Source organism: Plectropomus leopardus, chromosome 11 (genome assembly GCF_008729295.1).
Source record: "Plectropomus leopardus isolate mb chromosome 11, YSFRI_Pleo_2.0, whole genome shotgun sequence".
NCBI classification, from domain to species: domain Eukaryota; kingdom Metazoa; phylum Chordata; class Actinopteri; order Perciformes; family Serranidae; genus Plectropomus; species Plectropomus leopardus.
The window spans coordinates 28788615-28932793 of record NC_056473.1 but is presented as its reverse complement, the minus strand read 5'-3'; the positions used below and the strand labels follow the sequence as shown (position 1 = coordinate 28932793).

Genomic DNA, 144179 nt, shown 5'->3' with positions numbered 1-144179 from the left:
ACAAACACCTAGAAAACACACCTCAAAACCCTCAAAATGATAACAAAATAGTCCCAAAAACTCCAAAAACTAAATTTTATTTTCAAAAATAGAATTTCTTCTTCTTTTTTTTGACCTCGTTGGCAAATCAAACTAGTTGGTAATTAATATCATGTAAAGTGACTGATCGATTAACCAACTAACTGTTGCAGTTGTACCTGAACAAACTGCTTGGTAATTTAATTTATAACAAAACATAATAAATAAATTCATCTTATGTTATTAAAGCAGAAATCTTAATTTGTAAAGTAAGTTAGGTGCCAGACAAATTTAGTGAAGTAAAAAGTACAATATTTCCCTGTGAAATATTTTGGAGTTAGAGTAAACAGTAAATACTCAAGAAAAGTACCTCAAAATCATACTTAAGTTAAGTACTTGAGTAAATGTACTATCAAACGTAAAATAAAAAAAATACATTTAAAGTTATTATTTATGAAACAAAATATGATTTTCCTGCTCTTCATAAACCCAGTGTGTCTCATACAGGCATGAAAGTGTACTTTTGGCATTGATATCTGACACAGAGAGGCTTTACAAAAGCCGTGTTTACACTGCCAAGGCGTTCAAGGCGGGAATATCACGCCGTCATGTCGTCTCACTGTTCTGTAGGTAACGTCTGATCGTGTAAAGTGGGGACAGAGTGGTCTTGCCTCTGAGCCAGGAACTGAAAACGTAAAACAGGTGACGTTTTAATGATGCGTTTACACGGGCAAACTACTGAGGGAGATTTAAAAAGCAGCTGCTAAAAATTAGCAGAAGAAGCGAAAGTGAAAACTAACCTCGCACTCACTGAAATTTGCTATATTTTGATTTTTCCAGAGTTTTCGTAGATTCACGCAGAGGGATGAATCTGTGCAGATAAATACAAGTGATGACAGAGAGGAATTCATTTTCTTTAAGTCTATTCATTGTTTTTTTAGGGGAAATCCTGCATAATATACCTCAACAAGTGACGCTGACCTGCTGAGCAGAGTGTGAGATCAGAAAATGCGTCGCGTCTTTATAAAAGCAATAAAGGATGTATTTTGTTGTTTGGTTTGGATGACTTGTGCAACGATAGTTCAAACATACTGTATCAACACAAAAAATCTGTAGAAATGGTCATACACATACGTTTTGATGTGATCAGACCACTTAGTACCACATGTTCATAGAATTAGCTGCTAATGAAGCAGAAATGCGTCGGGGAGCGTCCCACATACCCTACAATATATGTGTGTGCGTGTTTGTCAAGTGAAGGAAGGACGCTCCCAGTAGCTCTCAAGTGCGTCAGCCCCTTTTAGGTCTTTGAATGGCCTGCTATCACGGCTATCAAGTCTGGACACCAGCACAGAGAGCCGACCAGGGCTTCTCCTCAAAGAATCTGCCCTTCACCCCTCCACCACCAGCTCACAGCTCCTGTCCTAACTGGGGGGATGGTACTCTGCGGTGTCTCCACTGGGGGTTTAAACTGAAGAATTTACTGCATCATGTTAGAAAACAATAGATAGCTGCTTTTTTTTTTTAACAAGAGTGCTTCAACAGTGTTTTGTGAATTCATTCGAAACCAGAGGCAGTATGATCGCTGCACTCTTATTAGGAGTAAAATGTGTAAAACCAACCAATAATACACACTTTCTGCTAAAACTAGAAGACAAAGTCAAAGGCAGCTGAAGTGAAGAGCCACTTTCTATGAGAGCTGAAACATCTTTAAGAATCTGAATTTATACCTGACGCTAAGCACTACCAGGTATACCGAGACGTTAATGATTGAGTCTGCACTGACTTTATGCTAAATTATTATCACAGTAAACTTTTTCATCTTTACTTGTGCAACATACAGTGTTTTCTACGACACAGTCCAACAGTGCTTTAACCCTTTAGAACGAGCAATTTGGCCCGATTTCTGTCAAAAACATGCAAAGAGGGCAGTGAGCAACAGAAGAAGAAATGAGCCCCAAATTTGGAAGAAATTAGTAAAAAGTACAATAAAACCTGAAAATGAAAAAGTAAAGTAAAAAAATAAACAAACAGATAAATACCATAGAAAAAATGAAAAAAAAAACTATTAAATTACAATAATGATAGTTAGAAATAAAGTTTTCGCCTAGCTTTTTAAAATTATTTTCTAAATCTAATACATTACTTGCAGCTTGTGGAACGTTTCTTACCAATTGCCTTTTTTTTGCATGTTTTTGAAGAAAATGCAACATCTGACTCAGAGTTCAAAGGTTTAAATACTGGTAAAAGCCATCTCGAAGCAACACAAGAAAAGTGATGTCGGGTTAATAATATGTTCTTTTAAGGCCCAGACACACCAAACGCACATCAGTCACTTAGCGGCGATGAAAGCCCCCTGCTGCGTCGCCCTCCCATGCCCCGTCTCTGCCAAAAAGTGGCACAGGAACACACCAAACTGACAGCCAAACAGCTTGTGAGAGGAAATACTCCTACACACCAGCTAACGGCGGTCGTCTGTAATAGCCGATCAAAATGGGAGACCAGGAGACCGCCATGAGGCTAGTTAGCGAGTTAGCACATCAACAACATAACCCAGTACTGAAAGAACAAAGCACAGGTACTGTAACAAGTGAACAACCACACAACCCATCAGGAAATGTTTCTGTTAAGAGCTCAGTGGTTAAAGAAAAACAATCTTACCTCATGCAACAAGTTTGTTTCGACCTCCCTCCCTCCTAACTTTAGCTGTTTACATCCCTCACTTCCATTTCTCCTCGTGCGCTGAGCTGAACCAACAATCAGTGATTTCATTCATTTACAGGCTTTTTTTCAAAAAGCCAATAAGGGTTGACAACAGCCAACAGCGCCCAGCGTGGGCGGACGGCGACCATCGGCTTGGTGCATAACGGACCTAAATATGGTGACCCGTCTTAACAACCAGGCCATAAAGAAAACAGTTGGGATACTTTACACATTGAAATGCTGTAATTTGATAAAGCGTGCAGTCAGGCTGAAGCACATCTATCCAGTTGCTACAGTAAGATAGCAGACTACCCATCCCATTATCTATTTTTTAATTTTCTTTCTTCATTTAATTCTTATTTATCTGTTTGTTTGTTGTTTGTCTGTTGTGCTTTTTTCTAGTTCGCTCGCTGGCTTTTTGAAATTGCTTGATAGGCTGAAAAAGGTGTGAACGATTGTTCTGTCTTTTTTCATTTATACTTGTAAATAACAGTAAAACTTTTTTTTTTTAAGTAGCGGCCTTAAAGGCTATGTTGTTAGCTGTTAGCAGGTTTTCATCTAATAACTACATCTAACTGTAAATTGCTATATATGAACACAATCTTGTTTTTTTCCTAACTAAAAACCTAAAAACCACTCACCAATATCATTTTTTTAGTTCTGCAAACCAAAATACTGTACAAAGTGAAATTCAAAATGCAGTTGATCTTATCTTAAGATGGAGCAGCTAGCCTAGCAGTTTGCCATTTCTCCTGCAGTCTTACTCTTGTTCTCTGTTTTTAAGCTCGGCGAAACATTCATCTTCTTCTCTGACTTTGCTCATTTCGTTTTCATTGCTCCCGCACCCAACTGAATACCAGAGGCCACTTTGGCTGTTCGTAGCAGCAGCAAGAAATGCTATAAATATGCCTTTATTAGGGATACAATATTTCTTTTTTTCTCATATTAGAGGAGATGTGCCTGGTGGACAACAAGTGTGTAAAATTTCAAATCATTAAAGCATGCCTTTCACACACCCCTAAATCTTGACAAGTCTGCTCCTGACCCTGAACCTAAATCAGTATTATCACTGTTATAAATGGTACAATGTGAATGTAGCCGAGAAGAAAGAGTTGAAAGGAGAAAAAGAGATGGTTTCCCCATAAAAGCTTTCCAAACCGAGGGTACAAACACAATAGACCATGATGAAAAGATGGATAGAGTAATTGTCCTGTTAAGTGATCCGAAAAGACAGGGTAGGGAGGGGGTGAGGAGGGTGGTGGTGAGTGTGTGTGTGTATGTGTGTGTGACACAGCACACTGAGAGGCCAAGGGAGCTAACAAGAGGAAAACCTCAAGACAATACCCTCCTCAATGGGTGCCCCTCACTCTGTCTCTACCCCCCAAAAGACGCAGAGGAGAAGAGTTTGGACACCAATCTGTACTTACTCCTGATCTGTTGCGGTCAGTGGGCTCTGCAACAAGTATATGTGATCCAGTTTATTAAGTTCACCTAATCTAATGCCAGGCATTCATGCAACTATATATTTCTTTTTGAGGTTGCAGTTTGCAGTAGTGCTGTATTAGACTGTAATATATTGATAGGTGTTTCTCATGCTTTGCCAAGTCCATTTACAAACATGAAGGGGGAGAATATTAGAAACACATTTCAATATAATCACCACCACTGCTCACTTTATGCCTCTTAAAGGTAGAGTATGTTGTATTTGATTGCATTTGATTAGATACGTTTACCAAATACCGGGCAAGGTAATGTCTACATGTGATGTTACGGCCTCAGATTGAAACAAATAATTTTGTATGATGTGATGACCAAAAACTAACAGCCTAAGTTACAGTGTTTATAGGCTACCTTTTCCAAATGGCCACATGCAAAAAGCTGGTCATTATAGAGAAAAATGGTAAATGGACTGCACTTGTAAAGTGCTTTTCTGATGTTCCATGTTTTAATTTTTTTTTTTAACAATTTAAAAAACACAAATGACAAACAAAGTAGCGATTTACAGTGCAGGGATATATATATATATGTGTGTCGAGCCATTTCGGTATCAGTGTGGGCAGCACTATATATATAATGGCTGGACCCAAATATTCGGCTACTTGAGTATCCATTAATTGGGTAGGTATTTAGGCATTCAGATATTCGGAAATTTCTTTCAAATACCATCTCAGTGTTTGTGAGTTTGTGGTACTGCTGCTGCGCCTCTCACATACACAGTGACAGGAATGATCATTTGACCTAACGGTTACTAACGGGCTCATTGACTGAGTCGAGCCATTTCGGTATCAGTGTGAGCAGCTCTGTAAAACCAACGCGTGAGCCCCTCGACAGTTTCCCCCGAGTGGAGCCTTTTTCTGTAGCATGCAGCAAGTGAATTTTTTGAACTTAACAAACTGTAAAGTATCACAACAGTCGGAGGCATACCGGGCTCTCTCTCTCACGCAACACTCCGGGGCGCACGCTGTCTCTCTCACCTGACACAGAAAACTGTCAGGGGTCGGGATCCCATCTCTCCCTCACCTCTCTCATCTGTGAAATGCACGGTCTCCCCCCACCTGACGCACTGTCTCTCCTCACCTGACGGTGAAGCTGTGAAGTGCAAAGGTGTCGGGCTGCACCGTGTCTTTCATCGTAAAAAATACTAAATTAATATGCGGCTGCAGTTGTTTTTTTTGTGGTGGGATGCCACAAATAAAAAAATGTGTGGAAAAACCTTGAACTTGGGCAGTGTGTGTGTTCAGCTATGGCGTGCCAATAGTAGCACGCGTACCCTACGGTTGCCGACCCTTGCTGTATACTAAAGCCAATCTGTAGTTGAGATGAAATGCACTAATTATATCCATTAGATAATGTAAGACTGGGACCAAACTGAGTGGAGAGTTGTTGATACTCAATAAAAGACTCATTTAGTGTGTTTATGTGGGACTTCTGTCTGATGTGTAGATATGTGTAGTAGAGTTTGTATCTGATATTGCCCCCCCCCCCCCCCCGGGTTTGATGTTTTTGATAAAGTGTGTGAAGGAGCCTTTCCCCTCCCTGACTGCAGTTCAACCCAGCAAATGGTAGGTCAGGACAGGAGGGGGGTGACCTCTCACCTTTTGTCTCTCTCTCTGTCTAATCCTTGACAGCCATGAATCAACGAGTTGAGAGAGATGCATGGCTGGAAACCCCCTTCTGCCAGCCCAACCACTGCACTCGCTTTGCTCCTCTCCTTCCTCTTTCTGCTTCTCTCCACCCCTCTCATGACCTATCACTTCCATTTTCCCACTCACCTCCTCTCCCCTTCACCTCCTAACAACCCCCCTTTTCCTTCTCTTCTCCCAGTTAGAGTATGTGGTGGAGCTGACTGCACTTGGTTTACAACAATTTGATTTCTACCAATCTTATGAAGCAGTGCTTAAACTATGATGGGGCATGAAAACTCTCAGCTGAAACTAACATTGATTCTTTTTGTTTTAAGGCATGGGACCACTCGGATTTTGATTTAGCTTGTTGTGTTCTCATGTTGTCATCCAAAGTCGTCACAGATCGCTGCTTTGTCACTGAACTTCTGCGTCTACTTATTACGCTCCAGATATCCTCCTGCATCTACTGTTGATGTTCCAGGATGCTGCAACCAATGCCAGGACATTAACAAAAACACATGGTTAGGATTAGGCAACAAAAGTACATGGCAACCAACGCCAGGGCGTCAACAAAAGCATGTGGTTATGTCAGCCCGTTCTCATTCCGAAGTGGTCAAATACTGCCGCTTTTGCGGTGCTTTCGGCATAAGATCCCAATGCCAAAAACCACCTTTTGTGTCTGCATGATATGCCACTGAATGGCGTCAGGTGAGAACACAGCTGGACAGAACCGTCCACAGTGTTAGTGGATGGGAGAGGCTGTGGACAAGTCCAAACTAACCCCGGACTTTCATGCAGGAGTCCGATGTTTGTTTTAATGTGATGTTTTTTTTCTACACCAAACCATGTGCCACCTTCCACTAAACATAACCACCATGCCCTTGTTGCCCAGTCCTAAACATCAGTGCCATCATGTGCTTTTGATGACGTCCCAGCGATGGTTACCATGTGTTTGTGTTGTCTAAACATAACCATCATGGGAGCAGCATTACTGAATGTCAACAGCAGATGCAGAAGGATACCTAGAGCATACTTTGTAGACACAAAACTCCACTGCAAAGTCGCAATATGTGATGACTTGGGATGACAACTTTTTGGTTAGGATTAGGAAAAAAACAATGGTTTGGCTCTACATTCATACAAGAAGAAAACACAAAGCTCCATGTTTGTTGGACTCAACTTCCACAGACATCTTTGTGCTCCTTATATTATGTCGTTACTGGCAGCCTTTCACCTGATGCCGTAAAGCAACGTATCATACGGCCTCAACAGGTTCCATCCAGTTGCATTTTCAACTGATGCCACCCGTCTGCATATCATACAGCCGGCGGCAGCTGCCATCCGGCCAACTGGCAGCGTATCTTAACATCATGAAAGGTTCTGCCCAGCGGCTATCATACTGCCGTGAAAGGTGGCTTTTGGCGTCAGTATCTTACTCTGAAATCACAAAGTGGTCTTACTAGGCCAAAAGCGGGCAAGTCAAGGTCTACATCTGGTGAGTCAGACTAATGTAAGGTGACTGACAGTTTGAGAACCTGAAACTAAATAATCAATATAGAAGATGTATACTTGACGTCAATGTGAAGCTGCTCTCAGTGTGTTCATATTTTCAGTGTTCATCCTAAATGATTACTGAGCACTGGCAGAAGCTAGTGACATATTCAAGATGGCAGATGTTCTAAAATGTTAAAGTGGTTAGAAAAATGATGACAATGCGTTTCAATGTGTTTAAATCACCTTTTTATCAGACTAGAGATTACTGCGTAGTTATGTCATTACATACATCATTATGTAACAGTCCATATGCATATGCTTCTTATCCATAATCCTGAAACAACAGGATATCCTTTTGGGATTAACACCGAACAACATATGGTTGATATCCTGAACACAGACACACACACACACACACACACACACACACACACACACACACACACAACCAGTTCATAACTGGCGATAAGCACGGCCCCATTTTCCTAAACACTGGTTCAATAAGCAGATGACCGGTTCCTCTTGGCCCACTTATAGGACAATAGGCAGACTAAAGGTCACATACACAAGACTGTGGGAAGAGAGGGCGAGGGCTGGAGGGATGGATGAAGGGGGCTGGGAGGTAGGAGACGGGCAGAGATGGGTGTTGAATTTAGGATCTCAAGCAAGGGGGAAGAAATGATGATGCTGATATCAGTCATAATTGTCTGAGGACATTTATGAACCTTATGTTTTAGTGACGTTTCTTCTTACACTAACATTAGGCCAACAAGTGTCCTTCACCAACACGTTGATGCATCCGGCTGCACAAACTTCGCTTGAGACATTCACTCTCCCTAGAGGTGAATAAAGTTTTTTCGCTGGTGCAGTTAGTTGCAGTTTATATTACAGTTATCTGAGACTAATGCCAGCTAATGTAGTACCGCGTGACAAAGCGAAAAAAATACAGTTTGTGTACAACCAAGTATGGCTTTATCTCTTTCCCTCTGTGCCAAGTATCTCCTCTGTGTCACTCACTGCATGCATGTCACCGCTGCTGCTTGAGACAAAGAATAGCATGAAAGTTAAGAGCAAAAACTGGAGACCAAAACGTCCCCATAAACACAGTATTGACCAGCAAAAAAAACAACAAAAAACTGCTCGACTTGAAACAATCTCAGTCGATGGAGGGGTCTCAGACTGGTGATTCGAATCTCCAGCTTTAAAGGGGGAGCCCTTGTTAATTTGATCATCTTTCTACAAAGTAGTTTAAACTACTTTTTAATTGGCTTTAGTTAACTAAACTAGATTTCTGTCTCAGCTGTAGTTCAACTTCTTTCAGTCTGAAGTAACTGGTAGCTTGCTATGCCTTTAAAGTAGTTTCTCCAACACTGGGTACAACTGAGTACTTGCATTCAAAAAGAACATCTACTGCTGCTGTATTTGTCTAGTCCTCGAATATAACAACAAACCCCACTTTGTTGAAGCCGGTTTCCCGGTCTCTAGTCTATGCTTTATCTTCTTTATTTAATTTTCTGTAATAAATTCTGATGCATCCTGTCTTTAGTGTAAATCATTTCTCAATGAATTCACAGTTGGAAGTGTCTGGATATAAATAAGCCATGAGTTAAAGAGATAAAAGTAAGAGCTAGAGGGATGCATGGATGAGTGGGAGAGAAAATGAGAACAGTATGCGTCACACAGGAAAACTGTGAGCGAGTCTCCTTTGATCTCGTGTTATCTCATGTTATCAGTCCACTGTAAATAACCTCTATTCATAAAACAGCACTGTTTTACATGGCTCACAAAAGCTAGGGTGTGCCCGTGTCTGTGTTACACACACTGAAGTTTAAATAGCATACTTTAAACCTTTACCTTTACTTTAAAGGCCGAGCAGGAAGCCCATATAAGGAGTTCCTTTGCAATTTGTTTTATCACTTTCTTCTAGTTATTAACCCCTTGAAACCTGGATCATGAGTCAGTTTTGTTGTGCTGCGTTCAGACGCCTTTCACAAGCTAATTGACCTTCTGAAACCTGAGCAATTTGTTTTTAATTTGTTTTGTTGTTGTTTTTGAAAAAAAATGGGAAAAAAGGCAATGACCAACTTGGCCAAACAAGGTCCTACAAATTCAAAGAAATCAGTAAAAGATTTTAAAACGATGACAGGATTATTGGAAAATGATAAATTAAAAAATAGGGAGAAATGTCCAGAAAACTATATTTATAATTTTATAACTTTTCAATACATTTCAAAAAATCTTGTATAGAAAATCTGAAAAACATAAATTAAATACTTTTTCGACAATTTTCTTGTTTCTCTTAAATTGCTTGCTAAATTTTGGGCTTGTGCATGTTGCCTTCACCCTATGTTTTTAAAAGAAATAAAACCAATTTGCTCAGGTTTTCAAGGGTTAATGCAGAAAAAAAGTTGGTATTCTACGTTCTTGTAAACCATGGATACATTACATATGTACGATTTATACAAATCATATCAACGTTTCCAAAGTGACGTAGTATATGAGCTGTCTTTGTCACTGGCAGGTGGAGGGGATGGTGACTGCTACCAAACTGCAGAGCACTGTTTGAGACCAACAAACAACGAAACTGGTTGTGTTTTAGCTGGTCCTTGCTGTGTTTCTAGCAGCTTTTGTTTCCACTAGAAATAGTGCCCCAAAAAGTGTTTTTTTTTTTTTTTTTTTACAGAGAAATTCCTGCATCTCCAGCAAGAATTGTACCCCTAAAACATGCATACAGGAGCATCATGCTATGAACATGATTACTTTTCAAAAAGCAATGACTGGTCAAATTGATCTAAAATAAACTCAAGTTTATACCCAAGCAGACTAATTGCCTGTGTGTAAATTGTATGCACATGATGTCACTCTGCCGTATCGTCTCTCTTGTGTAGCAGCTCAGTAGCTAATGAATGTAATGTTCCCCTGAGTGAGCCCCACTCTGGGCTCTTTGTTGTGTTAACACAGACGTGTGGGCTCGTGGAGCAGCTGAACACTGAGAGGACAGAGAAGAAAGAGCCCGTCAGGCCTTCTCCTCTCGCCACAATCGCAGACAATGATGCCAGCTGATGCCAGCTGCCTGCCTGGCAACCAGCCTGGCTTGTGGCATGTCATTTGGAGGAGGAGAAGTTTTATAGTTGTCCAGTGAACCATAACTGGGTTTCCCTTACTGAACAGGAGGCTGACTGCCTGCCTTATGAATGTGTGTGTGTGTGTGTGTGTGTGTGTGTGTGTGTGTGTGTGTGTGTGTCTGTGTGTGTGTGTGTGTGTGAGTGTGTGAGTATTTCGGTGTTGTAAACAATCATTCTTGTTGGATTAATATGTCTGACATATTATATTAAACCAAAATCATATAAAGGATACTAAAAGAGGCCAGAATGTAATCTTTGATTGTAAATGTTATTGAAATACACGACAGCAGGAAGCTCTGTTTGGGGATGTCATGTCTTGAATACTTTACTGGTCTGTGCTTTAACATAGATTGTACATAAAGATGGATGACACGCCCCCACTTACCCCCGCTATGCTAAAGTCAGGCCAAAATGTCCGGGATACGTCATTCGCGGCTGGATTCTGCACAGTGATAATCTAGAAACACCCGTCTGACCAATCGCAAGCAGCTCCATTGAATACGAGCACATGTATCGGCAAACACAACTGTCAATCGGGGTAGAAAATCTCCTTTTTGTAGAACTGGATAACTTATCAAAACCAAATTTATCATAAAAACAAACACTTGAAGAAACATCAGGGTGATGAGAACTACCTTCAGTGACAGAAACCATCTTTGGGAAAAATGTATTTGGCGTGTACATTGAGTTTTTAGTTTGGCCTATGTCCATTCCCTAACATGAAGGGGCAAACTTTATGACCTATACTGTCGCCAGACACCAGGGGGCGATCTGATTGAAAAGTTACACTTAGGGAGAACTGTCATGTTTTATATTTATATACAGTCTATGGCTTTCACAGTTAGATTCAGGATGCTGCCGATGAAAGCACGGCCTGATAAGACCATCTCAGCATTCTGCTTCACTCGCTGTATTAGTCTGGACTTTCTGCCACTTCCCAGAAACTACAGCCCATTCAGACCAATCAGGAGTCCGCACCATAGCTGACAACAAAAACAGCCAATCAGGGACTGTGTGCCATTAGTATTTGTGGTTATACAACAATTAGTTCGACCAACAGTTAGAACAAGCAATTTGATTGGTCGAGAGGCATTCCATGAGCGCTGATATTCAGCACAACATCACTGTGACTTTTAACTATGCATGTATTATTCTGCTTTCCAGCTGATCTAAACTGTTAATTAAGATACATTAAGGGTCGGTGGTTATCTAACATTACTGTAGATTGTAGTGATGTTTGAAGAGTGTGGAAATCTCGTCTGACTGGTATCATCCCTTTAAAAAGTATCTAAGCCAAATTATGTCTGATGCAAAAGCCCTCTACCTGCAGCCCAGGAGGCGAGCAGCTGTGACGACTTAACATATTGTGTAACATTACATTTCAAGTAACTGGCTCATAATAATAATAAAAAATAAATATATTTAAATATCTTATTTTAACTTTCCCAAAATGTAATGACATCACCTTTTAAGGAGTCCAATAAGAAAACACCACAAAACGTAACCACCAACCATGAAATGAAATTCACGAAAAAACATTTTTATATGAATGTTTTATAGTTTCTGTTGGAGCGAGTAGACAGCTCTAATATGAGTGTCTAACAGTGTGTTACAGACTGCTGAAAGGAATGTGGTGTTGGTGGGCACCGAAGACGCTTCCTAACTACCATCAAATTCAGTCCTTTTTGTAAATTTCACTGGAGAACTTCCTTTGTGTGTGTGTGTATGTGTGTGTGTGTATATGTGTGTGTGTGTGTGTGGAAGGCATGGGAAAAAAAATCTGCGGTCCATCACAATGCAGGGGGACATGCTTGATAAGACACATTAATTTTATATGACATTATTCAGCTGATGATGAAGCAGGCCATGCCACCCGCTGAGGCTCAACAAGCAGCAGCATCCTCTGACGCCAAGCGCTCCCTTCTCCCTCTCAGAAACACTTCTCCTGATGAGGCCGCCACGCTCCTCCGCCGCCACCACCATCATCATCACCACGTTCACCATCATGGTTGCCCAAACTTTCACATTTTGTTTTCAGCTCTCATAATCACCATCATCATCATCATTATAGTTGTCCTTTCGGTGTGATAAGTTTGAGTGTTGAAGGGAAAATTTTGAGAATATCATCATCGTCGTCCTCATCTTGAACAGCCCTATAACTGAAAGCATTCATCATTTGGTTTTCTCTCAACAAAAGTGCCAATAGTTATTAAAACCACCCTTCCATCATTATCAGCATCACTGCATTACACAGAAAGACAGTAGCTATTGTCATTTGTTCAAATAGCGAAGTTTTTTTAAAGCAACTGTCAGCAATGAGGAGGTCAATTTTCTGATAGAGTTCAGCTTGGGAAACTGGGATATTCGAAATTGTACCGATGACAAGTAGCAGTGTGCATGCTGTATAAGCAGCCTGTTTTCATTCTGAACTTGTGAAAGAATAACATGTACGGACCACATGAAGAAGTAAGGTAAAACATCAGACAGCACGTTGGTCGTATGAGGACCTTCTGACCACAGTGAGAAAAAAAAAGAACTTGAGATGGTACGGCCAAAAAATGAGATCTGACGGGCTATCCAAGACGATCCTTCAGGGAACAGCGTAGGGGAAAATGAGCTTTGCTGAAACTCAGGCCCTAGCCCATGACCCCCAGAAATGGAGTCAGCTGGTGATGCACTCAGCAATGCAGCGCCCCACAACCAAGCCAGGTTACGTGACCAGTGACAGGGACGGTAATATATTGAGCAGCAACATGTGAGGATTTGGGTTGACGATGTGTTGAAACTATTCCACAAAAAACAGGTGGTTTCCAAGAGGTCAGAAAGTGGCTCAGCTCAGGGTGCAACAGTGGCTGGCGATCACTGATATGGTCCTGGCCGGCTACTATTGATGTACAGATCAGGGTTTTTTTAACGCCCAATTTTCTCCAAAGCAAACTCACTGAGGCAGACCTCATCATCTTCCAGCTCCCCATGAACTCGTTCACTGTTCCTGCAATCGTGATGGGCTGGATCGACCAGGTGCTCACACTGGGCTACACCTACTCTCAAGAGAAGGACACTCAGGGACAAGATGGACATGCTTTCCTTCACCACTGGGTCTCATGAGTCAATGTTCAGTGCCAATGGTATTAAGCGTGGTGTATTCTGCTTAGGCAATCATCAGAAAAGAGCTGCCAACCATTAAGGACCTTCACGCCCAGAGGTGTAGGAAGGAGACAAACAGGATCACCAGAAACTCAAATCAGCCGGTCACAAACTGTCCTGCCTGCTTCTGTACCTGCACTCATTTACACTGTCTACATTACATTTGATTATCACTATGTGCCACAGTATTATATTTTACGTGGTATTTTATTTTATTCAATATTTTATTCCTATAACCTCTACACTATGTTCAGACTGTTCTCATAACCCTTTCACGTGTTTTCCTACGAAAAGTAATGCACCCAAATTCATACATATCCCACATAATCATGAGGCAGTAAATCATGCATTACCCACATATTTTGGAAGGCTGCAATGGGACCAGTGTACTGATGGGAGTAAACAAGGAATTGGTCCCAAGTGGGCAATAAGAAGGCAGGTTGGTGCAGTGGATGGGTCAAAAAACACAGGACTTTCCCCAGGAGACGGGCTTTCGGTATGGTGTGAACTTTGAGTCATAAGTTACATTGTCAACATGTTTCTTTTCCTAAAACTAACCACCTTAATTAACTTTATGTTAATAAATCACACACCCTGGCCACTCCGTGTTTGAACTGCTACCATCTGGCAGGTTTAGGACAATCAAAGCCAACACAAACAGGCTGAGAAACTGCTTTTATCCCAGAGCTGTGGCCTCCATTGCCCCACTCCCTCCATAACAGTGTCATACATGCACTACCATTGCTGCCTTCTATTTTATTCATTTATTTCTTTCTTACTTTTTACTTTTGATGTGTGCTTTTTAATGTCTTTTTATTCATATTGAAATAGGCCAAACAGAGTTTCATTGTACATTTGTATAATGACGATAAAAGATTCATTCATTCATTAATGTTATTTTAATTTAAGAGTATAACGTCATTTGAGGGGCAATAATTCGAATATGTCACACAAACGTCTGTGTCACTGTTCTGTCTATGTTATATCTTCTGCTATGGATCTTTTTCTTTTTACTTTACTTACATTTTTCTTTCTTTCTTTCTTTCTAAAATGAGTGTTTTTTTGAAAGAGGTCAGGGTGGAAGAGTTGCACACATTAGAAAAAATTATTTGTCAGACAAAATGATTTGTTTTAACCCAAATTAAAAAATCTTGACCTAACAGTTACAAAGTGTGACCTGGTGACATTGGCATTAAGTATTATGACCTGTTGCTTTTACATCATCACATCCTAAAAACATTTTCCTTTTTTTCGGTATAATCCAGATCATTATAATTCAAAAATCACAAATTATTTTCTTTTCTTAGATTAAAAAAAAGTGAATAGCCTATTAAAAGTCTTTCCATATAGACTTTATCATGCAGATATCCAGTCTTTGTGCTCCTCTGCATGTCACAGCACACTCTTTCTGTGTCACCTCTCACCCATATGATGCCTCTACCCATCCAGCGCAAGCATTCTGGTTTTCTCATACCCATCATCTTTCTTTTTTTCTCAGCCCATTACCCCACGGCTCAAGCCAAGCTGTGCTGTCTCTTTGTTTCCCCTACGCTTCGATCGATCTGACAAGGCCCGGCCTCCTGCAGCATAATGGCCATCAAGATACACAGGAACTCAGTACAAACTGACTGGCTTAAACAATACCAGCAACAATACCATCAAATAAGGACAATACAGACCAGACAGATTTCACTGAACAATGGTGTATGCTGCACACGCACACACACACACACACACACACACACACACACACACACACACACACACACACACAGAGTTTACACACAGCATAGCTCACAGATTCTGCGATGAAGTAGGCCAAATGATGCTTTGTCCATCAGATTATGGTTATTTGCATTTCACACATCATGGATCTGATAATTGATTTGCAGCTGGACGTCAGAGTTGCAAGTTTTGAAAAAGATTTGGAATTTTTGAAATTGTTTTTACAGAGATTATTTTGGACTTTGTTACCTTTTGATGTTTTTTTTTTTTGCAAATTCAGCATCTTAATAGACAGTGAGGCAAAGTTTCACAAATGAGCGCTCAGCAGCTTTTTTAATCCCAAAGGACAGCGAATATCAAACTTTTTCTCTGTGACGCTGTGGTTATCTGTTGATGGACTGCTAAATGTATGTCTTCTTTGACATTATATCCAGTGAGCTCAAAGACGCTTCTGTTTTATCTCTAAGATGGTGAAACAAAGATGCAGCCTAAAATATTGCAAGAAATTAATAAAAGGAATAAAGCCAAAGAGTTGAATTGTTGAATCTACTCTGCTCTACTAATAAGCTGTTTAAATGTTTCAGTTATTCTCTGAACTATCGGTAGGACAAATTAATTGTTACCCTGAGTGACTATTGTGAGTGTAGTGTATATCGACACTCCTCAGATGTGTATAGCCTAATATTTTTGGATTAGCATAAAAAACAGAAGGCACAGAGGATTGTGCAGGATTACATCACAATGAAACATCCTCATCAGCAGAGACAGCCAGCATCCAAAACTCTGCCATTATCCAAAAGATCTGAATGTGACACCACATCGCTGTGACAAAAGCCCTCCTCTGAGGCATTGTCATTTTTTATTTTTTAATAAGCATATTCAGAGGTCATGGACTCTAGCACTGATACTAGCTGTTGGATTTGATATGAATTAATATCAGATGTAGCCATCAAACTCCTATCTGTGTTAGAAAGTAACAGCGGTGCTTTGAGCACACAAAACCAGATAATGACATAAAGAACCTGTGAGGTGAGAATATACTTTTACTTTCAATATGAATACCTATCTGAGTTAAAAAGTAACAGCGGTGCTTTGAGCACACAGAACCAGATAATGACATAAAGAACCTGTGAGGTGAGAATATACTTTTACTTTCAATATTAAAGCCTATCTGGGTTAAAAGTAACAGCGGTCAGCGTTTCTCCGAGGTTCACAGCTTTGTGTGTGTGTGTGTGTGTGTGTGTGTGTGTGTGTGTGTGTGTGTGAACTCAGCGGAACTCCGTAACCTTATTGGGCCCAAACCGAACCGGCAAGTCTGGCTGTAATGTCTCACAATTCCCTCGATCCTGAATCAGGTCCTGTTCTCGCTGATTTAACGTTTATTTATTCCATTTTCTTTTATGAAACTGACGTGAACTGTCTCGTGCTTAAATGGCACTTTGGCAGGAGTTTTAATGGACTGAGTCAAGACTAAAAGAGAAGGGAAGTGACGGTGCGTAACATGCAGCCGAGAGCTGTAATCATCACCTCCGCGCTGCATCGCCATGGATCGCCGAGCGTACTGCGGCGCAGCCTGCTCTGCCGAACCTGTCATGCACAGATGACAGAATAGCAGAGGAAGAGAGGAAAGAGAAGTGGTGTGAGGAAACAGCAGCCATTAGCTAGTAATACATTTTTAAATATTTAATATATATATTTTATAATAAATGCAATATAATAGGGGCCTATATTTGTCATGTTTAACTTTGTGTTTCAAAGGCATCTGCATATGAACATAACAGAGCACAATACAAATTAAAATTGCAACTTCTTATAATGACAATATTTATGTGCAATCCCAAGCTCTGCAGTCACAGGCAGGTTTACTATAGATTTTTTATTATCTATAAAAAGATCAGCGCTACTAATATAATGAATACTTGTAATTCATTCAAAATTTCCTTCTGCAAACACCAGTCTCACTGTTTTACATACACACACCAGTATCAGAATACAGAGAAAAAGACAGCTGTAATTGTATATTTTTATGTAAGTGTCATTCTGTATTTTGTATTCTCTATTTTGTATTTGTTTTCTTTCTGGGTACTTTGAAAAGTGCTAAATAAGTTCTACCAATTATTATTATTATTGATTTTATTATAATTATTGTTATTATTATCATCATCTTAAAAAGAAGGACATCAAAGCTGGACAAATAAAGGTGGAGAATATATGCTCTGTATATCAGATTACTATTTCCAGCAATGCCAGTAAGAGCACCATTCCTCTAACTTCACCAACGTGTGCACAGAAATACAAGATACTGCCAAACTCATGCAACCAATGAGATGGAAGCCCTCTAATTTAATAACCCAATGACGTTTCCTCTAGTGCCACCCTCAGGACAAACTGGACACAAACCACCACTGATACTGGTCAGGCTGTAAACACAGCAACATCATCACTGAGCTGTGTCTTTGATATTGTGTTCCTGCGTCATTATCTGACGAATACTGTGCTGCGTAGAGGAAGAGGAAACGTGCAGCCACTGTTTGTATTTCAGATACAGCAGGGTGACACAGTTACAGTTTGAGTGGCGCACCTGCTGCTCTGAGCGCTCCATGCGGACATCTGGTCCATTCACTAAACCAGGACGGCTTATTGTGGGATGTATCAGTGAAATATTTTCCTGTTTTACATCTCAATAGAGATCTATCTGGTGTTATTCGCCCATCTGCTTTATGATATGGTTTAGGAATACTGTATTTATGTTACAGTCCAAGCTTTCTACTCAATTTTAAAGACGGCTCAGTAAAGAGGTGTGGGCACTATTGTTTTATGAGGCTGATACCCGTTTATTATATTATTATATTAGGGCTGTGCTCGACTCAGAGCACGTCAGTAGAATCAGATTTGGCTGTTTAATATGAATATTTAATGAATTGTTTTGTTTTCCGTACACATTTTTAAAGTTTGACGGGGTTCAGCGGGACGTTCAGTGTGACAGCAGCATTTAATGTCAGACAGTAAACGAGCTAACTGCACTAACGATGGATTGTAAATGTGCAACAACCTTTTTTTTTGCCAACGCTAGATATCAAACATAAGCCAGAAAAGCTGTCGTATTAAATTACTGTAAGCTGTAAATTTACCAGTTTAACACAATGTTAATTAAACATTAAAATGATAACCAGTAAGCTCTCTTGTATGTGCACACACACAATCACACGAAATGCGCTGCTTGAGTGACAGTTTTACATTTTTGATAAACAATATTATATTAATTTTAAGGGTTTTGATGCATTAATGGAATGAAAAATTATTAGATCTGTAGCTTTTTAAAGATTCTGTTTAGATTCTCAGCTATTAATAAAACATTCAGGTCTATCAGCGCCATCACAAAGTCAGCTCATACACCTCGTCATTTTAGAAACATTGATGATGTTGAGAATGCCAACATTTTGTTCTTGTGACTGGGCTGATGTCTAAATTAAAGGTGGGGGATTACTGACATCTCAGCTAACTCCCCCTCCCCCCTCAGTTCAGTCCCAGACACTGACGCGGTGAAGTGATGTCTGCTGTCACAGACAGTGTGAAGGAGGACCACTGTCACACACAGCAGGTTCAAGTGTCCTTCATGTCTGACATGAACAGGACGGCCTTCTGCTCACTGTAGTATAACCGCAGTATGACCGTAGTACGACCGCAGTATGACTGTAGTTAATACTGGACAGAAGGCATATGTCCACATTCTGAAATAATCCATCTGTTCCTTATAAATATTGTTATAAACTTAGAGATGCAGATTGAAGAAAAAACGTAAAAGTTTTAATGTCTTATAATGACCTCCATGACCTGCTGCGCTAATCTCTTATCCGCCCATCACCACCGGCTCCATCAGCTGAAGGGGGAGTCTGTGGATGGCACAAACTGGTGAAGACCACCTCTGTAATCTCAGCACAGAGTCGACTATAAGACGTCAACATCTCAACAAGCTCCACTTGGTAGCTCTTACAGGAGCTTTCAGCTGCACCTCACAGTCATCCTCAGCAGTTTGCTCAGCTGTCATATGGACCTCTGATAACAAGATATGGGTGGAGCTCTAACCTCAGTCTATTCAAATCATTCACAAATTTACTTTTAATGAGGAGATAAAGCATATGTTCCACCAGCAACAGATGAAACAAACAAAGTAAAACCACCACGAGCCTCCGAAGCAGCTTCAGTGCTTCAAAGCTGCGGCTCCATCAAAAGCTTTCGGTAAAGTATCTTTGGAACCAAAAGTACCACTTACGAAAGGTACCAAACCCTAGATTTCGTAGCATTTCCACCGCAGACAGTAGTCTGTTTTTACTCACTGCTCCATCCAGCAGCACTCGCTGTATTTCCTTCAGTAAAGTCTGCATTCGCTTTATCATCCACAGAACAGGGCTGCCGGCTGGAGTGAGTCTGTCTCTATGGGATATTTAAAAATAGCGGGTTTGTGAATTGACTCCTTGTCAGGCAAGAACAGCTGGTTAGTCCTGCCCGAGCGCACCAAAAGAAGTTCCCACAGTCTGACGCATTTTTTTCTCCAAGTGAGGATCAGAATATTCTGTTCATATAATCCTGTCGCAATTAACATACATTTTTCAAACCCGTGAAGATCCACTCAGTACTAAAAGTTTACGTCATCCAAGAGAGACAATAAAAACAGACGGAGAGGTCAGTGCAGGCCTCTGATGACTGAAGGCCAAAGCATCATTTTCAAACCATTCAGGAAGCCCTGTGACATGTATGGAAGCGTCTGCGTCCAGGCTTTCACATGCAAAATACTTTATTTACCGTTATTTATTATTTACCACTTACAGTGTTATACTTGAAACTAGAGTTCAAATATTTCTTACAGCATTTGTTTTGGAAACGTGAGCATGTGGTCTGAAAGTGACCCGGTGTGTAACTGCTGTCCTGTAGGGAAACATGAGAGTGATGTAAAGCAGCCCTCTGTCCCATCCACTCGCTAAAGTCCTAATGACGAGTTTCATATAGTTCCCACCATATGTCCCGACTCTGTGGGAAACGTGTGATCTGCCTTTATCCTCCCTCTCCTCTTTGACTGGATAAAAGTCAGGCCCTCCTCCCTCCCTGACACCTTACAGGTTTCAGGTACGACACTCCTCAGAGGCACATACTGTCCCAACAAAGGACTTTCTGGAAGACATTTAAGTGTTTGGACACTCACATGAAAATATATTATATCAAAGACAGTTTGGACATTTTAATCCGTTCGTATTACAGAATGTATGTGTGAATGTGCCCTTACTTAAAGGATAATTCTGTCTAATAAAAACATGGATCTTATTTCACAGTTTTGGCCATTATTTCTAGTTGTCATGGATGTAAGGCCACATTGACCTTTGACCTTTAAACACCAAATTCTACTCAGTTCATCATTGAGCCCAAGTGAACGTTTGTGTCAAATTTGAAGAAATTCCCAAAAGGTGTTCATGAGCTAACGGGTTTACAAGAATGAGACAAATGCAAGGTCACCAGGGCCTTGACCTTTGACCCTCAGTGTCTTATCAGTTCAACTATGAGTCCACGTGAATGTTTGTGCCAATTCGAAAAAAAAAATCCTCTCAAGGTGTTCTTGAGATATTGCATTCATGAGAATGAGACAGACGAGGTGACAGTGACCATAACCTTTGACCTTTGACCACAAAAATCTAATAAGTTCATCTTTGAGTCCACGTGCACCTTTGCACCAAATTTAAAGAAATTTCCTCAAGGTATTCTTGAGATATCACGTCCGGCCTCTGCTATTGCCGGCACAGAGATATTAAAAAAAGGAAGGATGATGACAAAGGCATAATTCGGATTATATAACTGGATTTATTTTATGAAATATGGATTTTTGGGAGCCAGTGCTGATGCCGATTCACAGGGCTTTAAATGGGTGCATACACCTAATATCTCACATCCAAGTCAAGCTGCAGTCTAACTGTGTGTAGGCCCACAGGTGCGGTCACTTGGCAGGTGCACTTTTTTGGCGGGAAAGGAACAGCGGTGAGGGAGGAGAGGGCACATTAAAAGAATTTCAGAAGAAGAGAGGGAGGTAAAACAGAGGTGACGGACAGAGAGAGAGAAAGAGAAAAAGGAGCCACAGGTTCCAGGCAGCTGGTGTAATTACAGAGCGGGCGAGCACACAAGAGAGAATAAAAGCGAAGGAAAAACAAAAAGTTGTAGAAGTTGTAGTGCCGGTCTCCACCTCTTCCCTGCCTCTGTTCAGCCCTCAGCACCTGTCTGCCAGCTGGACTGGAAAGTTCCCCACTTCACCTGGACAAGTTTGCTTTAATCTATCTTAAGCTTGATTACAGCATGTAAATTTCCGACTTTATTTCCAGTAACTTTGCATCATGTGTGGATTCCAGTGCACCCTTTAAAGAGCCATACCTTTGTTTTTGTTAATTTGTGTGTATTAGTAGATTCTTTGAGGAAGAAACCGTCTTACAACCACAGTTATACCGTTTATATTCTGTCCAGTATTATTGAACTACATTCAGTACGTTTACATGCACGGTTATATCTTGATTTATCTGGACTACTGTCCGTGTCCCAGGATACAAGCATCAGGGAAAATTTAGTACGTGTGACTCCGTCACGGATGGTGGTATTGGTGGTATATAGCTGTTATTGACTGAATCACAGTCACAAGTGTTAATTTACAGTAAGTTCAGGCTAGAAAAACGCTGCGTCACCTACATATAATCAAACAGCCCCGAGCAAACTCTGCCTAAGTTGTGATCTCTTTAAATTTATGCTATATTAAGAATATTTTCACCGCTTTATCTTGCCGTAGTACAGCCCGTACCGACGGGGATTTGAAGCCGTTATATCAAAAACACCAGATTTTCATTTTACTCCACAGTGGAGTCAATGGTCTACTGCCCCTATCAGCTATTGTGAAAAGTAAAGCAAAAATAGTCTTTATTTTTGTTCAAAGTGGCAGACTTTAACTAAGAAAATTTGGTCAAGTATGTACAGATTATTAGACGCAGGGCTTTTTAATATTAGTATGGGCTGTTTGTTATTTTTTAATGTTTCGAGCACCGGAAAGGGCGTACAACTTTAAATGGTATTGTATTTATTTAGAGCTGAGGCACTGAATCATAAGAAATAATCAGAATCCCAGAAATCAATGGGTAACAACAAAATAAGAGCAAATCGTGGATGCAAACAAACACTGTGTGTATAGAAGACACCCAGATCGTGTAAAAGCATCAGCCGTGAGAACAAAAGCAGCGAAAGGTTATTTGGTTATTTTAGAAGAAAGTGGAAATGGCCTTTAGCCTGAGTGTTTCAGACACACAATAGACTGAGCAGAGCCGTAGAAAGCTAATAGGCCTCAGTGTGTGTTTGCAGGTGCTGCGGAGCCGGTTCACACACTCAGAGCTGCTGCCTGAGGCCATCGTCACCGCTGCTGGACACCAGCACCATGGACTCACAATGTTTTCGGGAAATTCCCCCTCACTTTACAGAAGAGGAAAGTCACGCAGAGCTGCCTGTAGCCTGGAGTGATGCTGAGTCAAACGCCCAAAAAGCCTGCAACAGGAAGTGACCTTGGGGGGGGGGGGGGGGGGGGGGCACTCTCCTCTGAGGCCACATATCAGCACATCAGGGTTTTATTGACATAGTGATTTGTTGATATTTGGGGCTGATGTCGGACCTAACTTAACTAATTTGAGTTGATGCAGGTCCTTCGGCCTCTTTGGTGAGGCGGTCCAGTGTCCTTTAAGACTGTGGCGAGCTGCTGTGGGTGGAGCTGACACCACCCTGAGTAATGTCAGAAAGAACAGATGACTTATGAGACGGGTTCAAGTTCACATAAATGGAGTGTGACCTGAAACTGTGGAGAAGCACATGAGATCTGTACGACCTGATTCAACACAAGGACACCGGGGACCACCACCACCCCGTCAGTGGTGGCGCTCGCCATAGGCAACATACGAGGAGGCCTCTGAGAGCACCAACCTGAGGGGGGCGCCAAAACTGTGCCCACAAAAAAAAAAGGTTTTATAAAAAAAAAGTTTCTCTGGCCATTCACAGTATAACCACCTATCAGCCAAAAACACATTGCAATGTATGGAAGAGCATTGCTACTTCCTCCTCTGCCTATCTACCAAGTTGTACACTCACCTCAACAACTACCACTACACCACTAAGTGTATTTGGAGAGAAACGAAATGGAAAAACCGAAAAATCCATGCTGGAATCTGCAGAGGAGCTCATTAACATGATCTCAGAGGTTGCATTGAGTTACATTGTGATGCTTTCAAGCTCTATTAGGCAAAAACAAGAATTACGCAAATATAACTAATAAAGTTGTCATGATGTTTGTCCAGTGTAATCTTGTAAAATTTAGTTTTTGTCAAGAGACTGTTTTTTTTTTCTATTTTTAAAATTAATTTTGAGACTTTGGGGTGTTTTTTTTAATTTATTTTTTACACAATTTCAAATTTTTGTGGTGTTTTTTCTTCCTCTTTTTTGTTTTTGTTTACACATTTTTTAGTTTGGGGCTCTTTGCTTGTTTGTTACAGCTGATTTTTCTGCATTTTGGTGCTTTTACTGTTTATACTCTATATACTGACTTACTTTTACTTCAGTCAAATTTCCAATGCAGGACTTTTACTTGTAACAGAGTATTTTTTGCAGGGTAGTAGTAATAATTTTGCTAAAGTAAAGGATCTGAATACTTCTTCCTCCACTGCTTGTTCTGAGTGAAAATGATACTCGTGCACATAAGAATGAGAAATGTGAAAAGTCTTTGGCGATTAATGACAAATACTGTATTTTCAGAGGGTGGTGAAGATGTAGTAGAATAGGGAGCCCAGTGGTCTGTGTTAGTAATGATGGGCCCCAGTGAGGGCTGTAATAACGGGCCCTTTGGCTCCTTAGTTAAGAAGCACATATGCACACACAATAAGGCTCATACACATAGTGCCAACAATGATTGTTCATTTTACAGCAGGAATGTGTCACATAGACTATTGCATTTGCAGAGTTCAGAGGTCAAAGAGAAAGTGATCAGAAACATGGACAGAGCTGTGACAGTCAAAGCAGAGAGCAGAGGAGATGAACTTTAACTGTCTGCTGAAACTCAGAACAACATCACGACTCAAAGACAACAACACTCCTCCTTGACACAGAGACAAGAGATTACAGTAAATAAGAGACAAGGGAGTTGAAATACTTCTCAATAAACACCATGTCCCGAAAACTGTTCAGCTGCTGGCACATGCACAGTTCATCCACAAAATTACACACACAAAAGTACACACACACACACACACAATGAAACAGGTGCTCGGCAGCTACCTGACTCCCAAATAATAACCACCTTTGAAACAGGGGCACAGTAGCCCAACAGACACCCCAAAATCCCCTCAAAAAAAATCACTTGTACTCACCTGTTTGAATGTTTCTGACTCTGTCTCTGACTGGTTACACCTGCAACCGAAAATATGTAAATATAACGGATAACCAATGCTACGAACAGACAGCATCTACCAGGCTATAAATTACCATAATAATTTATAGGCTGATTGTCCAACTGGTAGATACGCGAATTTTCGAGTACGCTTAGTCTACATAACACATGTATGCCACATCTTAAAACTTATATCTTACACAAAAGCCTATCTTTACTAATATTTAGACCAACGTTATGTAGCTTGCTGCTAATGTTAGCCTGCCTGCTACATGTTTGTCGACTCACCTGTGAAAGCAGGTAAGGGGCCTGTCCGTAAACTGACGGCTGTTTAAAAGCAAAAGAAACTATTTTAGGAAGCTCTGCAACTTTCTCCTCTTCTTCTTTCTTCTCGTCTTTTCTTGCATAGCATTTGCTCGCATAGCTACTTTGCCCAGGTGTGCTCAGGTTGTGTCGTCTTGTCACGTGATCAAACAAAGACTTTATATTGGACAACAATACACATATATTACCCAGCAATAAGAAAACAATTAATGGATTGAATAGTTTTCAATGGTTATTTATAGTTATTATAGTATATGTAGAATAAGCCTGTTATTACGTTATAGTTTAATCAACATTGACTTTTTTGACACCATGACAGAGATAATTTTGCACAAAATGAGGTTCTCGTATCAGCCAGCAGAGGGCATCCTTACATAACATTACAGACGGGGAGTCATGTTTATGGTTTAATACCTAACCGGCGACAAATTCGCACAGCGGCTCGTTGGTCTAGGGGTATGATTCTCGCTTTGGGTGCGAGAGGTCCCGGGTTCAAATCCCGGACGAGCCCTACTTTTCCATATCACTGTCATTATTGATTTTTAGGTGCAGTGACACAAATCCTTACAGCAGCTACTATCACAATCTAACATAAGGGCATGACACATCTTAACACACATCTATGAAAAAAAAAAGCACAAAAGCTAAAATAAATGACTAAGGTATCCCAAATCGTAGGCTACTGATGAAGCAATAAAAAAACATTTGATTGTATATTAATTTTTTTTTTTAAATCAGTGTGCAATGTGCATTGTGGCTTAATGAGCAATGTAGCTTATCTAAAAGTATACACACATAAAAATTGTAATAAAAAGCATCCCTAAAAACAAAAAAACTAAAAAACATGACATGTAAGATATACCTGCCATATATATATATATATATATATATATACAAAAAACAATACAAACATTGCTATTGCTGTTCTCATGCTTTAAAAAATAAATCAAGCTTCATTTCAAAAGGTTATCATGTAGATACATAAATGTACTCAGTTTAATTGAGCTTCAACTCAAAGCGGACACAACAAACTTCCTTAAAATAGAACCTTTATTATATAAAAATGCTTTTGATACAAAAAATGTCACAAGTGTAAATTACACAAAGCATTTTTAACTGAGACAACAAATACAGGTTTTTAAAGGAGTTTTACAGACACAGTGGTTTGAGGCGGGGCCGACAGCCCTTTAGAGAAAATGACTTGTGCTGCTCAGAGTTCCCACTGACACATACAGACACGACTTCAGCTAAGTTATCTGTGAATTCATCTCCAGCCTGTCACCTGACAGGAGGCAGATTCAACAGGAAACAGCAACACGCTTAGCATCAGTTCCAAAAGTTTCCAACCTCCCACAGCGCTCGTATACTTTTCTGTCAGGAAACTATGTTTTCTGACACAGATGAACCTCTGCTGGGCACAATGATCGACACCTGTGAATTTATGTCTTTAGTCACCTCTGCTGTCCACACATTACTGTAACACAAAGATGGCGAGCTTGAAGGAGGCTTAGTGTGTTGTCTTTTGATGATATGGCGGCTGGTGAAATAACTCTCTTGGCAGGTTTCAATTAACCCTCAAATAGTACGAAATTGCGAGTATAAAATAATGGAAAAATGTCATTGTCTTAAAAAAGAAAAAAATCCCATTTATTGCAAAATAATATGAGGTGGTATTTCAGGTGACTCAAAAAAGGCCACATTTCACCAAACTGCATTGGAAAGCCTTTTTTTTGGCTTTTTTTTGTCACATGATGGCATGGCTTTGCCATAGGTTGGTAGAAAGGCATGATGCCGCAGGCGCTACAAGAGGTGTTATTGCATCGCATACCTCTTCAAAAGTTGGGTGGCTACTCCTGAAGTTTTGAATTCACAGTTCCTCTGTGAAATTGTGGACTATCACCTTTTGTGACCTTGACCTTTGACCACCAAATTCTAATCAGCTCATCCTGGAAAAAACTGCTACATGCAGAGAGCAGCTCTGATGGGGATTTGCACACTTTACATTTAAATGCATTTTTAAAACTAGTTAAAAGGGAACATGTTCAAACCAAAACAGGGTGTTACATTGCTCTCAAAAAAGTGTTGCAAAGATCAGGTCAAAAACTATTCATCATGTGAGTGAAACATTTGATTTTGGGTTTGCAGTGGTGACGTTTCTTATGTGGGAAAGCATTCAAACTCCACAGCAGAGTTCACTGGTCAGCTTCACTACACTGACGGAGGTCAGCACAACTCAAGGCCTCAGTATGCTTCAAACCAAGTGCTTCTCCGACTGTCTGGAGGAGCATCTGTCCTGAATGAGGGGGAAAACATTTTCCAGCAGGATGAGGTGTCACCGTTAAAGCAGAGCGATCAGGATTTACTGTGGCATTGATGAGAAAACTATGGCACAAAATGACACTCAGTTAACAGCAAAATGTATTTTACTCTGCTATTTAGGGCCGACTCTGTAATATACTGTCAGTGAGCGATTGTTGTGTTTGTATCAGCCATGTGGTCGAGGTAGGCGCACAAGCCACTATTGCTGCGCGAACTGAGCGGGTTATCGGACATACGTGGCGGCTGAGGCACCTTTTAAATGGTTTGCAGACTCCGCCTTCTTGGTGCACTACTGGCAGTCCTTGCTGTGCTAAAAGCGTGCCCTGACGATGATGTTTTTTGTCAGTCAAAAATTTGTTGCCCGCCGTCGTTACCTCGTAGAAAAGCCTATGGGATTTTTCCAGTGGATTTCTGATTGTTGCAGAAAATAAGCTCTGTGGTGAACAAATGTTTGCACGTTTTGTTCAGAAATATAATCCTTACAAAAGAACGCAATTTAAGATACTAAAGTCTAAATGCAATAACTAAACTGCAATCAGAAATTAAAAAACAAAAAAAATATATTGTTAAGCGTCCCACAAACAATTTATAAGTAATCTCATAAGTTTAGAGCAGCTATACTGAGCAAAATGGATCCTAAAAAACTTGTGCAACATCCAGTTTGATGTATGCAGACTATGACTAAACGTTAACACGCAAGAACAAAATGTCTTCAGCATGCGTCATCCATCTATGTCTCTGAAGTGGTAAGAGAAAAATGTAAACAAACAAATCAAGCTCTAGCTTTAGTGGCATTTATGTGTGTCGAAAAAAGTCTTAAGAGGACGAGGAGACGCGGTCGTGACTGTGGAAAAGAGGCTAACTGGCATCCAAATTTTGCAACAGTAGCTAGTATCTATTAGCATCTGTTACCATTTAGCAGCACTGCGCTGGTCAGAGCGTCATTTCATGCTGTATTTCTATTGGTTGCTTAGTAGACAAAGGTCGTAACAGCAGTCACACAGTGAGATGGTCATCCTAAATTTCTGACACTGTCCGAATTTTCCCCGGCTGTCTTTTGATCTTTTGATTGTTAGACTGTAACCATGGCCACGCTTGAACGTGTCTCACTGTACGACCATCTTTTTAGAGCCGTGACCAAAGATATCGCCACGTTTCTTTCACCTTAGTCATCTTTCATCTTGGACAGCCCAAAATCGTACAGCGTATACCGAGCTTAAGGCTTTGAACGAACTACACTACTGTTGTGTCGCCATCGCTACATGGCTGTAAGCCATATTCAATGTGATTTAGCCATTTGTAAGCAATAGTGTTTTCAGACACATAAAAGCTTCAACGTTTGGGGCATTTGGGTAACGAGTGGGGTATTTACTGACGTATTTTACGTCATAAAACAAAACGTGAAAGTCTCTTCAGATTGTTTTAACCACAGATCTTATTTCAGGCTTCTAACAGAAAACCCATTAAAAACACCATCGACTTTGAGACTAGGTATCCGAGGTACTAAAATGTTTAGTCATTTACGGGTTTTAAAACTAATTTCTGAGGTTTCAATGGCGCACCTTTAAAAGGTCACTTGTGTGAATGGCCAGGTGTGTGGAAGAAGGCAGGGACATCTTGTCGAGAGCACAGAAACGCAGAGCTCGTGAGGAGCGATCAGAGAGACGCACATGAAGCACACTGAGACCTTCAGCTGATCTCTGGAACGACTCTGAATAAAATGCCTCAGCTCGAACTCTTTCACTTTTCTACTTCCAAACAGACTCCTTCAAAGCAAACATGGCGACCGACACAGAAACATACATATTTATCTACACAAAAACAGAAATACGAATAACAAAAGTCGCTATAAGAATAATTTGTTATTAACTGTAAAATAGCTTCATGATCTACTGTCAGTATGAGAGTGGTACTTTTGGGCTTTCTGTGTAATTAATAAGTCATAGTAGGTGATAAGAGTACGTACACAATAGCAGCAAACATACTTTTGGTAAACGGGACGATGTGATGGAAGAGGTTCAGATTCACAATGAAAAGCTTTCACTTCTCACAACTCAGTCATTGACTTCATTACACACACTATGTACAATAGCTTTACATGTTGAGATTCATTTGGTATGTTGGTGTCTCACGGTGGTTTGACGGGAGAAAAAAGGGAGTGTTGGCAGATTTGTCTCTTGGTTGATTGGGGGAAAGCTCCACCACTTCAAACGTCCCCATGTTCAACAATCCATGTATCCTTTGTCGTTTTGATATTCGAGTTGAAATTCAGAATAAAAAAATAAATAAAAAAGGTTTTTTGTTATTCATTTATGAATCGGATACCAAAAAACAAGTGTATTTTTATCTGTTTTATTACTATTTTTTCTTTCTATATCCCTTTTTTCATTTTATTTTATTTATATAATTATGTATTGTCTATGGACCTCTTTAAGACCTGAGTCCTTAATAAAGTTTTGAATTGAACTGAACTGAACTGAATTGAATTGAATTGAATTGAATTGAATTGAATTGAATTGAACTGAACTGAATTGAACTGAATTGAAATAACAGTTTGTTTTTCGTACTGAAATTAAGTGCTCCATACCGCTATGTCCTAAGCTACTATATTAATTTTCCAGGGAGACGGACCGTATTGCATCCCGTCTTCTCTCTGCCTCACTGCTGCAAATTAGACTACTCCCCTAAGACGAGAGCACACAGCAGCCGTGGAGACGTCCCTTCAGTTTGCAGCAGTAGCTACTCGAACACAGCCAGCGCAAACCCCCCCTCCCCAGGTTAGACCCAGCACTGCCATTGGCCGCCAGCCCATTATGACCGCTGGGTTAGCGGGTTAGCTCTGGCTGAATTCGAGTTGCTAGTGTAAATCCGTCTTCCGAGGAGCGGGCCGCTCTCCTCGCGGCAAAAGTAGCATCATAAGCCGAGAGTGAGACAGAGAGGAACCACAGGGAGCAGCTAGTCCGTAGGAGCAACATCAGACTCAAAACAAATCAAATTAAGTTAAATTACAAGCTAAGAGAGCGATAGCTGTAGGATGGCAAGATGTAAACCAACCAAGTTTAAAGCGATATTTTAAGGATTTATCAGCAAGCATTGCTATGGAAAAACTTCATGGACGTTTTAAACAAAATGTTGATAAAGATCAATAAAACCAAAGATGGGAGGGAGGTCGGTGCAATTTAAATTTTCTGTACATTACATACATTACAACTGTAGCATCTGATTTTCACCTCTGTTTAATTTTTTTGTCGTTTTTATTTGTCTTTTTTGTTTCTTTGTTTTGTTTTTTGGCTTGCCTTTTCTTTTCATGGTATAAAATATTTGCAGCCAAGACTATTTTATTTATATCTGTTATAACTGAAAGAACCTAATAAAAATATTGCTAAAAAAAATTCAAATAATTTTTTTTTCTTTTCCTATTCTGGATCTGAGCATAAAATCCAAAGTATGAAAAACAAACCCTTATTTGCGTTTGAGTATCCGATTCATTAACAAATAAATTGTTTTTTTTTTTTTTTTTAATTTCTGATTTTTGATTTCATACCGAATATAAAAAACCCAGAATGATACTCTGATTTTCAACTCCTAACTATTCACAATTTGAAAAGCGAGGGCGACAATTTCAACACAATGTACAAAAGATTTCACACTCTGATCTTGGCCGTGTTCGATCCATCCACTCATTCATTCATTCATTCATTCATTCATACACATTAATTCAGTCATCTACGAGCTGATCTGATTTCCTACATCGAGCCGAACACACCCATTCACCCTTACATCATTCACTCGCGCATACACACACACTCATCTATCTGTCCTGTGTTTTGTGTGGAGCGGTGGATCAGCCAGCGTGAATAAAATAGTAAAATAATTCCTCTCTGATTTATTTTTGTTCATATTATTTTAACACTATATACAGTCCTGCCGTTGGTCTGCCAACAAGGACGCTGTGAGGAGGGAGAGGACAAACGGTGCGAAGCTTTCACACAACAGCCGTGCCTACTGCTGACTCTCTCGGTGGGTGAGTTCGATTCTGAACGGGAGGATAGGAGTTATATCGTACATTTGGACAGATCTTGAAATTTTGTGATCAGGAAGTGATTCGTTTTAGATGGAATGAAATGTAAGAGGGAGCTGCTGGCTGTATTCACCCATCATTTCTTTTGTGACCTGCGGCGAGGCTTCAATCTGCCGCCACTTAATGTCAGAGCAGGACACGTGAAAGACAGGCGTACAACTGATCAGATGATGGTCACCCTGAGAGCTCCAAGATGACTGGAATGATGAAATGACCGATATGGGACCTTGAGCAAGGCACTTGTGCCTAACCAGCTGGTATAAAGCAGCACGTGTGAGCCGGTCAGGGCTGGAAGTTGGCACATGAGTTCTTTCCCTGGTAAAGTGGGCCAGACGAGGCCAGTTCTTGTAGCAAGGCGACTGCATCCTTCCTCACAGGGCTCCGGAGCTGTTGGAGGGTCACGAGGAGTCGGTGCAGGGCGAGGGAGGAGGCGGGCACAGGTGGAAGTAGGAGCGCTCGGTGGAGGGGGACGGAGGGCAGCTTTCCTCAGCTGACAGGTACTGGGAGCGAGGCGTGGGGGGTGGAGGGTAGGGGTCCGAGTCTGAATTCAGGTCCATGTAGTACTTGTTGTGTTTGCCGTGGCCCGCGGCCTTCCAGCGGCTTGTTGATGACGCCAGCCCAGCCGCTGGGTGGTGGGGAGTGTAGTCGCTGTCGCAGACGTCGGTGCTGCAGGGAGTGGTGGGCGGGGCGGCACCACGGACTGGGTGGTAGGGTCTGATGGGGACGAGACACAGTTTGTTTAGATCAGCGTTCAGGTTCAGTTTCATTACAGTTTATCTCAATTGTTCATTATTTAAGACACAAATTTCTGCCTCATACGTCAGGATCTTTGAAAATTTGGGATCTCCACCAGAATTTAAATAAAGTTTTGTGGACCTGAGCAAAGTTTGACTGAAGAGCGTAGATCTGCAGTGACCCAGCAGTCGGGATGGGTACGAAACCTGTTCTTAAACAAGCCCCGGTGCTGAATAATTAAAGTTTGCAGTATTGATCAGCTCTGAGGTTAACGGCTCTGCTGTCAGTATTGGAGATATTAAGAAAACACATTGCTTGTTTATTTAGGTCACTTTAACGTTATCTTTTACAGTTTTTATATCCCCAACTCCGCTTCTAATTTGCAACAACTACATTTACAATTATCATAGATATATTTTTAAACTCTGTTACATCATTGTTGTTAATTTTAAGCACTTTTTTAAAAAAATAATTTCCTTGTTTGTTATTGTTTTTCCTGTACTTTCAGGTATTTTTTTGTACTTTTTATTTATTTCTTGCTACATTTTGGCTCATTTCAAGTGGTCAATGGTTTCTTCCCATTTTCTTTTAAAGGAATCTAGCCAATATACTCAAGTTACAGAGGATTAAAAAGAGCGTTCCCTTGATGCAGCCTTGTCAAGTGTCTGCTGGTTACATAAATGTGGTGTGTGTGAGACTGTGAGTGTGTGTTACCTGTACGATCTGGTGGTGGACGGACTGTTTGAGGAGTAGAAGATCTCTGTGTTGTAGAGAGAGCGGTCAGTAGCCGGGGACGGAGGAGGGTTCAGGATCTACAAACACAAAACATCTGTGTTATCTGACTGCGGACAGGAAACAGTGTGTGTGTGTGTGTGTGTGCGTGTGTGTGTGTGTGTGTGGACCTGAGGGTAGAAGGCTCCCTTGGCGGACGATGAGCTGCTGGATGAGGCTCCGGTCACATGGTTCCTGTCGTACAGAGGAGCTCCGCTGCTGCTGCTGCCCATCAGGCTCACTGAACTCATCATGGACTTCCCGCAGGAAATACCTGCACACGCAAATTCACATTTTACCAACATGATCACATACGAGCCATGTTCAAACACCCCTGCTGCTGTGTGTCTGATCTGACCTTGGAAGGTGCCATGCTGCGAGCTGCTGGGGGCGATGAAGTTGAGGGGCACATGGGGCGTACCGCTGATGTACTCATGAGGGAAAGTCCCACTGGGACCTTTGTAGCGGCGACACACCACACGCTGGCACACGAAATAAGCTCCCCCGATCACGAAGACGAGCAGGATGATGGCGATGACTGGGCCGATGGTGTTGGGCCCGGTGTTCGGGATGCCACTGGAGGGCGGGGCAACTACACTGTACTCTAAACAGGGTAAGACAAAGAGACAAAGTCAGGGACACATTTTCAAGTGCTTATCCAGAAATACAGTATTTTGTATGAAAGTTTCTTAATAATTTTACCACAGGCGAGCTCGTCTGATCCGTCGGGACAGTCAGAGTAGTTGTCACACTGTTGTTTCTTGGTGATACACGTGTTGTCACCACAGCGGAACTGGTTAGGAGGACAGATGGCTAGAGGACAGCGAGAAAGAGGAGGACGCAAACATGAAGAACCTCGTCAGTTTCTTACTTTTTTTTATTGCACAACAAAAGAAAAAAACACCAACATGACACCAACAACATCAATACTGAAAACAGGTCAGGTAAACAAAATGTATGTGAGTGTGTGTGTGTGTGTGTGTGTGTGTGTGTGTGTGTGTGTGTGTGTGTGTGTGCATAAGTATTTAAACCAGTCATTTGTGGTATGTTGAAGAAAAAGAAAGGGACAAAAATTAAAATAAATTATTTAATTAATGCTACTACTACTACCACCATAAAAAATAAAATAAAATAAATTAAAAAAACAATAATAAAAACAACAACAACAATAATAATAAAAAGTAATAAAAATAATAAAAATAATTATTATTACTATTAGATAGCACCTTTAAAAGAGTATTTTACAAAGTAAAACAAAAGTGTTTCTGCAGAACATTATGATGTCGCTGAACTTAAACTCACCTCTAATACTCAGATTTTGGCCCTTTGACAAATTTAATTGATGACTCCTGCTTTATGTAATTAATTGGATGTGTTGTCAACCGACTGTCATGTTGTACTGGATAAAATTAAATCCATTATAGTCCTGTGTCTTAGGGAACATTTAGCTGATTCTGAGCTTAATTTCTCTGCATTCATGATAAAACCACGAGGGCCCGCTAAAAAGTCCTCATCTACTGAGCTGATATTCACAGCTTCAGTGTGTATAAGTAAGAACCTACTTTCACAGTCCTGCTCATCAGAGTGATCAGCGCAGTCAGGTTCGCCGTTGCAGCGCCTCTGAGCATCTATGCAGCCTCCTTTATCACACTGGAACTGGAAGGCTGAGCAGACGGGGCAGTTCTCTTCATCGCTGCTGTCGTCACATTCAGGGTAGCCGTCACACCGCCAGGCCATCGGAATACAGTCGATCTCCCCCGTGGAGCAGCTGAACTGCTCTGTGGAGCAGGTGGGAGGCTCTGACGGAGAGAGAGGAGGCGACACATGTTCAGAGTGAGGAGGAGGAGGAGAGGAAGAGGAGAAGAGGACAGAGAGGGAGAAGCAGTGAGATGAAAGGAGTGAACAGTGAGGAGGCCACAGAGAGCGGAGCCTTCGGTCAGCATGTTTCCATGATGTTAAAAAAGTTGAATTTTTAAAAAAAAAATGTTTTAATTAAAAACTGGACTTTTAAAATACAATTCATTAAATTTCTTGAAGTCAAACTATCCCTCCATCCATCCATTTTCTTCCGCTTATCCGGGGTCGGGTCGCGAGGGCAGCAGCCTAAGCAGGGAAGCTCAGACCTCCCTTTGTCACTTTGTCTAGCTCTTCCCGGGGGACCCCGAGGCGTTCCCAGGCCAGCTGTGAGACATAGTCTCTCCAGCGTGTCCTGGGTCGTCCCCGGGGCCTCCTACCGGGGGGACGTGCCCTGAACACCTTACCAGGGAGGCGTCCTGAACACCTCACCAGGGAGGCGTCCTGGAGGCATCCTAATTAGATGCCCAAGCCACCTTATCTGTCTCCTCTCAACGCGGAGGAGCAGCGGCTCTACTCCGAGCTCCTCCCAGATGACCGAGCTCCGAGCTCGGAGTATAGTCAAACTAACACGCCTAAATAATGCAACTGGAAGTCGAGCTGCTTCATAATGTAAATACCTCAGTCAGACCTGCGCTGTTACCCTGCTGGTGTGTTTGTTTACCTCCACAGTGCAGCAGGTCCTGCAGTAACACCAGGTGCATGGGACAGGAGCAGCGAGGCGTTCCATCGCCCTTGGCAATGCAGATGTGAGAACAGCCCCCGTTGTCACGGGAACAAGGGTGGGATGCTGGAGAGAAGAAACATTCATTACATCATTACAAACTTTCCTGCCAAACCTCAACAAAGCCCCACTGACAGAGGCTGCTGCAGCGAGCTGCTCAGTATACATGGCAGTGTGTCACACTGAGCCTGAGGAGGTTCATACATACCAAACTCCTGAGGATCCATCTCCTCCACAGCGTGGATGGAGGTCAGGTACGAGATGCGTCCCTGTATGCGTGTGCGTCCATCTCCAGTCAGTTTGTCCACCCTCTCTATCATCTGCTGCTGCCGGTCGATCCAGTACAGGTGATCTCCCAGAACCGTCAGACCCATTGGCTGGAGGATGTTGGAGTCCTGGAGGACGATGCGATTGGCTCCTGAGGGACAGAGAACAATGTTATAGACCAAGGGGCTGTTTACATGGCAACGGTTCTGTCATGAAAAGTTTAACTATTGTTTGTTGTGGTTTGGCATTTCATTCACATGACAACATCGTTTTGGGGGCCTGAAAACACAAACTTTTTAAACTGGTTTCAGAGTGTAATCTTGTTAGAACGCCATCCCTTCTGTCGCCGTGTAAATTGGCAATTTGCGAATCCCGTCACAGCTGCATGTCGTCCGTGTGCATGGTGTTCTTCTATGGTGTGTCATTGCATAGTTACACTGCCTAACAACTGACCTGGCATACATACTACAGCGTTTTCTGTTGTTTATGCAGATCTGTGTACATGTGGATTGTAATCACGATGTTATCATATGAATGCAGACTTTTTAAAAAACCCAAAGGACAGACTTTTCCATTTTTCTTAGGGCCATTTTCATTTAATCGTGGCCCAAATCACTGTGATGTCAATAATTTCCAAGACGACTACAGGCAATTTATTTCAACTGCAGAGCGATTTGAAATCAGCAAAGTTGTTTATTTCTGTTGTCATTTTTAGCCGTAACTGTAACATTTAAACGTAAAGAGTTCAAAACAGTGGTGCAGCTGATTTGACAGCTCTGCTGTGCTTATTATATATGGTTTGTTACTTTAATTCAAACCTTTGAACCCTGAGATAATTGGAGCGATTTCTTTTAAAAGACATGGGGGAAAAAAAGGACAATGACCAACTTGGTAAGAAATGCTCCACAAATTGCAAGAAATTAGTAGACTGAGAACATTATTTTAATTATTTTATATTTATAAATATCATAACTTAATATTCAAGATTATGATACAAAATTACCATCATTTTTAAAGCATTTATTTTTTGATAATTTCCTTGTTTGTTTGTTGTTTTTAATTTTTCTTTTTTTTTTTGGGGGGCTGTTTTTCAGGTAGTTTCTTTACTTTAAATTTTAAATTTTTTAAAATTTTCTTGCCAACTTTTTGCGTTACTTCCTCCCTAAGTTGTTCATTGCCTTCTTTCAGTGTTTTTGAAATAAATACAGTCAATTTGCTCATATTTCAAAGAGTTAAGGCTATTTGATAATGCAAATGTTGAAATTTTACAAAATGTGCATCTCCTCATGAGCAGGTGGAACTCATCAAGTCAAAACAAGTGATTTATAACATGTTATTTTGGTGAAACCAAGAACTTCATACAAGCAAATCACACAGAAGAAAAGTTTTGAATAGGATTATAAAAATGTTCTTGCATGAGGTCAAATGATTCCAACCAGACATATCTTTGACATTTTGGTGTTGACATTTGTTACTTACAGATACTGTTTGAATATCTACAGCTGTGACTGGGTGAGCCAAAGTAAATAAATACCGATTGAGACGGCACAGAGGTTTTGTTTGTACATGAACAGCGTCACTGACAGAATCTTTTCAGCCCATACAAAGATAAAACAGCGCTGCAGTTTATGTCTGTCTGTGTACTTTGGTCTCAGTTCAACAAATAATATCAGTCATTGTGGAATAGCTTCAGTGAATGTCTGTTTTTGGTCACGTTTTCAATGTGACTATGAATAGGTCATGGGAGTCTGGGGCCTCTTTACATTAAAATATTGTAACTTCTTGTCCTGTGTTAAGTTTACAAGATGGGAAAAATTCTATGTTTCTAAGAAACAATTCCTAAACTTATGTCTATGTCCTGTCTCACACCCCCCATCTTTCTTATCTTATCTTAACCAGTTATCTTATACTGTAACAACCGTAATGAACACAGAATAACTGTAATAGGGAAAACTATGTTATAAGTTGTGCTCTCTTTTATTATTTATTTATCTTTATGTAATTTATTGCTCCTATCGGCCTGTTTGCACTATTATATCTTGTATATTGTACATTTGTGTGTTTTTATGGTGTATTGTTACATGTGTTTTCTGTGTTTGAGCGAAGCCGAAGACAATTTTCCACTGAGGTGGACAATAAAGTCTCTTTATCTTGATTTCTCTATCTCTAAATTCAGTTATTCAGACGGCCCTGTCATGTCTCTGTCTCTGATTAGAACGTACCGGTAGGCTCCTTGAGACAGAAAAGCCGTAATAACAAAAGCTCTCACTTGTTACTGGTTAGCTAACTTGTTATGATGGACAAAAAAAGTGGGACTGCCCTTTAAAAGTTGGATACTCAAATCATCAGTTGGTCTCCTGATTTTGCTGCAGAGTGAATGCTCTTGACTTTCACGCTACTCTTTGATTCAAGCAGCTGCTCCTGTAGCAGCACGGAGGAGATACTTGGCACGGAGGGAGAGAGAGACCGCTCTTCTGCACAGAAGTGAGATTACAGCTCATGGAAAGTTAATACGTTGCAGTCTCTGGCTTTTGTTTAATATCTAGTGTCAGCAAAAAATGTTATACATTTGGGATTCCTAGCTTGTTTACTATATTACGTGGATGCCGCTGTCATGCTGAACGTCCCACTGAACACTGTACAAACTTCAAAACTCTATACGGAAAACGAGACAAATCGTCGAATACTCATATCGAACAGCCAAATCTGATTCAAAGACATAATTCTGAGTCAGGTACAAAAAAGACGAGGAGTCGGATGCACTATTCGTGTCAATAGAAGAGAGGAAACCAAACCATTACAGGAAGTTTTCTTCTCAATTATTGAAATTAATTAATAATCCAAATGAATTTGAATTGTTTATTTAAATCAATAGTGTCATCATGCCGTTTGTATATACAGTATATCTAATATGTGTGGTAGTGCTGCTCGTCATTCATTTAATCAAAGTATTTTTGACTTTTTTTCCGTATACAGTGGCTCACCTGTCAGGTCGCTGCTCTCGATGCGTTTGAGGTCAGCATCAACCCAGAACAGTTTTCCCAGTTTGTTGTCCAGAGCCAGAGCTACTGGTCTGATCAGACCAGTGGTGAACAGAGACTCTCTCTCTGTCCCGTCCAGACTGGCTCCTTCGATCTTCGCTGAGCGCTCCTGCACTGTGGTGAAATACATGTACCTGCACAGGGGGACACGAAGACAGAGATACTGCAGTCAGTTCACAGTTCATCACTCATTTTCTTTCTCACACAAGGTAAAAATGATGTTCCTGTGACTTATATTGTGGGGAACAGTGAGCTCACCCTTTCTCCGCATTAACCACGATGGCCCGTGGCTTGTCCGTGTCATCTTTCAGGACCACGCCCACGGTATGTCCGTCCATCCTCTGGACACTGATGGTGTTCGTGGTCTCACAGGTCCAGTAAATGTGGCGGCTGTAGGGGTCCAGGCTCAGGTCATGAAGCTGGTTGTCCACTGGCTGAACACTGCTGCTCACTATCATGGAGGACTGGAGGCAAACACAGCGAAGTCATCAGTTCAACATTTGACTCTCTGATATTTAGTCGTGAAGATTTACAAACTGCTCCCTGTCTCACTACTGCAGCAGGTCTGTTTGTCTGCATAAAACTACAGAGTTAATCTTTCTGTGAAGCTGCTTACAGTTTTCCTTTAACTTCAAGTTGGATCGAAACATCATTCATTTTGTTTACATAAGTCAGTTATAGCTCGATTGGACTTTTTTATTGATGGAAGTATGTCCGGCTCCACCGCGGATGGTGACAATATGCCTCCTTTCAGCAAGTTGCTATAGATCGAAACACAATCACAGCTGTTTATTTACAATAACTTCTAGGTGGAATATTGCTGCGTTATGTCAGCCTGCGAATATGAAACGGCTCTAAGAAAACTCTTCCTTCATTCATTAGTTTTAAGCCATCTAAAAAAGTCATTATCTTTTTAAGTTTACGCTGTATTGTGAATATTTTCACCAGTTTACCTTGCCTTTAGACAGCCCTTAATGATGAGCATTTGAAGCTGTTATATCAAAAACAGAGGCAGAGTTGTTAGTCTACCGCTGCCTCTTACAGTTATTGTGGAAGGTAAAGAGGAGCAAATATTCAAATATAGTGTAAACTTTACAGTGTTTTTTTTTTTTTTTTAGGTGGCTAAAATATGTTTTGCTGTGGTCTCTTCCACAGCAGCACAACGGCAACTAGGAACATGTGGAGAACGCCAGTTAAAATCCGACTGAGGTGTATACATGACGGAGTTAATCAATTTACAATCGAAATATCTGTTTCCAGAAGCTCAAAGACACACATGTTGCAGATTTGACATGTTAGCATCCATGACTACCTTTAAGCATTCAAGTATCAAATGCAGTCAGTGTGTGTATCAGGGTGATTTGTACCATCGCTCCATCGTCTCTGGCCCTGCGTATGTTCTGTCGTCCGTCCAGCCAGTAGACCAGCCGGTCCAGCGGGTCGTAGTTGACAGCTCGGACGTTCCTCAGGACGTGGATAGGCAGTATGATGTCAGGACTCTGCTCTCCCAACACCATCCTGCTGATACTGGCCTTCTGACTGAAGAGCAGGAAACTGGAGGGAGCTGCAGACAGGGAGGATGGAGGGATGAAGAGAAGGAGTGAGCACACAGAGTGTTCACAGGAAGGCTGAAGTTTGTGCAATGCGTATTGTGAAACACAAACACGCAGGGTCAAAACACACAAAAACACACATCATTTCATCAGAACAGCTGAAACCGCTCTGAATAACGGTCTCAAGAGCTGAGGAAGTGTAGACGGACTTTTTGAAAACAACACAAGTATGCTGGATTCCACAGTCTGTGTGTGTGTGTGTGTGTGTGTGTGTGTGTGTGTGTGTGTGTGTGTGTGTGTGTGTGTGTGTGTGTGTTTGCGCTCATATTGAAGCATGAAGCAACTGATGTTAATCCTTTAACCTTTTACTTCAGTCATTTCTGTTCCATTTGTTCTTGACTCCCAACAAAGCCACAACCAACCTCAGGGACTACAAAAACAAAAAAACAAAAAAACAAAAAAAACAACAACCTGCAGTTCAAAACAACAACCTGCAGTTCATCTAATAACCATCTGAGGCTGGCTGCAAAACAGAGTTGATTCCCATTAATCTTGCATGGCCAGAATTAGTTGTTGTTTCACACACAGCGCGCTATAAAGTGAGGAAACAGATCTGGCTTCACATAGTGACGGAGATTTAGAAAAAAGTACCAAGCGAGATGTTCTCAAGATGTTCTTGAGGTATCGTGTCTATATAAGACTGAGACGTATGAGGTCACGTCACCGGGTTAAACACGGCTTAACAGCCTCCTTGTGGTGGCCAAGTGTCCTGCAAACTGCAAAAAATTTGCAAAAGGTGGCGAGGAAATAATCTGAAATAAACTGTGGTGGGATTAATTTATTATTATCAAAAACAGGGGGAAATGTCCAGAGAACTATATATGTAATCCTCCTAAATATATATTTAAAATTATGTTATATATATATATATATAAACTTTTCTGTCTTTTTTTATTTGCTTTTTTCCAAGTAATTTTCCTGTAACTTTTTACAAATTTCTTGCTATTTTTTGGGCAATTTCTGGTTTAATTGCTCGTCACCCTCTTCCCAATTTTTTTTAATAGAAACTAAACCAATTTGCTCAGGTCGAATCATGTAGTGTAGTTTGTTTTTAGCCTTACATTACCTTTTTGCTTCTGGTGATTACATCTAAGCTTGAAAAATCCTAAAAGTTGTGTTCAATTCTGAAGATTATCTTGCCGAACGAAACTTGAGAATCATAAACGCTTATTTACCACAGAGCTTATTTCTGCAATAATCCAAAACCAAATGGAAAAATCCCATAGGCTTTTCGACGAGGGAACCAGGGTGAAGCTAACTTCTACATCAGCCTACAGAAAAACGTAATTTCTGGGGCTTTCTACACCGACTACTATGTTAGAACACTATTATATATGTTTGCCTTGTTTAACAACACCCCAACTAAACCTATAAAGGGCAGATGTTTGTTTTCCATCCTACAGCCAGTGAGTCCATGGATTCAACCCAGTGGCGTTACATTCCCAAACACACTTGTGTTTGCTGTCTGTACTTACAGCTGCAGTTTCGTCCGTCAGGGTTCAGAGTGTAGTGGGAGGCACAGCGGCACTGGGCACCAGCAGGCGTAGCCAGGCAAAGATGGGCACAGTTGCCGTTGTTCTGGGAGCACTCGTTGGTGCCCTCCTGACGCGAGGAGTGGAACACCAGGATATCCAGCATCAGCTCCAGCTGGCCCTGAGGACACAGTGATGTAACGGGGGAAAAGGCTCAGTGTCTCTGGAAAACTGATACTTTAAGCCAATATTTAGTCATCATTTTAAAGCCAAAAGTTAGGGCCGTCAAAGATTGATATTTTTTAAAAATTGCGATAAATCATGGAATTTCAATCATGTTCAATTCCATTATTTTGCATTACAAAACAGTTCTGAAGTCCATATAGACAAGGTAAAGCAAATCTTACCAGACTGTCTTGATTAGGAATCAAAAAAAGGGGAAAAAACTGCATGGGACGAGTGTAAGTGGGCTTCTCTGTAAAGGGACACTCGTGGGTATCCACAGAAGCCATTTTCATTCAGATATCTGGAGGTCAGAGGTCGAGGGACCCCTGTGAAATGGTCATGCTGTTTTTTCATCACCAAAATTTAGCCTGACTTTGGAACATTATTTGGCCCCCTTCTTGAGAAATGTTCATGACATAGTATCACTGGATTCCTCAAGTCTTACAGTTTCATATAATACCAGCTTTACACCTCAGCGCAGTACAGCTTCTTTAAGATAACAACACACAACACAATGAAAAAAAAGAAAAAACTCTTTATGTATGGACCTGAATAACATTGTGATTAAAGTGTTAATGCTTTTAACACACAAAGTATTAACACAGTAAGTATTGAGGGTCTTCCCCAGATTTTAATGAAAGTCTCTAAAGGAACTTATTAGGAGCACAATAATAGTAAAAATCAAACATTATGCTTGATGAAACTTGACCCATAAATTCAACATGTTCCATACCTGCAGCACCACAGTGCGGTTGAGTCCACTGCGTTTGTCCGCCCGTTCAATACTGCGCAGGTTAAAATCCGTCCAGTAGATAAAGTCTCTGTACTGAGTCAGACCGAAGGGGTGAGGGAGGTCGTCGACGATGATCTCCCTCTGAAGACCTGCACAAGGTATGATGAGTATCAAAAACATCTCAAGAATATTTTACAGAAAAGATTAACAAACGTATCTGTGACGGATGTAATCCAGCAAAAGGTACCCTAGGTCTTTTGGTTTTGTCCTAAGTTTGTCCCTTTTTGGCAGGACGCATCCTCATGGTTGTATCTGTCCAGTCTGGCTTTCTGTTTTGTCATGTTGTTGTGTTTTATTTGTTTTTTGTGTGTAAAAACATCACAAGAATAACTGGTGCTGATAATAATTTAGGATATAGGTGGCAGCATATGTAAAACGTAGCAGTGCACAGTCAGGTGATTCGCTCAGATGACTGTTGAGAGTTGGCCTGATGGTGGCACCAGAGGAAAGGTCATGAAGTCTCCAAAATCAATATGTTTTATCATTTTGTTCGGTGTCAGAATGTGAAGAGAAAATCTCACATAAATCAAACAGTTTAGAGATTAATCTAACACAGACAAATATACAAATAAGCAAATAAAGACACTAATTTTCTTGTGATTTTTTTTTTTTTTAATAATTTCTTGCTGTTTTTGGGCGATTTCTTATTAAGCTGCTTGTTGGCCCAATTTTTTAAAAGAAATTGTACCAATTTGCTCGGGTTTCAAAGGGTAGGAACCATGACTGAAATAAATACATTCTGCTACCAATTATTTGATTATTTGAATTTGAGTGCGTTACCCAAAAATCACAAGCAGCTCCGAGCACTTTGCATGTGTTTGAATTATTTTGGTGTACATTTTTTTTTCTGGAGAGAAATGAGTCATAGGCCTATTGATGCACAGAGAATATTTGGATGCTTGTGGATGTTGTTGTGCCACTGTGTCCAAACCTTGCATGTTGGTGCTTTCGATCATGCACGTGTCCAGGTCGGTCCAGTAGAGTCGGTGGTCGATATAGTCGATGGTCAGTCCGTTGGCTCGGCCCACTTTATCCACCAGGGTTGAGATGGTGCTGCCATCCATGTAGGCTCTGGCTATACGAGGTCGGCCGCCCCACTCTGTCCAGTACATGTAGCTGTGGAGACAAAACACTGTTACAACCTGGGACATCGATTATTGGGATCTGGAGATAACCTGGACATAGTATGCTGTGTGAGTCTCCCACTCCCACAAAATGACAGCAACACCAAAATCATCAAAAACAAAAGGTTGCAGTTTACTCAGCTTCAGACACGAGCAGTGCCCAAGATAATAAACAAAAATTCTCTTAAAACCCCAAACTTACCTAACACAAGAAAAAGCTAAACAAAGACAGGCTCCTAACCTAAGCTCCTTACACGTGTGACACAGGAGAAAACAAGATCAACAAAAAAAGTTTCTTCCTTTTACTAAAACTGCTTCAAGTGCTATTTTATTTACAGTGATAAAAAGTATTTAAAAAAAGAATATTTATAGGACTGAATTGAAATATTTGACTATTTGGAAATTCATTATTTAGGCATTGTTTTTTCAATTTAGACATTTGGATATTTTTTTTTTTTTTTGCAAAGGACAAATGCCACTTTAGTGTTTGTGATCCTGCTGCTGTGCCTAACACACACTCAGTGACAGGAATAATCATTTTACCCAACAATTATTAACAGGTTTATTGGCTAAGTCGAGCCATTTCTGTTTCTGTGCAAGCAGGACCAGAACATAAACACGTGAGGCACCGAGCAGGTGAGTTTTATCTTCCATAATGAGGAAACGTATGATTTCAGAAGCACAATGAAATTTAACACACTAACTTAGAACACTGGACAAAGATTGTTGTACACAGTAAATCACTTCTAGTTGTAATAATTCAAAATTACAATAAAAATTATATGAAAAATACATAAATAATTCTAAAAAACACAAACAAAAAAAGCCATTTTGTATGGGTTTGGGTCTCATGCACATGGTTTACGATTTACTTTATAATCTGTCCATTACAGTAATGTGATAATTGTGTGTTTTTTTTTAATTTACTAACTATAAAGTGTCACAACCGATGAAAGCAGTCAGAGGGACACCGGGCTCGCTCTCATGTAAAACTGAAGCTCCGTGGCGCACGGTGTCTTTCTCTCTTAACTGAAACGCTTAAACTGCCGGGGGACGAGATCCCATCTCTCCCTCACCTCCCTCATCTGTGAAGTGCACGGTCTCCCCCTCACTCACCTTACGGTGAAGCTCTGGAGACAAGGCGTCCCCACTCAACCAATCAAAGCTCCAATTATTCGCCAATGAGTAATGGCGAAGCTCCAGAGCCCAGAAAATGGTATTCGGGACTGCCCTAAATATTTACAAGCCACAAAAATACAAATACAAACTAATCAAATAGCTCCTCAAAATACACTACATGTTCTAAATCTCCTTTACAGACCTACTTACACACAAAGCAAAATCTTACTTTTTTCCCTGATAAAATATTTATGTAATTAGATCATCTATTCCAGACTGAGAACCTGTTTCCACTTTGTAGCAGTTGTTTTTATTAAGTTCAATGAAAGAGGACATCTTTGCTGTCGTCTTTATTAATGTGTGAGCGTGTGTATGTGATCATTAAATGACATCAGATGCCTCCAGGCGTGCGTGCCGACAGCTCTGCACCATGACATCATCAAGATACCACCAAGTGAGTGACATGTGTTTGGGAATCTGACACGCTGGCACAGGTACTCAACACCCACAAACACACACACACACACACACACACACACACACACACACACACACACACACACACACACACACACACACACACACACACACACACAGGGGCCAATCAGAGTGTCTCGGGGTGGTTTGGCCTGAGATGAACAGTGATTAACAAACAGGTTTAATAGCATCATCCCTCTCAGCTGGAGGTTATGGGTGAAAAGAGGCGGGACGCCGGCAGTTGTACCTTCATACCAACGCAATGACATCACTACACTCTCACTACCTCAGACAGAGTGAAGAGGCACGTTACATGAAGTCATTGGCACCAACTCACACCCTTGAATGATGCAAACCTCCGACTTAATACAGGTGTCTGACGGTGAATCACCTCCACAGAGCTGCTCCGATAACGCCGAGTCCACAGCTTTGTTATGCCATACAGTGCACTTTATGCACTTGTTTAAATCACTTCTTAAAACCCTTTTTTCTTAACTTGCTTTTATGTGATGTTGTCTATATTAATTTGTCTGTTTTAATTATTTTATTTTAGTTTGTCTCTTAATTTATTCAGTTTAATTCTATCATTAGTACTATTATTTCCGTGCTCACTGCTAATTTTCTCTGAATTATATTCGCTCTTATTAGTATGGGTTTCTGTTCTTATTTTTGTTTTGTAATTGTTTCTCTCTCGTTTATTCCTACCTAAAAATTTGACTGGCCTTTAGTTATGTTACCTCTGCAAGAAACCCGTCTTGCCACTACTTTGCCTTATTTGTCAAAGCACTTTGTAAACTCTGTTTTTAAAGGTTCTATATAACTAAAGTTATTATTATAATTCATGTTGGAACAGTAAAAGCATGTCAGAAAATAATAATAATAATAATAATAGGGAACAGGCTGAAATATGTGATGCAACAGGCTTAATTGTAGTCAAGCCATTTTTATTGCATCTTTGAAGAACCAATCCTTAAAGGGATAGTTCACCCAAAAATGAAAGTTCAGTCATTTTCTACTCATCCTCGTGCCGGTGGGAAGTCGGGTGAAGTTCTATAGTACACAAAACACTGCCGGAGTTTCGCAGGGAAAAGGCGTTGCACTCATCTCCAAAACAGTTGAAGCAAATGGTGACCAGGATTCAAACATTAAAAAAAATACGTAATAAAATGTTTCCACACTGCTCGGCTGAAGTAATCCAAATTACTGTGTGTGTGTGTGTGTGTGGGAGTCTTTCGGGAAACATGTAAATAATGGCGTTTCTCAAAAAAACTTGGCACGCTGGGGTTTTAAGTCACTTGGATTACTGCAGAGGAGCAGTAGGGAGACATTTTGTGGTTTTATTATGTATTTTTTAAACATTTGAATCCTGGTCACCGTTTGCTTTACTTGTTTGGGAGATGAGTGCAACACCTTTTCCCCATGAACCTCCGGGAGTGTTTTGTGGACGATAAAACTTCATGAGGGTGAGTAGATGTATGAATTTTCATTTTTGGGTGATTTATCCCTTTACAAATAATTGATAATAAAAAAAACACTGTCACATACTGAAGGAGTACAATTTGCTCAGCTTTGATAATTTTCTAAAATTCCCATCCCTAAAACTGTTTTTTAAATGCCTTCAAAACTTAGCAATGAATATTTTATGCCAATTTACTAGCAGGCAGAATAGTGGTAAGAACAACATAGGCACAGCAGTCGGCAAAAGTCAGCTTTTTCCATAAAAGGCTTTCAAATGTGGAGCACGCTACCAGCCGAAATAAAATTACGAGAAAAATACGAGCATTTTTAACTATTTTATAATATCTTATAGTTGAGTGTTGTAACTCTTCTTAACCTTTATGTCTTACTTTTGTGTCTTTCAGTCTTTTTTTCTCTAAGTGTATGTTTTAGCTCTGGTATCTTGATGAAATTATCCACCTTTTTGTATTCTTTTTACCATAACTGCTATTGTATGTACGTTACTGCAACCTTGTCAGCTTGACATCTTCTATTTTTTTCTTTACTAAAGGCGTAACAAGAGATAATAATAATCTCCATATGTGAAACATCAGTTACTACAGCTTGTTTGTAACAGGCTGAAATTGTTCATTTGCATTGTCCCTATCAAATAAACAATATATGTCTAAAGATCAACAACCAGGCTGTAGATTTGGCACAATTTAGAAAATTCGACCAATATATCTTATCAAATGGTGTAGTTCCTGTTCTCACCCATTGGCCGGGTCCAGTGCCAACGATCGTGGGTTGTCCAGAGAGCGCGGGTTGTCAAGATCCTTACAGACGAGAACCTGCCGGTACTGGCCGTCCAGCCGGGCCACCTCGATGCGGTTTGTGCCTGTATCGGCCCAGTAGATGTTACGACCCATCCAGTCAACTGCCATGCCTTCTGGGTAGTCCAGCCCGAACTCTATGACGTGTTCTACAGAGCTGCCGTTCATATACGCTCTGCTGATTGTCTGAGAGACAGACAAAGAGGAGAGAGTACGATTCAATTTTAAGAAATGAAAAAAAAAAACAAAAATAGGTCAAATTAGGTCAAATAAACAATAAAGTGCCCACAATGTGTATTCTGACTGAATCATGTTACATGCTTTTCATAGAAATACACATATAGAACCCGACTCATCAGTTTTCTCGTGATGACTTCAGATTCATTTCACAAGCTATATGCCCCTCTGAAAACTGAGCAAACTGGTTTGATTTCTTTCATAAACATGGAGAAGAAAGGCGATGTCCAATTTAGCAAGAAATGTCCAACAAATTGCAAGAAATCAGTAAAAGGGGACAATAAAATTACCTAAAAACTACTTTAAAATTACAGAATTATTAGAAAATGATCAAAAAAAATGTTAACCAAGAAAACTGTTTTTATAATTATTTTCTATTTAAAATTTTGTTACAAAAAATATAATAAAATTAGTATGTTTTAAAAGTAAATTCCAGCACTTTTTTGTTGATTTGATGTGTTTTTGTGCTTATTTTCAGGAAATTTTCTTGTAACTTTTTAACCAAATTTTTTTGCTTATTTTTGGACCATGTCTTGTTAAGTTGCTCATTGGTTTATCCCCATATTTGAAGAGAAATCAAAATAATTAGCTCAGGTTTTAAAGGGTAATTTAGAGTTTCATAAATCAAACTGTTTCTGACACAACATAAAATCCTACTCAGGCTCCAGTACATCTCCACAGAGCAGCCCACCTTGGCCTGTATGTCTGTCCAGTAGATTCTCCTTTCAGAGACGTCAAAGTCCAGAGCAGAGGCCTCTTTGACTCCCGTCAGAGGGATGGCCACATCGTTGCTGTTGGTACCCAAAGAAATACTCCTGATGTTATCCCTGTGGAAAAAGATAGCATTTTGCAAATTTAATGCCAGTTAGGACCTCACCAAAACAAATCCATTCAGTTATTATATGCATTCATGGCTGTTCAGAGTCATAAAAAGGAAGGACATTAGTCAAAAGTTGAGACGGTGAAGTCCAAACTTGATCAGTTTTGAGAGTCGAAATGGCCGCGACACCGGCTCAAAACAATGAGACAATGATTTAAAGAAACAAAACCACTTTTGACTTACTGGTGTTAAAAGTTAGCTATAATAACACAATGTAACACAGTGTCTACACAGAGGGAGGAGTGTGAGCAGAGCAGCGGCGGCAGCTTCAGTCTGTCATCTGTGTCTACACAGGATGTGTTCAGGCACTGTATCGAGTGTAGGTTACACTGAGTTTGGCTCAGCACACAATCACTGTAGTTATTTGTTTAAAACCTGAGTAAATAGACTTTGAGAGCCCGATCCTACACACAGCGCAAATTGGTGCACAGCTGTCATTGCTGGTTTAAGACCAACGCAGGTGTCATTTTCATAGCTAGCACCCACTTGTGCCCATCTGAGCGCCCATGGGCATGTAGGTATTAAAAAGAGGTGTGGTCAGGTGCATTGTTGACAGATTGTTACTTTGAGGCAGCAGAAAGCGTTGGTTTCATTCACCAACAAAAACCTGTGCTGAACTCATTACCACAGTATTTTCCTGATATTTAAATAATAATAATAATAATAATTAAAAAAAAAATAAAATATAATAATAATAATAAGATAATAATAATAATAATAATAATAAGAATACAATTTTGTTATATTGCACCTTTCATGCAAAATACAGCACAAAGTGCTTTACAATAAAAACAGGCCTGCATGGCAATTCAGCATAAAAGGACATTATAAGTGCTTTAAGTATAAGCAATAAGGAATAAAATAAGTAATAAAATCATAAAATCTATTAAAGTAAAACATTTTAAAAGAACTGCAGCAATCTGAAGTGTAAAAATTAAGTTTTAGAAAGTCAGAACTAGTTAAAGGCTACAGTGAACAGATGCATTTTTAGCTTTATTTTAAAAATATTTAGTGAGCTGGCTTCTCTGATATCTATAGGTAGAGTGTTACATACTGTAGCTTTAAGGTGTAATTGACAAAGGCTGCAACCCCGATTTATACTGAGCTTAGGATATGTCTTGAATGCACCCTGGTGTAAATACAGCAGAAGATTAGTATTGTAAATCTCATACCGTCTGCCCAAGAGAGTTTAGTGGTAAACGGAGGTCACACTAAATACTTGCACCTTTAGCCTGTTGAAGTTGTTCAATTCTGAAATATTTGCATTTTTATTATTGTATATACATATTTCCTGCATGTTCTAGTTGCATTTTAGCAAAGAGAAGTTAATAAGTATGATCATTATAACCTAAAAATAACAAAGTTTAAGTTGGCCTTAGATTTTTGCACAGTGCTGTTTATGGGTTACATGAATAGAAAATGTACTTGTAGCCGGTGAACAGTAACATGAGCACAATAAGCAGGTTGTTTTAGCTCTATCCCAGGTTGACAGGCAGGTGACGTACCTGTTGGTGAAGAGCAGGAAGGCCTCAGGCACCACACAAGTCTGCAGGTCTGAGAGGAGCTCCATCCCCATGGGACAGGCACAGCTGACAGCCTGCCGACACCAGAAACACAGATGGCTGCATCCGCCGTTATCCACCGCGCAGCCGTTTGTACCTGGACACAGATTGAAGGAGGGAACATGTTTTTCACGCAGCATTTTACATCTTGTTCTTATTTTCAGCTCAGCATGTTTTACAGCTGTTAAAGCTGGAAACCTGTCCTCCTTACCGTTCGTCTCGGTGACTTTGGTGGCCTTCAGCCCCATTAAATCCGGAAGCTGATCGATGATGATCTCTCGTACAGCCGTGGCTTTGTGGACTCGCTCAATGCTGCGTCTCTGCCAGTCAGTCCAGTAGATGTAATCACCCAGCAGAGTAAAACCAAAGATATGTGGCAGCTTGTCCTCCAGTAGAGTCTGTCTGTTACTGCCGTCCACGTTGATCACCTGAGGCAAGAACAGAGAGAAGACAAACTTTCAGAGCACTTCCAAAACAGAAATGAAACTAGAGTTTTCACAGCCTTACGGTCAAATATAAAACTTCTACAGCATCACACTTTAGAAACTGAGAAGTTGATCTGATTGCCTTGAATAAGGTACGTTAAAATAGCAAAGTTATTTTTTTGAAACTTTTTATATAATTGTTATGTTTAGTTAAAAATGACAAGTTTTATTAAATCAGTCTCTCAAAATGTTAGCACATTCAGTGAACCACTTAATTGGTGTGTATATTTTCTATATTGTTCTTTTTGCTCTTTTAATCTTGTACATTCATTGCTTTGATAGATCTTTGCTGCTGTAACAATGCAAATGTCCCCGTTGTGTGGACTAATAAAGTATTATCTCATATCATCTCATCTTATCTAACCAAGTATACTGTGTTATGTATCTGTATTCTGCTAGTTGCAAACTAGTCAATCATATTTGTATATTCTTAAACATGTTAAGAAAACAGAACTCACAGATCTCCTAACTTTATCACTGATAAAATGTGGATCTGAAAACATGAAAAATACTTGCATTTGATATTGTGACTTTGTTTTCTGTATTGGTGTGTTCTTTGTTTTGTGTGTGAGTGTGTGTTTATTCAGATTGATCTGCTCTTGTTTTTTAATTCTTGATTAGATCAAGGTGTGTATGGTAAATAACAGGGCAGAAATAGGGCATATGCATGTTAAAAATTTAAAAGTTATTTTTATAAAATTGAAAAAAGAGGGTAGGACATGAAATACTTATGTTTGTTTACTGAATATGTTCAATGGGTTTTATGGTCCTGTTTGTCTTACTTATACTTTATTTTATTCACCTATTTTATTTGGCATGTAGTAATAAAGATCTAAGTAACTAACTAAATCCTCATTGTGATGATCAAGTTACGCCCCACTGACTTAGTTTACTGAAGTTGCTAAAACTTGCAAACAACGAGGTATTTCTACTTGTCATTTTTAGGTTGCAACAACTTCACAAAATGAAGTTCATACAGCTACATTTCAAGAAAACGTAACGCAGATAAAGAGCAAACATAAATTGAGATTAACGGTTATATTTACTAATCAGATTTTACAGTGTGGTGAAAATAACAACTAAAGCTTTAAAAGATAAAAAACGTCCTCTAATGTCCCAAAGACTTGACTCAAGTGTCCTTGAGCAATTCACCAAGTCTACCAGCTCCATGGTTGCTATTCTGTAGCTGACCCTGACCTTTGACCTCTCATAGGAGGGGTCCATTTCCATCCAGGGAGAAACAGAAGAGCACATAGGATACAGAGGTTGTGGGTAAAGAAGCTGGAGAAAAGGTGGAAAGGGAAGAGAAGAGCTGGAGGAAACAGGATGGAGGGAGAAACTGACTGCTAAGGCAAAAGGCAAAAATTGTGAATGTCCACAGGAAGTTCTTCATACAAAAATAACTGACAACAGGACAAAATTATGGAAACACCAGCTGAAAGGTGATTTTCAGCATGAAGGGGAATTCCAACCATTTTTAACATTAACATATTTCTTTGTCTTCCAGCAGAGCGCTCAGTACAGCACTTTTGATGTCCAGCGGAAAGTTGGACCTGACAGGCTGATCTGCGTCAGGTCACAGGGAGCACACAGTGGAAGGTGGCCCAGTGAAATCCTACTGTAAAACTATAAAACTCTGGCCTTCGGTCTGTCTGCGTCCATTTTTCTCTTTGATGGGTTATCTAATCAATCTGAAATTGCAAATGGGCATTGAGAATTGCCATAGGTAGAGACAGAAAAAGCCCTTTGTCTCATTCACCCACTGCCCGTGCCCGATTTGTATAAAAATACTTAAATAACGTCGACTTGCTTCTTCCTCTACCTGTGTAGTCAATGACTGGCAGCGCATCTCTGACATTGCAACCCACATTGTGGTTGAAGGTGGAATTGCAGCTTGAACAAAAGAAATAAAGCGCTATTTTTTCATTCTTTAAAACCTATGTTGTTACAAAGCAGATTTTTTTTCAGCCTGTTTATTTGCATTTCTGGCAAAGTATGCACCAATATATCGGTCTGTTGTCTGCAAAAAGTTCCCCTGAGGTTTGCACGCAGTTGTGGTGCACTTATCCCAGGGTATGGACTAGTGTGAATGAAAACTGAGAGCAAAGACCTGAACTTGATTATTTGGAAGCATACTGCGTTTGTTTTAATGTCTCAAGTCCCGATGGAAAGTCAGGAGGACCAAGAGGCTGCCAGCATTTACAGAGCTTAATCCACTGTAACATAATCTGACATAAAAATCAGACAAAACACAAGAAAACAATTTCTTCCCTTTGACAACACAGACATGTTGTTTAAATAAAACAGCGCAAATCAGCTAAACACAAGCAAATTTAGGAATTCACTAATTTCACAACACATCTGTGGCATGAAGGCATTTCTGCAGATACAGGAAACAGCTGTGGAAATAACACAAGAGAAGTTCCCAGCAAAAAAACAAAAAAGTCTACTGAATAGAGCTAAAATAATCAGCTAATTATTCAATTAGTTGACTGACAGAAAATTAATTGGCAATGATATTGATAATTAATGGATTACTCAATTATCTATCAACTGCTACTTATGTGCTGCCAAACTACAGATAAAAACTCGGGTTAACAGCTGACGCTGCTCCGGTGCGGGTGTTTTGCAGGCTAGTGAAACATTCTGGTGCCAACAATTTACGGTTGTTACCAATTGATCAGCACTAATACAGCATTAGCAAATAACTGCAACCACAGCTGTAAAACAGTTATCTAATACCTTCATCAAATAGCTCATCATATCATTCTGCTCTCCTCTAAATTGTATTCAAGTACTTTTAAAGGACTGTAACACCCGCCAACATAATAACAGCCCACAAACGTAATACAAATCTGCAGCTTTTAATGTAATAATCCCACACATGTTATAAATTTCCCAAAAACATAACAGCAGTTGCCTACTAAAAACGAAATACAAATTTTACTAAATGTAATAGCTATTACATTTGCAGGAAATTACGTATTACGCTTGTAGTAGGAAACTACTATTACGTTTGTGAAATTATTACATTAAAAGAGATACGTTTTATTTCTGTGGTTTATTACATTCGTGGGCTGTTATTACCTCGGTGTGTGTTACAAGGACCAAGTTAAAAAAATATGTTTGATTTTCAAAGTATGCCAAGACTTAAATTTCTAAGCGTCGAATTCAAGCACTTCAAGCACCTCAAGCACCTTGTACAAACCCTGATTAAGGGTCACAATGCGAACAGTGGAGCAGACTGTAATCACAGTTTTGGCAGGGCCCTGGATTCAGCAAACACATGAAAGAAAATCAATAACAGTTCTTAACTGGTGTCTGCTCCACACGCACTCACTTCACTCACATTCCTCACTACTTATCCTTTCTTAGAGGACGCTCTAATAACAACTGATTGCAGATCAAAGTGCAGAATAAAAGCAGGACGGGATGAAAGCTGCTCCGAGTCAAAGGTCCATAAAAATGTAATTTCGAGATTCTTGTTAAATCATCATTAAAACTGTCAGGAACAGATGGACAGATAACATTTTGTCCACCACAAATGTCCGAAATTATTACACGCCACACCGATACACACGTTAATTAAAAGTCATAATTTCTCACAACCTGTCTGTTCTGCATATGTCTGTGTGTGTGTGTGTGTGTGTGTGTGTGTGTGTGTGTGTAAGAGAGCATATCAGTCACAAGGCATCTATTACTAGACTGTTGAAATCCGATACAGGCATCTCTGCCAACAAACCCCCCGCTGTGTGTGTGTGCGTGTGGTTGTGTGTGCGCATGTTTCTACCAGCAGAAAGTGAGAGCTGCAATTGACAAGGCTGCAATTAGAACTTGTGTCCAGCCCTCCTCCTCACCGCCTGTGCTATTACTGGACTGGCGTCGACTGAAATAGACACACGCTTTTATTTTAGACACACTCCAGTCATCTGCAGCCTGCATGTGTGTGTGTGTGTGTGTGTGTGTGTCTGTCACGCGCTGCCTGAAATTCTTCAGCGTGCCATGCCAGAGATTTCACAAATGGGAGGAATCCTGTTGGACAGTTTGTGACAATGCTTGGAAATAGTGCAGCACATTGTACAGCAGATAAAAGGACTTGTTGGTTTCATGAGCCAAGATTAAGATGCTAACCTTTCAAAGTAAGAGAAACCGATTCCCACACATGGCGAAATCACATAAAGTGTAACTGCTATCTGTGTGTTTATTTTTCTTGCTGTGGTCCAGGTCACACAGTGTGAGTACTGGATGGTATGAGGCCATGTTCAGGCTTTGGCAGCAACGCAACATCATCCAGTAACCCACTGTTTGCCAAACAAATGCACACACACACACACACACACACACACACACACACATATATTTCCATAAGATTACATTAACATTAGTGCTGATCCTCTGGTTTTTATTATTCTGTCTTTCTAAATTCTGACGTTTTTGTTGGTCAGTGAACACAGCGCAGGTGAAACTTGTTATACATTTTTTTTTCCTCAGCAGTTTTAGGAGTTTGAGTCATGGGGTGGATAATTGATCCATTGACCAGTCAGAGTTGATCACATCAATGAATTTATACTGCCTGGACTATCACGCCATTCTGACACCTTGCCGTTCTGTACATAACGTCCCAGAAATCTTTCAACGTGTTTTCCAACTTGCAATTGCTTTCATTAAAGTTTCCATAATTTCTTAATCTTCCACTGTGGTCCCAAGTTCCAGACAAAAACACTCTTCACTTGTGAAATCAAAGGAAACCACAACTTTGAGGGTTTTTCTTCACAGATGTTCGGTTTTAAACAACTACCAATGATGTCATTTAATAAACAGAATGTTTTCTGATTTTCATTTTTATTCTCAGTTTTCTTTGTTTTGTTTTGTCTTGTTGAGTTTTTGATATTTGACAGAAAGGCTGGGTTTTTTGTGTACAACTACATGTCTAATACTTTTTATCACACATAAACCAATGCCAAAACTGCTCTGTTATGGATTTTTAGATAAAAAATCTTTCGTACAGTGAAATGTGTTTATTTGTTATGCATTTCATCAGTTTCATGTTTAACACATATAAAGCAAAACTCTCCATAAATTACATAGTTATTTATACCTAAATTAGAACAATACATTTCGTAAAGCAAAGAAATACTGGCATTGGCATTTTGCTGATTATCCGTATAAGGCGATTTATTTTAATAATCGCCTATGAAATTAATTAATTAAAAGTGCAAAGGAAGTGTCAGCATGGGAGAGACTTTTACTTTGTAAAATCTGAGGGAGCAATTTTTATTGATCTTTATTTAAAATTTCACTAGAATTTATGAAAAAGTAGCTGGGAACATGCTGTATTTGATGTTGAAAGTTTTGATTAAGCATTTGCTAAAGGCATTAAAAAAAGTTTTGAGTTGGAGTCCATCAAATGAAATGTACGATAATACTGAATTATAGTCTAGCCTTAATTAAAAAAAACTTTTTAGAATAAGAAAACAGTTCCAATTATGTATTAATAAAAAAAACAAAACACTGTGATAGTTGACAAAGTAATGCTAAAAAAAAAAGAAAACACACATGCTCACATATAGAAAAGAAATTCTCGACTGGGGGTTAAATCTTCTGAGGAATCTACCACAGAAACCATTTTAGTCTTCAAACCAAAGCAAAACACAACTCCACAAACTCTGATGTACTTCCACAGAAAGCAAAGGGTAGCGCCTGTAAAGACAGATGAGTTTGAAACGAGCTGGAATAACTCTAGTGATGATCAGTTTCACTTCTTTAACATTTGCTCAAACATACCAAAGATTGTGATTTAATTTTGACATCGTGTATAAACTCTGAACTCATGTGTTGCTATGAAAAGCAGAACTCGAATGAGTGTGGTTGCTGTGATGAGGAGCAGAGTATCCAGCTATCTGTTTAGTGAATACTCATTTAAATATCCATTCACAGGGTGGGGGTGAGCAAACAGAAAAAATAAACTATTCACTTTGATGGGCCTCTGATCCAAGGGAGGTTCCTGACCCCTCCACAAAAAACCTATTCATTTATCACTGTGACACAATTAGACATGGCCATCCCAGTGAAAAGATGGCAGAGGGACTCCCTTTCTCTGCCCTCTCCTCCTCTCTTGCTTGCTCTTTCTCTGCGCTGGCTTTTTCAGGAAGAATTATGCACTGGGAGCGTGATTTTTTTCCCCCGTCTTTTTTCATTTTGGGTGTGAGAACGTCTCATTTCTTGATGGACACGGGGGAAAAAAGGGACAAAAAGACAGAATGAGAGCAAACAGAAAAGTAACAAAGGTCTGATCGGACACGCAGGGAGAAGTCAGACCGTCGCAGGACAGTTCACATACGCTCACACGCACACGGATATTCTCTGATAAACGTAATGAAACACACAGGATGAATGGGACCCTGTGGATAACAGGAGGGCGCACAGTGTTTCACCCAGAAACCCAAAGCCTGACACCGACCAGAGTTTCACTGATGCCTCTGATTGCTTACTGTGCGTCCATATGCAAAACTCCAATCTGCCTCAACTCATTCACTATTATTTCCTTTCTAAAGCATCACCTGACTCCAGGAGTAAACTACACATAGCACCGCATGGCTGTATGCCTCCACACACCACTGAAGTTGCATTTACAGTTTACATCCATGTCTGTATAAACACGGATGCTTCACGCACACATGATCTATACAGTCAGCACAGTTTCAGGATGGTTCTTGAGTTACGGCCAAAAACATGTTGTATGAGGTCACCTTGACTTTGACCTTTGACCTTCAACCACCAGATTCTCAGCAACTCTCTTATCAGTTCATTCTTAAGTCCAAGTGGACATCTGTGCCAAATTTAAGGAAACTCCCTCAAGGCTATCTTCAGATGTTGCATTCACGAAAATGAAACAGATGCAAGGTCACAGTGATCTTGACCTTTGAACACCAAATTCAGCTACTTGTTGAGTCCAAATGAATGTTTGTGCCAAATTTGAATGAATTCCCTTAAGGTGTTGTTGAGATATCGCATTCTCAAGAATGAAACAGACAATGTCACAGTATCCTTGAACTTATGACCACCAAAATCTAATCAGTTCATCCTGGAGTCCTGGAAGACGTTTGTGCTAATTTTTAAGAAATTCCCTCAAGGCGTTCTTGAGCTATTGCGTTCACAGAAAAGGGCAGGACGTACATAGGTAAGGATGAACAACCTGAAAACATAATGCCCCCGACCTCAGCTGTCGCCCTCGTGAAAGCAAGATTATTTTTTTATTACCCGGTGATCTGACAACCACTATTTAAATTTTTTGAAAAGTTGTTTAATATATGAAATGTGAGAAAAATAGTTTTAAGAAAAAGATTGAAAATTTGAAAATCTCACGAGTCCAAGTTGATGTTTTCTCTAACCAACAGCCAAAAAGGTTTTTACTGTTAATGATACAAAGCATCACACCCTTACAAGATTCTGCTCCAATCACACTGCACCGAGACATTTATTGATCAGAAAATTTGTTCTCTTATTTTCACCTAAAGTCCAACTTTAAAGTAACGTTTTAAAGTTTTGAAACAAATTGTGTGTTTTAATATAATGGATATATAGTGAGGTTTTGAAGTGTGTGATGCCTCTCTGCTGTTAGTGACAATCTCTGTCATTCAGCTAAAAATGTGAAAATTTCAAGGAGAGCACAAAGCAGACAGCAGATTTTGGAGGACTTTGTGGATCACCAGACTCACAGAATGACATTAAGACAGATGAGCGCAACTACAAACTTACACAGCGATGTTAAGCTAGATTTATCCTCGCTGTAGTGTCCCCAGTGTGAGGTTCACACTCTGGAAAATGATGGTATCATCCTTTTGCGTCAAGTACGTGGGCTCTAAAAGTTGTCACAGCACCTCTGAATTTTTGTAGCTCGAATTTTGGCGTCGACTGCCTGAGCTCTGATTCTCAGTTTAACAGGAAAGACTGGCCGAACAGATTCACCTGTACAAACATGTCAGCAACTCTTCATTTGGAGACCACGAGGACAGTCAAATAGCATTAAATTCTTGGAGATAAAGCCCCATACAGAGGGGTTTTTTTGCTGCAGTGTGTGTAAGAACATAAGAGATCACTGTAAAATTTGGTATTTTATCAACAAGGCAAATGAAAACAGCACACGGATGTTTTTAATCCACTAACACTGATATTAATTAAACAGGAATCAAAACTATTTAACCCCTCAGCTGGTAATATATCAGTTATCTGACCCCGATCCCAAACTGTGCTGTTTGTGGTCAGAACACACACATTTATGACACACACCCATAAACACACACTGCTATCTGTTTCCTACATAAGCAAACAGAGACCGTAAAGAGTGTTTACTTATGTGTGTGGGTGTTTCATAATGGAGGAATTTTTCAGGAATGTGCAACCTGAGACTGACCAGCGTGTGACAGATGATACTCTAAAGTCACCCACAAAGAAAACTGATTGATAATAATAACAGTCATCACTGAGTTCCAGTTGCTTTTGGCTGCAAATGAATCTTTTTCTGTATTGGTAACCTTTACACGCTAATAACTGTAATGTCCAAGCTATTGCATCCTTAAAGTTTTAAGAATTTCCTGTTTATAAAACACACGAGCCTATTTGATGCTGTTTGTGTATGCGTCTTCCAAACAGAACTTTTCGTGGTTCCTGCTTTACGAGACACTTTATCTCACGTCATCTTTAAGGAGTGACTTAAAAGATTAAATCCACCTTTTTGAGTCAATAAATTACTTGCATAGTCACCTTAATACATTATGCATTGATTCTGGTCCTATTCTGTTGTGTCCATTGCAGCATAGGCTACTTCCTTTTTCAGTCCCTCCAGGATTTTTGTGGGATGTTTTTGTGATTGTAGTGGCCTGAAATGCTTGATTTCGTGACAGCTTTTCTAAAAAAAAAAAAAAAAAGTTGAGATGCAAATTATATTCTTAGGTGTTTTTTTATCCTAACAGCTTGTGTTTTTTAAAGTTACAATTACATTGGATCACATCATGAAATGATGCATTTTCAGAGCCAAAAGTAGCATAAAATAAAACAAAAATTTGAAAAAAATCTTTTTTTTTCTTTTCAAGTCAAAGCCACACAGGAAGATTTAGAAATAGCAATGCAGGCAGAGGTTGCTCAGCGCCGTTTAATTATATTTATGTGAAGTGGTGGTTTTCTACCTCAAAGTTATTGTGAATAAGCAGTTATGATTTAGATATGGTCTAGAGCATAAACTGTATAAATAATAACGGTTTACTGCCACTAGCTGACAAAGTTGGACATACACGGATCAATAAATCAATTCTTCTCTGGTGTTTGTATTCTGGGACAAGGACAGTCATCCACTTAACTGTACATGTAAACATACAAAGTGATACTGCAATGCTTAAACGGTCCCTGCTGGGGGTCAACAGATTAGTGGCCTCGCCGATTATTGTGGCCGATATTTGGCATTTTGCAGATTATCTATACCAGCGTTTTATTTTAATGATTGTCGATAAAATTAATGAATTAAAAAGTGCAAAGAAAATGTCAGCATGGGAGGAAACTTTAACTTTTAAAAACCTCAGGGAGTTATTTTAATTTATCATTTCATATTTCATTTTTTAGTTCACTTTATTGAAAAATTGCAGTATATGATGTTGAACCTTTCAGTTTTGATCAAAAAATGCTAAAGGCATTTAGACAAAGTTTTGTGTTGGAGTTTGTTATATTCCAAATCCTACATACTGAGTCAAAGATTTATTTTTATTTTAAATATTAATGCATATCGGTTTTCAAATATTGGTTATCGGTCTCATTAACTACTGCTAATTGGTATTGGCCTTAAAAAAACAACATTAGTCACCCCCTCGTCCCTGTGACTTATAATGTCCTTCACATGTACCCTTTGTAGGGTTTTTCATTAAAAATCGTCAGGCACCGACCTGACTGGCTCCAACGGCAACCTTAAGTCAAATCGTGACAACTTGACCTCTATTGTGTGTCTCATCCACTCGAGACACAACAGAAATAAACACACACAGCTGTGGGCTAGTAGCTGCTATTGCTTGCTCACCACAACACTGCTTACATCAGACCACAATATTACCATTCTAATAGGAGACATAAGATCAGCCACAACACACACACACACACACACACAGACAGATGTGGGCCAGAGGCTGAGCTCCCAGAGGAAATGAGACATGCAGCTACTGTCACTTTGTGGTAACAGGGATGGAGGAGAGCGTACAGCAGGGAGACAGAGTGAGGGAAACAGGATGGAAGAAAGAGGGAGGAGAGAGAGCTGGCAGGACACTGTGGAAACTCTGAGCAACAACAGGTGTTTCTGTTATTTCTCTAACCTGAGAGCACAGCACACCGAAGGTTCACTCTAACCCTCTGATGATTCTGGTATTTCTTAAAGGACACACATGATTATAATTCAGCGGTGTGTCTGATTCTACGCTGCTTTATGTAAGATAAAGTCTTCAGGAGGTAGAAACTGTCTGCAAGAATTTCATCATATAGGGCACTCCAATAAAGTACACTATCTGTCAGTGTGTTTACATGGTGTTAGAAAAAGGCGAATTATTGCATCAGTCTGACTAAAACTCTTTTATTTACATATATACATGGTAGTCCTACTGAAATCGTACTACATCGAATTTCTTGAAACTCAGACTATCACAACCAAATAATGTGATTGGAAGTCGATTTACTCCATCATGTAAACACTTCAGTTGGACTATGACTGGATAAGGCGTTTTGCGGTTGCTCCTAGTCGCCGCACTGATAGGGACCATTCCTTATTTATGAAGGAGAAGGGGTACTGCAAAACTGGCTTAGGTAAGGGACATACAACTTTAAATGGTAGTATTTTGTATTTATTTTAAATTAAAAAAATGACATCCCAGCCTCCTCCTTTGATAAATAAAGCACAGTCCCACAACACCGGCACTGAAGAAACAATGTACTTCAGTATACAAAACATATTTTAGCCACCTAAAAACGTCATTATCTGTTTAAGTTTACACTATATTTGAATATTTGCTCCTTTTTACTTCAGACAACAGCTGATGGAGGTGGCAATAAATCAGCAACTCAACTGTTCAGTGGAGTAACATGAATGTTTTTTTTTAATGGAGTCTGGTGTTTTTGACTTAACGTCTTCAAATTCCCATCAGTAAGAGCTGTCTTACTGCAAGGTTAAGTGGTGAAAATATTCTAAAAATAGCATACACACTCTGCTGGATATTGACTTTTTTAGGTGGCTTAAAACTAATCAATGAAGGCAAAGTTTGCTCAGCGCCGTTTGATTTTATGTGCCTACGTGATGCAGCAGTTTTCTACCCCGAAGTTATTGTTAATAAACAGTTGTGATTGTGATTCGGCCAATAGCAACAAGCTGAAGGGGGACATATCACCACTATCCGCGACAGAGTTGGACATCTGTCAATGAATCTTCTCCCCTGGTGCTTGTATACTGGGACAAGGACAGTAATCCAGTTAAATGGCCTAATCGAGCTATAACCGTAGCTCAGCTTTATCTGTGCATGTAAACATATTTAGTGACTCACCTCTGCGTTAATGGTGTTAACTATGTTTCTGCCTGTTATGTAAGAAGATGCAGCCCCCACCAGCAACACACCCCTGTAAACCTCTTTGAGATTGCCTGTAATAATAGACAGTATAAACAACCATGACTGAACTTGATCTGACTTGCCAATGAATTTCACCCGATCAGTGTCTGTTGTGTTTAGCAGTAACATCTAACCTGCCTCCCCGCCCAGAGGAAAGCTGCACACTGACACTTCACTGTCCATTTCACGTAAACCCTGCAGAGCTTGTCAGATGTTAAATCGCTTTACTAATTAACACTTTAGAACCTGGATCGACATCAGTTTTGTTGTGCTGCATTCAGACGCCTTTCACAAGCATTTAAAACCTATGGAACCTGAGAAAATAGGTTTGATTTCTATTGAAAACATGGGAAAAAAGGCAATGAGATATCCAGAAAATTAAAAAAAAAAAAAACAGTTGACAAGAAAATGACTGTGGGAGATTATCAGATATTGTCCAAAAAAGGATACATATATTATTATATATCTAAGTTATGTTACTGATAAACACATATATTTTAAATTTTATTTTATTTTTCACACTTTTGTTTTGCTTGCTAATTTTTGGGGCAATTATTATTAAGTTGTCCATTGCCTTCTTATCATGTTTCTGGAAGAAATCAAGCACAATTTGCTGTATATATATCTGCTATTTATGGATTTAAAACAATGTTTTTTATAGTTCAGTTACTGTTTTACAAATGAAAGAAGTGAAAGATAGTTTTTCAGTTTTTACTGAATATTTGAAGGCTAACTACATTAAAATTGACATAAAAAAAACTAGTTTGTTCTAAAAATGATTATTAAAATATTCTCAGTATTTTTGTCATATTGTCGAAAATATTGTTAAATACCCTGAAATATTGTGATATTGTTTTATAGCCACATTGCAAAGCCGTACTTCCAAGTGGCTCTAAAGCGTGACCTCTGTGTAAAAAGAGCTAGAGACAACCCTGGCAAAACCCAAAAACTCACTAATTTCAATATAATCCACATTTCACATAGAGTGAACTATGCAGGGCTGGTATAAGTTTCATATATTCCTTCAGGTGGTTGGTCAAAGCAGTGAACAGACAACTTAGTTTTCCTGCTGCCTGTCAGGGAGATGGAGCTTCTATGTGTGTGTTTGCCTGCTCCATTATCACCACTGCCAGTGTTTTAAAGAGAAGCGCCACCGTTTCACAAAGCCGTCTCAAATCGTCTTTCACGGCCCTCACAGGGGATAAAGCATCAGGGCAGCACAGAGCCACTAAGAGGCCAACGTCCACACAAAACTTCATTTCAATCTTTTATCTAATTGATCCATTCAGCTATGCTCCATTTGCCAGGCAGCTATAGAGCAGAGCTGATCCAAAGCACTGATCTGCACCGCTGTTTCAGGAAAAGCAAGGAAAGAGAAAAAAGTCAGGTTTGTTGTGTCAACATCCAGATGATACATTAAGAGAATAAGTGAAGATTTATCCTTCACGCCTTTCTCTAATTCTAATGTTACTCTGCACACCACGTGTCCTGATGCAGTTACTCATACTGTCATGCAGTATACACTGTATTTTTAGTCCATACAGTCCAACTTCAGAATAGCCTGTCATGTTAAAACCTGACCTCCTGGCTTACTGTCCTCTACATGTTCTGTTTTTGTTGCTCGATTCTGTAACTGTGTCCCACTACAGCAAACCCCTTAACACCTGGATTGACATAATTTTTCTTTTGCTGCATTCAGACGCCTTTTTACAAGCATTAAAACCTCTGAAACCCGGGAAAAATGGGTTAATTTCTATCAAAAACATGGGGAAAGACAAAATGAGCAACTTGGCAAGACATGTACTACAAAGTGCAACATTTAAGAAAAAGGTGAGAAGGAAATGATCTGAAAATTAGCTGAAGGGGGATTATTAGATAAAAAATGTCCAGAAAATTATAATTCTCTTAATTATACATATACACTCAAATCTATATTCCAAGTTTTTAAAAAAGGAGGAAAAAAGAACATTTCTGGCACTATAGGTTATTTTCTCGTTATTGGGTTTTTTTGTGTGCTTATTTTGAGGTTATTTTTTGGAACATCTCACTCATTTCTAGCAAATTTTTGGGCCATTTCTTATTTAGTTGCTTATCGCCCTCTTGCCATGTTTTAGAAAGCATCAAGCCAGTTTACTCAGGTTTCAAAGGGTTAAAGCTGAGCTCAAGGTGATGTTTCCTAATGGCAACAAAGAAGCTCTACAACTTATAATACCATCTTTATTTTATTTTCTAATTCTTGAACAAATCTGATCTATATGTGCTTAGTAAACCCACCCAGGTTTGAACCCGGAGCTGCTTCCTGTGAGGCTGCAGTGCTAACTGCTGTTACATCCATCTTCACCTGATGCTCATTTTCTAGATAAAAGATGGGCAATTTTGTGGGGTTGTCTCTGCTGCTCCTGTTTGACCAGCAGGGACAACCATCGTAACAACCAGCCTCCTGGCGTCCGTCCAGCTTCTCTGCATTGAATTTGTCAGGCAGTTTCATGTTGAGTTTCATGGACTATGAGGGTGGCGGTCTCCCTGATCTTTAGCTGTAGAAGAACTTGGAGCGTGTCCACCTGGTTGAGGAGCTCGTCCTCACCCTGAGCTTTCTATCAGCAGCTGCTGCTGAATAAATGAGCTTTTTTTTAAAAACCCAAAACTTCCTGCTCGGCTTCAGGATCTGATGAGACTGAGAGGCATTTTCCTGGCACAAAACCTCTCTCTGAACCATGACAGTCTCACACTTTTCCTCTGTGAGTCGACAGTTCAGAAACTCATTCTCACCGTTACGGAGCTTGTGTTTCAGGTGGAATATTTTGTCAAACTCTCCTCTGAGTTTTTCTACCAGCTCTTTGTGAATGAGTCTTTTCTGCTCTATGTCTGAGGCCCTCAGCTGCTCCTGTACTTGCAGAGATTTATCCTCTAGAAAGGTATTCACTGTTCTCCTGATGTTCTTATTGAAGGGTGTCATATCTTTGCCTCATTTTTGCCTCCATCTTCGCCTTCACTGTGCTGTAGTTTCCCGTAAAGGTTTCGAGTTCTGTGGCAAATTCTTGAACTGTGTCTTCTCAGATCCTCTTTTCAAGCGCCATGGTTTCTTTGTAATCATCAATCAGTTTCCGCCTAATTTTCTCGCTTCAAGGCATGTTATTGCTTTTTCTCTGTGCAACACACTTCGTCCAAGAACTGGACTTTAAGTTTCAGGGTCTCAGCTTCACTCTTGCGTAAGCAGATTTTCCCACACTTTCATTTATTTGTTGCAGGCCCCCACAATGTAAACATCTGCTGCCACAAATAGATTTGCCTTTTTTGAAGCTGAACTATTCATTTGGAACATTGTTGAAATATAAATACTGTGTGGTTATTTACTGCACCGCCTTCTCTATGTGCAGAGCGCACTGTTGTCACAGACGGAGCAGCAGAACACCAGGCGCACTGAGAGTGAAACTTGATTGTGCTGGGTTTGCATTCACTCACCCTGCAACCTGCTTCTCCTTTCATCCATCGATCTGATCAACTTGGATCAATTATCCACGCCACGACCCGATAAAAATAATGCATGATGAGTTTTGCCTGTGCTGCAAAAGCATCCACATTAAGAGAGAGGCAAGAATAAAAAAGGAGGTAAGTTTGCTGACATCCTAAACCATCTCCATTGTTACATTATGATGCATTCAAGCACTAAATAGTAAAAACAATTATTGGGTGAAGGTAAATTATAACATTATCATAATGTGTTTAATGTAATCTTGTAAAATGTAGTTTTTGGTGAGAAACTTTAATAAATACAGTTGAATAAATACAGAGATTTTTGTTTATGTTTTCACAGCAATATATAATGGTTATTGAAGGGAATATACTTTATACAGATTATGAAATTGAATATATCAATTTGTTGCACCCTTCTCTTTGGGGCTGTACACATGCTGCATTTTTCTTTTTTTGCATTCATTTCTATTGTTTAATTGAGACGCATGGCCGGCACTGTTATAAACTAAAAGCCCTCTCGCATTTCAAACACAGTCCAACCAAATACTAGGTTTTGACCTAGTCTTCTCTATTTGTTGGAGCAGACTTGATTATTTAAAATGCAGGCCCTCGTTGTCAAGTTGGAGGACGCTGCTCTTTGAAATGCAGATAAGCAGTCAAAGAAGAAAGTATCATAAAAATTTAAGTACTCAAGTGAAGCACAACAACCACAAAATTATCCTGAAATACAGTGTTTGAGTAAATGTATCTGGTTAAATTACACCATTTACATTTAAACATACTGTCTGTCTCAGTTAGTGTTGCAGAGACTTAGCCTGTTTAGCTGCACGGTTACAGAAAACAAGACACAGGCAAGGACGCGAGCTATTGAAACAAGGTGCAGGGCCTTAAGCAGGGGAAATTCCACCATATACACCTCCCTGCTCTCCACCTCATCCACACACATACATACACACACACATACACACACACACACACACACACACACACACACACACTCAGACGCAGTTACCATATGGCTCAGCGGTGAGATTGAATGGCTCTACACATAGTCAATCTGCATAATCACAACAAAGCAGCCGTTTTTTTGTGTGTGCGGAGAAAGCAACACATCAGTCAAAGCAGCTAACACTCACATTCACACACACACACACACACACACACACACACACACACACACACACACACACACACACACACACACACACACACACACTCCTCTGGGGGGGGGGGGGGGGGGGGGGGGGGGGGGGGGGGGGGGGGGGGGGGGGGGGTGCGGTAACTTCAGAGGGTTTTTTCCACAGAGGTGGGGGGAGGGGTAGGAGGTTGCAGAGGGGGAATCAGATTTCTTTAAAAAAGACTTGAAAACACAGAGAGAGAGAGAGAGAGAGAGAGAGAGAGAGAGAGAGAGAGAGAGAGACAGAGAGAGAGACAGAGAGAGAGAGAGAGAGAGACAGAGAGAGAGAGAGAGAGCAGTCCTTCGGTGTTCCTGGAGACAGTCTTCAGTCTGCCTCAGTCATTTATCATTCTCTCTCTTCTTTCCAAAGGTAAAATGCTGGGCGCTGTTTGGTTTTCGACTTTTTGGCAGGTTTGCTTTCACACACAATAAACACACACAGGCCACTGACACAGTAAATAATATGATATACTAAATATACTGCAATTCATACTATCAACTGAGACTCAAAATCCAAACTATTTTAACTTTACCATAAGACCTTGAAAAGTACGAATTCTCGCATTGGTGAACAAGGACCCATTAAAACTGGCTTCATTATAATGATAATCTACCATTCATTTTCTTTCAATCAACAGATCAATTATTTGTTACAGCTAAAGAAAAAAGTCAGTGTGGTTAAGATTAACTTATTCCTTCTTTTAGCTCGGTCTCCACCACAATCTAACACAACGGACAGATTTGTAAATACACACATTTACACACTAAACTAGGGGCGTGCCATATCATATCGTCCACAATAATACTGGTGTAAGTTTTCATATGATGAGAAAAATTCACATCGTGATGATGGCAATATTTCGACGTGTTGACATAATGGCATCATACCATTACACACAGCAACAAGCGTGGCTGAAAGTTAAAATTGCTACCGGCCAGGAGCAACTTCAGTGGTGGTGGGTCAGTAGTCTGGGCATCCTGAATGTTTTATGAATAGCCCCGGACTTTCCAGACTCTTTTTTGCGACTTATCGCTCAAGTAAACAGCACAGCGTCTCTCTCCCTCTCCTCTCCTGCTGTTTGTACACACAGGAATCTGTGTCATCAGGTAATTTCGTCAGAAGCCTGCCCTGATGGAAACCTACGCAACACTGGCGTGCCGACAGAAAAACTTTGTAATTGGCAACTGTTTAGATGTAAAATTTTTGATAGATTTTGTTTTGTTGTAATATTTACAATTTATAAAGAATCTGAATCTCACTTTGAGTTACTTGTTCTTTACAAACTAAAGGACTGAGAGATTTTTGTTAAATGTTTCTGAGTATTTGTCAGCAAACTACATTTATATTGAATATACAATATAGCAATATAATAAAATATTCAAAGTAATTTTGTCATATCATTAAAAATATAATTATCGCAAAAATATCCTGAAATATCGCGTTTTGATTTACTGAACGTGGCAATTTTAGCTCCTTAATAAGATGGGCGAAATGCAATGATATGCTGTTGCAAATTACCATCCACTTGTTATATACTTGTATATTGTAACTCGTGTCTTCAGCAACCATATGAACTTAAAAATAATACTACATTTTTTCTGTTCTGACACCAGGACATTGTTAAAATCAAATTCTCAGAGAAGTAAAAGAGTGAATTATACACAATGAAATATAATCCAATGTCACTAAAGACTTGGTATACAATTTATTTTGATCCTGCTATGACAAATTTGGGCCCCGCTTTTAACTTCAGCCACAAATTTGAGTGAATCTTATACAAACCAAAGATAACACACTACACCTTGTTCATGTTTCTCTGAACGATAACTTTCAGCAACACTTGTCACATTACGAATGTGGCTGTGATCAAGTGTTGCTGAGTTTTATCAGACATTTGTAATTTAGCCAGTAAAACCAATACAATTACACTCTGACAATCTCACTGCTCATGTTTCTTAACCTCCGGGACGATACCAGTGTGCTTCTGCAGGTCTGAACAGTACTAAGCGTAGTAAGATTTTTATTACTGATAATAGATAACATAAAAAGAGTTATTGTTTAACTTAACTTCCAGTCAGTCCAAAGTTCTGTCATCGGGGTGTAATTCACACAAATGGGACGTGGCTTAAAATCTTACAATTGGCGTTTAACCTTAGCTTTCATATGTGTGTGTAACAACAAACAGTGAAAGAAATAAGAGTATATGCACACCCCAACACACACACACACACACACACACACGAGAGAGAGAGAGAGAGAGAAAGAGAGAGAGACGCAGGCAGACATACAATGGAAATGTCTTCACACCCAGCAGCAATTTCTTTTCAACAGGATAAAAACAAGGCTGAAACGTGAAAAAAAAGCCCTTTGAGGTGGGTCCTTTCACCCTGACAGAGAGAGAGAGAGAGAGAGAGAGAGGGAGAGAGAGAGAGAGGGAGAGAGAGAGCCACCCCTTTTCAATTGGTAAGCATTCAGCCAGAAAGCTCAGACATTCACTATTTTGTTCTAGTTTCTCTCTTCTTCTCTCTGCTGCTATGAAAATATGTTAACACTAGTAAACTCGTCCAATTCTGCAGACGCCACAACCACCACAAAATCACAGTGACAATAACCAGACGAGCTTAAGAGACAAAAGCTGAGGAGGAAGAAATGGAAAGAAAAAGAACACTGATCAAAGAATAGCAACACGCTTAAAGTGGAAAAATAATTACACAGGGACAAAAATATCAGAAGAGGGACCTACAGTTATTGCAATGTATGAAAAAAGAAACAGAGTGTGATATTGACTGGGTGAAGGCGAATGGAGATCACCTGCTTTAAAGGAGCTCTGGAAGTGTTGGGCAGAGGGGGAAGGGCAGTGAGAACAACAACCAGCCCCCAGCCCTGCCTCGCTCTGTTGTCCTCTGCCTCTCAGACTGTGTGTGGAGACCTCCTGGCCTCCAAATCAGACAACTTAAGTTGTGTTTCCATCAAAGACTTTCAGTATCTTTGGAACCAAAAGAAGTAGACCCTAGATTTGTGTAGCGTTTGCACCACAGACAGTACTCTTACATGTGGACGGGGTTGTTGTCACTTGCTGCTCCGTCCAGGAGCACTCGCTGTATATTTCCTTGTTCATTGGTGATACAGAGTAAAGTCTGCTACCTGTTTACTGTTCACAGAACAGGGCTGCAGCGAGCGTCTCTCTTTATGGGATATTTATAAATAACAGGATTGTGCACTGATGCCTTGTCAGGCAACAGCGGGGGTTTAGTGTTGCTGAGACACACCGGTACGAGTGAGAATCAGAATATACAGTAGTTCACACAATCCAGCCACAATTTATACTTTTTGGTTTTTTTTTTAATGTTTAAAGATCCATTTATTACTAAAAGTGTCTGTAATCCAAGAGAGACAATATAAAAAGATGTAGTGGTCAAAGCTGTCATATAGAAATTTAAGGTGTGTTGATGATTTGAGTAACATTACAAGTAAACGTTACACCTTAAAAGTAGCCAACAGTCGGCCGAGTGAATTAATTCATTTTTTCTCAGTCAGGTTCTGCTAGAGGCAGCAAAACATAATTTAATTTTATAGTTCACTAATTTATATAAAACTTGTCACAATATACACCAGCCACAGCTCAGCCTTGAGCACAGAGTGTTAATTCTCTACTGACCAATCAACAGACTGCAGCGTTTCTAGCTACACACTTTAGTACCGACTCTGTGTGTTAGGTACCGTGAGAAGAGGGGTGATGAAAAATAGGGACGGTTCCAAAGGTACTACAGGTACCATCCACAACTTTTCACAATGGAAACAGAAAAAAAGGCGTACCAAAATGAACTGAACCGAACTGCACCAACCTGCTGGTGGAAAAACCATTAATGTGATTGTTTCTGCTTACTAACACCTTAACATCACGTAGAAAAACACCTACAGAAAGTTTGAAATGTGCTTAATTTTTATGGATATCCTTATTAGTGCTGGTTGTTCTTTTCTTTAATAAACTTTACCTACAAATATGATTACATATAATAGATATATTTCACTCACACAGACAGCAGCTGCCCCACACTCCTTTATCAGCCTGCATTAGTCTCAGGTTTTACCTGTTTTTTGCCGTTTTTCTTTATGTGATGTGACAACATTGGACTTCTACACAGCCCAAGAAATAAACAGTGTGTGTGTCCTTGTCATAGTTCAGTGCTCAAATGACAAACTGATGAAATGACAAGATGACAGCTGACAGCATGCAGTCATTTTCCAACATGCTCTCAACAGTCACTCACCAGGAAGGAGTCATGGCAACAGTGTTACTGCACCAAAAAACAGCCATGCAGCAAGAAAGGTACCTTTAGACACTCAGTACGCACAGTTAAGTCGAGCTACAAGTATAGCTCGATTAGGCCATTTAGTCTGACCACTGTCATTGTCCCAGTATGCAAGCACCAGGCGAGAATCAGTTTATTGACGCAAGTAGGTCCGCCATAGCAGATGGTAGTTTGCCCCTTTCAGCTAGTTGCTATTGAACCTTTTTCCAATTAACGTATTACGTCACACACCAAACAAATCAGCAAAATGTAAACAAGTTGCAAGTCAAATAGGGGTTTAATGATGCATTTATGTAGATCGGTATGTCGATTCAATGAGCAACAGTCCTGTATTATCGATGTGAAGTGTAAACATCGATCTATATAATCCTCTTTCATTTCGCCTTTATTTTGAAATTCTGTTTCACCGTCACACAGCGTGAAGCAGAGGATGGCAAGAAGCCAAGACAAAGGTGATAAAGAGAACATTTCTTTTGCTCAGAATAAATCAGCACTGTGGGAATATTTCGTTTATATTTACATGTTTACATGTAGTGTAAAAGTCCAGTTTTAGTCGAAGACAAGAATTTGACTCATATGATATAAACGGACTGACTGTTACTGCTCCAAAAACAGCCACAAAGCAATAATAACACCTTTTGACATTGTCTGACATTGCATGTTTTAAGTCTGCCGTCAATCATCCGTGACGAGATATGTTCGCCTTCAGGGATCTTTTGTCAGTCAAGAGTCGAGTGTTATTTACAAAATATACATATATATATAATATACATATACATAATACATATTTTTCTATTGCAGCCCCAAACGCACCTTCTTTCCTTTGCCTCAACAAACTAGAGACAATGACACTAGAGTTCAATATTCAGCAATTTGACACTGGGCAGTATGCACAACAGGTCAGACTAGGCCTGCACAGACCATAACAAACCATGACAGACAAGAACGAGACAGGCCGGATCACATTGGACCAGCAGAGACTGGAGCAGACGACAACAATCTTACACAATGGTGCGTAAGTCTGTCCAGCTATTGCATAATGCCACATTCCTTTGGATCACCATTAAAACACACATGTATGCACAAACATCTCATTTCTCCTCATTCCACCTCATCTTTTTTTCTTATTTCTCCCTTTTCCTTTGTGTCCTGTCTTTCAGCTGTCTCCCTGTAGAGAAGGAGCTCTTGAAACCGAACACAGAAGCTGTACAGACTGCTATTAGACATACCTCTATCTTGTCAGTTTTGGCGTCTCCCCAGTAAAGCTTTCCTGCTGCGTAATCAATAGCCAATCCATTGGGCCAGCCGAGAGAGCTGTTGAGCAGAACCACCCGGTCCGTTCCATCCAGGTTGGCTCGTTCGATCTTCGGATGCTCGCCCCAGTCTGTCCAGTACATGTAGCTGAGAGAGACAGGGGAAAGAAGAGAAGATGGAGTTTACTTTCAGGGAAATTATACATTTTACACATTGATTAGGCTTTTTTTTTGGTGATCAGTGAAACTGACATGCTAACACTTACCCATTCATGGGGTCCAGGACGATGGCTCTGGGTTCATCCAGGTTCTCAGAAATCAAAATTTTTCGAGAGGTTCCATTCAGCCTGGTAACCTGGGATACAACATAATGCATGCATATATATATATATACATAAAATACAACATACTAGCATTACAACATTGTTTGTATTCATCCAGTCTGTTTGTTCACATTAATTGTTTTCTGTGGTGGTCTCTTTTTTCCTTATTAAGATTAACTCCATGATGTTTGCTGTCTGAGTTTAGCTGCACAGGGATTAACCTGTGATGTAATTTACATTTATCAAACAATATCAAAGTACCCTACAGGCTGGAGAGCTGTGAATATTCAGACAGTAGTCAGTATTGCAGATATTTATTACAAGTGACTCAATAAGTGGTTTTATATTTCAATAAATTAGGTGAACAAAGTGAACCACAAACTGGTTTCCTAACAACAGCATCTTACAATAATCAGAGCCCTGACGTAAAGACGTACCTCTATCCTGTCAGTCCCAGTGTCAGTCCAGTACAGGTTTCTGGCCACCCAGTCCACAGCAATGCCATCTGGGTGGTTGATCTCCGTAGTAACAAGCATCATGGCATTGCTGCCATCAATGTGGGATCGCCGGATGGCTCGAACCTCATCATCTGTCCAGTAAACGTAACCTTCAACTGGGTCATAGTCTATAGCTATGGCATGGCGAATGTCATCAACCTGCATAAACAGAGGAACAATGATGAATACAACAGAGTGCAATGAGAACGGACTGGTACGTTTGTGTGTGTGTGTGTGTGTGTGTGTGTGTGTGTGAGTGTGTATTTTTTTTACCTGTAGTACTATATCAGTGAAGTCTGGTAGGTCCAGTGAGATTCTCCTCAAGTCAGTCCGTCGAGCCAGCAGTAAAACTTGCTCTGCTCCTAAACACCAGACAAGTTTAACTGTTAGCAGCTCAATTTTTGATTTCCAGTCAACAGTCCAATTACATTGCCTAATTGAGCTCTGACTGTAACTTGACTTAACTGTGAATGTTAACATACTGATTGTCTTCAAATAAAGGTGTGAAGACTGAATTTTAGGTGTGATGCTGACAATGCCATAGTTCCAGAAATAAAAACGGCTGTCCAGACTTGTTTCTCTCTAAAACCAAGTCCTTTGACCTTTTTTAGAACTTGAAAAGGTCATTCTGTGCTTAGACTGCACCTTGTAATATAAAGTACCCAATACAACACGGCCACAAACTACCACAGAGTTAAATCAACACACACCATTTCAACAGCAACCAAACATTATGAGCCTCACAAAGGTCCAACTGCTGTATTTTGCACAGTTACTAAGCCACCCTTACAAGGAACATTGGGTAATCCTGGGCAAACCCTTTGAATTCAACACACAAAAAAACACCAACAGCTTGAAAAGATATAATCATAGTTAGTTTTGGGATCAGATAAGCTATAATTCCCCTTGTGTGTACATTGTGGTTGAGGAAAGTTGTTGCGTTTGGGTCGTTCTGAAGGAAAATTTAAAGAGAACCAACCTCTCAGAACCAACAGAAATACCACATCATCTAGATGGTCCAATGCAAATATATATGCAAGTGGCTTGAGCATCTAATAATATCAACGCTTAATGAAGTTTAATGACATAATGATAAAATTACATGATAAATAACCTTATAGGAAAGTCATGCAATCGAAAGTGAGCCGTTACAAAACAGAATTTAAATAGTATAGAATGTACGAAAAAAATGTATTTGAATCCTGAGATAAAAACCCTGAATTATGACCTCAAACTCAAAAATAAATGTACCTATGCTTTTATAAACACACTTCAGTGAAAGTACATAAGTATGATTGGCTTAATTTGCTTAGCATCAGTAATATGAGCGATGGTTGTCCAGTAAAATTTTCCCTTAAACTGAAATATTAATACACATGAAACTGTCAGTGTTGATGTTAGTACTGATGCATCAATGTGTCATGTTACTGCTGTAGCTGTTCAAAGAGGAGTTGGTTTTAACCACTATATTGACTTTTAAATTGATGAATCCAGTAAATCCTAACATAGGGAACACTCAAAAGGGTCGCCAGATGAATCTGAGGACTTGTGAGGTGATTAATGGGAGAGGAAAGAATAAAGTTGTGCATTTCTGAGACTCCTCTGTTGTTCATTATTATAAACTTGACATATAAACTTTTTCCACCCATTGGAAAAATTATAGATTTCTCCAAAGCTTGTGTCATTAAAGTATAGATATCAAGGCACCAACTGGCAGATCCAAGTCTGAGTATTTGGTATTTGGATTAGAGCCAAACCCCACAGTCCAAAATCAATCTATCTGTGGAGAAAAATATTTCAAGACTGTTTCCAAACAAAACAAAGTTCTGATAGAAAGATCTCGTTTCTCTTAAAAAAAAAAAAAAAACTTTTCCTAAATCATTGTTTTTATTGATATAAAGAGTAATTTGACCTCTTTGGGCCTCAGACTAAAACAATCTGAGAGGCTGTGAGGGGAAATGTCTCTTTGGTGGAACCGCTAACAACTGGTTTAATCTCTAACAATTCAGTGTATTTTATAAGCTTATCAGATGTGTTGTGAGAACATAATATGAAAAGTATGTAGCAACCGCTGAAATATGAGAAGTAGAATAAAGTAGCACAAAATGTAAGTACCTCTAATTGTACTAAAATACAATACATGAGTAAAGTGATGTTACTCATGCCTAAAGGAGAGAACACCAACACCCATATGATAGTGTAAAGATTACCAGGCAGAGTGGAAAAGAGCAGAAATATAACCTATTAATAATAATAATGTCCTACGGACATATAAAGTCATAGATCTGGATTCCAAAAACATTGATTTATCTGTGGTGAAAAAAATTTGAAGCCTGAGCCGAGCTCTACTATTATCACTTTTCTTGCCTCCTCTTCGCTCCATCCAGTGTGGAAACAAAGGGCTCTGCTGTCCTGAGGGATCCTCCACTGTGTTTTGGCTGTTGGTTCAGATTTAACAGGAGCCAAACTCACCTCATGGGAGACAATTAACTGTTTTTCTTTGTCTCTCACACCTCTGACTCTGAAGAGCTCACATTTAATGCAGTTCAAAGTGTCTCTCTCTCTCTCTATTCCCCTATCTGCCTGGTCTTTCTTTCTCGTCTTTGTCTCACATTCACCTGAATCTTAAAGGTATATCATCCAGGAATTGTTGGTTCCTGTTTGTAAACAGTATCACTGGCGAAACTGAAAGCCTACCCCAAATTCACCACCACCTTGGAACAAGCTTTGTCTGCTTTTTATTAAAACCTACATTTTATACAATCTACAAAGACAATGGAATATTTTAAATAACTATAGTCTAAATTATGGTCTTAAATCTTAAATGTCTAAAATAACGTCAGATAGCTCAGATATCAGTAACAAATAGCTCTGCTATTCATGCAAATCTTTCTGCCTCTTTCTCTCATTTCAGCTGCATTTTCACAACCAATCACAATCTGGCAACTCTCAGCCTTGGCACCAATCACATTTGACACTGAAAGTTGTTCCATCGTTACCTAAATGACTGAGGCGAGGGGGGGATAAGTGAAGGGAAAGAATGAAAAGGAAGGAGGGAAAGCATCTGTGATTCCACTCTTCTCTTCGCTTGACTTCATTCTGAGACACTTAAAGACCCCTGACAAACAGTCTCACACTCACACACACACACACACGCTCTGCTGCCAGCGTAATAACAAACGCCTTCAATTTAACCAGCCAAGCAAAACAAATTAGAAGCACGGACACAAAGACACACACACACACACACACACACACACAGACAAACACACAATCTGCAGGCTAACACAATAGAGCATTGTTGTTTTTATTGTCAACAGTGGCTAAGTGATTGGTTGGCATGCTTCATTCAAATTTAATACATTCACATAACACAGGCTAACAGACACAGACGCACTCTAACACAGTGTTGTGTTTTTGCAGAATAAGGCTCTATTGTTTCAGCATCGTGGGAATCAACATGGCGGCTGGTCAGTTAGTGGCCCGCTCTGCTAGCAGAGAGGTCATCTTTACTTGTTTTCAGGCTGATAAACTCTGTCCTGCATCACGACATGACACACCAAACACAATGGTAACGGAGGTTAGCAACAGCGAATACTAATGACTCTAAAAAGTTGTAGCTGTGTACACAATTCTCTGCTCTGCTTGCATCGCTGCATGTAACTTGCTACAGAAAATATCTTGTGCAGGGCAACGGAAACTTTTTACACGGTCTCATCAAGCCCTAAGAAATGCGCCAGTCTTTGAAGGCAATTTTCGTTGAGACCAAACAGTGTTACTGCAATTTCCGGGGTCCATCACACAATGCCATTGAGCCCAAAGACACTTTTGCGCATAGACTTACATTGGTAAGAAGACATCTTTAAATCAATGGATATATTTATTTTGAGCGTTACAACCACCAAATTCTGTTCAGACTGACCCTGACTACAACCATGTTTAATTCATTTTACTGCACAGTTTAAATAACATTATTACACACTTGTGATTTCCTCATATATAAACTGTCATTAAAAAAGAAAATAATGCAGTTTAAGTTGATCAGCTCATGGCTGTGTGTTAAGAATGAATAACAAACACACAAAATGGTGTAAATAAAAAAAATGGTGCATGTTTTATCTGTTTATGCATTGAGGAAGGTCTCTGACAGGATGCTTGCTTATATTAAAGACTTTTGCAACAATTTGAGAGCGCAAATAGTTTTTCCATGAATTCTGGTGCATGTAATATTTTAAAGTTACATGCACAAGTGCACTGACAAAGAAAAAGTATATTTCAAATTCCTATCCCTTCAAATCTATTATCAAATCATTTTGAGGTTTTGTTTTCAGCATCTGTTAGTCAGAACTAAATTGACACAAAAATCCTAAACACAGCACAAACAAATGGAAGAAATACTGACTTTAAAAAATATATATCATTGCACCACTCACAGGTTTTCCTTTTCTTCCTCAGGGATTATAAATGGCTGTTTGGTTTGTGGTCATACTGGTATAAGAGGGATCCATACCTGGTTTGCATGTCTTTCCATCTGGTTTAAGCTGGACTCCAGTGGGGCAGGCGCAGCTGTAGAAAGGTTGGACCGGAGAGAGTAGGCACAGATGACTACAGCCTCCATTATTGTCACTACAGGGAGTGTGGACTGCAGGGACGCCAACAGAGAAAGAAGAATAGACAAGTGAAGGAGAAAATATGATTAGCCTCTCAAAACAGCATGTCCACTTTCTTTGTTCCCAAAAAGATGAAGGTATGAAGGTTTTACCTACTCAAACTGCATGACTTTAAAGCAATAACTGTGCTGTAGAGCGTGTTGCAGAGACACATTTAGTGTCTTTTCATCCAGGTTTCTACGAGATGAACTGTTATTTTTCATCTATAGTGAATATATAGTAAAATATTTGACTCACTGTAAGGCTGGCGGTAGGACTCCAGGACCTGGATGTCCATAGGAGAGTAAATCCCACTGAGGATCTCTCTGGTTTTGTCTCCACTGTTTTTGTTACAGGCGTGGATGGAGCGGGTCTGCCAGTCGGTCCAGTATAAGGTCTCCTCAGACAGAGTGAGTGCAAAAGGATGGGTCAGGGTTCCCTCCACCACTGTTTCACTGCAGGACAAAATAAAATCTTCTTAAGAATCAGACTGAGGTTTGTGTTTTGTGTTCTGCTGCAGTCTCACTGCAAAATGCAACTTGTCTGCCATACAAATGAACTTCAAAAATATTTCTAAAATCTACAACATTAAAACTGTATATATTCTAAAGGTATATTTTCAGTCTTTTTTGTGATCAAATACTTTTCTTTTATTGACATCCATTGTACAGTATATATCCATTAAAAAGGGTTGTAATAATACAGAAAATCAATGTCTAAAAGACAAAACTACTGAAATAAGACCAAATAAAAACAAAATAAAATTATTGTCCCACTAAAGGGATCAACAACCACACCCCCACGGGATCCAGACCACCGACTCCTGACAAAATATTCATTTCACAAGGCTTTTAAGGTTCACTGGGACTGAGCTCCACATCTCCACAGTTGTCTCCTTCGCCCCGTCCACCCAGGCTGTCCACAGCTCTACGTACACAATATCCAGGTTTGTCAAAACTCACACTCGGAAAGAGAGAGAGAGAGAGAGAGAGAGAGAGGGGGGTGGCTTCCAGCGGGCAGCAAGCAGTTTTTCGCTGCTGTAAGCTCGGCAGTGTCAGACCCAACTGAGTAAAGAATGGGGCATGCTGATTTCAAATATATCAGAGAGGTAAGAAGCAACCCTCTTCCAGAATCTGGCCACAGGAGGACATTCCCAAAATGTATGGAAAAAGGTACCAACAGCCTTTTTTTTTTTTAAACACAAAGTACCTGTAGGCTCAGCGAATGTCTTCACTGAGCAAAGCTTCCTAGGAGGGATATTTTCATTCTCAGCTTGTGTCAGCATTTTGAATCATCAGCAATGAAGCTAAAAAATATTGAAATGTGTCATGAGGGTTGTACTAGAGGAAAGCCATGAGGTCATTAAAATAAAAAGATTTTGTCCTCTTGGCAGATCATTTTAGGCATGACGGTGGTTTTCATAAAAAGCACGGACAGTGAAACAACTGAGATGTAAAGGGGTTATTCACTGGGAAGCACTGATATGTGCATTACTTTTCATTTAAATTGCCTCATTAGATTATTAAATTTCTTGTGTCCAAGTGAAAGTTTGGCCTGATGGAGGTTTTAGAGCAAAGGTCAGGAAACCATTATGGATTCTCCCCGCGAGACTGTGAATATGTAGACTACATTCCTCTGCGGAGTGGACGGCAAAACTGTATTATTAAAGCAACACTTTAAGAGGATTGTGCAGCCTTGGTGAAGGTATGCCCTCACTCAGTCTTTAAGGGCCAAACAATTACAAAAAGCATGGCTGCTATTGGAGTGTGAGTGTGTGTGTGTGTGTGTGTGTGTGTGTGTGTGTGTGAGCAAGTGTTAGATTTGATCAGGAGAGAGTGGTTCTTTTCTAAAACACACTTTAGAATCTCTTACAGGAAAATACACTCACACAAACGCACTTAGGCACAGGATCAAAGGAGGGCTTGTATTTAGAATATCAACACACCAGAAACTGGCTTTCATCAATCTTCATTTTTAGTGTTGTGTGTGGCGTGTTTGTGTGTGTGTGTGTGTGTTGTAAAAGCAGAGCTGGCTGCCAGCAGTGGTTAAGGGGAAAAAAAGAAAGAACAAATTTAACCAACTCCAGATTTCAAAGCTTTGAGTGGGTACGGATGTGCGTGTGTGCGCGTGTGTGCGCGTGTATGTGTGTGTATGTGTGCATGTGCGTGTGAAAATTAATTGGAAAACAGTAAAATGATTCCATTACTCAAGCTGTCAGGTAGATTGAGATTAAAGCCTCCCCTACGTGTTTGTGTCTCTGCTGTGACTCTATTTGTACAACAGAATATCCCCCTAACATACCTACACACGTCTTGGCTGCACAATGACTGCTGTGGTTGTACAGAAATACTGTGTTGCGCAGCATGAAGCAATAAGAGGAGGGAGAGCTCGTGTATACAGTGATTGCAGGACTTGTGTGCTGCTGTCATAGGAACAAAGTCTCTGGCTCAGGATACCACATTTTCCAACAGCGTAGAACATTTCCACTAGATTTTGGTTTGGATTTTATTGCACCTCTACACCCTATTGTAACAACTGAAAAAAAAATAGCTGCAGGTAACATTACCCTTATCGTTCATAAGAGAACAGCTGCTTTAACCCTTTGACACCTGGATCGGCATCACTTTTGTTGGGCTGTATTCAGCGCCTTCAAAAAGTATTTAAATCTTTGGACCCTGAGCAAACTGGTTTGATTTCTTGAAAAAGGCTATGAGCACCTTGCCACGGAAAATTGCAAAAATTGGTGAATTTACAAAATTACTTCTGTAAAAAGCGAAGGAAAAATGTCCATAGAACTGTGTTTGTAATTATAATACTTATATACGTATATATATATATATATATATATATATATATATATATATATATATATAAATGTATTTCTACCAGGTAATTTCCTTCTTTTCTTTTTTTCTTAATTCATTTCTTACTTTCCCATTTTGTCTTTGGTCTTTTTTGTGCTATTTTTTTGTGCTATTTTTGCTATTTTCTTGTACTTTTTACCAATTTCTTGCTAATTTCTGGTCTGTAGCCCACCAGTCAAATTAGAAACAAGCCTGAACTGATGGTCCATTGTTTGATTTTTCCTTGATGAACTTCTTTGACCAACAAAAGAGCTAAATGAAAATTAAATTAACAGCAAGCAAAACAATACATTAATCTCTGCTCTAATGACACCTTAAAGTAGTAAAATAATCAAAAAACTTACCCACTCAAATGGAGCTAAACTCTCCCTGTTCGTCTTTCTTACTTATATGGTGTTGGTCTTAACGCTACTTCAGTGTTTTCCTAATAGTCAATTTCCACCTTTTTTCCACCTGTTTACTGTCTCTTCAAAATAAAAGCACGTCCATGGTAACAGGATATATATACACAAAAGCAACATAAAAATAGTAAAAATGTTAATTTAAGAGTTAAACTGAACATTGAGGTCATTACAGGGTCATTTCTTCTTAAGTTGCTCATTGCCTTCTTCCCATGTTTTTGAAATAAGTAGGGAGTAAAACGTTTCACGCATGGTTTTGCTGAAATGCATGGGGGTCTTTCAGGGTTGGTGTTGTCGACAGCGTCCAACAAAAACTGCCCCAGCTGGAATTCATTGCACCAGAATGAGTCAGTTTGTGTTGGCATTGAAGAGCAATTTGAATACGAGCATCACCCGTCCGTGTTAGCTCTCGGCAGATCAGGTTCTGGAGGCTCCCCGCCGGCAAATTCTCTTGCACGGCAGCTGAAGCCTCCACTACAGCCTGAATAAATGCTGCTGAATATCCAAATTAACTGTGAAATACATCTTTGTCCATAAAATCCTCTGTGTTCATATGTTGTGATGTCATTTTCACTGCTGTAAATATAGCTAGTTTGCAAAACAAGCTTAGAGAACAACGAGACTGTTTTTGAGCTTCATCTAGAGCACACCCCTGGCTACCCTCGAGGCGAAATCATGGATGTAAAGTCTGGATACAGCAGTGGGGGCGGGGCCTCGTTCATTCCTATGAGAGCTGCTCAAATACCTCGATCTACTGACGCATAGAGCGCATGTAGTAGAGATTAATGGCGAGCGAGCGACTTCCAGATTAGCGCCACAGCTAGCTCGAATGGCGGTCTTATAAAAATTTAAACTAGAAGACGTTTCACAGGAGTTTTGATACTCACAAAAAATTATTTTAATTATTTACAGACATCTCTTTCCCAATGTTAGTCAATGTCGGGAAAATCTTTCTGGGCCAGTGTCATCATGTGACCGACTCAAACGGCGTAATTCCACTTTCGGCCACTATGTAAATTTTGCATCGACGCATGGCGCACTTCCTGGCGGCTTGATAAAATCCAGCCTGCAGCTCTTCCTGCATCCAATAACATGACTGTTACATCACTGGATGTACGAAGAACAACAGATTGTGCAGCTGCTGAGCTCAGCTTTCTAAATAAATATAGCACGCACTGAGGAATTTATGGCTTAATTGACTATATTCGTTAATCAACACTTACTCAACATCCACATAAAAGGTAGCAAATCCCTTTCAGACATGAGCCCTTCACATTAAACTGACAACAATTTAACATGTCTCAAACCTGGTCACTTTTAAAGTCACAACACAAGTCTCACCAGAACAGACCTAAGACCTTATTTAAGAAACAGAAAGAACGATAAGTTACGGAGAAAGAGGGCTGATAGATGGAGCACAGGACAGAAGGAAAGACTGAGCTGTGAGAGATGCACTGGGAGTGTGTGTGGTGCTGTGTGTGTTTTGACTGGGGCCTCCATACCACAGCTCTGTTTGTGTTGGACAACTCGCTCATACTCTCGTTCTCTCTCTCTATTTTTCTTTCATTCTGTCTGTGCAGCTATTTTTCTCTTCCCCTCCTCCCTTTCTCCATTGGAAAGAAGTTGAACGAGGTGAAACTCAAAGAATTTTCTGCTTATTGCTTAAGTTTCAATAAGGGATCCTGAAATAGTTTTGGGTACTTTAACATTTCTATGTGCTAGAATTTTACTAAGTGTACTTATTTCCATCGGTTTGTCCATAATAGCAGCTGATAATTGAGACGACCATATCAAGTACGCTACTGGTATTAACCCTTTTGTTCGGTGCCCACGCTGGACCTAGTGATAGAGAGCAGTGTGTGGCTATTTGGCTGGACCCAAAACAGGATGGCAAAGATAGAGAATGCAATGTAATGGACCAATGAAAGAATCACAGAAACAAATAATTCATAAATGTATGGGATATATAACCTAATTTGCAAATATGTTTTATAAAAAATTGCTGGGGGAATTCAAATTCAATATGTTAGGGGCAGGGTTACAGGATTAACAAGATGAAATATAATATCGTTTTAAATATATATTTAAAAAATTATAAGTACATTTTACTGGAGGCTTTAAGGTAAACTTGAGGACAAGTCTTTAAAAAAAGTAAATAAAACATTGCCATTTTTTTCTTTAAATTTTCTTTGGGGGGAAAACAAAACATGCCCTCCAGACCTTTTTCTTTAAAAATCACCTCAATATACACCATTTATCACAGCCAGAAACAGCAAAAACAGTAAATAATTAAATTTCCGATGGTCTTGAACACATCATGTGTTATTATCCAGGCATGCCAAACAAAATTCCATTTCCAAAACTTTCAGGGCATGTTTAGTTTTAAAAAACCTTTTCAGGCCTGGAAATGACTACTTGCAAATTCTATGACTTTTCCAGGTTTTTCATAACTGTATGAACTCTGGACACACTGATAGTGTGTTAGGGCTGATGTTTACCATGTGGCAGTCTGTGTAAGGTGCTGCTTCGTTGCTTCTGTAAATATATCTGCTTCCATCATTATCACTAAAACGTCCACCTGCACTCTGATTCCAGTCGTCTGGGGGAGAATATTTTCTATCATCACACCACTATCTCTGTCTGTTACTGGCTTCAGTGTGTGCTGCAGGGAGGGAGGAGGTCTGAGCCAAGACAGCAGAGATGGACTGTCCTGCCAGGCTGTATTCTCATGTCAATAAACTTTTGCATGTGTGTCGGCTGACAGAGCAGCATCTGCAATAATCTTCTTCACTCCCCAAATGTGATTTTTTTAAGAGATTACTTATGTAACTTCTTAAAATAATCTTACACTGTAAAATCCACTGAAAAGTTGGTTTTACTTTAAACAATCTAGGAAACCGATCGCCTTAAAATGTAAGTAAATATAACTATTAGTCTTAATTTACATTCACCTTGTATCTAATTATTAAGTTTACTTAAAATCTAGTTATATTTACTTAATTTTGTGAAGATTTTGCAACTTAAATATGACAAGTTTAATAAACCAATCTTTCCAAATTCTAGTTTATTGTAGTTTATTGTGCTATATATCTGTATTCTGTTGGTTGCAAACTATTCATATTTGTATATTCTTAGACACGTTAACAAAACAGAACTCACAGATCAAACTTAATTATTGGATGGTAAAATCCTCTTTGTCAACATCAACTTGATCTACAGAAGTTGCCAACACTTAGAAAGAACAAGGTCATTTCAATTGTTATTTTTAAGTCACTTTTTTAAGTAAAATCTTCACAAAGCTAAGTAAATATAGCCACATTTTAAGTTAAATTAAAATTAGACATAAAGTAAACATAAATGAAAATTAACCGTTTTATTTACTTTCCTTTTTCAAGGCAACCGGTTTCCAAGATTTTTTTAAAGTTCAACTTGTCAGATTTGACATTGTTGGAAGCATTTTGTTTATATGTTTTTAATTAATTAAATATTAGCACACTTGTGAAATTTCATACAAGATAGCATGAAGCTATATTCACTCACACACACACACACACACACACACACACAGGACCGTACCGTGCTGATCCGTCCAGGTTAGCTCTGTGAATGAAGCTGAGTTTGGCGTCTGCCCAGTATAACTTCTGTTCCACCAGGTCTATGGTCAGACCGTTGGGCCAGTATATGTCCACAACCACTATAACTTTCCTGTTAGAGACAGAGACGCACAAAATGATCCAGCAGCTGTTGCTTTTGTTATTTTCGTAGAACTGTTACTGCTTCTGTACGTCTGGCTGCACTGGGGACACTGTGCTATAAAATTTTGACAGTAAATAAAGACGTTTGGTTTGCTCTACCTGTTGCTGCCGTCCATACCAGCACGCTCTATCCTGGGCTCCTCTCCCCAGTCTGTCCAGTACATGTAGCTGGAGGGAAAAACAAAGGAGAAATCTGTCAATGAAACAAACACGGGGGCATCTGGCAGTTTTACGGCAGGTAAAAGCTGAGTTAACCGAATGAGGCTGTCGATCACTACTGATAAGTCAGTGAATAATTAGAGAACTCCTCACTCTTTTAGGAACAATTATATATCATCCCTCTGCTCTTCTCAACTATCCAAGGCCTTCCAAACCAGTGTTTCAGGTAACCTGTATAATGGTTTGGGCTGTATCGACTAAGAATTTTCCGAGTCGTATTAGTTTTGGCTGTTCAATACAAATATTCAGTGATTTGTTTTGTTTTTTTCTCCTGTATAAAGTGTTTGAAAAGGGCTCAAAGGGATGTTCAGTGTGACAGTGGCATTCACTTAATATAGTAAACACTGTATCGGCGCTAATGACGGGTCGTTTTTGCCCACACTAGACATCAAACAAAAAGCAGAGACTGTATCTTATTAAGCTGTTTTGTGTCGTAAATTCAAACGTCAGCTACCCAAAGATAAAAAGTACAAGTGCGTGATAAAAAAACAGTTTTACAACCCTGTGATTAAAACCTATCAGATGGCCTGAGGAGCCAGATCCAAAGTGTAAAGAAGGCGGACAGATTCAGGGTATCTGCTGTTACAACACTCAATAAAAGTCAAGAGCATTCACTCCGCAGCAAAATTTAGGGACAAAAACGTCCCCAGACGTACACTACACTGCACAGTGACTCTCAAAAAAACAAAAAAGGACTTCTCAACTTGAAACAATCAAGCCCTAATAATGGTTAACCTGTGTATTGTCCTTTTTACTGAGCGTTGTCTGCCCTTCACCCACCAACTCCAAACACAGACACACCCTGTGGTGATCGTAAACTACATAAATGTTAGAGCTGTACAATCTGACTGTTCCTGGAGCTGACACGCCACTCAGACCGTTTGAGACAGCTGTTTATAGTGTGACTGACCCATAACGGTTGAGCAATACAGGAAAAATGTGCTTAATTGCAATTAAAGGAAAGGCTTTGGGGCATTTAACCTGCATTAAGGAGGTCAGCAGACTCACTGAACCTCTGGTTTCAGCGCAGGGTCTTAATGCATGTTCTGCAGAGGTCATGGTTGAAGACTTCTGCTCCCCAAACATTTATGAAGACTGTTTAAACACAATCATAAATCATTCTGCTGCTACAATGTATTCTAACAGGACTGCATCAAGCCACAACACTAAATCCATCATCCGAGGAGCTCAGGATTTGCTGACCAAACAAGTTGTGTGTAAGAGAGAGGAGAGGTCAGTGTGAGGACGGAGCGCAGAGAAAGGAAACTGTACAGAACATGCCATTTATCAACCATCTTTTTAATTCATTCACTTATCGTACTGTCAGTGCACACCACACTATCGACTCAAGTATACTTGGCTACCAAGGGTATTTGGGTATTGTTTACAATGTATTAATATTATATTTTAAGACTTTTATTTAACGAGCTGGGTAAGCATGTTTCCTGTAAAGCTCTTAAAAACAAGCACTGTGGACACTGTAAAATCTGACAAGTTTACCTAAAATAATTTTTATTACCCTAAAAAGGAAAGTAAAAATAACATTTTCATTTTTTGGAATCAAGGTTGGAATCAAACCCACACCTCTGTGGAAAGTACATAGCTAGCTTCTGTACATGGGGCGCCCTCTCTACCAACTGAACTACTGGGCGCCCGGAAAAATAACTATCAATCTTATTTCATGATTCCTTCATGATTGCTCAAAATGTAGCTTTACTTAATTTTGTGAAGTTGTTGCAACTTAAAAATAACAATTATTTGTTTTTTGTTTTTTTACCTTGCTCTTTCAACTTCTGTAAATCAAGTTAGTCTGACTTAACTTGATCACTACAAAGAGGATTTGGCCAATGATGAAGTTGGGAGATCTGCAAAGTATGTTTTATTGACATGTTGAAAATACTTTACATTATGAAAATACAAATATGAGTAACAAGTTTGCAACCAGCAGAATACATATATTGCGCAGTAAACTTGGTTTACTGAAGTTGCTAAAACTTAGAATGTTTGCTTTAATTAAACTTGTCATTTTGAAATTGTAACAGCTTCCAAAAATTAAGTATATTTTAAGTAAATATAACTATATTGTGAGTACATTTAACAATTACATGTGAAGTAAACAGAAATTGAGACTAATAGTTATATTTACTTACAGTTTTCAAGGCACTTCCTTGATCTGTTTAAGTAAAATCAACTTGTCAGATTTTAAAATTAAAAGAAAGTGACTTGGGTCTGTCAAAGAAACATATTTTCTCACATGCCTCTTGTGGTTTCTAGTCATGCAGCTTTGGTTTTTACAGTATATACCAAGGTACTGTGGTCATTCATATCCTTCGAGAGGGTCAGTCTCAGTCTTAATTAATCTATGAAGCCTAGTACTACAGTCTACTTTAGACATGTCGACGAGAACACGGTAAACTTTCTGTAAGCCACTGTATTTCTCCCTCACCTTTGACCCCTAATATCAAATCAGTTCATCTCTTGAGTCCAAGTGAATATTTGTGCCAAGTATAAAGAAATTAACTCGAGGTGTTCATGCAATAACACATTTACAAGAATATGACAGATGCAAGATCACCACCAACATCTAACCACTTCATCCTTGAGTCCAAATGAACATTTGTGATAAATTTGAAGAAATTCTCTAAAGGTGTTCATAAGATATTGCATTCACAAGAATGAGACAGACGAGGTCACAGTGACCTTGACCTCTAACCTATGACCACCAAAATCTAATCACTTCATCCTTGAGTCAAAGTGGAAAGTTGTGCTAAATGTGAAGTAGGCATAAAAACATGTGTTTTAGTGTTAAAGTACTATGAATAGTGTCTTACCGTTGGGCGGGGTTTAGAGCGATAGCCCTGGGCTGGTCCAAGTCCATCCAAAACAGGACCTTCCTGGAGGTGCCGTCCAGGTTGGCCACTTCAATCCGATTGGTCTCTGAGTCTGTCCAGTAGAGCTTTCTACCCAACCAGTCACAGGCCAGCCCGTCAGGACTGTCCAGCCCTGATACTACCACTGTCTGACCAGTTCCCAGAGCCTCTTTAAGGGCTGCAACCAGAAAACATACAGTGTGAAATAATGACGACAACAGAAAGAAGGCATTCTTAATCCAAACACTTCACATAAGTAGCTTCTAAAGCTGCAGTTACTGTTGGTCTTTGTGAGGAAAGCTTCGTTAAGCAGGAGAATAAACACAGGAAACAGTGTGCAGTCTTACAGTTAGATGACTGATTCCAGTGCGTCTGTTTGATGGCCTCCTCGCTGACATCTGTCCAAAATATCAGGCCCTCAGAATACAGGAAGTCCACCGCTGCTGCATCCTCTAGGTCACTAACAACGATAGCCGACTCACCCCGCACGCCCTCTGCATCCACCAACCGTACGTCACGCCGGTTGGCAAACAGGAGGAGAGGTGAGCCTAAAAAAGGAGAGAATAAGAAACATTACTTCTTTTTTTTTGCTTTTTTTAAACCAGCAACAACTACAGTTTTTATCACAATGAGAATAGATGGCAACACATCAACAAAAATCCTGCTATTGTGTTTTGTAACTTAATAACATCACATATCACATATTTTCAATGTCGTTATTGGCTGTCAGTTAAATGTAGAAAGGTTAAACTCATCTATAGCTGACTTCTTATCCATCAATAAGACAGGCACAAGTGAAAGAATGACACTGATGCTCATACTGACTAAATTAAATCATTTATCTCATTCAAAGCAGACTGTCACAACCAAGAACATATCCTTAGAAACATCCCTATCCCTCCATACCTTCTTGCTTGGATCGTAATTGAACTTTGACTAGTTATTTATTTATTTATTTATACATACATGTTAGTCTGTTTTATTGTTTTACGACTGTAGATGGTATATTTTATTTTTATCTATTATTATTTCTGCTGCTATCCTTTCATTTACCTTTTATCAACTGTTTAGAATATTTTATGTATTTATTTACTTATTATTAAAATTATATTTATTTAATTTTATCCTTTTATCAATAGGTTTTATCCCGCCTCTGGTGTTTACTCACTTCCTGTAATGTTTCCACAGTTCCTGGTTTTAATGAGTACTCTTTAGGGGTTGACAGATATTGCATATATTAGTACTTAATGAGACTGATAACCAATATTGGGAACCGATATGAATGGAATATAACAAACTCCAACACAAAACTGTTTAAATCAAAAGTTTAATCAAAACTGAAACTTTCAACATCATATACAGCAAGTTCCCTACAACGTTTTTATAAGGTCAAGTGAAAATTTAAATAACGAATGAATACAAATAGCCCCCTGAGGTTTTGCAAAGTAAAAGTTCCTCTAATGCTGACACTTTCTTTGCATGTATTGTAGATTGCCTTCCCTGACGTTGTTTGAGTGTAATATGCACACTTTTTCATTAATTAATTTTATCGGCGATCATTAAAATAAAACGCAGATACAGATAATTGGCGAAATGCCAAATATCAGCCCTGATAATCGGCTAGGCCAATAATATGTCAATTCTGTGTACTCTTATATTAATTCTTTACTTAATTACAAATTATTATTTGCTATAAAAATTACAAAGTGTGTGTGTGTGACACAAAAGAATCAAACAATGACAATAACATTGATTCTTATACCCTATAACCAGCCACTGAACCGTAAATTAACTTTAATCAACTCCACAATCATAATTCGCTCTGAAGTCAGAATGAAATACACATTTGTTGACACGTCAAGCTGTTTTTAAGCTTCTGAGATGCCATCATTAAGTCTACAACACATCTAAGACCACTTTATGCTGAATGTTTACAGGCCCAGTGTATCCAGATTATTACTCCTACAACCCCCCATGAGCCACATGCCACAGTCAAGTTCACAACAACACACCGAAATACCAAACAAGCTTTGGCACCACGCAGGACCGCTACTCACTGGAACAAAACTCAAGCATACGTTGTCACAAACATAAAACCACCAACATTATTGTCATATGGCAACAATCTGCAGAGGCCACTGAAGAGAAAATAAGACAAGAACCAAGGCCAAAAAGATCTTTTGTGTATGCACAAACAAGTTTTATGTTAATATTTCTGTATTCCCATGGTTCATACACTATCAGATTAAAAAAATAAAAAATAAAAAAGCACAAGTTGGACAACATGTACGGAAGATGTTTACGTTTTGTGAACAATATGCCAGGAAAATAGAAGTTAAACTCTGACAGTCTGCCTGTAAAGTATGTAGATGTCAGGGTCAGATTCCATAACTCTGTGTGTGTGTGTGTGTGTGTGTGTGTGTGTGTGTGTGTGTGTGTGTGCGTAGCTCAGTGACTCAGGGATGTTGACCTCCCACTGTTGGAGGCGGTAGCTGTCACAGCAGCTGCCACAGTGCCTCTGGGGAAGCTTGTGGTTTTGGCCTGGCAGGGTGGCAGGGCTGCTACGCTGTGGTTTGGCACAACGCGCTCACTGTAATCCCACAGCATGAAGACACACTGCCTCCGTCAGTGTGGACAGTGTCCCAAAACAGCACCCAGTCCTTAAATCAGACACACTTTCTAATGAATTTAATGAGTTCATTATTAATTGAATAATAAAATGGAGTTTGCGACTGGCATCAATGTGGATTTGAACTTTGAACTTGCATGTTTACATGACCACAACTTCTCTTTACGCAAACCCATTCTGACATGTGTATTCATTTGTTGTATCATTACTTTCTTTAGCATTTTGGTGGCTTCACGTGCAATTACCTGGGCTGGTATTTGCTTCAGTCAGAGAAAGAGTGTGTGTGTGTTACGACACCTAATTTTACAGCAGCCAACACCTCTCTTTATCCTCTTAAAACAACCCAGCTCGCCACCAACATTAAACACTGATATTTCATTGAATTTTGGCTCTGACAACCAAAGAAATTGAAGCTGCTGCTGCTGAGTGTGAGCTTCACACCAGAGAAAGTTCTGAGAGCCTGTCCAGCCTGTTTAAAGGCATGGTGTTAGATGTTAGCTGCTGATGCAGCTGTGTAGCTCGGGCTTACATTTTGCTTCAGCAGACGTTGAACTGACCATTCACTGGAGGACAGTGGCTCTTTAGATGACTGACACAAAAAGTGTGCTGATCAGGCAGGGAGACAGGATGGTCTGGGATTGGACCCCGGAGTACTGTACACTAGTTTCAAATCTGGCAAAGGGACTTGTAACTTGCTGCTTACTCCAGAGGTCTCTGTGTCTCTCTCTGTGTCGGAGGCTTCCAGGTAGCATGTAAAGAGTGCCGTGCAGATACCGCAAGCTCTCGAGCGTGCATATGTGAACGTGGATTCCACACAAGGAGCTACAGGCTACAACAAGGCTAAAAACATGATGCCAGTGACCTTTTTTCAAAACAACTTGACACGCCGGGGCTTCAGGACACTTGGATTACTTGGGATGATCAGTATGGAGACATTCTGGTGTTTTATTATGTATTTTTTTAACATTTAAATCCTGGTCACTATTTGCTTCAATTGTTGAAAAATTGGGAGATCAGTGCAACGCCTTTTTCCCTGTGAAACTGCAGTGTTTTGTGGACTATAAAACTTCATCCGACTTACCATCAGCATGAGGGTGCGTACATAATAAAGGAATTTTCATTTTGGAGGAAACTATCCCTTTAATCCGGCTGAACACCTCTGTTAGACCTTGGAGCAATGTGTTAAACAGCGCTTTCCACCGCCATCATCTAAACACCAAATAAGGTAATATATTCTGGAGTTCCTCATACTTGGAGGATCTATGACTATAAGCACTGAAGCCAACTGAAAGAAGGTCAATTTGTCAGTGAATTGATTAGTCAATAAATTGTCTTGCATGTAATTTTTCTAAACAAAAATATAAGAAATGTGATGGTTTCGGGCACTCAAATGTGATGTTTTTCTTGGTCTTAGAGCACTGTCATTTTTCTTTTTTTGATGTTTTATAAACTACACAGTTACTTGAAATAACCACCAGGTTAATTAGATAAACTGCTGTTAAATATGTTCCCATCACACGGGAAACATACTTATTTTACTTACATAGGAACCACAGAGGTATACCTCAGTCTACTACACTAACACAATAGCAGCAATATGACTGCACAAGCCAGAAGCTATAAAAACTAATTGAGAGAAAATGAGAGAGAAGGGCAGACCACACACTGAGGGCCTAACAGAGACGCTCCAATGAGGATTAGAGCTGGCTAACCTCCTTGGGCCAGCTGAGTGGACAAGCCCAGACTGCTGTATCCAAACATCACACTCACACATGGAATACATGTAAAGGCTCTGGCGTGTTAACACAAACAGAGAAGGACATATCTTACACCCTTAAAGACATGAACCTCGAACCATAAATGGGCAGGCAAATTTACATGATTAACCAGCATTTTTGTGCAAAAGTCACGACAAAAACATTTCCATAACAGCACAGCTCTGGTCCGAATTCTGTGACAATAACATCAAGATGGCAGAAAAAATATTAAAAAATTAATACCTGAATACCTCATTAAAACCTGAGCAAAAAGGGTTGATTTCTTTTAAAAACACTGGAGGAAGTTACAAGTTAAGAGTTACAATTAAATTATCTGAAATTTGTAAAAGATGGAAAGAAAAAATGATTAAAAATAGTTCAAAACAAACTAGACAAACAGATATACAGATATACAGATAGATAGATAGATAATAATAATAACAAGAACAATATTATTACTATAGTTTTCTGGGGACATTTCTAGGACTTAAGGATGATTCTTGGATTTAAGGACGTTTCTCTGATTCTAGGAGATTTCTGGATTTGGGGACATTTAAAAGACTTAGACGTTTCTAGGATTTTAAGATGTTTCTAGAATTTCAAGACATTTCTAAGATTTAGGACATTAAGGGCAAACAATAAACAAGCTCTCTTTTGATTCTGTTGAATGCAATCTGGCACGTTATGTACACTAAAAGCACAAAAACAATTGCCATTGTGAATCAATTTGTTTTTCTTCTGAATTTATGTTAACCTTTATTGTTATAATCATTATTAACTCCAAATAATTTCTCTCGCAAAAACTTTTGGTAAGGACGCCATAGCTGACATACTGTATCGAAATGAAGCCCATTAATTTTTATTTTCAACGAAAATCAATAAAAATTAGTAACACATGCCTACAGTTTGTCTAAATGATAAAAGGGTATTACCTTACCAGAGAGATAAAGCCTACCATAGTATTGTTTTAAAAAAAGCTTTTTAGTTAAACAATTGGCTTACACTCTCCTCCAGTCATGCTCAATACTAATGAGGACAGCAAAAAATACTAGAACTCATTATTCTATCCAAAACTGAAACACAGATGCCACTTAATTCTACATATTGTTTTTTTTCCACAGTTCATACTGTGAAATGCCACAAATCTTGTTAAATTTCAGACAAAATTCAAATGTTTGTGAAGGCAAATGACATCACTGCACCTGGCATTTTATGGATGGATAGATGTGTGTGAGAGTGTGTGTGTGTGTGTGTGTGTGTGTGTGTGTGTGTGTGTGTGTGTGTGCGCGTGCCCATGGGCACAACACAAAAGAACAGACCAAAAAACTACAATTTAGTTTGTCAATGGGATTAACAATCAAAGTACGAGGGGGGAGACGCGCCTTTAGTGTGTGTGTGTGTGTGTGTGTGTGTGTGTGTGTGTGTGTGTGTGTGCGCCTGTGTGTGTATACGTGTGTGAGTGTGCATGCATGTTTTGGGGGAAGGAGGTCGTACTGAGGTGGCAGCTTGAAAGGAAAGAGGGTTCCCAAATTTCTAAAGCACAAGCAATGCACTGCTGCCCCCCTTTTTGTGTGCACGCATGCACGCACGCGCTGACATGCACACACACACACACACTTCTCAGTTCTGCTTTCCTCTGCTTCGAGAAGGCTAACAGGCTCTCTCGCTTTACATCTTATCAGAGCCCATCTTAACAGAACCCTCTTTATGTGTGTGTGTGTGTGTGTGTGTGTGTGTGTGTGTGTGTGTGAAGGGTTGCACGGAAGGAAGAGATTTTCTTCACACCTCCCCAGTTGGGACAAGAAATATGTGTGTGACGAGCGCAGGGAGCATATTTATGCAGCCTGTGTGTGCATGTGCGTGTACGTGTACGTGTGTGTGTGTGTGTGTGTGTGTGTGTGTGTGTGAGGGGACCCTAGAGAAATCAAGGTAGACTGCCACAGACTTCCTCTCTCTCCACCTCTGTTCCCTCTGTCCATTTTCTCCCTCTCTCCTCTTTCCCTCCTCCCTTTGTCCTGCATGTCTCCTCCCCCCTTCTCTTTTCTGCTTTTCTACTCCCCACTTCTCCTCTTTTCTCCTCACTTCAATTTTTCTCTCATTCCCCTCTTTTTCTTCCATCTGTCCAGGTTTGCATGAAATCCTAACAGCAAAGACCGTCCTCAAGTTGCACACCATAGCAACGCAAACAGGAAAAGATATCAATCTCTTCCTTACATTTCTCCTCAGAACGTTCCCCAAATCTCTTCTCCTGACCTTCAGCCCCTCAAATTTCCCTCCTGTAGCCCCTAATTCTTTTCCTTTCCCTGCTGCCAGAAGCTTACCAACAAATACTCTTGTGCATCTCATTCACTGGCTATCTGCAGCGAGGGCTGGGAATCAAACCACAATACTTCTGGGTATCTCTGACTGAACAGAAATTTCCTCACTCAATCACAAATGTGCCAATTATAGACTGTATTTTATTAAGACAACGTTCTATTAGTGGTTGAACACTAACAACAGTTACAGTCTGCTGTGCAAAAAAATAAAAATTAAAATAATAACTTTTTAAAGATTAAGTTATTCAGGTTGTTTGTCCCATTTCAGAAATAAATATTACATTTACTAATGGATCAAAAAAATTCTAAAAAGTGGTGGGGTGACAAGTACTGGGAGCTGCTCTGTTCTCAGTCGCCCTCCGTCAGGTCTTGCCCTGTTTTGTTGAGTGTCGAGTGTGCCTCCGTCCAAACAAAAGAACAGACTCAGTGTATGAGGCCTGAATGCAGTGAATGCAGTGGCCCATATAGTGCAGGCTAATGGAGAGCAGTGTGGAAATCACCTATTGGCTGGTCTCAGCAGCAAAAAGAGAAAATACTCAGGTTCTCTGGGGCAAAGACTTTTTTTTTGGGTGGCCCACCCAAATAGACTAGCTCCAACCAAAAGGATTAATTTTCCTATTCCCAAGTCAGTAGAGCTGGCATTCAAACCTCAATACCTTTTTTTAGTACTGACCAAAACAGGTCTGTATGGCTGCTTGTGTTTAGACATTTAATGTGGAATCTTACAAAAGAATTTCTCCAAAAAAGGTAGAAAAAGAAGTATTGTTACAGTGTTGATATCGATACTCTGGTATTTGTACCAGCAGGGGTCGGCAACCTTTACTAGCAAATGGCCATTTTTGACCAAAAAAATCTGTCTGGAGCCACAAAACATATTTGAGCATTATAATGAATGTAACAAAGTCAATCAAATCTAAATTTGCCTATCAACATTACTGGTAGGTCTAAATGAGTATTTATCAATGTTTTACTACAAGGTGGCTCCTCTGCAGAGGGGTATTTATTATTATTTACTACATTAACTTTGCAGCGTCAGAAGTAGTGCTGTGCAATATGACGAAATATATCATGTGACAATTAAAAAACGTCTCATTTCATTTTATACTATATAGTTTATTTTGTTTACATCATCTGATATTGCTTTGCGTCCATCTGTGAGACTAAGGAGGCATCTACACAATGCGAGGCATCAAAACAAACCAACATGAAGTAGCTGGAACACGATACTGAATGTGGAGATTGAGCACGACACTGATGCCGACATTTCATTTTATTATCTCTCCAACGGCTCCCTGCTTCTCACAGACACACACACACACACACACACAAAGCAGAGCTTTTGCAGAGCTCCAGACCTTGACTATTTAGCCACATTTTGCGATCATGGAGCCTCACTATGACTTGCAAATACAAGGAAGAACAGTGGCCGTAAATGTTCACAAATTTAGGAAAACAGTGAGAGGACAAGATCAGCCTCCAAATAACAGAGAAGGTAAATGATTAAAATGGGCATATTACGCCTTTGTTGTTGTTTAGAGAGCACTGCTGACGCTTATGTTATATGTCCCACTAGCAGCTGACACTATTGTGTTCAATGTCACGCCTCTTTAGGTACATTTGGTTCTGTTTAAACATGCAGAGGAGGAATAAAGAAGGGACTTAGTATGGACCCACAGCACAATATATGTAAAAAAGGGCTACTCTCTCTTTAAAAATCAATCCAGTGTTGAAAACTTCACTCCATTAACTCATTCATCTTATCACCATAGATTATCATTAAACAATGCATTTATTGTGTTCAGTAGTTAATGCTTTAAATAGTAAATGAACCTGCATTTTTATAGTTCTTTCATAGTATGAATCACATTCACACACTGGTGAGCAAGGCTAATGTACAAGGTGCTACCTGCTATGCAGTTTCAAACCATTCATACACATTCACACACCGACAGATTAGCCATTTGAAGCAACTTGGGGGGACATACTTGTTGACTTGTACATGTTGACTGGAAGAGCTGGGGATTGAATCAATGATCCGCTGTATCCCTGAGCCACAGCTGCCCCTTTAGTAACCAGCTGATTTTAGACTGCATAATCATTATTCTTATTCTGTTTTACTCTGCTGGTTATTTTCTTGAGTAATTGTTTGTAAAATACCAATTGATCACACCTCCCAACAGTCCTAAAAGATAAACATGGATTAATCAATTCAACGGATTTTATATGAAAAACAAAACAAAATTAAAATCATTATGTGTCTCCAAGCCTGAGAACTTGTTTGGCTACTTAACTCAGCCGAGTTCAAACATCTCATTGACCCTGTCTTACTTACTCACTGCTTCATGTACGGTATCTCCTTTGACCAACATCCTGAACATGACATCACCTGATAAGGTGGCTGACTGTACCTCTTTCTGGGCCTGCTCGGACAAAGAAAAGTCACCTGAATGCTTCTGACTCTAAGGGCTGAATATAATTTTAAAGTTATCAATACTAGTACCAGGGGCTAGGCAACCTACAGCTCCGGAGCCACATGTGGCCCTTTGGCCTCTCTCCAGTGGCTCCCTGTGGCATCTAGGGCTGCCCCTTGAAAGACGGAGATTTGAATCATCATTCGGAGACCCCTAAATTGAGATTGAGCAGTTGTTTATTTTTTATTTTGCTAGTAACTGTGCTGTGCAGTGAACTTCTGGGGACCTGCTGAAGCAGAACGGAGGGAAAAAGAGACCATACTGTAAGGTGAACAAATGGTGAATTTACAGCTCAAAGGAGGATAATACGATGCAGTCTTGGGCTTTTGTTGTTTGTTTGTTGATATTTAATATCAGCAAAAATGGTGTTGCACATTTAAGATCCATCGTTAGCAGCGTTAGCTTGTTTACTGTATTACACGAATGCCGCTGTCATGCACAACATCCCGACAAGCCCCGTTCGAACTTTGAAACTTTGCATGGAAAATGAACTGCAAAATCTGATTCGACTGGCATAATTCTGAGTCGGGTACAGCCATACACACAACACGTCATCATCAGCATAACAGCATGATATTCCCGCCTTGAACTGTTAGCTAGTAATGCATTACCAAATAAGCCATTCAAAATAATTGAACAAATTTGTAAAAGCAGACCTGCAGTCATAGTTGGACCCATGAGGTCTACCTTAAACACACTAACTGTCTCTTGTCCATTTCAAGTCAAGTCAAATTTATTTATAAAGCCCATTATCGCAAAATGCCTCAGAGGGCTTTACAGCAACTTTCTCAGCTTGCAAAACTAGCAAGTTGTACATGAAACAACATCACTGAGCATATGCAGTGAAGTCTGCCTGATACTGAGTTGCTCTCCACAGACTGGCTGGTTTTGGTCTTTTCGGGGGATTTGTGACAGAAATAACAAAGATAAACAAACACCAGTTTTATCCTTTAATAATCTCACCAAACACACTCTGCTAAGTGAGTTCTTTGTCTGTCATCTCACTGAATCACACAGCAACAGTGTCAAATACTGTCTTGCCTTGGATCCCTGTCCACAATCATGACAGGAGTCAGTTATGGATGAAGACATCCTGGTTTTAAATGATGGTAGTAAAAGGTAAACATTTATTCTTGATTATGGATATAGTACTTTGACTGAGCCACCTTCATGGCAATTAACCATCTAATGTGGTTGAGAGCTCCAGAAAAAGCTATTAAGTGGATCTTCTATTAATCTGTAAATCATATTTGGTAGCACATAGCTTAAGGGGTTTGCTGCTGACTTTTGATTTTTTTTGTTGGAGTCAAATGAGAAGAATTTTAAGATTTACATTTTTTCCATCATTATATGAGCAGAGCTTTCAATGAGCGCCAGCTGTCGACCATATTGACGACTGATCATTGAAGCCCAGCCGGCTGCTTAATTATATGATTTTTGATTCTATAAAAGAGTTTTGAATAACAAATTGCAATTCACTATGCATGTGCATTTTAAAATCACAACCTTCTGCCCTCCAGTTCAAAACAACGTCTGTCTGTCTTTATTAGTCCCACCCCCACATGCTCAATATGAATGGGATGTCTTGTCATCTCCAGTTTGAAGAAATATTAACCAAACAACTGAAGACAAAACACATTATGAATTGCATTGATTACACAAACAGGGGGACCTGAAAGCACCGCTGGCAGCAACTTGAAGACTGAACAGAACATACAAGTCCACTCAAAGTGCTGCAATGTCCATATACACCACACAAACATCCCTGGACTTAATAAATGAACAAATGAATGAATTTACACTACACTTTTTACAGCAGCGCCATCTCTAACACACATTGCTAACACGCTAAAACAGGCTATTATGTCAAAGTGACAGGCCTTTGTCGTATGAGGAAAATGTATACGCTATGCCTTACACTGCAATTTGACAGTTGAAAAAGTTATACAACTCTTGTGTGTCTTACCATTGACCAATCATGCAAACTAATGTCAGATACGCCACATCATGTTTTAATAATTAAATATGACGTAATAGAACCTCCTGCAATAATACACTTGATCGAGTTCAATATATGTTTTACACAATAATATATTGTCCATGGTACACATTTTTTGTAATCCTATTATTGAATTATTTTCTCCTGCTTCGTGTGTAACAAAGTGAATGTTCATTCTTGAATCAGAACTGTCAATACGCGTGCAGTACATCAACAGAGCAGAAAAGGGACAGGAAAGATGCCACCCAAAACAAAGCTATAGTGTGTAGTCCAGAGGTGTCCAAGCCTTTAGAATAGGGGCCAGATTAGATCATGTGAATAAACTCCGGGGTCAGTTGCTTCTGGCATTTATAGGTTAGTAAAAGAAAAAAAAACACATACACATTACAGAAATACAACAGTTTCATATTCAATGGAAAAAGATTTCAACTGAAAGTGGTGGCCCTCGCTGTCAACTCTGCAAACGTTCTTTGTTTGTTTGCTTGTTGCTTTGTTTGCAAGTTTAGATGAGAATGGCTCTACTAAAATGTCTTTCTTTTGCATTTTTAAATAAATTCATGTTCATACGATAAAATTTTGAAAACGATCATTGTGTACACGGATCTGCAACAACAACCGGAAACACATGAGTTTTTAACAAAAAAGAAGACGATCACTAGAGCGCATACAAGCACAAAAGCGCCAGGATCCACGCATTGCCAGTTTACACGGCAACAGAAGGAGTGGCGTTTTCAAAATGATAACACTCTGGAACCCTGTTTCAAAAGTTTTCGGTTTTAGGGTCCCAAAACGCTGTTGTCCTGTGAACAAAAGGCCAAGCTGCAACAAAAGTTTAACGTTTCCTGCAAGAAGTGTTTGCAATATTTGTATGTAGTGCACCTTGCATTAATTAGGTTTTTAATTTAGTTCTTTGTTTCAGCCTATTTTATTTCTTTAATCTAAGTTTTATTCTAATTTTATCATTGTTTTGTGTCATGGGAGACTGACAAGTATGAGTTTTGCTGTATGGCGTAAACTGCTGTATTTTCACTCAGCATATGACAATAAAATCTTAAAACACAGCGTAGAAAAAGAGAGTCTGCTGTCTTCACGCAAATATAGCGTTTTCAAGGATTAGACGCCGTTGTGTAAACATAGTCTAGTATAATTTAGAAATAAACACTCACACTATCTACTGAGTGATCTGGCAGTCTCACATATAGTATACACACACACATAGCTGTAATGTTTACCTTGCAGTGTACTGAAACTACTTTGGTGTTTTTGGCCAGTGGGTGTGAAGTGTGCATACACATGGTCACCTTGGTGTTAAACATGGTTCTCCTCACGGAAACAAAAACAGCCAATCACATCGACTGATTCAGTATTGAACCTTTTTGCTCCCAGCGGACGGCCAATTTTACACACGGTTTACATCATTGACCCTTTAAAATCTGAATTGACATCAGTTTTCTTGCACAGCGTTCAGATTTAAATCTTTGTAAGCTGAGCAGATTGGTTTGATTTCTTTCAAAAACATGGGAAAAGCACAATGGGAAACTTGACAAGAAATTTCATGCAAATTGCAAAAAATTGGTAAAAGGTGACAAGAAATATGACGTGAGGGAAAAAAGGAGAAAATTATTAGAAAATTGTCAAATACATAATAATATTTTTTTAGCGGTAATTTTTGATAAAAGTAAAATGTTTCACAACATGCCATTATAAATGACGCATTGCAGTGCTACATAGATGACTCCGCCTACAAATCATATACCAGACATAAGGGAAGGTGCTTGTTTGGTATCAAAATTGGCAGCAAAAAAATCACATTATGTTTTTTCCCCAGTAAAAACAAGAGGCAAAAAATACCACTCCCACTATATAATCTTGACTCATATCACTCTGTGTATCTGTCAAATTTATGGCAATTGGGGTTTTTTGAATAACATGCAGCCCCTGCTGAAAGCCTGCTGGAAATTTTATATTATACCATTTTTCAGTTTAATCATTCTTTCCTAAAACTGTTTTATCTCTTCAGAATTTAACCTGTATACAGTGAAACTACGAGACCTTTGGGACTCGTAGAAGTCATGTTTGCCTGGTTTAGCGAAACATCATCAGGAAGCAGACTCAGAAAAATCTTTCACATAAAAATATGAGCGGACAGTGAAGGTCACACTGCTCTAACTGGCATATCAAGCAAGAGTCAAAAGTTTGAGTATAACCTTCAGTCAGGTAAACTCTCTGTGACCCATCCTGTCCTGTCAAACTAGTGGTGTGCACCGTTATAGTTTCAGATAGATGCTGACAGTTACACGATAGCAAGGATTTCCCCATCCGATCTGTAGTGGGCGTGATCAATGCATTTTCTGACCAATCGGGATTATTTTGAGCACATGCCCCGCCCAATCCTTTGTTTACATCCGCCATCACACAGGTGTCGTCAACAAAGAGCACAATTTGCAACAAGTTTTATTGTAATGCTGCTAATCAGTAGAAACCGATTTTTTTCATGATCAGCAAAGTGGAATTAAATTCTTTGTTGTTCATTTTTAGTGAATTCGTTTTACTATAAAGTTACAATAAGCAAAACTTTCATTGTTGTGACTGGTATTGTTATAGTCCAGCTATAACACTGCTTTGAAGTGGCATTGTGATTATATTTATAGCATTATGTACTTTTCTTAAAATGCTGCACTAAGTGGATTTTAAATACATTTCTGAAGACACATTTTAATTTGTTTATTCTTATATTTTGTAGAAAAACGAATGCTACACTAAGTGGAACTGTGATGAGAGCCGTATGAAAATATGTTTACTTTTTTACTTTATTTTGTAAAAAAAAAAAAAAAAAAACCCTTACAAACTGCATGCAGACTTTTTTTCTTGTATTGCATTTCAAAACTATTAACCTGTCGAGCATTTATTCTGGAGTTATTTTTTTTAACTTTGAAGAACTTGAAGAGTGAATTGTGCAGTTGTATTATCCGGGTAACTACGAGTATTGGACTTGGTATCAGCAGATACTCAATATCAAATGACTTGGATCGGAGTGGGGAAAAAAAACTTTATCGATACCCAGCGTTGGGTACTGAAATACTGCACGAGTTCCTATGCAACCGCCTGTGACGGTGACAGTGAGGCTGCAGCGATTGCAGAAGTTAGCAAACTCACTTGAGCTGGACTGTTAAAGTGGACCAGCTTTTCTCATAACAGTTATCACAATTGACAATCTCAGTCGTTATAATAATATCAATAGATGAATGGAGAAATTTGTGGCTGCTGAGTTAGTGAGACAATTATTGATCCCAACTCAGATTTACTGTGCTGTTATTAATTACTGTTATCTAGTTTTAATTATTGTTGCTGGGTGAGGTTGATTTATTCTGTGATTGTGTTATGTGAATTTGTTAACATTGTTTTGTATTTTTACATGTTTAGATATTTAAGTACACTTGAAACTGTTGGGAGTTAATATATAGTTTAATTTCAAGTTTAAATAAATTTGCCTTTGCAATGACAAAAAAGTCTTTTAACATCATTGACTGTCTTTTTATGCTTTCTTTTTAAATAAGTATCACTTTAGGCATGGTACTATTCTGAAAGTGTTGTTGTTGCACTGGTATCTGGAGAAAAAATACAATTGATACCCAACCCTAATCAATCCATCCCTACATGACAGGGTAGCTTTTAAAATGCAAAGCAAAGACTAAGTCTTTCCTGAAAAACGACTCTTGTCGCCAGATCTGGATTTAAAGTTAACACCTGCATCTTTTTCTGGACCACTGAGTGAGCATACAGGGAGTTATAGAGGTATTGTGTCTGGGTTATACACGAGCTATTAAAGTGTGTAAAATATGAAAGTTTTAAGATGCGAGCAGACACATAAGAGCTTTAAGACCTGATGTAATGCTTTGCATCCATATGAGAGAAAGCTAAGCTCCGCCTCTGACTGTCCACTTTAACATTAAATAGTAAGACCGCAAATCAGTCAGTGGACAAAGTAAGGCTTATAAAGACAACGAAACAGAGGGAGAAAATCTGTTTGTTATCCAGCAGTGTTTTCTCTCTCTCTAAAAGACATTCCGGCTTCTTTTTCACTATCAAAGCAGAAAGTGTGCGTGACACCCGACACCGAGCAGGAATGGCTGGAGCTGCCGAGGCCGAGAAAATAGCCCAGCAAGGCTTCAAACTTCATTTCTGCTCCGACACACAAACTCATCCACTCCACCGGCTGCACAAAGCGTGAGGGACACTTTAGTTACACCGAGTTTATCCTTCAGAGTGTCTCACGGGCAGAGTTTCCAGAGTTTCATAGCAACTACTGTGTTGTTGTCTGCTACCCTAGGGACATAAAAACCTCAACTTTGAGACAAGGAATCACAGCTAGCGGTTTGGTTCGTCTCACCGCGGGGACACAAGAGGGGACTGAAGCGCACAGACACAACAGGGACTCAGCATGTTAACTGCTGTGTTTTCTATCATTTCTCGCCCCGGTGGCTCCCGTCCTTGGTCCCTAAGGATCCATGTTGTGAACAAAAAGTCAACGTACCGTCAACCGCCGACAGCAGGCAACTCCACAGCAGCAGCAGCAGCAGCAGCGGCAGAGGCAGACCGCCCATTTCAAGTCCTCTACGCGTTAAATCCATAACTCCCGCTCCATTTTCGGCTATCTACTCCTGGTTAACTTGTAAAGATGTCCACTCTTCTGTGTGTACATGTACACACATGAGCCAGTTTTCCGTTGGACACTGAAATATGTCTCTGCATGCGTGTGTGTGTGTGTGTGTGTGTATGTGTGCGCTTCTCTATGCGTCCCTCTCTATCGACTATACTTTTTTCCCCCCCTGTTAAGGCGCTCGCGCTACTTTATACTTTGGACTCTCGAGCTCGCGCACGGATAGAAAGGGCAGGCGGACGTGGTGTGACGTCATCCGACACGAGGCAGCCTTTTTTTTTTCTTCACTAATTTGACTTTTGTGTAAATGTTAATCAGTGTACTTGATGTGCACTAATTTATTTTATTTCCTTTTATTTGAGCATTTATTGCTTTTGGTCTATTTGTTTGTTTTATTTTATATTCACATTTTGCGTCCTGCATCTTGCATTATCTGCCCTGTTGTTTTAATTTCATCCTAACTCTACCCTGATTTTGTCTTGCTTGTGTTTAGTAAGACTGTTTGTCCTTCTGTTTTGTCTCCAAAGTATCCAATCTCTGCTTTTGCTTTGTATGCCAAAGGTGCTTTATATATAAATTTATTATTATTACTACTATTACCAATAATACTAATGTAGTAAATGTTGCAGAGTTGTTTTAAAAAGATTTTTGTCAATGCCCATGTCATTCTAAAAATATTTCAAGAATTATCCCCTGGAAAAATGTACATTTACACAATTAATAATAATAATCATCATCATCAATCATCATCATTATTATTATTATTATGTTATTATTAATATTATTGTTATTATTGTTACTGCTACAATTGTTATTACTATTATTATGCTTCTTGTAATGTTATAGCGAGAGAAGACGCATAACATCACTCAATAGAAACGCAGTCCTCTCACAAGTGTGTTTTATCGACATTTCCAAAATATCACTTGAGTATTGTGCAAATCTGTAATGGAAACCCATCTAATGTCGCTTACCTTTCCCTCTACAGAACAACAGCAAAAGGGCAGAGGTAAAAGCCTCCCAGTGTCTAGCCTCCCCTTCATACGCTAATAAACTGACCATTTCACCTTACTTTTTTTGTAGTGTCTGGGATTAACAAAACTACAATAGCACACTTTGTCATTGCTATAGCCTTAACAGCGGTGGGGATGACATTGTTAATCTTGAACAAAGGTTCAGTCGGGGATAGACACAGATCTGACGTTCCTATAGCGTACCATCATGTTGCAGCTTCAGCTGACTGAGCTGCTGCCAGAACAATTGTTGCAAATGGAAAAAGCGGCCCTCCCTACTCGTGCGTGGCATTTCACTTTTTTGGACATATTAATTCCAGTAAATTCAGATGTTAGAAGACACACTGCCAAACAGTGTAATATCAATCTGTTAGATAATGCCAGGGAACAGATCAAGGCTTTGATTACCCAGCTTGTGTTTATTTGAACCACCTGTCAGTTTTGGAAGGTCGTTTTGTTTTGTATGTGTTGAGTATAAACTGGCATCACACAGCAACCAGCTCAAAATGTGTTTGTGTAAGGCTGCTGAAAATACTAATTCAATTTAGTTTCCTTTCATATGAAAAGATAAAAACTACCACAACAGGCTATGTGGTGTGCCTAGCAAATCTGTAGCCTTGTTGTTACGTGGCAACCCCGACTTCTGGAAATGATTTTATGGAAAGATTGGGATTTTAGTTATTACTAATGACAAAATACAAAAACAAATATTGAATGAAAAACGAGTGAAAACATGATTAACCATGATCATAACACCATGGTCATTTCAAAATCTTAACCAAGTGCTGTTAGAGCCTAAACAGAACCATAAAAAAAAAACATATCATGCTTTAGTTGCTATAAGGGGATCGTAAGTCGTTTGTCAGAACTAATGAAATACATTATCTGTGAAAATACATACACTTTTTGAAACTTGGCACATAAATATGTTAATGAAATAAACTTTAGGAAAGAGATAAATTGTGTTTTGCTTTTGCAAATTAGTAGTACAAAAATGTCATTTCTTGAAACAGTGTTGTCTGGGGCTGTTCTGTCTTAGCCCCTAAGTTACAATTAACCCCTTGAAACCTGAACATATTGGCTTGATTTTTTTCAAAAAAATGGGAAGAAGGCAATGAATGGCTGGAAAATTTGCAAGAAAATAGTAAAAACTTACAAGAAAATTACCTGAAAATAAGCACAAAAACCCCACGAAAATAACATTGAGGATGTGCTATTTTTTCTGTAACATAATTGAAAAATGTAATTATAAGAATTATGAATTAGTTGTGTGGACATTTTTCCCATTTTTTTGGGAACATCTAATAGTCTTCCTCCCCACAAACACAGCTAATATTCAAGTCATTTTCTTGTCACTCTTTGCTTTTTTTTTTTTTTCCAATTTGCCGTACATTTGTTGCCAAGGTACTCATAACCTTTTTGTACCCGTATTTTAAAAAGAAATCAATCCAATTTTGCAGGTCTCAGAGGTTTAATTGCCTGTAAGAAGCATCTGAGCTCAACAAAACTGATGTCAATACCGGTTCTAAATTGTTAAAGGAACAGTTTAGCATTTTTGAAACTAGTTTCATTTAGGGTTAGGGTTAGGGTTAGGTGTTAGAGTTATTGACAGGACAAATATCAGTTTCATGCCTTGTGCCTGAGGGGATATTGTCATTATGGCATTCCCTCTCTTTCTCTCACTAGCTGAATTTACATTGCCTGTTCAAGGTGGTAATAATGAGCCATTGTGCCGCCTCACTGTTCTATATACCACGTCCAAAAATGATAATAATTTTGATTTCAGTTCAGTTTAGTTTCAATCAGTTTCCAGAGTGGTTTCCTCGTTTCAGTTTAGTTTCCATTGTTTAAAAATGTCCAGTATTAGTTTCATTTTTATTCATTTCAGTATTTTATTTATTTATTTATCACAGTCGTGTAGACATCCCAGTCTCAATGAACATATTAAGCAACGATGCCTCCTCATGCTTGTTGTGTTGACAAAACTGACCAAAATGACAAAAACTAAAGACATTTCCTGTATATTTAATTTTAGTTTGTACTTTAAATACACAATATCATTCCAGTTAGCTTTTTTCTAATGTCTAGTTTTAATTTTTATTTTAGTAAACAAACAACAACAACTTTCTGTTTAACTTTAATTAACTATAATAACCTTTTTTCCTGTTCATTGTAGAAAACCTTGACTGGCCTGCACAAACCACTGACCTCAACCCCACCCAGCATCAGTGTGGACCTCGCTGATGCTCCGGTGTTTGAATGAGTTAATCTCTGCAGCAGCTTCAGCATGAGGAGTGGAGGCTGTTTCAGCAGCCCATTAATAAAGGAAGTGTTCAAGTGTCCACATACTTTTGGCCAAATAGCAGATTTTCAGAACTTGCACAAACTGTGTTATGTTCGTTCCTGAAAGTGAGGTAAGCATGTCTAATGAATATTTGTGCCATAAAAAAAACACCGACTGAGCTTTCCATGTTTCAACTTCTCATCTTTTCACAGAAAAGCATATTGATTGTTCTACTGCACATCTGGACTGCAATGCTCTCCCCTGCAGTACGTAACAATAGATCTTCCGTAACATCGTCCAAGAATACACAATACAACAGCATTGCATCCTGAATAATGACAATAAATTATTTGGTCAGCGTTTAACACTGGACTCCGCAGAGCCGAGACAACTGAAGGGCATTCATGGCGTCGAAACAGAGGACACACACCACTCCTTGCGCTCTGATGGAAACCGAGATGAAACGTCCACAGATCTTTGTCTTCACACACACCTGAAGCCAAGCCAGCCCTGGCATTTCTCCTCCCCTCTCTGAATGCCTTGTTTCTCTGCTCCAACTGGCCTCCACTCTAAAGGCTCTGTAAACTCAAAGCACATGTTCTCCTCCTCTGGCTCTCCATGTACATGTGAGACAGGCAGACTCTTATTCCACAGCATAGAATATGCACTACAGACCAGGTATTATTGTTTTGGCAGGAGCTGAAGGAGGAGCTGTGGCCGCTGAGGCACTTCTTGCAGTAGCAGACCTTTACATTGTTGGGAGCAGCCTGATTCTTTTTAAGTATCAATACCACCACATAAAAATACTATAAAGACCTACCTTTTATATTTTAATAAAGCAGAAGTATTTAGGGCTATAAAAGTTAATGTTCACATCATGAAGCAATGCCCCCATCAGAATTTTTATGCCTCTGTGGCAGCAAAATATATACTACGTTGTTACCGGCAGCATTTCAACCTCACGCTGTCCTGACGTGTGTCATGCAGATGCGATAGGTGCAGTCCATCTGCCGACGTGTGATAAAACCCGCAACTGTTTCTGTCTGGCCATGCTCTCACCTGACGCCGTCCAGCTGCATTTCAACACAAGTGAAAGATTTCGCCAAAAACATTGTCAATTGTCTGTTTCTTTTTTCTCAAATTTTTTCTTCCTTCCTTGTCTCTTTACACTTCTGCTCGTTTTTGTACTTTGAGATCATATCTTATGTTAATGCCCTATCTGATACATTGAAAAATCTTAATAAATAAAGTGTTTAAAAAAAAGTGTCAGTATTCAACAAGTTGGGAATGAGAACAGGCTTGACATTCGTATGAGACGTGTATCTCGCGATACACTGCCGTTGCCGGCATACTGATACTGGACTGCTGAATCCCAGCTGGCAGCCTCCTTGTTGTCTGTCCGAAGCATTGTAAACATCAATCTGCGTGGCCATGATCCCTCAGCTTTGTGGCCCCTCATATCTGCTCCTCTACTAGCCAATAAGTGGTGAAACAACAATGAACACTGGATTTGAACTGGATTTGAACATCTTCATTATCACAAACAGAGCCAGCAAGTAAACTGAGCTTTGGCCAAATCCAGTCAGAAAAATGGTGCAACGCCTTTTCCTCTGAGAAAGTCAGTGAGTGCATCCTCTTGTTCTTGTTTAGTTGTTGTTATTGACTCTATTACTGATTTAACATCACTTATTACTGTGTTTACTGATGGGAGAGTTAGTGTTTGTTGCTGAGCGAGCCACCATTGCTGATCTGCATTTCAACTCATCAAATACAACTCCCTGCTTATGTTGTCAACTACGGTACAGATGCCTGATTGGCTCTGATTAGATTTTAATTTCTGGAAAGTGTTTGGGGCTCTCCTGGAGCATAAACAGCTGACGAAGAAGGATACCTAAAAAGTCCTAAGTAGACACTAATGACAAAGCGACACCAGTTGGGATGAGAACGTGTTGGATGAGAACGTGTTGGATGAGAACATGTTGGATGAGAACGTGTTGAATAGGCACAGCGAATGTTGAACTCTGGTCATCAGGATGGTCTTACCCAGCTAACTAGATGGCTCTACTTGGCTTACCAGTGAGCCACAACCCAGTGGTCAGGCATTGTTAATATATGATGTATTATTTGTGGGCTTTTTAGGGACGTGGGAGTATGAGGATCATCATCTTTTGGACAGTAATTATTGTAGTGAATAATAGTGATGTAATCAGGTCCAACATGTTGAACAGCTGTTTGCTGCTGATTTCCCTTTGGGGGATGTTTAATTTTATCATTAAAGTGTATTTTATCCACTATTAACCTTAACAAGCCAAACCAAATCACTTCTATTTATTCTGTTTCTATGCTCCCAGCCGAGCGCTGGAATTCTGTAATGAAACATATTTTTTTTTCCCCAGTCACCTGCAACCCACAGCCGCCGGCCTCGCTTTGATCCACACACTGTTCTCTACAAATATCAAAATGATCTCTGCATTGGTCTGCGTTCTTCGCTCTAAAAAGACGGCGGCTTAGGAGTAATATGGCTGAGTGTAACAAATACCTTTCTCTCTCTCTGTGAGTAACAAGTAACAGGTGAGGCTCCCAACTGTCTGAGGCCGCGCCGAGGAGAGCTCTTTATCAAACACAACTGTTTTACACGTGGGAGACAGTCACATAATCACACTGCTTTCACACGGTCCTGCAGTACATGTACCTCAATGCAACACTGAATAAAATATTTTGGTATATATTGACATCTAATAACCAGCATCTAAATCTCTTTAAGAACTATTGAAAAAAAGACGACAGAACTGGAGATCTCGCCAGTGGCACAGCCTAATCATGGCAGTTCAAACTGATCCACCAGTTGAGAGCCTGTCATACTGTAAAAACACACAACCTGGTATCATTTGTAAACTGCCGACCAAAGCAAGTCCTCTTCTTCACACTTTATTCTGTTTTTGCAAATATCTGCGTAACAAAGTTGAAACTGATGAAACTGTTTTTACAAATATTCAAGTAAAAGTTGTTTCAACTGAGCACATTTGGGCAAGAAAAACATTTGAAGTGTGTTATTTTTTACAGGAATGCTTTACACAAAGTTCTTATCCCAAAGTGTCACTAATTGCTACTTTGCAGTGGACTTACGTGTCCACATATTACGCTCTACGTATCCTTCTGCCTCTGCTGTTAACGCTCCGCGATGCTGCTAATGTTATGTCAACACAATCACGTAGCAGGATTACGCTGCATGTGGTTATGTTTAGGCAACAAAAGCACACGGAAAGCAAAGCCAGGACGTCAACAAACACACATGCTGGCCCCGATGGTTAGGATTAGAGGAAGGAGGCACATGGTAAAGTGTAGAAAAAAACCATTATATTTCAATGGGAAGCTAACACGACATGACGACGGCTCCCGCATGAAAGTTCGGGTTTGTTGGACCCATTCTGCCCCTGCCCCCCCATAGGCATTTTCATGGTCATTGTATGACGTTGTAATCAGCAGAGTTTCAACATGACACCGCCCACTGCATTTCATGTGGACACGAAACATGAAATGCAGTGGGCGGTGTCAGGTCACGACCGGCTGTCGCGTGGTGTATAAAACACCTCAATCAGTTCTACTTGGCCGCATTCTCACCTGGCGCCTTCCAGCTGCATTTAATATGCACACCAAAGGTGCCTTTTGGCATCATGCTCTTACGCAAAAAGCACTGGCAAAGCAGCACTATTTTACGAGTTCGGGATGAGAACGGGTTGGTTATTTTGCCCCCTTACGGACAAGCCATGCAGACATATTTGGTAACACTGGATGCCTTAGATTGTCTAGTTTGACAAGATATCACTACCTTTGTTCTAAAAAATGAGCATGCCACAGTTTCTTCAAGTAATGTAGGCCTTATTTGTGCTGGGGGGGCGGGGATAGTCATGGCTCCCCGTGACCGCCCTGTTGAAGGTACCCTGGACGTAAGCCTGAGCCTTTAATGACCCTGCACCCTTGCATGCTCTCCGGTGCCACTCTTTGAACCAATTACATATTTGCCACCTCTAAGAAGATGAAAATCCTCCAAAATAATGTTCATTCTGTTGAACATTTCCGTCTTGTTGTGTGGTGTGATGCAGCCTCTCGGGTTCCCCAGCAGAACTTAAAACTCTTCAGTCGTGTTGCTGTCAGTTGTGTTTTTGTTAACAGCTGTGTTGGAGTATGGCAATGATAGGAAGGGGGAATAAAGGGAACAAACACACATACTTGGTACTGGGCCACTCTCACAGGGTGCTGGCAGGGTAACATGTTGTTTTCTAATCTATATTTAGAAACAATAATCAATCAGCCTGAACCATCTGGGCTACTTTGGAGTGAACCTACTAATGAGAACTTGGATGGAGCATGTGGTTTTGTAGTTACAGGATAGTCTCTCTGAGCACTGGGTCAATGTGTCATCTGTCAGCTGGTCTTAAATCAGCTCTGTTCTCTGTCAGACAGGCTACAGTGTGTGCGTGGGTGAAGAAATGAATACTCTTTATACAGTAGTTTTAGTAAATTATACAAAGTGTACAAAGTGTGAGACAAATCCTCAAAAGCACCAACACATTTTTTCATTTCATTTAATAGGCGATTCCTATTTCTGTGTGTTCATTTCCCTTTTGTTATTGCTGTAATGCCAACATTTAAGCATTGTGTTGCATGGTGCCAAATGTATTCATTTACTTACTGGCAAAGTATTAGCAGCTAAATATGCTCATTAGGCAGTAAAATAGTTTGTGTGAGTGAAACATCCTCCATGATTTTTAACATTATTATATTATCAGTGCATTGACGTGCTGCATCTTATTGTTGTATGTGTTTGAGGTGACTGGTTGAATCCACAAAATATTATATTTCATAAACTGATCATATGTTTTTAAAGAAATCCAGAAAATGGCAACTGAAAAATATTACTTTTCACAACTAACTGTTATTGACAACATAAAAATACAAAAAAAAAAAATTCTGCAGGCAGTTATGTTAAAATATACTTTTTAAAAACTATTTTCATATTGTTTTATTATTGTCATTTAATTTTTCCCACATGAACACATTTTAAAAACAAGGATGCAATTTACATTTTTTACTTTCCCCATTTTTTAAAGAATAAAAATAAGGTAACTTCTTTACTCATTCATGTAGTTTAGTTTTATTGTGAAAGCGCTGGGTTATGTTAGATATGGTTATTCACTTAATTTAGCGTAATTCGCAAATTTGTGGTCGATCTCTGGGTTGTGTATTTTTTTAAATTGTGTTGTTTGTTGACTTGATAGCAGGAATTATATTTCAGTAGTTACATGTAAATGAAAAGCTTGACAATCCATGATTTGAGTTTATTTATAGAAGTATTTAATTAAGTCAGTAAGTAATTTGATTGATTGATGTGGTTTACAATCATTACAGGTTTCAAAGGAATAAAAACATAATTTAACATTCTGACATGGGCCTTTCTGTATGATGAACTCTTTCACATAAGTGTAATTTTGATTGCAGGACTTTTACTTTTAACAAACTATTTTAAATGTTGCCTCAGAAAGGACTTTGTCATACACCATCAGACTTAGGTGCAGAGTTGTAGTGGTGCAGTGCGGGGCCTGTTAGAAGAGATACTTTCACATTGAAAAGTTGAGACAAGTTCAACTTGGCAGCCACTGAGGTGCCAGAGCTGTTGATTGGAGACACGCACCTGCTGCGACCATTGAAAACAAGTGGGGGGAAAAATGCCCTGCGGTGCTTTGGGAAAGCATCAGCCTCGCAGAGCAGTAATCACATTACTGAATGTCATCTGTTTCACAACACGGCCTAGAAACAAGGCAACCTGAAGCAGGCCTTTGAAGCCAGAAATTTGTGTTCTCACAGTTTTCACACTTAATGGCTCCCATGTTTTCCTCTTAAAACTTTTGTTTTCCCTGAACCTGAAAGCCCTCCTGCTGTGAGGAGGTTTGTGAGGTTTAGCTGTCAGGGTGGGTGTGCTAGTCATGTGTTTGGGCGCATTCATGTCTACAGTACATACCAGCACTATTGTCCAAATGGAAAATTTTCAGAGTTAAAGTCAAGCAGTCTGGTTCCCCAACAATCAAAGATTAGACTTCATTGCATTTTGACGAGTAAGGGAGGTGTTCAGCCCACGTTGGGAGTGACTAATGGGTATATTCATATGATGTGAGTCGGATGCTCCCAATGCTTTTAAAGGGAATATGAGCAGACATGTTGTATTCCAGTTATGTAAAGTGTACTTCCAGTTTGTTACAACTTGAGTCTTCATTTTCTAGTTTGCTATATTACTCCAATCCATTGCACATTGGTGATTGTTGTGAACACCATTAGCTCCTCTCGGTGCTCACCCAAAACCTTCAAATGATTAAAATGCTGACTGACAGTGGAGGTAAAATTCTGAGCTGGAGTCCAAGATGCACGTGTTAGCATTTAAACCTGAGGTTCCCAACGTGGGGGTCAGGACAGATTTGTATATTTTGATTGTTATGGTTATGCACTAAACACAAAGGCAAATTCCTGGCAATGAATGTGTTTCTGATTCTGATGCGGACACGTCCAAACCCCTTTCTATAGACAACGCTCAGTTATATACAGCTTCCTTCCTCACTGTAGTCCCACTAGCTTTAACAAGAACAAAAGACAAAAACAAGACAATATGAACATGACAGACAATAAATGAAAAGAGTTACACCACCAAGATGCCTTTCATAAGTATTTAAACCTTTAAACGCTGAGCACATTGGTTTGATTTCTTTCAAAAGCATTATTAAAAAGGCAACACCAAGTTGGCACTAAATGTCCTGCAAATTGCACCAAAAAAAAAATCAGTAAAAGGTGACAAGAAAATGACCTGAAAATTAGCAAAGAAAAAAGAGAGAGAGAGTAAGAATCACTAGAAACATTTCAAATAATTGGGGTAAATATCGAGAAAACTATTTTTCCAATTACAGTTAATATATGTTTAGAATCAATATATACATGTAGAGTAAAGACATGTATTACTACTTAGTATTTTTATTTAAGTTTTAACACATTTTTCACACCTTTTTTTCAGGTTGTTTTCTGTTTTTAATTTAATTCAATCTTATTTTATTTTTACTGCTAATTTCAGGCAATTTTTTTGTAACTTTTTACTAATTTCTTGCTAATTTGGGAATAATTTCTTCATTTCAGTATAAAACATAAATTGAAAGGTAGGCCACAGTACTGCAAACCTTAATGACATATTTCCTGATTACTTACATATACACTGTTATGGCCTACACACATTTTACAGTCAGAGCTTTTATGTTATCTCCTCCCATTCTTTAATCATGACTGAGTCATGTGACTCTTGATGTCTCTCTGTAACGGGGCCATTTGAAACAAAGTACAATTTAACAATTTTTTTAAATCTTTAATTAAAAAAAAAAAACGATATAAAAACCACATCTTGTACAGTATAGGATAATGTAATTTATGACTTCAACATCTGCCAAGGAGTCATATCATGATTTAAAAAAAAATACAAAATTAAGTTATTTTTATCTGACTTATAATTTTAACTTTTTCTTGTGAAAAGACTTCATAGTTGGCCTCCATTCCTTAAGTCAAGGCCATCTAAAACTACATTTCCAACATTTTTGCACATATTCGGGCATTCATTTGAAACTTACCCTAAAACACCCAAAAGCAAAATCAAAAACATTATGTATCCCAGATGTTCCAGCATCACTGAGTCTAACACATATTGTATCCAGATAATGTTATCTTTATGAAAAATATGTCTATAATAAATAAATAAAGTCAGTCAAGATGACAGTGTGGAAATTACAACACAGGTGTTGGGTCCCTACTACCCCCTGACTCTCACACACACACACACACACACACACACCTCCGTGTTTGTTTGTGTCCAGCCAATTAACTCCGTCAGATCTTCAGAGCAGCCTGATTCCCAGCACACAGGACATGCAGCACTGCGCTGCTGCTTTCAGGAAGTAATCAGCTCTCTGCAGATGGCTCTTTGTTTGTGTCTCGACCTCCTTGATTATTGTGAGACATGACTCATATAAACTGCCCAATAAAAACACCCCTGCAACTCCGAGAAACAACACTTTCTAACCAAATAAAAAATCCATACCGAGCACCACAGAGCGTCAGCGCAGGGAGTCACATGAAAAGTTTTGGAGAATTACTGATTGGTCTCTATTCACACCTGACAATTTCATCTCTGCACTGCATCCCAGGGGTGTTGAAATAATTTGTTTCTTAGATGCATCGGGATGTGTTGATTTTCTGGCCACAGCTGGACAATAAAGTTCTACAGTTTAAGAGAACTTTCTGGTAGCAACTAGTACCGTATAGTAGCCACGTCACACTGAATTACGGAAGAACGAAGCTAGCTGACTGTTTGTGTTTATTGACGAATAAGTGGCCGTGTGCATTAATATAGAAAAAACTGAGGATGCGTCGTGATGCATCATGGAATGGAATCGTGTTTGCCTCCCACATGAATTTTGAGCCAAACCATTAAGTTTTTTCCTAAATCTAACCACCCTTGCATTTTTAGCCTAATCCTCACCATGTGCTTTTGTTGAAATCTCGCCAGTGGTTGCACCATCCCCGAACTTCACCAGCAGACATAGACGCGGGACTCTTTTGACAAAGCGACAATACGCGATGACTTGCGATGAGAACTGACGATTTTTCCGACACTGTCATCATAGAGGGGCAGCTAACTACAGTGCCCAACACAAATAAAGTGTACACACGAATGAGCCAGTGTTTGATTTGTCCCTTCTGAGCTACTGTAGAAACTGTGAAATGGGAGTTCAGCGTGGCGGACTTTGTAGACGACGCCCTGCTCCCTATGTAGATATAAATGTCTCACTCTAAGGTAACAAAAACACAATGATTCTTATTTTCAGGTGATAACACACACACACACACACACACACACACATACATACTATTTATTCATTATTAATTCACTTTCTGCAAACATATCCCTCAAAATTCTACACACTGGATCTTCATATGAATTTGAGGGGAAAAAAGTTCACCTCTGCGCAAACTCAAAATAATATAACAAACAAAATATTTAGGGCTATACCCAAATACCAAAGTCTGCCAGTGGCAGATGACTTATGGTTTGCAAAAATGCATAAAAACAAACATATCTGTGCACTGGAGCTACAAGAACTTATGGGCATAGTAAAAGAAATAGTGTTCTCATTATTAAGTGTATTATCTCCTGGCTTATGTCTTATTTACTTGTAGAATGATATGAAATAATTAATCGATCCCGGGGGGGGGGGGGGGGGGGGGGGGAGGATCCCGAGTGCTCCTGTGGATCAAATATGGTTGTAATTTTCATGGTAGCCTATACGAGGATGTAGCTTCTGCACTATTCTGAATTCTTCAAAACGTTCTCTAAAATTCATAATAATGAGATACTACCTAACCGAGCAGCAATCACAATTGATGTGTCTCGTGAAGAGTTTGCAAAGTTTGCAGGTGCACTGTTTGATGCCTCAGGCTTCCTGTCATTATTGGCTCCCAGTTCAGTTGATTCAGTGAAAATCTGCCAAACCACCACTGCACTCATTACAGTAAATGGATGGAAAGTTTTATGGCACATTTCAAGAGAATTTGGAATAACCCACAATTTGGGTTTTTAAAGCCTCTAGGGCCTTTCTCTCCTACTTTAAACAACAAGTTGTAACAAAACATTATTATTAGAAAATGAAAAAAACCTAGTAAAAAGAAAACTATATTCATAATCATTATAAATCTATATTTAAAATCATGTTACAGAAAAAAATACACATTTTTTAATGTATTCACTTTTTTAGGTCATTTTCTTGTGTGTTTTTGTTTTTTACTTGTTTTTTTGCTTATTTTCATTTCTTGTATTTTTTTTCCAATCTTACCATTTTCGGGGCCATTTCAAATACTTTTTTTTAGATTTAAGAAACAAAATTAAGTTGTTACAGGTTATTAGAATTATAGATTTACCTTGCCCACCATTTCAGCAAGGTCAAATAAATAAAATTTAATAAAACATGACAAAAAAAACAAGGATAAAAATTAACGCAAGAGTATATTTCATTGGCATACTATGACAGGTATGGTAGTGAGTCTACATTAAGTCTGGTTATATAAACTGCAGATTAAAATAGTCCATATTATCAATAGAGGGTTTCCATATCTTCATAAATTGATCGTATCTACCTCTCTGCTATTTTCTCCAAATTAATTCACTTAATTATTTCTGAAAACCATTTTGCAAAGCTGAAGGGCAGGCTGATTTCCATGTTAGAGCTATTGCAACAGCAAGTGCAATCTTAGGGAATTTAAAAACAGTATTGCTACTGAAACTTAGACCAGTAAGTTTACCAAGAAAACACAACTCAGGTGGAAAGGAGACAACTATAATATCATCATGGGGCCATGTGTTGTTAAGATGCTCTTCGCTTTCTCCCCATGTTTTTGAAAGAATTTAAACCAATTTGTTCAGGTTTCAAAGGGTTAAGCATAGTTTCCCTCCCTCTCGCCCTTCTCAGCGTATCCTTCGAATCTTTTATGATCTGTACATTGTTGCATTCAGTATGGCAGTTATAGTGCTGTTTTTTGTTATCTGTTTTATGTTGCATTTAAAACACAGCATTGTTTTCTCAATCATCCATCCAGCAGGCTGCGTGTTTGTTGGCTGTGAAGTGCTCGGGATGGCTGAGAAACGTGTTTACTGTGTGTGGTGTTTAGACTGTGTGTGGCTCGCTGTGTTTGGACTCCCATGCACCCTGACTGATGTGTTGCTGTGTGTGTTGTCTTTGTTGTGGGTGTATTGGCAGAGTTACGGCGGATGACTAAGATGAAAAGCACTCGCTGATGCTCTGGAAAACACATCAGCGCAGAGGTGAAGTATAGCGAGCCTTGCATCGCTGTAACATACCGTGGTACACATGGAAAGTGTATTACTGAGGGATTCATAAGTAATTTCAGTGGTTGGAAGTGTTTGGAGTGGAGTACAGTTTTGCTCATGTTAAAATCTTTCAGATGTGTTTGTATGGTGGTTGTTTTGTAACTTTCCATCCTTTCATGGATACATTTAAACCATAAGAACAGAAACTGACAAGGACTTTTACATTACATTGAAACCAGTATGTTTGATACTAAGGACCTGACTATATCCACACGGCGCCCTTCGGTCTTCCTCAGGGCGCACACGTTTAGGAAATTTACATTTAGGCGCATAAGTGCGAAAGGGCCCAAAGCTTTTAAGAGAACTGGGAAAGGTATATACATGTTACGAAACCTAAGTCACTTCTGGATCAATATCACTTTTCTTCTGCTGCATTCAGACGCCTTTAAAAAGTATTTGAAACATTTGAACTCAGAGCACATTGGTTTGATTTATTTCAAAAACATGTGGAAAAGGGCAATGAGCAACTTGGCAAGACATGTCCAGCAAACTGCAAGAAATTAGCAGATTTAGATAACTATTGTTAGAAAATATGTATACATACACACACATACATGTGCAATTATGCTCCATGTGCAACTGGTGTGTATGTTTGCTTATGCATATTTTTATATTTATATTTTTTCTAGACTGTTGAGTTGTTGGCACCTTGTAACTTTATGGTACTATTTTTGCACCTTGTTTTCTTATATATACTTGGCACCTTGTTTTTTACTATTCAATATTTTTTATATTTGCAATTATTTTTTTACTAGTGTATCTTTCTTTTTTATCCTGTACCTCACAGCTGCTGTAACAATGCAAATGTCCCCACAGTGGGGCTAATAAAGGATTATCTTATCGTATCTTATCTTATATATAAATATATATATCTATAAATATATATGGGTTTGGGTCGGGTTTAGAACGGGTGACACACACATATTGATTTGGAAACTGTCTGTGAGACTACACCCCACTTGGGTAACACTAGCAAAAAATGTCTGGACACTACTGTTATACAGCACACATGTAGACATGCACATACAAATAAACGTATATAGTATATAGTACCAGCCATGTGTTGGATTTTACAGGGAATGTGTTACCTGGGTTGTTGTATTTGCAAAGTTCAGAGGTCAAAAAGAAAGTGATCAACAAGCAGCTGAGAGCTGAGGAGATGAACATTTAACTGTCTGCTGAAATGACCGCAGACTTTTTCAGGCTTTTTTAGTACAACAACATCACGACTCACTACAACAACACTCCTCTCCCACATAAAGGCAGGAGACTGTAGTAAATAAAGAAACAAGGGAGCTGCAATACTTTTCAACAAACAACACCATGTCCCAAAAACTGTCCGGCCACAGCAGCACGCGCACAGTTCATCCACAAAAGTACACACAAACACAATGAAACAGGTGCGCGGCGGCGACCTGACTCCCAAATAATAACAACCTTAGAAACAGGGGCACCACAGCCCAACAGACACCCCAAATACCCCTTTTAAAAATCACTTTTACTCACCTGTTTGAATGTTTCTGACTCTGTCTCTGACTGGTTACACCTGCGACCGAAAATATGTAAATATAACGGTTATATAATGCTCGGAACAGACAGCATCTACCAGGCTATTAGTTAGCTTACCATAATAATTTATAGGCTGATAATCCACTTTACTGAGACATTAATTTACTAGCAGCCCACATCATAACCAACATAATACATGTATGCCTTGTTTTTAAATTCACGTCTAACACAACAGCCTAACGTTATGATTATTTAGACCAATGCTATCTAGCTTGCTGCTAATGTTAGCCTAGCCGCTACATTTTTGCTGACTCACCTCGGAGGTTGTTGAGGGGCCTGTCTGTTAACTGGCGACTGTTTGTAGAAAATCCAGATGTAAATATTTTAGGGAGCTATGCCACCTTCTCCTACTGCTGTTTCCTTACAACCGCGTTTGTGTGTGAATTACAGCTGGCTCGGTTTGCCCAGGTGTGCTCAGGTTGTGTCCTCTTGTCACGTGATTAAATAGAGACTTTAGATTGGATAATAACATACATACATTACCCAGCAACCATCACTGACACATATACCAAAGAAAATAAGAAAATATTCATTTGATTGAATAGCTTTCAATAGTTAATAGTAATAGTACGTTAAAAAAAAAAAGCCTATAATTTTGTTATAGTTTGCTCAACACTGAATTTTCTGACATACCATGACAGTATGGATTTGCACATTTTAGGGGCTATATATTGACTTGTGTTTCACTTTTATTGTAAGTCATTATAATTTTGGTATAACTAAACGATCCATACTTATACTTTCAATGTTAATTTGAAATTTAACAATAACAATTCAATTTCATTTTCTTGGCAAAAATTAATAAAATGCTGAGACAGACTTATTGTCAATTTCTTTTTCTTTTCTTTTCTCCTTTTTTTTGAGTTTCACAACACACTTAAAATCAAGAAGGCCTCACAACCCTCTGGGAATCTTTGGCGACTTCTATTGGGGTCAATTTTCTAATAATGTCATAAAATCCTAGAAACATCCTTTAATCCTAGAAATGTCATAAAAATCTTAGAGACATCCTAAAATCCTAGAAACGTCCTAAAATCCTAGAAACATGTACGCGGGACTCCTGTCATAAATGCCTCAAAAGGCAAGTAGAGTATCCTGGGATTAGAGCATGGTGAGAAAAAAAGGTGTTTTGCATCAAGTGGGTTAAAGCTGACAAAAACAAATCAAACAAAAAGAGGTATGTCCCTTTAAGAACCCAACTGGGAGCGTTTTTAATCTACAGCAGGTATTGGAACAACCACTGAGGTAAGTCTGGAAAAAAAAGAAAAACAGCCTCCCCTGCCAAACCTTGTTCAGGAACCACTGTTTAACACGCATGTGAGTTTAATAGCGATTAATTTTCCGTTGGATTAACAAGAAAACAACACCAATAAAAATATTTCACCTTTTACAAATCCGCGGGGCAGAGGCCAAGTCGAACTTGTTTTGCATCCCCAAGGCGAAGGTGGAGCTGTGAGAAACCTGATGTGCATCCACACAAAGTGAACTCAGCCTGGCAGCGCTCTGCTCTGCAGCTTTGATCAGTGAGTGCTCTCTTCATGCACAGTGACGGTATTACACTGTACCTGCACTGCAGCTCACAGCGATGAATGAAACACAAGATTACAGAGTATTGACTGACTCAAACACCAGCGAGATCAATTTGGTTCTTTTTTATTATTTATTCTCTGCAAGTAAAAATATCTCTTTAAAGTGCATTGGTACAATGTTGAGTTGGCACGCGGCATGTCTGTTATGACAGTCTGCACATCACTTACTGCAAATCCACCCAGAACACAGTCTGCTAGTGTTGCTGCCAGGACTTTCAACTGCTCACTTCACAATTATTGACATCAGAAACTCTAAATTACACTTACAAGACCATCAAACCTTCACAACGCTTCACTGACGTACTGGACATCATCAGTATGCACTACATTCTAATTGTCAGAAGAGCGATTTTGGTCGTCACTGTTGACCTGAAAACACTCTCACAGAGAAGCATTACATTTTGTTTCCAATGATCGCTTAATCTTTTTTTCTTTTTTAATCTCAGAAAAACAGTGTCTCATTAGCGAACAATGCATGACAGTGCACTGTAATCATCTGTAAATACCAGACGAGGCAGTGGTGACCTCATGTCTGAATCTCAATGGTTTTTATCCAATGATTTGAAGATAATTTGTTCTGTGCCAACATCATGAAATAATTATTTTGTGACAAGAAAACAAAATGCATCACGCTGAGATTATTAAAATAAATTTGAGAAAATAAAACTAAAATAACTACACAACCATGTATGGAAGCAGAGAGCGGCCAAATTACTTGAGATCATTATGATTTAAATAAATTACTTTTTGGGATTTAATCTCAAGATGAAGTAAATGAATATCTTGTTTTCTCATGATAACAGGATAAGTGAAACCAAAAGGTCATATTTTTTTAACATAACAGAAGTATCTCAAATGAAGTTCTAATTTTGTAGGGATGCACAGTATTGATTTTTTTGCAGCTATCCAATTATTTACTGATTTGTCAAACAGCTAATTGCTTAATCAACTCTTTTTTTTAGTTGTACTTTCATTAACTGTTGGATAGTTTAATTTATATCAAATCACAATCCAACAGGATAAAGATCTAATTTTCTTGAGAATGGAGATAATTTACCCCTTTGAAAACAATGTTTATCAAGATATTGTAATCAGGACCTCGTTCCTGAGAAAACACGATAAATGTCAAATTTTTAATGAAAAAAATAAATAAAACAAGACCAGTCTCTGCTTTCGTACCGTTGGCATCTCATGCTCTTGTAAACAATTTGACCTTTTCCTGCATTTGTAAATGAGACGTTTTTCAAATAATGTTTTTTTCTCGTGTGTGTGTGTGTGTGTGTGTGTGTGTGTGTGTGTGTGTGTGTGTGTGTGTGTACAATCTGTAAATGCGTTTTGGCATGAAGGCATCTTCACAGAAATGGGAAATTAACACAAAATTGGCAGGTCCAATACAAAAACAATTAGGGTCAAAACCTATGGTCTAAGCATAATACATTTTACATACTGCAGAAATACTTCACTCGTTCATTAAATTAAAAACACCCTCTGCTGTGAGCTTTCAGATCCGTCCATCAGTCTCCCTTTCATGCTGTTAGGGATTTTACATAGGGTACAACACTTCATGTCGTCTCCCTTTCATGCTGTAGGGTCAACACTTCAATCAATCAATCACATATTGATAATGGCTTTATGTTTCCCTTGGCTTTATCATACAATAATGTGCTTCAGTGATTATTTGGCGATTGTTCATCAACCATGAACCCCTCAGGAGGAGAAAACTAACACAAACTGGTCCAGAAAAGAGAAAAGGCAACAGGAAGTCTGTCTGTAGTTTTTGTTCTCAACACATCCCAAAACCACTGAGGAAAACTCGTCACATAATCATTATTATCATCATATATTGTTCGTAACTGTAACATATTCGACTGAGCATGTGTTAACCACTTTGTCAAATGTAATTCAAGCTTTTAAGTCATATTTGTGAGATTCTTACAGCAATCGATCTCATGAGCTGGAGTATTTTACTCATACGAAAACTCATTGTGAGAAATCTAATGATTATGATACACATTGGATAATTATGAGGAAGTCACAAAATGTTATGTGACAGTCATAATTTGAAGTTGTTTTCTGCTGAAAACAATGTTTCCGGGAATGACCCCTTTCCAAAGTGCATTAAGAAAAAGTAGATGAATGGCTTAAGATCCATCTTCATCGGTGAAGTACAAAACATCGAAACATAAAAAGGAAGAAATGGACATATTACGCTATATGAACAATGTGTTAGGAATTATTGTAAAAAATTATAACCCACAACTGCTCAGAGACAGACAGTGGATTAAAACAGAAAACACACAAGTCAATATGTTCAAAATAGCTGAGAATTTAAAAATATATTCACCATTAGCAGAAAATAGAAAATATATTGAAAAAAAACCAAACAATCTATTGTTGTGTTACCATGATTCACAGCAGGACGTGCGTGCAAAAACGTGAAACACAGAAAAGTAGCTGAAATGTTATTGGCATCAATGAACGCTGATGGAATGAAAGTGAAATCCTAAGACTCTGAAACAAAAACAAAAAACATACACACACACACACATACATGCGAAACTGCTGTCAACCACAGTTAGACTTGAATGATTTCATTAGATAGTGTACAGATACTATTGTGTGTGTATATATATATACATATATATATATATATATATATATATATATCTATATATATATATATATACAAATTTATATATATATACATATATTAAGACTTTTAAGAAACTGATGTAATGCATTTTAAATACATTTTTGTACTAATTAGACCTTATTTTGAGATTAATGAATTTAATGCCTTTAGTGTTAAAGGCACTTTTTTTCGGGAACTGCAGGAACCCTGCGTGTGCTGTAACTGTGGGTTTTACAGAAACTAATTTCCCAAAATGTCTGATTGTGCCTTTAAAGCAGTGAAATGAAGAGATGTTTTAAACAAACCCAAACAAAGACAATAAAGAAGTGCCACATAAAGGGGCTCTTTAGTTATCTCCAGACATCTCCTCGATGTTTGGGATATACTGCAATGTTTTCTGAGAAAGAAAGCTGCAGTGAAAAAGCGATGTATGATTATTTCCACCAGGCCTCAATCCAAGCTACAATGTTTTTGTGTTTGTAACCACATCATCATGGTGGGTATGCGCAGCTGCCCTCGTAACGGGCAGGAAGAAGACCTTACAGCTGTTCTGCCTGATGCTAAAACTCTGAAATTACTGATCAAATTAAAAAAAAAAAAAAAAAAAAAGTAAAAAGGAAGTTGTTTGTTTTTATGTCATTCTGACCTTTTTCAAACACCATCACACAAAGCAGCTGCCATCCAAACAAACAGACCTCTGCTGCCCTTCAACGTGCACGGGCAGAAAAACACTGAGCCGACATAAACAGACCCACAAGACAATGACAAAATCTCTAACTTGATGACTTAAAATGACTCGGTGGTCCCTCTCTGGCCTACCGACTAACGCAGACAGAACACAGTATACACTTTGGCCCTGACACGCCACGCCACATCTGGAGAAACTTAATGCAGAGCGATGGAAATACATCTTTCACTGCATTCAGTCTTCCTGAGAAAACTCTTCCACCTCTGTGGAATCGTGAAGTTTTTCCACGTGGTTGTTTACTTTTGATTAAAGTACGGAGAAGGCTGGTTCAGGTCCAGCTCTCTGCGCTGTGAAGTCACTCAGGTCAGATCTTTTTTACGTGGTGCACCGCTGCTACTGATGGGACTGAGATTCTGCCTGTCGGCTACATTCAAAAGGTTTTTCAACTGTTATACACGTATCTTACTTTTGTAGTTTTGGCCATCTTCTCTATCAGTTATAAACACACTTTACTTATCAAAGGAGTTTTATTTAACATGTTGGTAATAATCTCTAAAAAATGGGTTGGTCTCACAATAAAGTTGTTGTATAATAAGTGTTGTTGGAAACGTTTTTCTTCTCTGTGCACCTTGGAAATGTGTGAAAAATAATTTCTAATTGCACAGGAAAAACAAACGGCTCAATTTACTCCAACCTGTGTGAATATCTGACTGCTTGTGTTTGCTTTGTAACCGTAGGCAACAGTGATGTCATAGTGTACCGACACACCCTGTGGTGAACTCCTACATCAGTGCAGCGAAGTGAGACGTTACACCACTGGAGGTCAGCAGATTTTTAAGAGGCCTTAAGATCCTCTTTCATGTTGAAGTCGTGTTTCCAGATCTCAGTTTTTAACTTTAGGCTTAGGTGGTATGTAATATTTCATTCTTTTATGAAAGGGTACATGACGGTATAAGTGTGAGGCTTAATTGCCTCATTTCTGTTTAACTAGTTAGTAAGTCCACTGTTCCAACAATCACCGGCTCCGCTTTGGTCAAAATAAATCTTTTATCACCAAGTAACATGGAAAAAAAACGTTGTTCCCCAAGGTGTCTTTCTGCCTGCTGGCCGCCAACTGTTTACAGTCCTGTAACTTATCCCTTCACCACTAGGTGTCGTCGTGTCGCACTACATACAATGAATTAAATAGAAAGAGAAGTACCTGCATTTATAAAGATATTGAAAAAAATACCGTCAGGGTTTCTAAGTACCCTGGTATACTGTAGTACCATGATACTGCTCAAGCCTTGTTATGTTTTCAGTAAAAGTGTCACCATGCCTGAAAGAAATGATGGCCAAAACTCTCACCGTAAGTCTCAAGTTACCATAAACAAGAAAAAACTTACTTTTAAAAGGTAAACCTGTGACTATGAGCCCTGAACTCCCCAACTTCTAACTCAAACTACAACAAAATGGGAGAGTTTATCTTTAAACTGAACCACTGACATCAAAAAACTAAACTGATCAATCACTGTGACTTTTACTTTGCGCTGGTGGCGAAAACATTTGACTGGTGGAAAAGACGATGTTTAGGGCTGGGCGATAGAGTTGAAATCAATGTCACTATATTAAGACGATATTTTCCCATATGACAAATGTTAACAATATCATACAGAAAATGCTCAAATTGATGTTCGCTACAATTAACTGTTTGCATGACATCATCCAAATTATTCAAATGTGCAAAACAAAATTACGAGTAGCACATTTTCTCATGTTTTGAGTAAATTTAGTTTTAAAAAAATCTTAATTTGGACAAAAGAGACGGCACATGGGAAGAAAACGAAGACACGCAACTGACAATAAACAAAACATTATCACACACTGACATAGATTAGAGAAAAATTATGTCCTCAGCTACAGAAAATTCATTTGTGGTGAGGATACATTACATGGGAGGTTTTCTGTGGAAGATTACTGTAAAAATTTCATTACACATGCAAATTTGATGGCTTTTCCAAAACTTTCCATTTTTTTACTAATTATATGACTGTTCTAGGCCTATAAAATGTGATTGTGAAATTATCCATGACCATGGGAACCCTGTCATATATTTGTGATATGATACAACTGAAAGTCGAACAGGACACTGAATTATCGCCCAGCCCTACTGATGTGTTATTTTGCACATAGGTGGGAATTTTTCATGATACACAACTTTGTTCATTTCAAATGTGCTATGATTTAGGCAAACTTAATAAACAGCCTGCTCCCTATCAGTCAATCAATCAGTCGATCATTAAGATGGTTCTGAAATGTCTCATCGATATACTGCTTCTGCTTAAATTTCTTTTGTCAATTCAAGGTTTTGAAATGTGAAATAAGTTAATTTTGTTCATCACTAAGAAATGAAAGTCACATATCAGACATAATATTCACAAAAATGCTTTGGTCCTGATAGGGCTGTCACATTTTATATTATTTGCTTTCTATTTTACTATAAAATGCATTCAACTAGTGAGAATGAATTTAGTGTTTTCAAATTCATTCAAACTTGATTTCTTTTTTTAGAAAGTGACTGCCCTTTCCCTTATTGAGCATCAGACTTCTGCTTGACTACATTCATCTCCAAAGGTACAATAACTGAAATCATTTGACTTTTTTTCAGTCAGACATTAAAAAAAAAAAAAAAAAAAAAAATCTATTGAGCTCTGTATCACCTTGAATCATCCTCATTGGTCCAGCCACCCTGGAGCCAACTACAGCTGGACTGACCAGCAATGTAGAGGAGATTCGGTCGAGGGACAAGAGCAAGGTCCATTAGAGGATGTGCACACAGAGCTAAGTTACACCCAGGTAATCTCCGTTAATGTTGCTCAACATTTGGCAAAACTGGGTCAGGCCAAACTCTTCAAGTTCAAACCGTCGTGGAAAGAAAAGAGAAGCAGGAAGAAACAAAGCGTTAGGTGGAACAGTTATGACAGAAACAGATCAGCGACTGCTTCAGGGGTCAGTTCAGTGAGCTGCCGGGTCAGTTTAGTCCTACTTCTCCCTGAACTGTCAAACAGTGGTATTGAATCACCTTGTGAATTCGCCACCGTCTTACCGTCCAGTCCATCTTCTCCTGACTCCGAGCGCAGAAACAATCTCCATGCGTTGTGCTTCTCCTCGTCCTCCCTCACACCCCGGAGTCCGTGTACATGCCGTTGATCAGGTAGTCCACCTGCGTGTAGTCCTTCCTCCTGTAGCTCTCATAGGCCTGTGTGACGAAAAACGCCCACCGTGACCAAAAAGAAGAGCAGGCCGAAGAGCAGCACGGCCAGTAAGGACGCCGTATCCACCAGCTGCCTCGTCAGAGCAGCCCCTGCGACATCTACCACGGCGACCCTTGTTCCCGTGGTGACCTGCTCCTTGGGATTGGCGGTAGGACTGGCACTGGTAACAGGTCCTCTGGGTGCAGAGGTCTGAACTGGTGGAATCCCAGTACTTGGGACGTTTGGCTGTGGCGTGGCAACTGCTGGTGGTGGTGGTGGTGGCATCTTTGTACCTGTGGTTGTAGCTATAGCAACGGTTGTGGTGGCACTTTTCGTTGTTACAGTTGTTGCAGGGTGTGCTGCTGCTGCTGTAGATGTTGCTGCTGCTGTAGATGTTGCTGCTGCTGTAGATGTAGTTGCTGCTGTAGATGTAGTTGCTGCTGTAGAAGTTGCTGCTGCTGTAGATGTTGCTGCTGCTGTAGAAGTCTTTGTGGTAGTTGTAGTTGTTGTTGTGTTTGTTGTTGTAGTAGCAGCTGGTGGTGTTGTGTTTGTAGAAGTCACCAGTTCAGTGGTTGTGAACACATTCCTCTCAGGCTCTGCATTTGTTAATGCTTTAGCAGCGGTGCTAGTGATGTTTGTAGCCTGCGCGGGTGAGCCTGCGGTGGAAGACGGCAGAGTGGCTGCAGGCTGAGTGACCGTCTCTGTTGTTCGATTCTGATGGTCTGGTAGCGCCGGCTGCTGATTGGATGGTGGGGCCATGGTTGGTTGGTGATAGTCTCCTCCTTCAGAATGGCTGAGAGGGATCGAGGGTACCGCAGACTCTTTTAGATGGTGGCTGACAGAGACGTGGTTGACGGTTAAAGGTAAGTTGGGGTTGACTTTTGGAGGATTTTCTACCAGTTTTGGATCTGCTGCATTTTCACCCTCACCACCGTTATCACCTGGGAAACAAAACAACTCCATGAATGAGTGAGCTTTAAAGGAAAAAGAAGAAGAAAATCAATTTAAGGCTGTCAACACCAAGATAGATAACTATGCCTATTACTAAAACTATGAAAAGATAGTTTTAAAAACTGCTCCAGCTGAAGTGGATGGCAGAGTCCACACTACAACTATAGAGACATCAAAAGTGGCAAACGATATCGTTTGGATCACTCCTAGAGCATTTTCAGGAATGACAGAAATACTAACAGTCAACCAGAATCTGTCTTATATAGACATCAATCCAACGTAGATCCTTATTTGGACCACAAAATGTATGATGTTCAGGTCGTGAGCAGTGATTGACATGATTGACAGCTGAGTCAAAGACTCCTCTCTGATTGGCTGTTTTTGTTCACATGCAGTAAGGACAGCAGAAAGGCTACAGGGCGATAGAGAGGCAGAGATGTTTTTTCTCACGTCTCATGTAATGCTGTGTGAACATGGTGACAGTTTCAGCAAATATGAAAAACGTTATTCTTTATAATAGTTACCAACTGTAGCTTTACGGGATTTAAAAGCATCACCGCAAGCTGGGAGAAATTATGTCAAGTATTTTTCACTGAGGTCTGACATTTTATGGAGTAAATGACTGAACAAAAAACAGATCGAGATCAGAATCCTGCAGCACTAATCTTTGTTTTCTGTCCTTTGGCCTGTATAAAGATTTGCAGCGCTTGGCAGTTATTGTGAGGTGTATAATAACACTTATGATACACCAATGGTCCCTGCAACACTTTCTTTTGAAGTGCTGTGAATATCTGACACAGAGCTTTAATTTTAGAGTTTTTTTTTCCAGATAAACTATTTTATTGCCCTCTTTTTGGTATTATTTGGCCTATTAACACAGTGTGCCTTTGAAGCCCTTTTATCGCTGGTCTTACAGCAATAATATGCACATTTTTGTTGCAATATTATTCTTTTAGTACGTTTTCACTAATTGCACTTTATTCTTGCAATATGCTTTATCTCATTGTGTTCTAAGCAGTTTACGTTTTGTGAAATAAAATTGATTATGTGGTCATATATCTTATGTGTGGACCTTGAACCTGTGGCTACAGAGAAATCTGGACACCATTGGGTGTGATACACGCAATTCATGGTTTTGGTGGTGATATCAACTCGATAAATCTAACGCGAAACTAGAAATCCAAATCTCCACCATGAGTACCTCTGGTGGGACTCCAGATTCATATTCACATGCAGTGGTGCAGTTACCTTGAGTTGTGTTGAGCTGAGTTTGGGGCTCGGCCAGGACTGGGTCCTTTTTAGCTACTGTGGAGGAGGATGCAGTGTGGAGCAGCAGCAGGCAGAAGAGGTGGAGACACACCCATGGACTCAGCTGGAGCATTGAGGGACGCAGGGACATGATGGGCCGGGGGGTATTGACACAGACACACACACACTCTCATACACTACTCTTAAGCAACACACTCACATCAATAGGTCAAGAGTGAATTTACGCACACATGTACACACTCAGGTGCACACACTATCAACTTGCACACACAAGGAGACTCTGAAATGGAAGGATGGAGACCAGGAGACAGTGAAGGCAGCATCCACGCACTGGACCTGCACAAGACATCAACAGCAACACAACAGCAGCCATTACAGATACGGATGAGTTACCATTATTTTGCAGATTTTCTGTGGTCTACAGAGCAGAGAGTGTCCCAAAGAGGACGTTTTTCTGTGGGCCAATCCCAGGAGCTGACTTTTATTTCCTGGTTACCTCATCAAAAAGCCTATGGGATGTTTCCACTGGATTATGGATCACTGTTGAAAATAAGCTCTGCAGCAGATAAACATTTATGATTGATCCAAATCTCATCTTGAAACGCATCTTTTTAAACTTGCATATTCAGCTTGATCCCTTTTCAGCCTGATCTGGTCACACTAAACTTTTGTATTATACCCTGTAAATTTGTCTTGTTAAGTTAATTGATTTGTTTTTACTGTTGTTGTTGTTGTTTTTTAATTCTGCCTTGTAAGGTTACCTTCAGTGATTTGTAAGGGACCTAAAAAAAATGTATTATTATTATTATTATTATTATTATTATTATTATTATTATTATTACTAGCATATTTTGCTGAGCAATATAATCTTCACAAATGAACACCACTTTTGGGATTTTTTAAGCCTAAATGTAATTGCCAGAAGTAAAAAGCTATTGAACTACAAATGGCTTTAACTACATATTTAATAGTCCAGATAGACCTTGTCAAGGCAGGCACTCTAACAGTATTTTTTTTTAGTCTTTTCAAACAGAAACTATTTTCATTTATGTAAAAATAAATTGTAACAAAAGCTACAAGACTTTTGCAAAACTCCTTTATTAGGTCTGAAGTTGCATATTTGTAGTTCCAAAAGAAAGCTTGGTCCAGAGACGCAGAACTGAATCCAAACCGCATGACAAGAACTACGATCTCATATAACTGCAAATTACTGCAATTTGCAAACAAATTGCATTCAGCCTCTTACTGTAAAATGTAAACAAGGTTTTAAGCAGAGAGAGAGTTCAGTTCAACTGAGGCTTCTCACAGAGGACAGGCGCAGCACCACAAGCGAAATGTGAGGACTGACTGCCATCTAGTGTCACAACAATAAAAGTGTCAGTCAGTGCAGTACAGCCGGTCAGCATGTTCATTTCATGCAAAAAGCCTGAAACCGTTTCCAAAAGTGTATGATTTTACAGAAATCAGTTATTAATGTCTTTTAAGGATCAGATAATGGAGTTTTGAGCTTCTTATGCTGAAATGTGAATGTAGATTGGAAATAATACATTTTTGTATCTCACTTAGTTGGAACAAAACTGAAACAAAAGTAAGTCTTTTGTCGTTTTCAAATCTTCTGGAGGTCACACTTTGAGGATTTTATCTACTTTTTGTTAAAAAGGATACTCAAGAGGACAAAAGAAAAACGGCACTATCTTGTACAAATTTTACAGCCTTTAAACCCTTTTTAAAAGTCACTCCAGTGTTTAGAATACAAATCATACAGGTGTGGGTTTTTTTTGTTGAAACATACCACTGACAAGGCTAAACCTGCAGTCTTTGGTTCAAATTGGAAATTTCTGCTTCCAGTCACCACCTACACTGCCTTTACAAGGCCTTTAGTTTTGTTTCTTTTTTGTTTCTTTTTTCAGAAAAACATATTTCATACATATCAGTAACAACATATCACCTTTGCCTGTATGAACAATTATACTTCTACTTTATTTTACTATATCTCTTTCCACCTATAATGTTAAAAACAGAAAATGATGAAAGTATGCTGTGCTGTATAAAGCACACCAATTCCAATTCCATACAAATAAAAAAATGAGGAAAAAAGTAGAGACAAATATTTATAAGTATTATAATTTGATTTAAGAAATTATGTCAGACAAATAAATGTGTATATATATATATATATATATATTTAATTTTCAGCAATTTTTTCACATCATTTTTTAAGAAAACAAAAAACTTTTATTTTATTTTATTTATTTTGCTTATTTTCTGGTAAGTTTCATGTAACTTTTTTTATTTTTATTTCTTGTTTAAGTCACAGCGTTTCACTGAGCTCCAGCACAGTACTTTCTGCAGAGCGACCTGCCCTAAAAGTCAACACAAACATTCAAAGGTCGTCACACATGACTACGTGGAGAAAAGTAGTGAGACACGCATTGCTGTTACACTATCTGTCGCGAGACAGCATTGAGGTTACTATTACATTACTACTATCATTATATTATTATTATTATAATTAAAAGGGAGCCTCGGGAGCCAATTTTATTTAAAAATCTGTTTCTTAAACGTTTGGGATATGAATTTAAAAAGCCTACCAACCACGGCACGACGTTATTTTAACAAATATCTGGATAATCCAACTTTGAACTTTGCACTGAACCACAGGCAGCTCACATTGTGTTTACATTTACAGGAGCAAACAGTTTATCTAAATAATGTGTTTTTGGCTCCCTGGTGCGCTAACATTACACTGTCCAGCTCACACTGTGTTCAGGCACTGAGTCATTATCTGTTATCTGGGTCAAACACCTAAATATGGACAAATAAAGACGGAAAACCGGACTATAATAACACACTGACTCTGACTCTCAGATAAGTCTAATTAGGACTCGTCAGTTCAGCTGATTAACACCAAAGTTTAGCTCAACTAATGCTAACACGGAAACAAGAAGCAACACTTCAAACAGTTGAACAAAAACTACCAACACATTGTCTTAACTTGCCAAATGAACGGCGAGGTAAACACATTTAACAGTGAATTTAAATTAAGTTGGCGTTAAATAATAAATAACAGATTCACATCCACAGTTAGCCTAGCTAATGCTAACGAGACATTTTCATCATTGTTGGTTATTTGGATGGTTTTATGTAATCGCTAACATGCTAACTACAATAAATGTGACTTTATAAAGGACTTACCAGCGATATGTAGCGACTGATTTAATAAACACAACAGGCAGAGACAGCAGATAGCTACCCTCCAGGCAATTCAATACTTCCTGTAAGCACGAGCAGCGTCTTCTTCTTCTTCTTCTTCGTGGTTTAACGGCAGCTGCCATCCTCTGAGATGCATTACTGCCTCCTACTGGATTTTAATTTTTGTTCATCAATTTGTGGAAAAGTTTAAATGTGAAGCTAAAGCAATGTCCAGACATAAACCAGTTTAACTCTTTAAAACCTGGTTTGACATCAGTTTTCTTGCATTCAGATTACATTTCACACGATATTAATTAAGCAGATTTGTTTAGTTTCTGTCAAAACATAAACATAAGCTAATGGCCCACTTGGAAAGAAATGCCTCACAAATTGTAAGAAATTAGTAAAAGGTAACACAGAAAATCACCTGAAATTAGTTTTCAAAAAGGGGGGCAAAATGTTAGAATTATCAGAAAACCATCAAAAACTAGGAGAAAATGTCAAGGAAGGGAAAATAAAAACAAAAAAGGGAAATTACCTTGGAAATAAGTGCTTAAAAATAATAATTCTGTTAAATATTTTTAAGTTGCTCATTGCCTTTTTATCCTTTTCAAAAGAAAGCAAGCCACTTCACTCAAGGTTTAAATCCTGAAGGTGTCTTAATGCAGCAAAAGAAAAATGATGTCGATCCAAGTTTTAAAGGGTTAAAATACTTGTAATTTTATAAAAGAAATAAAAATCCTCATGAAAAACTGCTACTACTAATAATAATAATTTTCTTGGTGGTTTTTTAAAATTATTTAATTTTGATAATTTTGAAATCTTTGAGTAATTTTGCGCTTTTGGGGTGTTTTTCTATTCTTTTAAAATAATTTTGATTGATTTTTTATGATTTTGACGTCTTTGGATATTTTTCATTCGTTTTAAAAATTACTTTGTAGTTTTTGTTTTTTTTCTCATTTTTGATTTATTTAGGGGCAGGGGGTTCTTTAGGATTTCTCTGCATTGTATACTTTTAATACTTTAAGTACGTTTTCCTTAAATATACTTGGTTTTACTTAAGTACCATTTCCAATGCAGGACTCTTAACTTTAACAGAGTATGTTCACATGGCGGTATTAATACTTAAGTGAAGGACCTGAATACTTATACATTGCACATGACTTAGTAACAATCTCCTTAAAGCTACACATCCTGGTATCTGTATCTGCAGCCTCGCGGAAAAGACGTGCGCGCATAAACAGCAGCTGCAATATGTTTTTACTGTCTGTAAGCGGAGGTGATATGAGGACAACGTCTCGCGCTGCTCGGTCACGGTGTCATGTACCCGGAGGCGAGGCGGCCAATTAAATACCGACGCTGCCTGAGGGCTGTCAACGTAACGGCCCCCCTCCCTCACGCACGCACGGACGCACGCGCACCCACACACTGCGTCTGATACTTGAAGAAAAACAGAAAGTAAGGACAGTGGTTACAGTAAGGACAGACCTGCCTGTTGTCCTCAAGTCTCTCTGCACTGCACCGTCGCTATGTCTCTGTCCACCGCCTCCCGGCTGCTCAGGAGCGCGCTGAGGACGCAGATGGTCCCCGCGGCTAACCTGTCGTCCAAACCTGCCGAACACCATATCACAACGGGGGTGAGTTTATGTTCACTCTGCTGACCTAATATGAGCGAGAATAATGTTATATTAATGTTATATTTCTGTTAAATTCCCCTCTGCGGCTGCCTCTAATCAATCAGCCTTTATCAAATGGGGTTATTATTATGGCTATTTTTGCGTCGCAGCGCATCTCGGCCTGAAATGAAAGCGCATGATCCCTCCTGCACATTCAGCAAACTGCGCCAAACTATATATTTCATGCTTTAATCATACTTATATGAGCTGTAGATTAAACCCCGCATCTCTGATCATTTGATTTTCATCAAACAAACAAAACATTTATTAACTCTTTTGAACAAGTGCGTCAGTATCTCGCCATTGTTCCGCCCAAATCTAACACGTAGACATTTCAGTCAGCTCAAGCAGAAACAACAACATAGAGATAGATACACCCCGAAATATTCACATCATATCCCACAGCCGAGCGTGCACAACTTAGTGTTTATTCCACAATGTTTAACTCAGACCTACAGGAGTTTAATACTGTCGTTAAAGTGAAACTTACACTGTGTAGGTGGATTAATGTGTAGGCCTGGTCTAAGTTGAGGAGGTGCCAAGTGGCTGACCTTGATGTTGATCACAGTCACAAAGTTTGATTCAGTCTCCCTTTCAGGGACTGAATAACTACTACATGTATTTTTTTAAGTAAAAAAAATGTGGCAACAGGTTGCACTAATTTATTATTTTTTTAAATCAACATGTTTTTATTTTAATTAAAATGAACTCAAAATTATACATGGGTATGTATTGATTAAATATAAGTATCAGTTCATTAAACTGGTAACACAACTGAATAACTTAAACTTAATTATGTTTAGTATATACACTCATTTTTCTTTTATTTAAGACAAAACACATTCTTATAATTTTTTTGTTTCAAATTAAGTCTATTTTATCATTTACATGTTTTACATGTAGAAATTATGGCCAGGGAATGAGTAAGTGCTAACTGTGCAGAAGGAAAAGAAAAGAGCAGCAGAGTGACTTTAACCAACTTTAACCCTTTTACCCCTGATGACTAGGGGAGACTTGGGACATTTTATAAACATTTATTTATTGATTTTGTGATAATTGATGCAGCAAGAACATATTTTATTTTGTTAATTTAAAAAAATATTATTTGTTTATAATTATTTGTGCTGAAACTCCGGTAACACAAAAAAAGGGCATGAATCAAATAACGCTAAAGTTACCTTAACGTATACTGTTGTTGACTGATATCGAGTTATTTACATGAAATTTACAGTGTTAATTATCCACACATGATAAACGACATTATGACTCAAAAACAGTGTTCTCTCATGGTGCATTATTTGTAATTTATCATCATTTATAATTTATTTTTCAGGTTATATTCTTGTCACATTTTCCAAAATATTGTAGTTTGCTCAATCCCCTTTACCATGTTCATGAAGAAATTAAACCTATTTGCTCAGGTTTCAAAGGTTTTAATTCTTGTGAAAGGCGTCTGAATGCAGCGCAAGAAAAACTGATGTCGGTCCAGGTTTCAAGGGGTTAAATTATATTTGGGGGCATTAGATAAGAAAAAATATACTCACAAGCTGCTAACTGACATGAATTCAACCATCTCTTTGTTTCTGTGTGTCCCTCAGGAGCAGGCAATAGCTATGACGGTCCTGTTTGTGACCATCTTGGGTCCCTCCAGCTGGATTCTGGCTCACCTGGAAGACTACAAGAAGAAGCAGTAGGAGGAGGAGGGAGAACAGAGTCATTCCGGCCCAGATGAGGATGCAGATCAGCCGGCCAATCAGCCGACTCTCCCTCCACGTCTCTCACTCTGCTCCGTGTTTCTTCAGCTGATGAGACCAGACTGCAGCTTCTGACCTGTGATAATTTACTTCTGTGCACCTGTCAACCTCTTACCAATAAATACATGTTCAGTAAATAGAAACATGGGCTCAGTTTGTGTGCTGTTGATTGTGGTAATAATTGAAACTGTACTGACTAGATATATAAAGATATATAAATATATAAAGCCCCAGGGATGACACCGATGTCCCCCTGGCTCCCTCGTCAAAAAGCCTATGGGATTTTTCCGTAGGATTTTGGATTGTTGCAGAAAATAAGCTCTGCGGTTAATAAACGCTTATGATAATTGCACGTTTTGTTCAGTAAGATAATATTTACAAATGAACACCACTTTTTTGAAGCCTAAATGCATTCGCCAGAAGTCAAAGGCTAAGGTCAGGCTATAAACAAACTTTACTATTGTTATGTCGCCACCGCTACAAAGCTGTAAGGCTGTGTTTGGTGTGATAACATTTTGTAGACTTATTTAGCCACTTGTTGGCAACCATCTTTTTTAACACATAAACACATAAAAGCTTTACAGTTTGCGAGTGGGGTACTTACTGATGTATATTATGTCGTAGAACAAAATACTACTAATAATAATAATAACGTTATTTATATAGCACCTTTAAAAACAGAGTTTACAAAGTGCTTTGACAAGCAAGGCAAAGCAGTAGTTTCACGCATAAGCAACATGACAAAAAAGAGCCAAAAAGTAATACTAAACTAAAGTTACAATACTGAATGTAAATGTCTCCTCAGCTTGTGTGAACCACAGACCTTATTTCAGGCTTCTAAACAAAAACCCATTCAAAAAAACCTGACTTTGAGACGTGGGAACCAGAGGTGATGAAATGCTGAGTCATTTTGTGGGTTTTAGGACTCATTACTGGGGCTCTACATAGGGCTCCAACTAAAGATTATTTCCATAGGACAACATTGTATTTAGGGCCCATGTGGGTTGAAAATGGGCTGAAAAATGGGCCCTGTATGGGACTGTCCAATGGTTCCATAATAGCCCCATGCCAGTTGCCCACATGGCTGGGTTTACCCAAGTGGGCCCTACATGGGTTATGTTAGGGTGACCTGGGTACCAGGTGGGTATGGGCTCAAAATGGGCATCTTATCATTTAAATATATATGATCTATAATAATATTTTTAAATAAAGTAATTATTAATTATTATTATTATTTCTGGACTTGATTCTCTATTTTGATTCATAATATCTATTAATTTCTAAGTAATTTTCTTGTCACTTTTTAAAAAAACTTTTTAATTTTTTTATTTTGCGATTTGCTGGACATTTCTTGCAAAGTTCCACTTCTTTTTTTTTCATGTTTTCAAAAGAAATAAAACCAATTTTCTCAGGTATATCAGAGATTTAAATGCTTGTGAACGCTTCACAACCAAACTGATGTCCATCCAGGTTCTAAAGGGTTAAAGTATTAAGTATATGCCCCAGGCTGTTTCACCAGAATGATTAATATGTTTAATAAGTTGTCATATTATTAAAACATCAGTGTGGCATTCACTGGTTCATCTGCAGGTCATGCTGCTAATCCAGACTACCAGACACAACACAGATTTAAAATGTAATCCACTGACCTCTCATCGCTATCACCACCTCCTCAACTCTTTATTCTCACACATAAATTTTTCTTCTCTCCTTTTTGGTGTTTTTTTCTCTCCTAGCGTATGACCTAATATAATATAAACTAACCCATAGTTCATATAATTGATCAGTGGTGGACAAAGTATTCAGTTTGCTTAAGTGAAGTATTAATACCTCACTGTGAAAATGCTGTGCAACAACTGAAAGTCCTGCATTCAAACGTGCAGAAGTATAATCACCACTGTACTGTATACACACACTGAAGACTCTTGGACGGCTGCCACACAGGGCAGCTGTATCAATTCTTTCCCTGAGGTTTTGTTATCTTGCAGTAAACTGTAAAATCTGACAAGCTAATCTTACTTTAAAAAATCTTGGAGACTGATTGCCTTGATAAAAGAAAAGTAAATATAACTTAAAATCTTAATTTATATTCACGTTATGATTTAAGTGTTACGTCTACTTGAAATTTAGCTGTATTTACTTAGGGGCCATTTACACAGCACAGTTGTTGCATGACACGTCTAACTTTTCGTTCACAGGACAACTGTGTTTTTTGGGGCCTGAAAATGCAAACTTTTGAAACCAGGTTCCAGAGTGTAATCTTTTGAAAATGCAACCCCCTTCTGTTCAGTGTTAACTGGCAATGCGTGGATCCTGTGAGAGCGGCGACATCACAGCCACACTTCGTGCATGCACATGGCGTTCTTCTATGGCGTGTAATTACAAAGCTGCCGTCAACCACCGGCTTGGCATGCATACTACAGCGTTTTTGGTTGTTTTTGAGGATCCGTGCACATACGAATCATTTTAACAGTGTTATTATCTGATAGATTATCTTTTTAAAAACGCAAAGGAAAGACTTTTCTGTTTTTAGTCGGGCCGTTATTGTCTAAACATAACCTTCATTTTGTGAAGTTGTTGCAACTTAAAATTGACAAGTGAAATGACCCTGTTCTTATAAGTTTTAGCAACTTCATTAAACCAAGTTAGTCTGACTTAACTTGATTATGACAGAGGATTTTGCCAGTCATGAAGATAGGAGATCTTTGAGTTCTGTTTTCTTAACATGCATAAGAAAATACAAACATAACTGACTAGTTTGCAATCAGCAGAATACAGATATATAGCACAGTATATTTGGATTACTGGAGTTGCTAAAACTTAAAAAGATTGATTTAACTAACCTCGTAATTTTTAAACTGCAAAAACTTTACAAAATTAAGTAAATATAACTGAATTTTAACAATTAGATATAAAGTTGACATAAATTAAGATTAACATCTATATTTACTTATATTTTTCAAGGAAATCGGTTTCATACATTTTTTAAAAGTGAAATCAACTTGTCAGATTTTACAGTGTTTCTCACGTCACATGGCACATGTATTATTTGAGAACATACCTCACTGTCTTTCACTGCTTCACCATCTGATGTGGACTTCAGCACGTCTGCAAGCACACCACTATCAGTTTTTCCTCTCCACTGCTCCTGATAAAAGGCGAAACATATGTCGATAAAATGTGTTGAGTTGATACCCCACCTCTGCCAGCCAGTGTTCATAGCTTGATGTAGCAGCATGGAGGTTTGAAAGGAGCAAAGATAAAACGGCTCACATTTAAGTCTAGAAACGACTTTCTAATCTATATAATATAAGTTTAATTTTAACAGTATCAGTACTTACTTACTCGGTTCAAAAAAATTAAAATCATACCTGAAAATCAGTGTTTGGGCTGTAAAAACATCACACTTCTTCACACACATTTCACCTGCAAGGTCAGAAAGGAAGGAGTCATACATTGAGAGTTTTATTGACTCATAGGTCATCACTTCTTGGAGAAAGTGGTGCTGTTACAATTAGGAAATGCCCAAATCACTTTTTTTTGTGCTCAATGCCAACCCGAATATATGCAGATACAGAGTCCTGATACAATACTTGTATTTTCTAGATAATACAGCTACACAGTGTACACTTTAAGAAGGCTTCTTTAAAGTTATTAAAATCAATCCCATGTATAGCCTACAATATGAGGAAATGAATAGGTCTGATTATTATTATACTTGACAAAGTAGAGAGTAACAAGCCCTCCCTTAAATCTATTTGGCCTTTCTTTGGGAGTGTCTGTCCCTTTAAGAGAGTATTTGTTTGTTGCTTTGTTGCAGCTTGTGTCTGAGTTACCTGAATGAACTGTTTTCTGTTGAGTGCTAACGTTTGTCATCCTAACCTCATTTAAGTGGATTATACTTCATTAATACATTTGCCACAATGGCTTTTTGATCACAGAGCTCACAAACCTGCAGTAGTAAGTGTGATTGTAGTAAAGTCTAGTAAACTGCACTGCTCTCCCTTCCTCCTCTCTACTCTGAGCAGGGTGGAGAAACACCATGCGCTATAGTTGAGGTCAAAATATGAGACTTGCAAAGTGAGCTTAAACAAAACAAGTGCTCAATACTTTGGTAAATAATGCACATTAACAGTCTCATACTGCATTTTTGTTTATGGTGTGAGGTATTTTTCGGCAAGCGGGGCTCAACCGCAGCTTTTACACACATGGAGCTTAACAAAGGGCAGAGACAGAGAGAGCCGAGTGGAGGAGAAACAAAGGTTGCACACCATGTTGCTGTAAAAACACCTGTGTGACAGCTGACATAACACAAAGGATCGGATCATTTTACAAGCTTAATATTACCAATCAGTCTAAAAATGCCTTGATTAGGCCCCAGTACAGATGTTTGTATAATTATTTCCTCCAACATCTGCTTTTTAGAAAATTTGACTAGAATCACAACCGCTAAGGAGGGCAGGACAGAATAACACAATGAATAAACTTTGCACCTACAATGTGCTTTTTAAAGGCACAGCTCCTTTATACAGAAACATGTTAGATGCAAATGTACTGTAGGAAATCTCTCTGAGGGTAGACAGACACACACACACACACACACACACACACACACACACACACACACACACACACACAAAGACCTATGTACTGATTAACCAGCAGCCAACAGTCAACCTTTGTGCTGCAGCTGATACCAGAAAGTCCTCGGGCTGTAAATGGAAAGTGCTCTGTTGTACAAACTGTAACACACAGCACATTTACAGTTTTCATACACAACATATTTTGACACCTGGATCAACATCAGTTTTCTTGTGCTGCCTTCAGACACCTTTCAGATTCTATTACATTTACACATATTATCAGTGATTTCCACTTTTAAACAATTGAATGATGTGTTTAGGTACTGTTGTACTGCTGTAGCAGCACCCACTCATAACCACTAGAGGGGGATAAAGGACATGAGGAAACAGCACTTATATTTGAAACATCTTTATTCCAAGAAAATATTAACCATTGGCACTTAATTTACTCTAATAAAATCAACTTTTAAAACCTTTTCAATCTGGTAAAAATGGAACAAAATCAGTCCAGGAATGTGGACCAAATCATGAGGAAATACGTGGTTCTATTACAGCAGACACTCAGCATTACCACGACATTTTGTTCATTTTATTCTAACGTTTACTTTGTGTGGCTGCCAATCACAGAGAATCTGCATCAGAACATCCTGCAAGAAATTGTATTTGTAAGATTCAGGGTGCTTGTTGACATTTTCAAATCTTATTATCTGTACTAACAAAAAAACAAAGCAGCAATGTAAAAATGTAGTGGATGACAACAATAAAAAATATAAATTTAGTTAATGTAGAATCAAACTTGTGAGATGGTCCAACTGTGATCTCTGCAGTGTCTCAGTTTTGAAATAGCAGTTGAGATGCTTTATTGTTTCCCACAGATAAAACTAAGTCAGTCTAATGAAATATTCTTTGACTGAATTTTTCACATGTAGACCGTATTGAACCATGTCCAGATCAAGAACTACTTAGACAGGTAAAATCTGAACTAGATTATCCCAGAGAGACTAAAGATTATTTGAAACACGACTTCAGATTTGTGAAACCGTATTCTGATTGTGAAAATGTAAAACAGGACAATGTTACATCGTTTTCCACATTTAGAGCACATTGAATCAGGTCTGAAACCTGGTCGTGTGAAAAACGCCATCAAATCTCCCTTTTCTTTGCATTTTCACAAATAGAGTAAAGGTTTTGCAAATTTGAAAGTGAGTTTCAGACAGCACTGAGGCTTTACTTAAAACCTCTAACATGCTCTCACCGTAGTAGGAATTGCAAAATGCAGAGAATTCGTAGCATCTAGCATCCCGTGCACTCAATTTTGAGAATGTGGCCCTTTTTAAGATAAGAACTGGCTGAAGAAAATACCAAGACAAAGTCATCAGTGCCAAGGTTTCATGTGTGCTGCTGTAACAGAACCAAAGAGCACACACATGCTCTAAGAGCTAAATACACAACCATACAAAAATAAACATTCTCCAAAATGTACAGCGTCAAAGCAAGGTCCAGGATCAACACGACTTTAAACATTGCTCATTAGTTCCTGCATCAGCCACACATTTCACTGAGGTGCTTTGATTTTCCACTGCATCACAGACTCTCTGTAGGAAAAGCAAACTTTAATTTATTTTCTCTCTAATGACTGAGCAATACCACACTCTGAGCGCTTCACAGGTGAAAAGAAAATCAAACAGAAATCAGGCTTGGGCAGTATCACGGTTTAACAGTATACCAGGGAATTTAGAAATCCTGAAGGTATATTTCTCAAAACTGCACACTTTCACCGTCATATACCGCATACCCCACTGATATTTCAGGAAGGTATAAGGGCTGTCAAACAAATCATTTTTAAAATCGCAATTAATTGCAGAAATACAATAGTTAATCGCAATAAACTGCATTTTTTAATCATGTTTTCAATTCCTTTATTTTGCATTTTAAAAGTTATAAAGTCCACATTAAGAAGAAATTCTTACCAGATTGCAAACTGCATGGGACTAACATAAAGTGGGCATGTCTGTAAAGGAAAGACTCATGGGTACCTATAAAAAAACATTTTTATTCAGATATCTTGAGGCAAAATGACCTTGCCGCTTTATTCCACCCCTCTTCCTGAGAAGCTATCATGACATGTAGTTTTCTATGATATCATTATCATCACTCTAGCTTTAAACTGGTACAGACTCTTAAAGATAATGTCAAACGTCAATTAACATGATAAAAAAACACAAATAAAAACGAATAATAATAATAAATTAATATAATTGATAATAACAATAAAAATTAATGTGTTATGTTCTGACTTTAACCACATCGTGATTACTGCGTTAACGCTGACAGCCCTACAAGGTATGAAATATCATATACC

At 39.1% G+C, this 144179-nt stretch overlaps 2 protein-coding genes and 1 non-coding gene across 3 annotated transcripts; 1 reads left to right on the top strand and 2 right to left on the bottom strand.

The window, feature by feature from the left end:
- The first annotated feature begins 25545 nt into the window (after positions 1–25545).
- On the top strand, positions 25546–25617 carry trnap-ugg. Its single transcript has one exon. It is a non-coding gene; the product is annotated as a tRNA-Pro (tRNA).
- A 4360-nt stretch (positions 25618–29977) lies between these two features.
- On the bottom strand, positions 29978–104619 carry lrp5 (low density lipoprotein receptor-related protein 5). The gene is made up of 29 exons (XM_042495472.1): positions 104290–104619; positions 88929–89129; positions 88543–88759; positions 85592–85660; positions 85314–85442; positions 78731–78927; positions 78334–78465; positions 74097–74185; positions 73764–73982; positions 73270–73358; positions 72980–73151; positions 50882–51098; positions 50614–50767; positions 48920–49055; positions 47933–48177; positions 43933–44117; positions 42942–43090; positions 41987–42164; positions 40266–40462; positions 39157–39362; positions 38842–39032; positions 35799–36008; positions 35531–35656; positions 34575–34811; positions 33715–33825; positions 33371–33616; positions 33144–33286; positions 32956–33053; positions 29978–32220 (listed from the first exon to the last, which is right to left on the bottom strand). Exons 1-29 carry the CDS (start codon positions 104384–104386, stop codon positions 31905–31907), a joined length of 4956 nt encoding a protein of 1651 aa, XP_042351406.1. The 5' UTR covers positions 104387–104619; the 3' UTR covers positions 29978–31904.
- Positions 104620–128316: 23697 nt separating this feature from the next.
- Positions 128317–133905, bottom strand: LOC121950194 (cell wall protein DAN4-like). Its single transcript, XM_042496119.1, has 5 exons — positions 133808–133905; positions 130592–130948; positions 128831–129333; positions 128487–128720; positions 128317–128397 (listed from the first exon to the last, which is right to left on the bottom strand). Exons 2-5 carry the CDS (start codon positions 130740–130742, stop codon positions 128317–128319), a joined length of 969 nt encoding a protein of 322 aa, XP_042352053.1. The 5' UTR covers positions 130743–130948; positions 133808–133905.
- Between the last annotated feature and the right edge of the window lie 10274 nt (positions 133906–144179).

Excerpts from the sequence above, each read along its gene's own strand:
- lrp5 (XM_042495472.1), bottom strand. The coding sequence starts at position 104,386 with ATGGATTTAACGCGTAGAGGACTTGAAATGGGCGGTCTGCCTCTGCCG. Across the intron at positions 85,661-88,542 it reads GCTCTAAACCCCGCCCAACG|CTACATGTACTGGACAGACT; the intron begins GTAAGACACTAT and ends TTTTCCCTCCAG. Across the intron at positions 33,617-33,714 it reads ATCAGACGAGCTCGCCTGTG|AGTACAGTGTAGTTGCCCCG; the intron begins GTAAAATTATTA and ends TACCCTGTTTAG.
- LOC121950194 (XM_042496119.1), bottom strand. The coding sequence starts at position 130,742 with ATGTCCCTGCGTCCCTCAATGCTCCAGCTGAGTCCATGGGTGTGTCTC. Across the intron at positions 129,334-130,591 it reads TCAGCTCAACACAACTCAAG|GTGATAACGGTGGTGAGGGT; the intron begins GTAACTGCACCA and ends TTTGTTTCCCAG. Across the intron at positions 128,721-128,830 it reads CAGCAGCAACTTCTACAGCA|TGCCACCACAACCGTTGCTA; the intron begins GCAACTACATCT and ends AACAACGAAAAG.